The sequence below is a fragment of the Crinia signifera genome, chromosome 1, assembly GCF_055691185.1.
Source record: "Crinia signifera chromosome 1, ASM5569118v1, whole genome shotgun sequence".
Taxonomy (NCBI): Eukaryota; Metazoa; Chordata; class Amphibia; order Anura; family Myobatrachidae; genus Crinia; species Crinia signifera.
The window spans coordinates 34528264-34639047 of record NC_139217.1 but is presented as its reverse complement, the minus strand read 5'-3'; the positions used below and the strand labels follow the sequence as shown (position 1 = coordinate 34639047).

The following is a 110784-nucleotide window of genomic DNA, read 5'->3' as shown; positions in this document are numbered from 1 at the left end:
GGATTTACCGATCAAATTTTATGACAAAATTATTGTTGTTTTTTATATGTACTTGATTGCTGTAATAAATACAGATATTTTAACTGTATGCTCTGTGGTGTTAAACTGTTCTTAGGGCGCACTCCTATTACTTTCTTTATTTCTATTTGTATCCACCGTGCCTTTATTAACAGCAAGGCATAATAGAAGTGCTGCCCCCATATTAGCGCAGAAAAAGGGTCACTATATATATATCTATCATACTCTTGCCACTGCAATCCATTTTAAATGCTGCTGCTAGGCTGCTGCTAGACTGATCTTCCTAGCAAGATGCACATCTGGTCCCTCCATTGGTTACCTGTGTTTTACCGTATTCAATATAAAACACTTCTACTCATATATAAAGCTATTAACCATACTGCACCAGCATATATCTCTCTACTTATCACAAAATATCTCCCATCTCGAACAACTCCGCTCTGCACAAGATCTGCTTCTCTCTTCCATTCACTATTACAGGACTTTCATCGGGCTGCTCCCATCCTATGGAATGCCCTTCCACGCACAATAAGACTCTCCACTAGCCTCCAAACTTTCAAGTGCTCCCTGAACACTCACCTCCTCAGACAAGCCTATCATATTTTAGTTCCATACACATAACCCTCTGAGGCACTTATGTATTATATAGCTTCCCTTCTGGACCTACAAGCTATGCTTTTACTGGTTCCTTTCCTTGTGTTTCCCTCCTATGTCCCTATAGATTGTAAGCTTGCAGCAGGGCCCTCTTACCTCCAAATAAATATATTGGGCATTGCCATGGGATGTCTCATCAAGCAACACAAGTGCAAGAGACCGGAACCAGACCAGACCCTGGGATGCCAGACCGGCCTATCAAACTCTGTATTCTGGAGCTTGTAATGGGGGTGCCTGTCCAAGGGGTGTCCCGTCCGGGGAGGGGAAGGAGGGTGTATGTGATATATTTCACCAGGGAGATACTTGAGATAAGAGACCTCACCCAGTCATTGCTAAATTCCTAAACTATAGAGACAAAGAACACGTACTGACAGCATATTGCAAACGACGCACCCTTCAGGTGCATGATTTCCAAGTCTTGATAATCCAAGATTTTTCCACTTCTGTTACTCAGAAACGCAGAGAATTTACTCCGATTTGTAAACACTTATTTGACAACAACATAAAATCCGGCAAAACTCAGAGTAACTACTGATGGCAATACACAAATATTTGATGACCCTATTCTGGCCAGGAATCATTTTAAAATAGATCAATCCACCCCAGACAATAACCCACCCCAAGTGGTTGAAGGTTTATGTCAATATGATAAATATTGTTAGTGACACCACCTTATGTGGTGCTGAATTTGATGTATCGTTATTTGCTCTATCTGGATATGATAAGTAGTATATTGAAGATGTTTCATTTACTGTTAAAGCCGTTAGCAATTTGGTAGTATTTTTTCTCGGTACTTGTTTCCTATCTGGGCGCCAAGGTTTTCTACGTACGGCACCGTAATGAAATCGGATCGCATCGCATCGGATTCGGTACTCGATGATGTACGATGGCATACGATGCTATCCGATCCGATCCGATTTAATTTTAAATCGGATCGCATCGCATGCGGTGCACAATGCTGTACGATGTCGTCCGATCCGATCCGACTACATTTTGTATCGGATCGGAGTGGATGGAAGGGTGGCACTTGGGAATCAAGGGAAGACACTTTGGTACCCAAGGGAAAATTCACAATTTTATTAATTATTTCAATACAATTTTAAGAAAAAATTCAGTCGACACATTTATTTCATTCAAATATTTTATTTGAATTAATTTTTTTTTTTTTAAATAACCATTTCAGGCCCTGGTCTGGATTCCTTGCAAAATAAGCAGAGAACAGCTGCCTTTGGGGAAGGGACTACTGTAACCACAGAACTTGGAATCGGGCATACAAACAGTGCCGCAAACTGCACATGGGTTCAGCATAAGCAACAAATATGAGAAACAGTGCTTCGTGAAGGACCACAAAAAGTATGGATTCACAACGTTCAGAACTTCGGGACTGTGTCCCTAAAAAGCCGAAATTGTGGTACACCAGAGGAAATAAATAATGTCGTTGAAACAAACACAGGGAGAACAACAAAAGCATTGCTGTATGATTATTTTGGAAAAATATAAAAATGCCAAATTGGGGAGAATTTAAGATAAATGCGCATCATCTGAGGCAGGGGATTGTGTACTCACCAAAGATGTATACACAATGTCGAGGGGTCAGTGGCAGAGGTAGATGGTATATGGGGTCCCGGCGTATAAAAAGAAGGGGGAGGTGGAGGATTAACCGGCGCATAGTACATAGGATGTGGATGTGGGTATTGGGGTGGTGGGGGCAATTGACTGGGGGTAGTAGCATTTGGTACGATTTCACACGCATCAGTCAAAGTCTTGTCTGATGCGCGGATCATACCAACATGCACTAGACGCTTGAAGATGCGGAACTGGTATGGATCCATATTACGCATCTCACCGATGATGTGATTTCCAAAATGTTGGAAATAATCTGGTGGATTTTTCCGTGCTTCCTCCGCATATATACAGCAACACTGTTGTCCACTAGAAAGAGAGCTGGTTGGCTGGGAGGTTTCTCTCCTCCTTCGCCTCCTTGAGGGAGCAGCAGTTGTTGTTGAAGCCTCCCGAGGAGGAGGAGGCGCTGCTTCCGCTTGCTCACCAGCTTCTTCTTGTGGCTCAGGGGAAAATTGCTAGTGGAAAAAAAAAAACATAATGAAATAAACATTCAAATTTACAGTTGGTCACACACAATAAATGTCATATGAAACACTTACTACGTCCGCACTCTCAGAATCACTGCAGCGAGAGGCATCCTCCGTACAACTTCCCTCTGGTGTTCTCCCTGGTGTCTGTTCCACGACAAACTTCATTTCCTCGTAGTACCACAATTTCGGCTTGTAACGGGGAACAGTCTCGTCTTCTGAACGCTGTGAATCCAATACTTTTTTGTGCTCCTTCACTAGCACAGTCCTCATATTTGTCAGCTTACGCCGAACCCATTTACAGTCTGCAGCACTGTTTTTCCGTTTGCTGTAATCAACTAATTTGTTATATGCCCGATTCCGCATTCCCTGGTTACGATAGTCCGGATTATCCATATTCCAAAGGCAGCTGTTCTCCTTGTAGATTGCAAGGAATCCAGACCAGAATTTATTACTGTAAGTGCGTGGCATGTCTAAAAAAATGCAAAGAAAACAAAAACATTGCTTCATGTAATCATGGAATGCACTGTTAAATGTTCATATTACAAACAATTTGTTATTACAATGGAATAGGAATTGTAACACAGTGCCATGGATTTCTATCACACAACATTGCACTGCTTCGCATAGCTTAGTATGCTACAAAGCAGCATGTTATGCAGTCCAATGGCAATTAAAATAGTTAAATCACACAAATGTGTCCATAAAATTAAAAATGTATCCCTATTGTGAAGGCTCCTCCACACCATTATTAACACCATCGCCACCATCAACACCAACCCGAAGCGTGGCAAGGGGCGGCGGTACGTGTCCTCCAACCTTTTCATACCCCCACTATCCACATCGGCATGGTGTATGAGAATAGAAAGTGTTGCGAGTGCAGCGAGCCACTGAGCATGAAGCGTGGACGGCGGACGCAGATTATGAGTCCAAAGCATGGCGAGTGCAGTAATGGGATGCGGAATACATTTGAATAAAAAATTACCTTTCACAGGAAATCGTGCAATTTCACACAAAACCACAATCCGCTCTCTTCACTGTAAACAGCGTCTAAAAATAGTAAATAGAATGTTTACATTTAATATGCCTGTACAATTTCAAAAAGCAAGTACAATAGAAATACATTGCAGTACATGCTACTCTATCAGTAAAATAAATGGGAACAGTAACGTGTTGTGTCATTACATCATGAAAACATCACATCGTCTGATATTTGTCATTACAGAATTTGGTACTTGTTTCCTAGCACGGTGTCCATCGGGTTGATTGCATGGCTTAAGTTTAAGGCATGTGATCGATGCGATTGACCCAATTTTTACATTGAACATCAATCAACACAAAACACCCCATTTTAATAGCAACCCCCCCCCCATGATGGTTGAAATACCCCCATTACCAACGACACCACCACTATCCACGTGATCCCGAAGCGTGGCGAGCGCAGCGAGCCCCGCGAGGGGCGGCGGTACGCGTCCTCCGACTTTTTCATACCCCCACTATCCACGTCGGCGTGGAGTTGAGAATAGAATAGTGTGGCGAGCGCAGCGAGCCACTGAGCCCGAAGCGTGGCGAGCGGACGCGGATACCTGTGAAGCCTGCGAGGGGACACGGATACCTGTGAAGGTATCCGTGTCCCCTCGCAGGCTTCACAGGCGTCCCCTCGCGGGGCTCGCTGCGCTCGCCACGCTTCGGGCTCGGTGGCTCGCTGCGCTCGCCACACTATTCTATTCTCAACTCCACGCCGACGTGGATAGTGGGGGTATGAAAAAGTCGGAGGACGCGTACCGCCGCCCCTCGTGGGGCTCGCTGCGCTCGCCACGCTTCAGGATCACGTGGATAGTGGTGGTGTCGTTGGTAATGGGGCGGTAAATTGCCATTATCAGTCCACTAAAAATTGCAATCAACTTTTTTGGTCCTTATACCAGACTTAGGTCTACATTTATTAAGTCGACACCGTAAGGTCGACAGGGTTGAAGGTCGACATGACTTAAGGCCAACATAGGCCAAGGTCGACATGGGTTTAGGTCAACAGGCATTAGGTCGACAGGAGTTTTTCACTTTTTTGGGGGGGAAATGTTGACACAGTCAACATGGAGACAGTTGAAGTTGAACTGCACACACTATTTTCTTCTACAATAACGTCCTAGTGCATTGTAGGGCATGAAATACTGCCTGTTGGCACATGTCGGCTCAATATACAGTGAAAAACTCCTGTCAACCTAATGACTGTTGACCTAAACCCATGTCGACCTTGGCCTATGTTGGCTTTAAGTCATGTCGACCTTTAACTCTATATCCCCCACAGCCCCACCTCACCCCCCAACAAACCCACCCCCCCCCTCCCCACAGCCACATAAACATGTCCCCCACCCTGTGCATGCCTCCCCCACCCCCATCCCCCCACCCCCATATCTCCCCCACGGCCAGCTATGTGCTGGATTACACATCTAAGTACTTACTTATTTTAAGTCAGGCAGGGAGCCAGCCACCGATTATGTCTGCGCAGTGTGTGTTGTTATTTCCTGGTTTCATGTACGTTTTGGCGCCTGTACAATGTGATTGACAAGAGGGCGTGAAATCGCGTCGCGTCGCCTCTATACAGACGATGCGATGCGACGCGACGCGATTTCATAGCTAAATGTATTGGCTGAGACGACTGACTTAACATATTAAACCTATGGGAAACGATAAGAAATCGTGTCTCATCGCATCTTATGCCATAAGATTTTGGCATAAGATGCGACCACACTCAATTTAATATTACACTATATTTGTAATGTGCTCTATACCCCAGCACACCCCATACCCCAGCCCCCCACTGCTCACCCCAACCACAACCAAAACCCCCCATCCACAATCCTCCACCATACTCCACCCCCCCTTTAGCCCCCCACTATACATGTTTGGCAGAAGTGTGGCGAGCGCAGCGTGACTGCGCAAGGTGACGCAAATTACTTTACTGCACTCACCACACATCGTGAAGTCAAGGCCAGTGGGGGGGGGGGGGGGTGGAAAGGGGTGGAAAGGGGTGGAGGGAAACATTGTTATCAAGCATATCATACCCTATCAATCATATCATACATCTGAGACAGTAAAGATGACCTGCTTTAACAATGATTTTTTTATTATTATGTTATTAATATTGAACTTTAAAGGCAGACAGATCAATTAATGGATTATTCATCCTTACGGAGGAGGGTTAATGCAAAAAGTGCCCTTTGAAAAATATTATCCCTGCCCAATGTCTGTCTCCAAATGAACTCCTGTAGATATGATTTTAGCATGTGGCGTGCTGTTCCTCTGTGTCGTTTGTTGCGCCACTTGCACTCACCCCACATACGTTCGATGTTTTGCGTATGCACACCTGTATTTGGGTCCACAAAATTGAACCTATGGTTTACTTGTGCATGAAAATAACCTGCTTGCGTCAGTTCATGGGTCGTATAGCCCCTCCAGCAGTCGCTGTAGATTTCAGTCCCAGGCTCAATGTTTTCAATAATGGCGGCCACCAATGTGGCCGCATCCCTCCGATCCACCATACATAAGAAACACTGGCCTGTCTCACGGCAGATGCCCCCAAAAACCCACTGCTGTGGGAGCATCCGGCCAACATTGTATTTTCTCTTGACGAATAATGATTCATCTACTTCCACGATCCTTCCTGGACCACCAATCCTGCGCTGTGGCTGCGACAGGAGGTCACAAGTGCAGGCCTCTCTCATAGTGCAGTTAAAGAGGACAGCAGTCTTCTTGTACATGAAATGTTCTTCCTCACAATACTGGATAGAAGTGAGCTCCTTGGTCCAGGAATAAATAAATCTTGCCATGATGACAAGAGGCATGCGGCTTCCTGGAAAACACCAGGTGGCACGGACGCTCACTTTTTTGCGGCACACTTTAACGTGGCAGCGCCACTTCATCTCTCGGACAGACATCTTCATATTATGCCCGTTTTCACATTGCATTACGGAAGGGATCAGACTACAGCCTTGGAAAAAAGTAATCGCATCCTCCTCCGATTTAGGCAGTGTAAACAAATTAGTGGCAGATGCCATCTCAGAAAAAAACGCTAATAAAATAAAATGATAAATCCAGCATCAGTACTTTATCTGTAATATATTTTATCCACTATTAGCTGCTTATACATATCCGCAATTCTATGACACTGTATACTCGATTACACTTCATAAGCTACATTTTATCCATGTTATTAATAATTCAGTAACTCACCAATAGAATTCAGCTGGATACTGGAAGCAGTAAAAGAAGTCTGGAAATTCAAACTCAGTCCAAATTCCAATAAATAATAAGTAAATAATCAGCAGTAAATTAAAACTCCAGCAAAAATTCAAGAAATTATCTGTCAATAATCAGCAGCTCTCACAATATCAACCTCTCTTATCACCAACAAACCCACAAAGATTTCAATGTACAGATGTGACAGGGGGCCGGCTTGGGCCGGCTTACCAGTGTCATGACACTGATAATGATGATGTAATGTGTAACTGTGCAGAAAGTGAAGGGGGCAGGATAAGCATGTACATATGAAAACACATTATTTTCTGTGTTTCTGTGCAGATGTGACAAGGGGAGGGCTTTGAAGGGTAAATAAATACAGTAGTGTTACAGATGGGCCATCCTATGGGCCAACCATAAAAGCGGGAACAAAATTGGATCGCATCGCATCGTTCAATATCGTGTATGTGCATTTGTGGTATCCGATGCGATGCGATCCGATTTTTATACGGAGAATAGCATGGTGCGCAATTAACGTAGCGGGCGCCCAGATAGGAAACAAGTACCTTTTTCTCTTTTTCTTTTTCCCTTCTCATTCCTATCATAGGCGTGTCCAAGTGTTGGTTCCCTGACGTTCTGATTCCTATCACGTGCTCTGCTGGCTGGGACAGAGCAGATGAGGCATATATTTATTTTCATTGGCACATTGGCCCTTATTCAGATCTGTGCGGCCGGAGCCGCATACGGTGCTCCGGCCGCACAAACCAATCCCCGCCCACAATACGGCTCGCCACGGCCGTCCGTACACGGACGGCTGGCGATCCGCATGAAAATGGTGGGGCGTACGCCTCCACCATGGTGGGAGCTGCCCCCTGCATTCGATGGTCTGCGACCATCGAAGGCAGGGCCGCACGCCCCACCAGCTCCCGCAAGCTGAGACCACACGGACAATCGTCCGTGTGAAAGCTTGTATGGGGGCGGAGAACTGACATCCGGCGATGTCAGCTTTCCGCCCCCATCACTGGCGTCATAGCCTCATTACCATGCATACGCCCCGCGTTTGCATGGGAACGCCCATGAAACGCGGGGCGTATGCATAGGGAAATGAGGGTATGAAGCCCCTCACGCCCCTATACGCCCCCTTTGCGGCGTATTAAATTTTTGTGCGGCAAATTCCCCTGCACATGTGCAGAGTGACCTCTGCGCATGTGCAGAGCGAAAACATCGGCGGTACGGCCGCACGCGGGCCGTACCGCCCAGATCAGAATAAGGGCCATTGTCTCTTTTAAATGTGGGGTGGGATGATGATGAGCCAACCACCAATTTTGAAGATTCCGCAGGTTACCTCCAAATTGTTTAGACTTTTGTTATGGAATGTGGCTGGCTTACATTCCACAATCAAGAGACGTAAAGTCCTTACATACTTAAAATGCCCTAATTCAGATATCATGGGTGAGATTTAATAGGATGAGACATTCAGAAAGTGAGAGATTTTGTGAGAAATCGCCAGTTTTTTTAAAGCGGCAATCATTTATACTGCAAAACCAGTTTGATTTTGCTGTGTAAATGATTGCCGCTTTAAAAAAACTGGAGCTTTCTCACAAAATCTCTCACTTTCTGAATGTCTCATCCTATTAAATCTCACCCCATGTTTTTACAGGAAACTCACTGGCTTAAAAATTTGGATTCAACACTAAAAAGTCCCTGGCTTGGGGAGAGTGTACCCGCCTCTTATAATAAGAAAAAATGAGGAGTAGATATAATATTTAAGAGAAAACTAGATTATGAGATTACTAACATGATAGCCGACCCAGAAGGCAGATCCTTTTTGTTAAATGTAACAATATATAGAGAATCTTTCACGTTACTTAACTTATATGCACCTAATAACCCAAATACCCAAAATTTCACATCAATCTATATCTAATATACTAATGCATAATGCCACACCTCATTTAATTATAGAGGGAGATATGAACTCATTACATGATGTTCACCTATAAAGCCTCAGCGAATTCCTCTTCTAATCATAGAGAAGGCATATCCTTTTTATGTTCCACACATGCTCTACTTGATGTATGGAGAGTACAGAATGGCTCCAGCAGGGAATATACTTACCACTCATGAGTTCATGATACTTTTACAAGAATAGATGACTTTCTTCTGGAAGAATCCTTCTTTACTTGTATATTTGGGAGACATCAAAAGCAGTTATGCGTGGTCCCATCATTTTGTATGTGGACAGATGTAACAAGGAAAAAAATGGAACAATTACACTCTCTAACCAATAAACTATGTACATCACACCATAATTACTTAACCAACACAACTGAAGACAATAAGTTCACATACTGTATCTTCAGGATAAGGGTCTACTGGAAGTTATTCTATTGCAAGAATACAACTGACTATATGAAAAATCAATATTACCATTGGGGTAGCAGGTCGGGATGACTATTGGCATTTATGGCTAAACAATTAACGAAAAAATGTTACAACACTAAATTATGTGATCAAAGAACTGGGGCGGTACTTACTTTCCACTCCAAAATTTTTAAATGATTGGAATCACACTTCATGGATCTTCATGGACAACGCCAGTGAACCCAACTTGAAAGATATTGAAGACTTTTTGTAAATTATAGGTTTACCTAGATTGACAAGGACACAAATGATAAAATCATAGAACAAGAAATTGGGTACTTGTGTATTATCATTGCGCCCACTAAGCAAATTGCTTAGTGGGTGATTCTGTGTAAGAAAATTGCATCGCATCGCATGTGGTTTTTTGCGTGCGATGCGATCACATAAATAAATAAATAGCATTGCATGCAAAAAAACGCATGCAAAAAACGCATGCAATGCGATGCCCCTTACGGTGCCGTACATATGCAAATAGGGCGCCGTGCTAATACACAAGTACCATAAAATCAAGTCCACGCCGACGTGGATAGTGGGGGTATGAAAAGGTCGGGAGGATGCGTTCCGCCGCCTCTCGCGGGGCTCGCTGCGCTGGCCACGCTTCAGGGTGGAGTGGATAGTGGGGGGTGCCTAAAATCTCTTTGCATCTCATAGAAGTATATGGTAAAGTGTTTTCCTACGGTGTCGTACATATGCAAATAGGGCGCCGTGCTAATACACAAATAACAGAAATCGTTATGGCTACTGAATCCCTCAAATTAAATAAAGCACCTGATCCTGTCAGATTATATGCCAATTATTAGAAAATTTTGAAGACTGATATAATCTCAACACTTACTTCATTATATCAAGAAATATTTGATAACAAGTAACCTTATTCATATTTCAATGAAGCCATAACATTTCTACTACCTAAACCAGATAAAGATATTTTAGTACTTGTTTCCTAGCACGGCGCCCATCGCATCGTATACCATAAGCCTTACAATGGTATGTGACGCGATGCGATGCAACGCGATGGCACCCGATGTTATACAATTTAAAATCGTATACCATTGTATATGGCATTCAATGGCATACAATGCGATGGTATACGATTTTAAATTGTTTAAGAACCCTAATGGGTGCTTTCAATGTAAAATGGCCCCCTATAAGATTATTAATTGTATAAGCACCGTAATGGGTGCTTACAATAATAAAAGCACCCCCACTATCAACGCCAACCCGAAGCGTGGCGAGCTCAGCGAGCCCGCGAGGGGTGGCGGTACGCGTCATCCGACCTTTTCATACCCCCACTATCCACATCGCCGTGGAGTTGATTTTAGATAGTGTGGCGAGCGCAACGAGCCACCGAGCCTGAAGCACGGTGAGGGGATGCGGAATACATGTAAAGTAATACGCGTCCCCTCGCCACACTTCGGGCTGTTTGGCTCGCTGCGCTCGCCAGACTATATAAAATCAACTCCTCGCCAACGTGGATACTGGGGGTATGAAAAATTCAGAGGACGCATACCGCCGCCCCTTGTGGCTCACTGTACTCGCCACGCTTCGGGTTGGCGTTCATAGTGGGGGTAGTGTGGGGGTGCATTTAACATGGTAAGCACCCAATAGGGTGTTTATACAATTAAACATCGTGTAGGGGGGGCATTTAACATTGAAAACACCCATTAGGGTGCTTATACAATTTAAAATCGCATTGCATCGCATGGGGCTATATGGCATGCGATGCGATATAATGCAGAAGATGCCATACGATTGAAAATCGTTGCCGCCGTGCTAGGAAACAAGTACCGATATTTCTAAGCTAGAATCATACAGGCCAATTGCACTCCTAAATCAGGACTATAAAATATTAACTAAAATATTATCCAATAGATTGAGGGGAATGATCCCAAACCTCCTGACCGCACATCAATTAGATTTTAACAGATCGTCATTCTGTTTTGGGAATTTGTTCGGCCATAGCAGTAATAGCTTCCTGGTCCAATAATGCTGCCAAATCCAGTGTTGTTGAGATTAGATGCAGAGAAGGCCTTCAACAAAATTTTATGGGAATATCTCTTCAGAAAATTAGATTGTAGAGGTTTTGATCTTCCCTTTATAAGCCTAATTAAATATTTATACCACAAACCTTCTACTAGGCTATTGGTTAACGGTCTTCTTGGCAAATCCTTGGTACTGCAGTGGGGAACGCGGCAAGGCTGTCCATTGTCTCCTTCCTTCTAACATATCATCACTCCACTGACTTACCAAGTCTACAGCGGAAATGGAAGTGGGTAGGTTGTCTGGGGACGAATGGAGTGAGGCACTTGCTTGTCCTCGGGAATCTACTGCTTTGGTTAGATTTCAGCAAATTCAATTGTTCATTTTACATAGAACTTATCTGACTCCATCTAGAATGGTAAAAATTTGGTGGGAGGACTTCAGATGTATGCCCTAAATGTCAGGGTAGCTCAGGAACCTTTTGGCATTTATTGTGGGACTGCCCAATGGTGAAACCATTCTGGGATCAGGTGACCCAAGCTATGACTGTTACAGGAATACCCCATAGTAGTCTAACACCTAAGTTGTGTTGCCTTGGGGTGTCTGGAGATGATGTCCTGGATAAACATACTAGGCAGTATGCAATTAATCTATGTATGTTGGCTAAAGTCTGCCTAGCCAGACTCTGGATGGCTTCCTCGGGACCTGACTTTAAGGCCTGGACTTCTTTGGTTAATGCTACAGTGCAGCATGAGAGATATTTATATATAACTCGTAAGACTGAATCCAAATTTAATCGTATTTGGTGTCGATGGCTTTCTTCAAAATATGCATCCCCACAACAATTCATTAATTAATTAAGGCTGTGTTTTTGATTGTGTTGTTTTTGTTTTTTTGTTTGTTTTTCAACATTTTTTTTTTTTTGGGGGGGGGGTTATACAGATCATTCTTTATATCTATATATTCAATATAGCTAACTGTGGCCTTTTATGGTTTCTCAGGATAATTGATGTTTGCGGTGTTCTAAAAGTTAATATATGAATATGATTCTTTTAGGTTAAAGTAATTACAAGAGAAAATTTATATTATTCCCATAAATAAGATATTGTTAATGTAATATATAATTGATTATCTTGTGATAGTCATATAAATGTTTGTAATTTTTATTTTTTATTTTATTTTATATTTAATTTCTATCTTTTTTTATTTTTCACTTGTTTAAGTTGTAGTTATGTTTGATTTGTGGAAAAAAAAAAAAAAAAAATTACTCAATTAAAAAAAAAAAAAGGCTGTCCATTGTCACCTTTGTTTTTTAATCTTAGATCCCTTACTACGCCACTTACAACAATGGACGGTTTTGCAGGGAGCAAAAATTGGGTCTCAGGAACTGAAAATGAAAGCCTTTGTGGATGACCTGCTAATATTTTTCTCTAATCCCGAGACAAGCCTAGAACCTTTGTTTGATACTCTTCATCAATATGGTTTGCTTTCGGGATTTAAGATTAGTGTTTCAAAGTGAAAGGCTTTGGCATTGGGCAGTCACCCATTTAGATCAGATATTTCTCTTGGAGGTCTGAAGTGGGCTTCTTCCCAGATGCAATATTTAGGAATAACATTAACTAAGAATATTCAGAAAATTTATTATGCAAACATAACCTCAATTATTACAAAGATCGGAGCGGAATTCAAGGGTTGGCAACATTTGCAGTTGTCATATTTAGGTAGAGCTAATTTAATTAATCACTTTTCCAAAGCTCCTATATCCACTCCAGGTTCTCCCACTTATTCTTACTCTATCTGATGGGGAAAAAAATACAGATCTTTTTAGAAATTTCAAATGGTCAAAAAAAAGGCAGAGAATTATCCTAAAAATACTACAGAGTACTAGAATAAAGGGAGGGATTAATATCTAATATTAAACTATAAAATCAAACAGTCATATGTAGATACATTAAAGATTGGATTCACCAGAAAGATCAATAAGCTAATTATACAATGGATCAACAGCTCCTCCCTGCCCTCAATTTAACATGCCTTTTACACTTACCTTAGTATGAATTACCCACGCAAGTATTGGAAAATTCTCTCCTTATGTCTACATGGTCTATATGGCACACGATACGTAATAAAGCTAAATTGCATACTCTATATTCTTTAAATCTCCTATTTTTGTGTTATAATTATTTCCAACATGGATTAGCAACACAACCTTTTCATTCATGGTGTTCACAGGGAATTCGCTCTGTTAGACAACTTGCAAACCAAGAAACAAAAAAACCATACACCTATGTCCAGGCTCAACATTATGCCAATGAGGTGATAACTTTTTTAAGTAATACTGATTGGGACAACCAACTTGATAAAGCTCTTTTGAACGTAAGCTACTCCAGAAAAGCCATAACTTACTTTTATTAAATACTGAGGGAACCTTATTATACTGGTCAATTCCAAACAGGTATCACTAGGTGGCGGACACACTTCCCAAAAATAGACGAAAAGACTATTTTAAAAACTCTATTGTACTCTACTAAAACAATATCAGAAACATCTTATAAAGATATGTTTTTTAAAAATATTTTACAGAGGATATTTATCTCCTCATCGTTCTAGTTTAATGGGTTTCACCAATTCTTCAACATGTCCTAATTGTAATCATTCTGACACAAACCAATACTATTGTTTATGGGAATGTACAACTAATCAAAGATTTTGGATAACAGTGAGACAATTTGCAGAGGATCACTTGGTAACTTATTTACTGCTAACACCAGTATGGGCTGTTTTGGGATTTTTGCCAGTTACTTCAAAAATTTCAGTCGGTTGTAGAAAATTATTGTTGTATATATCTTCAGTAGTCAGGAAGAATATATTGTAGCAGTGGATACCTGCCACACCTCCTTCATTTGTGCATGGTCTTCCCTTCCCCCACCCCTTTCTTTTTTTCTTTTTTTTTTGTATAAACAATTTTATTGAGTGTGTCAAAACATGTTCATTTCCATTAGCACAGCATTCTTTATAAATTTTGCATGCAAGAAATAACTTTCCATAGCAAACAAACCAATATTATCCTAGTGTTTTGCAGCATATATTATGTTAAAGCTATTCATTCTGGCCCCTTATCCATCTACTCAGTGTCAAATGATCTGTTATTCTGGAGACATATGACCATAATAGATTCATCCTTAATGAGTTTACCAATTGGGTTATGCTGGATATAATTTTCTGTTAAACCTTAATTTTAATTTATTGCAAACATCTTATCTCAGTGCACTCTAAGTTTTTGATAATGACCTAAGCAGGTACCAGGTGGTACCTTCGAACAGCTTCATTACATGTGTCTGCGCAGCATTGTCCAGTGAACGAATATATATATTCCCCATTTTGCATACAACTTTTTTACTCCTTCCTCCACCAGGAGTAGTGTAGCTCTTCTATTAAAGTACATAATCTGCGTTAGGGCCAGTTTGACTTCCTGTAAGAAGGGTGGCGCCAAAGTGGTCCAATTATGCAAAATCACCTTTTTAGCTACTGTTACTTTCCTCCCCTGAATATTCCAATTGGAGAAATTTGCACAAAGCATGAATACAGGGTCTTTAATTAGGTGTTACCAACTTGAATTTAACTCCACTGCAACTGCTATTGGAGGGTGAATTGAGACGGCACTTTCCCCCAATTATTAAACAAGCTTTGATAATATGGAAATGGGTGGGAAAAATGACTAAGTACGAAGGTATTGATCCAGAGCTGTCCTTGTTCTCCATTGAGACGCTTAAAACAATTAGAACATATCAGGGCAGGGTTATTTGGAGCGGATTGGGCATTGAGGGTGTTGGTCAGCTGTATCAGGAGCAAACTATTAAATCTTTCTCTGAACTGCAGGTGGAATTTGATATACCCAAGCATATGTTTTATAGATATCTGCAAGTCAGGAGTGCTTTAACTGAAGCTGGAGTGGGAGATAGGATTAAGATAAGGGAGTCTCCTGTTAAGAGATTTATTAGGTTGGTGAGTTCTGGAAAAAGACTCTCGAAAATACATAAATACCTCAAAACACTTACCCAAGATACGGAGTTGCCACTCCTGAAAAGGAGATGGCTGGAAGATATCCCACAAATGGGTGATCTTGAGTGGAGAGAGATTCTTGCAGTCCCAAGTAGGGCCACAACATCAATACGTATACAGCAGGTGCAGTTTAATATTTTACATCGTAGTTATATTACTCCCGTTAATTTAAAAAAAATGGTCAATACTAACTCTGATAAGTGTCCGAAATGTAAGGTTGGGATTGGGTCCTTTAAGCATCTCCTGTGGGAGTGTGTAGTGATAAAGGGATTTTGGGCAGACATAATAAGAACATTGCGGATGGTGGGAGCCCCCTCTGAATTACTTTCTGTCACCAATCTCATTCTGGGGGTCTGGCCAGTGAGTACGTATGGTAGGGTGTGGGAGCAATCACTGCGGGTGTTTGGAGCAATTGCTAAGGTGATTATTGCTAGACATTGGTTATCATTAGCCGCACCTGATAAACAGGAATGGATAAACTTGATGAATACAACGTGTGCCCATGAGAGATATGTGTATGCAACAAGGGGTAATGGGGCTAAATTTTTAAATATATGGGGTCATTGGAAACAATCTCGTTTCTTTGAAGTCATTGATTGGAAGGTTGGGTAAATTTTTTTTTTTTTTTTTTTTTTTTAGAAGGCACGTGTTCTCTAATTGATATGTTAAATAATGTAGAATGTAGATATTAACACTGGTAATAATATTGTATTAGATAGGTAGATAGTATATGTAATATTGACTATTGAACGTGGAAAGGATTCCGAAGGGGACTACTATTGGATATTAAGTCGGATAAATAGCTGGGATAAAGATTACATCACTAAATTTAGTTGACATGATGATAAATATTGATTGGTAAGAGATAAAAATGTGTTATAGATATTATACACACCGTTTAAGACACTAAGTTGTTTTTTTTTTTTTTTTTTTAAGTATAGTATAGGAAAAGCACATGAAATATATTATAGCAGTGGTAAATTCTGATTAAATTTTGCAGAAGTATTGCACACTGAGGAGTGTTTAAAGATGGGAGTTGGTAAGGGAAAATTCACGATCATAGTAAGCAATTTGAGATATTAAGTTGGATAAAGAGGTGGTGGTCTGAAGAGGGTATTTATTTATTTCTATTTATATTATTAATTTTGTATCCACCATGGTGTTTTTTTTTTTTTTTTCTTATATATCTGATCTTTGCACGTTTCGCTTACACAGAAATATTATTGGTGTTCTGATGGAAGGGAAAGGGAAGGAGGGGAGAAGTAGAGGGGAAAGAAGAAAGAAAAGAAGGGAAAGTTAAACCTGTTTAATGACCTTCAGTGTAGCGAAATGCAGTAATTAAATCCACTGCCCCTTCAAAAAAGAAAACCTTCGATAGTATCGGATTGATTATATGCCATGATGTTGATATCAAGAGGAACTGGGATATGTGACCAGAATCAGCCTGTAAATGTGATATGTTAATGTATGTGTAGATGTTAGGAAGCAGTGCACCAAAAAGGAAGATATATTGATATTTATGTTAGTATGCGGGGAGAAAGGCACTGGTTTCATATATGTATGTTTTTATGTATAAAATTTTGTATTCTTTGTATAAATAAAACTCAATAAAAGTACATAATCTGCGTTAGGGCCAGTTTGACTTCCTGTAAGAAGGGTGGCGCCAAAGTGGTCCAATTATGCAAAATCACCTTTTTAGCTACTGTTACTTTCCTCCCCTGAATATTCCAATTGGAGAAATTTGCACAAAGCATGAATAGAGGGTCTTTAATTAGGTGTACATTGCATGTATTATTAATAAATATCATTGCCTTGTCCCAAAATTCCTAATTTTCCCGCAATCCCACATGTAATGAACAAAGGTTGCATTAGAGCGTTTATATTTTAAGCAAGTTCCAACCTTCCCTGGTACAAAGTGTTTTCTATGAGCCTGTGAGATGTATGCCCTGTGTAGTGTTTTAATATGTACTTCTTGCAGCATAACCAAATGTAGTATTTTTAGTGTCTTTTCCATGTGTTTATGTAGCACTTCGACCTAGGTAACCTCTGAGATATCTGTCAGCCATTTAGGTAGCATTGCGGTCCAAATAGCTTCTGGGTTAGATGGAAGAAGGTCATTATACACGTATTTCAATCTATAAGGCCAAGTAGAGCTCAGAGTGAACACCTGTTTCATTACATCTGGTTTCCCAGTGCTCAGCATAGTTCTCTGTCTGATCTGTATGTAGTGTCTGACCTGGGGATACATAAAGAAATCTTTGTTAGGTAAAGAGTATTAGCACGACAAGTCTTGAAAAGACAGTAAATGCCCCCCAGAATCAAACACATCCTTTACAATCATGATTCCCTGTTTCGTCCACCGGTCGTACTGACAACCAAGGGGTGAAATCAGGGTTGCCCCAAAGGGCAGCATATTTTGATTACGCCCCAAGCTTTTAGTGATGCTCAGCCATGCCGAGTATGTATCTATAAACAAAATATTATTCTGAACCTGCTGTGGTAATTTAGCTCGTGGAACATGGAGTAGACCCGCCAGGGAAATGGCATTACTAAATCGCTTTCCAAAGGTTTATGTGTTTAATGAGCGGTGTCCAGTCCAGAATATATCTCATATACACTGCTTGACTGAAGGCCATAATATTGTGAATTCATAATCCTCCATATGCTTTATTGATACACAGTTTATGTATAGAGATATGTGGTTTCCTTCCCTGCCACAAAAAAAGCAAAAAAGGCCCTGTTAATTCTGTGTACAGTATGGCTTTCCTTTATTATCTCTTTGGGAGCATTTGTATGCAATAAGACAATTATGGAAATACTATCGACTGTAGAACAGCAATGACAAGGGCAGAGACCCCCATACATCCAACAACCTAATGACTTTGACTAGGATAGGAGTGTAATTCAACTGGTTTAACTGCAAGATATCTCCAGGGACGTGTATGCCTAAATATTTAATGTACCTCATATTTAGTTTGAATGGGTAAGAAATTTGTGCAGGCAATTCTGTAATGTGAGGGCCAAGCACCTGAATAATTTCGGATTTATGGAAATTTACTCTGTATCCTGCAAAGGAACCAAATTCAGTTATGATTTTCACTATGGTAGGGAGGGATTATGTGAGATTAGAGACAAACAAAAGCATATCATCTGCTAATAAACTTATCTTCAATTTCGTGGACCCCAAAGTGATAAAAGCAAAATGGGTCAATATGAACCCGGATCTTCTAAATTTCTACCTGGCTTTGGGAGCATCTTCACCACCGCTGAATTGAAGTAAATTGGTAATTGTTTGCCCTGCATTATAGCGTTAAAAACTAGCATGTCCCCTATTCTAGATTTCAGTATTTTATAGAACTACCCTGAATATCCATCAGGCCCCAGGGCCTTAAGGGGCTTGAGCTTGAATATAGCCTGTGTAACCTCATCAATGGTTATAGGTGCCATGATTCGATTGGCTGCTGCACTCGAGGTCTGGGGTAGGGTTAGAGAGGACCAAAACTTGCCTTTTTCCCTTTGATTAAACTCTTCCTCGGAGTAAAGTTTAGAATAGAAATCCTGGACCTTTATGTTTCAGAGTGTTAATTAACGCGGTGGGCCTAGATCCTCTTATTAAGTTGGACAGTAACTGCCCGTTTTTATTACCATGCCGGTAGAACTGGAAATTAGTGTTGGTTATATGTTTCAGTGTCTGGGATTCCAATAGTGAATCAAATTGTATTTTAGCCTGTGTTAATCGCTCTATTGGTTTGGGTAGGAGAGGATTTATAAGTAGCATATGACATTGTGGTACTTGTGTACTAGCACGGCGCGCATCGCAGACCATAAGGCATGCGATGGTATGCGATGCGATGCAATGGCAGCCGATGTTATATAATTTTAAATTGTATACCATCGAATTGTATGACATTGTATGCCATTATATCGCATATACAATGGTATGCAATTTAAAATTGTATAAGCACCCTAAAGAGTTTTCCCATGTTAAAAGTGGCCCCTATAAGTTAATTAAATGTGTTGGGTGCCTACTATGTTAAAAGCACCCCCAACGGCACCCCCACTATCAACGCCAACCTCTTTTCATAACCCTACTATCCACGTGGTCGTGGAGCTGATTTTATATAGTGTGGTCGAGCGCAGCGAGCCACCGAGCCCGAAGCGTAGCGAGCCCGATGAGGGGACATGGAATACAGGTAAAGTAATACGTGTCTGCTCGACTCGCTGCGCTCGCCACACTGTATTCCTAAATGTGTTGGAATTCGCCATATAGGAGGGGAATCACCATTGGCGATGCCGCCCCACATCTAAGGTGGTCTCCAGTGTAAGCCAAATCATGGAGTGATCCGAGAGGCATATGGGTTCAGTACCCGCATCTAACAATTTGCCACAAAGGCCAATGGATGGAAGCAAGTCAATACGTGACAATGTGCCATGTGCGGCTGAAAGACATGTATAGTCTCTCTCTGTTGGGTGTAGCATTCTCCAATTGTCAACCAAGTGAAGCTGGTCTGAGAAACCCTTAACGCCCTGTGATGGTTGTTGGGGAGGCCTTTTGGGGTTTGATGATTTATCAAGTGAGGGTATAGCCACCATCTTAAAGTCTCCTTCTACTATCAGACTTGAATCGGCATATGGGTATAATTTCGATAATAGGGTAGCAAAAAAATGTTTGGAGTAAGTCTTAGGGGCATAAATGTTGCATAGGACAAATTGCTCTTGAGGAGGAAAGAAACAGCTGTTTCTTTCTTTCTTTTAATTGAGGAGTTGATCCCTCCAATGTTTCAAGAGCAAAACTTTATACTAGACATGTCTCTTTAAATACAAGACAGTCAACATGAATTACGGCACCGAGTCTTGAGTCCCACCCCTCCCGATCCCTCCCACCCAACATAAAAACAAAATACAAACTAACATACACACTGTAAAGGAATTAATTTTCCTCTGCGTCAATGTGCTAGAATAAACCCTTCCTTACTATCATTTAGCACTGCAGTGAGTGCAAAAACTAAAAACTTATCATGTGGCCTCCAGGCGTGGCTAGCCCGGCAACCACCTCCATTTAATCTCCTTAGGAGACTGTATTGAAACACATGTATAGACATATATTAACAAGACTAATTGAGTCAGCCACTTTTTGAATTAGTAATAGCTCACTAATCAATCCTAAAGGATCCCTTTTCTAAAACTCTTTGTGTAGCCAACCATATCACAGCCACAGGTTTGGGCAGTTCTGGGGGACACCAGATATCAATAGATGTATGTTAACTCTCAACCAGTAATACTGTAGGACAGAACCAATGTCCAAGCTTAATAAACTTGTAAAAAAGAAAAAAACAGCACAAAAGACAGAAAAACCTGAGTGAAGGATTATGGGTCTACATCCTGAGGTATTCCCTTGCATCTGCCGGTGTCGAAAAATCTTTGTATGAGTCAGCCTCAAAAACCCTTAACCATGTGCGGTACAGGAGGGCGAACTTTCGGTTATCCTTAATAAGCTTGCCACAAATCAGTAAAAATTCTTTACGCGCCCTGTGACCTCTGCTGAGTAATTCTGAAACAACAGGATCTTGTTTCTTTCCCACTAAATTGCTCTCTTTTTCCTTGAGGCTGTTCATAGTAATTCCATATGTAGATAATTTAGGCATCTAAAGATGGTGACTCTGGGTCTTTGGTTAACCCCCTCCTTAGCAGGTCCCAGGTGGTGTGCCCTATTGCTCACCATATCAGTGCAGTCTGCTTCTATCTCCAATAAAACAGGCTGTGTATTTTTAATAAAATGGTGAAGTGCTGGCCCTTTAAGAGATTCAGGTAATCCCACTATTCTGAGGTTATTCCTCCTTGACCTGTTTTCAAGGTCGTCTATCTTGTAAAGCAGAGCGTGATATGATTTCTGTAAGCCTGAGGTGTCAGCTTTAAGTTGTTGGACATCATGAAACATAGCACATATCTGTCCTTCTGCTGTATTAACTCTCTGTAAGCTGAGACAGGTGGTCTTTCAGATCATCAATAGTCTGTTTAAACGTGATTGCCCCCCCACCTCTGGACCCAGCTGTGACACTCCAGTTCCATTTGGATTCCTTTTATCTTCCTCTCTCACTGGACGTTGATTTGGCGGACACCGTGCTTTGGATCCACTGGTATATAACATCTAGACCAGTGTGGACTGTCACTCAGCACGGAAGCCACTTCTTCATTGCATTGTCTCCATCTATACCTGGGATATCGCTGCAGACATATCGGTGGTCTGAACCCCCAAGATCGGCTCTACACCGACACAAAGTCTGCTCCACTTCTGGCGACATTTCATCCCTCCAACGGCTGTCCCATAAGCCGTCATCATCGTGAGGACTCCCAGCTTAACATCTGCTTCTAAAAGGATCCATGAAAATTATTGGTAAAGTGCACTTACCTATTTCTTCCACACAAAGTGTTGACACAGCCCTATCCGACGTGTCCATTGAGGCGGGGCATTTATTATCATTTTCATTTTGACTTTCACTCCAATTTACTTTTTTCCCCCCCCTATACCATTTTACCATTATTGTCATCATTGTTTTCATTTATGTATTTTATATTGTATTTTAATCAACAGTAAAAATATTTTGTTATATTTTCAAAAACTTGTTTCATTCATTGAATTGAGCGCTGCTACTCTCACCTAGTGTGAGACACTTTGCGGTCTTAAACGTGGCTGCCTGTTCATGGAACATAGGGGTTAAAGTGTCTTTTATGGCTTGAATCATGTCTTGGTATGAGCCCTGTGCAGGGAGGGGGGAGTCAGCACTGCCAGTGTCTGCTGTGTCTGGTACCTGTAGTGTGCCATGCTGCTGTATCTGTGTTGGGGAAGTCGCAGTCGCTATATTGTATTTTTTCTGCCCGGCCTGATTCTCCTTGCGCTGCTGGTTCTTCAGCATGAGATAGTAAAATCTCTCCATGCAAGGTACGGGTCTGTTCCCCGTACCTTTGTGCGTCTTCCCTGCTAGGTGGACCGCTCTGTGGTGTGGTGGTGGAGGTCGACTCCCGCCGTGCCAATGGAGATATAGTGAGGCACCTCTCCTCTCATGGGCGCCGGAACCGGAAGTCCCCCCACCCCCTTTTTAAGTTTTCCTTTATTTATTTTTTTGTTATATAATTTTTGTTTTTATTTTATTTCCATTTCTTTTTCATTTTCATTAAGAATAACATGGTATATACATTGACAGAAGATTACATTACTCTTATTTTCATAAAAAAGAAAAAAGAAACACTATGGTTTCAATTGTTATTGTTTATTGATGTTTGTATATACAAAACTATCCATTACAATAATTGGTCAATTTACTATATAACTGGCAAAACTGTACATCTATTGTCGAGTGAAGTTCATACTCATAATTAATCTTCATTGTATAATCCTGAAATGTAATCTCTACAAAATGTAAAGAAAAATAAAATTGAAATTTTATTCAATACTGTTTTACAATGTTTTATTGTTGCATTTCACTTTTTGCAATAAAAACAACTTTGAAAAAAAATTGGATTGGTCATGTGACCTAAATGGTTAGGGTATATAAAGCCAGCCATGTTCATGCAATGATCAACCTTTGATAAAGCTACCAGGTGTAGTGAAACGCGTAAGAAGGACATTGCTACCCCCCGACCACAGTGTTCCTAGATTGCAGTCCGAATCAGTACCACTTGGACCTTTTGCCATTTACCAACAGGATACAAACTATCATCAATTTTGTCACTGGAGGAATGAGGACATACCTACACCAAGGAACTGTTGTAGGAGTTGGTTATTTGTGCCATCTTGGGCCACTCCTGGCAATATCTGTACCTTTCCATTCTCCCTCCGGATGACCATATGGGGATCCACTATAACATCTATGGGCCCTTAAAAAGGGACTCTCCAGGACACCTCTAACTCTACAGTTGGTGGGGCTACAAAATGATGATATATTCATTTTATATGTTTTATTTTTTTCATGCTGGCTATCTAGTCATTTTAGTGTACTTAATAAATTTCTTTGTAATAGATTAACCAATCTCTAATTGTTTTAGAACAACAAAACAAGAAAATAAGCAATGCTTATTTTCTTGTTTTTCCTGTTCCACTGTACAGGACCATCCTGTTGTAAAGCAGCAGCAGGATTTAAGCCACCCCTACTAAGTGCTCCAAATCTAGTCTCACTAGTAAAGTCTGGTCCATTCATTTTTTCTTTCCTGCAGAGGGGATACCGTCTTGAATTGTTACAACAGGCAAAGATCAGGGCAGTGGCCCAACCACATGAGAGGCTGTTAGACCAACATCCAACTAAAAGCATCAAAGGGCACACAGATGCCATTATGATGTGGGTAAACCATTGCTCTGATAACAGTAGACATACCAACAGAAAAGATAAAGATTTGTGGCCCATGGTAACAACGGATCTAACCTCATGGGCCTGAAACACACGAGACTCAGATCAGGCTACATCAGGGGTCGTAGCATTGGAAACATGGCTGTCAAAACTGATGTGTCAAAGGTCCTTAAAAAACAGAACATTTTATGACACGGAAGAGGGGCTGTTACAAATGCACAGGGTGTGCCACCTGCACATACATGGGGGCAGGGAGTAAATTCATGCACCCCCATTCAGGCAAACCATATAAAATACGCCATGTCCTAACATGCACATCCTGGTTTGTCATCTATTTACTGTCTTGCTCATGTAGTCTGCTGCACTACATGGGCAAGACAGTAACACCCTTCAGGGAAAGAATGGCCAAACACAGGGCCACCATCAGAGCAGCCCTGGTCAATGGGTTCAGTGAACAAATGGTGGCCAGACACTTCCTGGAAGCAAGGCACAACATGGTTATGTTGTGTTGCCGCATCATAGACCATATAACCTCACCCATCAGGGGAGGAGATAGAGCCAAATATTTGTTGCAACTAGAAAATAGGTGGATTTTTAAATTAAATACACTTACCCTGGGAGGGCTTAATGAATCATTAAACTTAGGAAGTTTTCTGTAGAGGACCACTAAGATATGGGGGCTCAATGATCTGAATGGGACAACTAAAGAAATGAATACAGAAGGAGTTATCCTCATATAGACTAATAATACAGAGACCCGCAATACAGAGGTGAACTAAAATAGAGAGACCCTGCAGGAGATTCAGCTATGAGTTGGGAAATTCAGAGTATTACCAATAGATATCAATATAGATTATAGGTGCACATTCACAGAGTTATTAGCTATTCAACTTTTTTAAATATCTAGCCATCAGCAATAAGGGACAAGTTACACGGTTGTTTATTTTATTTTGTTTTAGGTTTTGGCATTTAAAGATTAGGTTTTTCTTGTGATGTCCCTTTTATGGTCCCTAACAGAGTTTTGTATTTTAGTCTTGTTTGTCTGTCAGTAAAGTTTCCTTCTCATTCATAAAAACCAGCAGTGTGCAACTGCAGGTACACAATAATTCACATGACCACTAACACCACCAGGCTGGCCTATATAATAAAGCAATGAGTATGTAACAGAATGATACCATCTAGTGGTCAAGTACTAGCACAACATGGTTTGTCACAAAATAAGCATGTTCAATATTTGATGTATTTTTTGAGTATATAGTGTTTTTGTACATATCTGGTTTAATATTATATGGCCGCATTACATTGTTTTTATAGCACAATAATAGCCTTGCTTTAAAAGTTGCACATTATGTTTGTATGCACAGCAGTTTTGAGAAACTCGGCACATGCCCCTTCCCACGCGGAGTCCCAAGATGTCACTTCCAGGTAGTGACCAGAAGTGGTCACAGGCAGCCCCGGATGGTGTACGGAGCAACGGGCAGAGTTCCATGGTCTTGGAAGTAGCCACTATTTAAGTGTTCTATGTAAGCATGTTTTTCACCTATGTGTGTGTACTGAAGACGGCCATGTAAGCCTAAAACTGGAGTTTTTGTTTTGAGAGAAATTCCCAGAGTGAAATTCCCTTCTGGACTCATTTTATACCAGGAGAAAAAAAACAGACATAGGCAGTCATAGGACTTGCAAAAAAACTCTGTAATAAGGCATATACAAAATGAGGGAAACCGACAATTTTGGGGCTGGCATGCCCCTTTGTCAAGGAGAAGGTGAGCTATAATCAAACAAGAAGTGCTTACCTATATAGGGTGCTCCCCATACCATCTGGCCCCTCAGCCCCCGTCTGCCGGGACGCCATCTCCCAGAAACCAGAAGTTGCGCCCGGCTGGAAATTGTCAAAAGGAAGTGCTGCATTGGTTTTGAGTGAAACACAAGCTGCCTGTAGTCTAGGCAACTCTTCTACTGTTTAGCACAGCATCCAGTCTGACAAAGAAACCTTAGTATACCAGAAAAGGGATGGCTGCACTGTGCAAAGTGCATTTAGTGCATAATGAACTACAGTATGTGACATGTAGATATGTGAAATGAAGATGAAATGTAGATATTGAAGTAAACATATCACTGTCAGTCCAGTACCAGTATATATCGAACAAACACTTTTTTGGCACCTGCTACCTGCAGATTTGGCATGAAGATATCCCTCTCGACATCATACATGAAAATATTCGCTAGGTTAGATGTGACACAAGAACCCATGGCGAACCTTGAGCATTGTATATAGTAACGGTTGTCAAAAAGGAAATAGTTACATGACAAAGCTAAATCAAACAACTGAATAAAACGAAAGCATCTGGCCCTTTATAGAAATCACTGTGAAGTACAGCACATTTAAGAGCCTGTATGCCCCTTTGGTGATGGATGCTGGTGTAAAGGGACACCACATCCACAATACACAACAGCCATTTAAACAACAAAGAAATGATTTCATTTACAGTGATCAGATTACCAAAGAATCATTTAAACAAGGTCCTCACACAGAAGCGGATGAAGAACAAAAGAACAGAAGAACTCTAATGGATACAATTCAAAGAAAACATTCGACATCTGGAAGAAAACTAAAGAAGAAGCATAATCAGATAGAGACCACTAAATCTGAAGTTGACATTGCATTTAATTTTTTTAGAGCCAACCCATCGGACAAGAAAGCCTCCAGACCACACACCACACATCAAGAAAAATCAAACTAAAAGGAAATGAGGAACAAGAGGAGGAAAGAGTGGGAAGAAGAAAACTGTAACACCCGATAAGAAACCAACCATTTTTAATTTGAGCGGCAAAAAACTGACTGAAGATCAAACAAAAGTATTCCAAAAAGGTCTAAAATATAGACACAAATATATATAAGAAAATTATGCCTAAAATATTTTTTTGCTAAATAATTTACCTCTGCTATCAATAAGGAAAGAAACAAAGATTATCTGCACACAAATTTCAAGCTTGCATCAACATTCAATCCAACCAATCAGCACATTATAAAAACTGATAGAGAAGGATATATATAACATCACTGAAAAACAAAAATTCTAACATAATATGCCCATAGGAGAGAAAAAAGCTCTAAAAGAACTCAAATCTGATACCACTATTGTTATAAAACCAAAAGACAAAGGACGCAGAGTGGTCATCCTGAAAAAAAGAGATGCATGAAGCAGAAGCCGCCCACCTCCTTGAAGATAAAGAAACTTACAAACTGCTTTACAAAAAATATTGTTCAAAAGGATTTGTGCAAACACACCCCTTGTGCAGCATGTAATAACAACAGGGCCGTTACCTTACCCCCTTATACAAATAATGTCTAATAGAAATATGTGTTACACTAGCACTCAAGTGGTTATTCACAAAGGATTAACATGGAAAAACTTCTTACAAGTTCTTAAAGTTACAAGTTTACAAACTGCTGAAAGAAGATCCAACAGGAAAATTCAACAACCAATTACTGGAACATCTAGAAGAAGGATTGGAACTGGGCATAATAAAAAAAGGATTGTATTTAATCTATCTAATAAACCACAAAATACTGACATTTTACTTTCTTCCTAAAGTTCTCAAACATGTAACTCAACTACCAGGCCGTCCGATTATATCTGGGATTAACTTCTTATCATCACATCTATCAAAATACACAGATAATTTTTTACAAACCTTGGTTACCTCAAAAACAAGTTACCTCAGATACACCACTAGCATTCTACAGCTATTGGACACATGCAAATGGAATAATGAATACATCATGGGAGCTACAGATGTAACATCCTTATACACCTTGCAAACATGCAAGACATATCAAGCACCATATCAAATGAACAGGTTAACTTCATCATGGCAAACTTTGAATTCATTCTAACACACAACTATTTTTGGCATGATAACAAATTGTTCCTACAAAAATGTGGGACCGCAATGGGAACACCTCAAACGCCAAGTTATGCAAACATATTCATTGCAAAGTGGGAAGGTGATTTTAGAATCAAATAAATCAGCACATCAAATGGTATTCTTCATCTGGGTAGGTACAGAAAAAAAACTGAATCAATTCATCATATATCTCAACGAAAAACCAATTAAATCTTCAATTCACAACCACTACCAGAAAAGGAATGGCACTATTTCCAGACTTAGAAATGTTTATAAAAATGGCAAAATTAATACAAGAACTAATATAAAAGAAGTAAACAGAATCAACAAATTGGCGAGAATAAGCAATCATCACAAGAATTGGACATCAAACATCCCGACTGGAAAAAAATTAAAAATGAAGTTCATTTCAAAAGGATACAATGAATCAAATCTCAACAAACAATAGGATAAAATAAATACGATAGAAAGAAATCAAAGAACAGAGGGAATAGACACAGCATTCATAATGCAATTTACCAGCAACTCAAAAGTAATTGAAAACATCATAATCAAACATTGGCCTACGCTTAGACTAGATGAAAATCTAGCTCCTATCATACAGTATCTACCAAACCAAAAATTATTTATAAGAAAGCGAAGAATATAAATCAACAGCTAGTTTTTTTTTTTTCTTTCTTTCTTTCTTTCTTTCTTTCTTTCTTTCTTTCTTTCTTTCTTTCTTTCTTTCTTTCTTTCTTTCTTTCTTTCTTTCTTTCTTTCTTTTTTCTTTCTTTCTTTCTTTCTTTCTTTCTTTCTTTCTTTCTTTCTTTCCCCCCCCCCTCCATTGTGTGTATGTATGAAGAATGATAAGCGCCTTTACTACATATTGTTATTTCAATGCTATTTGTCCTACTCTTAAGTACATAACACTTGCCATTGTTCCCTTAATGTTGCCTATTTGAATTATTGAAATTTATCATATGGCAATTCGGATATGTTTGTTTGATGACTCTTTCTGTATCAAATGTTATTATTTTCATTCACTTTTGGACAAAAAGTTTCTAAAGCAAATTAATAAAAAAGTTATATTTAAAAAAAAATCAACAGCTAGTTTCAAGCCACACAAACAACAATACATGCACCAAAAGAAAATCTTTGGAAGATTTTTACAACTGCCTAAACTGCAAGATGTGCAAAAATAATGGTCAAACAACTAAAGGGACCACTACTTTCAAATCAAATGTAACAAAAAAAGATCATGTGACATGCGAAACTGAAGCAGTAATTTGTTAACTAGAATGTCCTTTTGGCATTCAAAATGTTGGTCAGACGAAGAGGAAACCAAAAATAAGGTTTGACGGGCATATATATAATATCAGAAGAGAATTAAAAACTCATAATGTGTCTAATCACTTCTTTGAAAAACATAACAGCAATCCTAAAGGCCTCAAATGCCTTATAATACAAAAGGTAGAAAGAAACTAGATGAGGCGACTTATTCAAAGAATTTAAAAAAAATATGAAACAAAATGAATGTTTGAGCTAAAAAATCTGGAACCATTATGTCCTAATATAGATATAGAACTAAATGCATTTCTCTAAAAATGACCAAACACATTTTTTTAAATTTTTTTTTATAATTTCTTTGCATATATTTTATACAAAATAAAAAAGAATAAAAAACATTATACAGTTCACACTCCTTAATCCCTCTTTTTATATGTATATATAATGAGTGCCACCTTTCTTTTAAGAAAAGGCTTGCCACCTTTTTCAACAAACCTGGAAATGAAGAAAAAACAGTAACTTCCATTATATTATTCAAAACAAATTTTAAAGCCAAGTATCCTTGAATAAGGGCCACTTAGGCAAGAATGCATTGAAGAGCCACCCCGGCATCCAAACTTCAAGCCGCCCTTCATCTCCCGAATCCAACCGACATGGACCCATCAGTGATGTTATGAAGCCGCGGCACCCCTGCACCCACTGTCAGAGCCGCAAGAAGAAGATCAAAGAAGCAGACAGCCAGTCTAGCTGAGGAATACCACTGCTCCTGGTTGTTAAGGATAAGGCAGGGAAAGTACTTGAATGTGGACTTTATCCTCCAAAAGGACTATAAATATTGATTTTAATAATTCATTTTTATTTTACAGGTGTCATTACATGTTTATTTATTTATTTATTATTGTCCTGTCCCAAACTTTAGCTCTCTTTTACCCCCAAAAATGTAATGCTCAGGGGTTGCCATGGGCTCTTGTGTTGCACCTACCCTAGCGAATATTTTCATGCACGATGCCAAGAGGGACACCTTCATGTCAGATCCACAGGTAGCAGGTGCCAGAATTGACCGTGAGGAGAGCTTCCTTCAAATGATAATGGTAGATAATACGTTAGACCTATCGATTAAATTCACCTACAGCTGTAGTTTTAATTCCATCAACTTCCTTGACATCATGTTCAATTTGAAAACTGACAGTGAGTTGAATACAACACTGCACAAGAAACCGACAGACAGGAACACTATCCTATTGGGCTCTAGCCACCACCTCCCTCTTTTAAATGGGGTCTCCCCTACTCACAATTTATTCAAGCATTTAAAATTTGTAGTAGGAAATGTCTGTTTTTTTAGCCAGGGGGTACCTTCATAAATTGTTGCTCAACATCAAGAAAAAGGTGAGGGAGTTGACAGGATCACGGTTTTAAATTCAAACCCAGATAAGACTACAGATAATAAGATTGTGTGGACACAAAAATTTACAACTAAAAGTCAGGCACTGATGAAAGTCGCCATCTTTTAGACGTGGCAGGAACATTAAAGATGTCGCGGTCCACAATGATGTAGCAACATTAATTCCCCCACCTAGGTCATATTTTAAACCTGCAAGAATGTAAATTTCTAAAGTCTTGGGTGCACAATATGGTTGAGTCTGGAAATTGGTAACCAATTATTTCATCCCAGATCGGGTGAGAAGATAATGAACCGTTACCATCTGACTTTCAGCAGTTACTATATTATACAGTATATATTACATCAAATGCCCTTGTGGCTTATTATACAGTATATAGGCAAAATGATTAGACCGTTAAGGAGAGGATAGCTCTCCATAGATCCAGCATTTAATCTGCGTTGGAGGAGAAGGGTTCTGAACAACCAAAGCCATGCCACTTTAAGGCATTTAACCATGAATTACCTACAATTAGGCATACATTTATTGATTGTGCCCCCCCCCCCCCCCAGTACAAGAGGAGGTGACGGGGATGACTCTTTCTTAGGCTGGAGGCCAGATGAATTCATAGATTGCAGACTGTGCACCCTTTAGACTTGAATAAGCAGTTATCATTTTCATGCTTCTGGTGATTTACGCGGCATCTATTGTGAGCAATGATTGTTTATAACAGCCTGTTAGTGTTGAAGCTGCTGTTGTCATGATACCTTATTTTATACCTGTCAGTATTCCGTACCATATCCCTTTGGCCAGTCATCTGGTTTTTATACATTATTGCATTAATGTCTGATTATTATTTAGAGCAGTCACCATAATTGCAGTCTCCAAATGAAGGTTAACAGCAGCATTGAGTTTTTGCATCACAATGTTTGTGAGTGAGTTATCATAAAATCTGCACAGGAGTTTTAAATCAATCAGTGAGCACAGTACGAGGCTCCTATCAATGTCATCACATATTTGTTATGCTGTATCTAAACCTGACAGTTGGTCTGCCTCATTGTTTTTAATAGTGTATTTACATGTCATCACCTAGGTGATGGTGCACAGCTCTCTAGACATGCCCCCGACCCCCCCACCTCTGGGGAAACCAGACCCAGCGGTGCTCTGACGCTCCTGTGACATCCGCCGGCTCCCTGCATGCATGTGTAGAGAGGTTTTCACAGCACGGGGTGTATGTCTCACAAGTATTTTTATGTACTGTAAGTACTAATGTATGTGTTTTTTTATGACTTGATAAAGGGTCTCAACACCCGTAATGTTGACAGCACCTTCCTGCATGGGTTCTCAGTTTATTCTGCAGTGATACATTGATTGAATTGTCAAGAGTGCCTCTGTATACCATCCTCATATTAAGTTCTGAATACTGTATAGGACATCATTGTAAAGGCAGATTAATATACGATGTGTGAAACAGTTACTTCAACATTGTAAAATGGGAATAACTAATATAAAATGTTGATTAATGCTTTATTTGAGTTAACACATCCAATAGCAATTTTTTTCAATTTTAATAATATGCATATAGTAGTAAATGTAAAACAAACATTTTCACATTAGGACGCTAAAATATTTAATTTGTTTAATTTAAAATTATTAATGGCAATTTCCTAATTAACTTATCTCTAACAAGCGTCTTTTACTGTTTAATTCTGGTCCCAGTAGAATATTGTAGCATTTAGGAAAAAATATACAGCTCAGTATTCCGATACCTGATGCCAATATGGCAAAAATCTCTACAGTGACCATGTTTTTCCCCTTACTGCTCAGATAGGCCGGGATGGCACAGACCCATACACTGCAGAACACGAGCATGCTGAATGTGATGTACTTGGCCTCATTATAGATGTCAGGTAATCTCCTCACCATAAAAGCCAGAACAAAACTAAAAGCAGCAAGAAAACCCATGTAACCCAACATAAAAGAAAAGCCCAGCACAGAACCCTCATTACACTGAATGATGATCATCCCAGGATATGTATTCCTTTCATTCTCTTGAAAAGGAGGAGACACCAACAACCAAATAGCACTGGAGAGAACTTGGACAGATGAGCAGATCAAAACTATAGAATAAGGCAGTTTAGTGCCCAACCACATTCTCCAGGAGCTTCCAGGTCTGGTGACTTTGAAAGCGATGCAAACCATGATAGTCTTGGCCAGGACAGAAGACAAAGCAACAGCAAAAATTATTCCAAAGGATATTTGGCGTAGCATGCAGGTGATGTCCACTGGACGACCGATGAACAGATGCACACAGAGTAGGCTCAGCTTGAGGGAGATGAGAAGAATGAAGCTGAGATTTCTATTATTGGCTTTTACTATGGGAGAGTCCCGTAATGAAGCAAATATTCCAAATATTGCAACAGCTAAAATAAAAAATAGCCCAGAGATTGCAGAAAAGACTTTAGTTATTGTATCATTATTGTATGATAGATATTCCAATATTCTTGGAACGCAAATGTCCTTGATCTCATTGGGCCATTCATCATCAGGACATTTAAGGCATGTCTTACTGTCTAAAAAAGAAATGGAGCAAATGACAGTTATGCTAGCACATACAGTAAAACTTGCACTGTGGATATTTTGTTATGCAATAGGGTAATGTACCTTGATTGGACTTGGAACAGTCATTTCTACTGTATATTAGTTTAGTGGCCTAAACTAATATAAAATGGTGGCAGCAACATTATAATATTGTTGAGTGAGATTCTGTATCCTATTTTATTTATTTTTTATTTGTAAAATACATGTAGTCCATTCATATTGCTTCATATTGCTGACTAGTCCTAGGCCTTTAAACTTAAACGTCAAACAGGGGAGCCACACTAACTACCAGTGAGCAATGCAACTGTTAGCAATGTTTGGCAGTGTTGGAGTGACAGTTGGTGTGACACCCCTATTTCAATTTTGCTTGGCAATTTAGCCCTCCTTTGGAGCCAACACTGCCTTTATGATAGCTGAACATAAAATATGGGGTTCTTAAACTAAGATGTATCATAACCTTCAAAAACTTTCATTCTAATTACATCCCGTCAGGACTGTTCCTGGTAATTTGCTGGGAATGCTATACTATAGACAGTACCTATAGAATAGAATAGAATCAACTTTATTGGCCATGTGTGCTTGCGCACACTAGGAATTTTTCGTGGATTACAGTGCAGCATCAAGCAGGGATGAAAAGGGGGGAGGGAGACATTACATATATTACATAAAGACATTACAAGCATTTAATTTCTAGCTACGACTATGGTGGTCAGGTCGCCAAGTAGGGACACATTGTTTGGTTGTTAATATTGGGATTGCATTCGCTTTGATTGGATTGTTCAGGTGATGGATGGCTAACGGAAAGAAGCTTCTTGCGGATCTGGACGTTTTGACGGGGATGGACCTGAACCGTCTTCTGGATGGTAGGATGTCGAACAGGTTGTGACCAGGATGCAGCTTGTCGTTTGCGATCTTCTCAGCACGTTTCCTTACCCTGGATGAGAACAGATCCCTTATCGGGGGGAGGTCGGTCCCTATGATCCTTTCCACAGTCTTCATTACCCTCTGCAGTTTTTGTTTGTCGTTCTCGCTTGCGCCACCGTACCAGATTGTGATCGAGGAACATAAGACAGACTCCACGATGGCGGTGTAGAATACGCACCGCAGCTCCTGTGGGATGTTGAATTTTCTGAGTTGACTCTGAAGAATAGGCGCTGTTGGGCCTTTTTGATGTTTGTGGTTATGTTTAATCCCCATCTTAGGTCACTGGACATGGTTGTCCCTAGGAATTTGAAGGAATCAACCCGCGACACCACTGCGTTGGCTATTGTTAGCGGGGCTAGTGCATTTGGTTTTTTCCTGTAGTCGACCACCATCTCAACTGTTTTGGTGGGGTTTAGATCGAGGTTGTTGCTGCTGCACCACTGTGTCAGCTTCTCCACTGCATGCCTGTACGCGGTCTCGTCACCATCCTTGATTAGGCCGATGATAGTGGTGTCATCTGCGAATTTGATGATTTTCACTGACTGCTCAGCTGAGGTGCAGTCATTCGTGTGGAGAGAGAAGAGCAGAGGGGAGAGGACGCATCCTTGGGGGGCTCCAGTACTGATTGTTCGTGTGCTGGACGAGAAGGCGCCGGCTTTGACCACCTGTTCCCTTGCTGTTAGAAAGTCCACTATCCATGAGCATGTTGATCCTGGGACTCCTAAGGAGAGGAGTTTTGGCTGCAGGATGCCGGGAACGATAGTATTAAATGCTGAGCTGAAGTCCACGAATAGGACTCTTGCATAGGTGCCTTGGTGGTCAAGGTGTTGTAAAATGTGGTGCAGCCCGAGGTTGACCGCATCCTCTACACTTCTGTTCGCCCGGTAGGCAAACTGCATGGGGTCAAGGTGAGAGTTTGTCACTTCTCTCAGGTGCTTCAGTACTAGTCTTTCAAATGCTTTCATGGCCACTGAGGTTAGTGCAATCCGTGTTCATCCTTCCTATTTCCCTATAGATTGTAATCTTAGGAGCAGGGCCCTCCACCCTCTATGTATATTTGTAATCACCCAGTTTATCTTATCACTGTTGATTTCAATTGTAAAGCGCAACAGAATATGCTGTGATAAATAAGGAACTCCAAATAAATCTGTTGTCTGGTGATTTGATGGTCAAAGTCTTCTCACTTGAATAACATTTTTAAAGCCATTTTTAATGTAAAATACTGATATCTGGGCTTCATTTTATACATATATTTTTAAAATGCATAAGGTTGCTTTTATATAAAGAAGCAATGCTATTTTTTTTCATATTTAAGGGGCAACAATGTTACTTTTTGGCAAACAATTCTGTTTGGATATTGCTTTAGATGATGTCTTAATACAAATCAGATAAAGATTCGGTACTTGTGTAATATCACGGTGCCCGTTACGTAGTTAGCGTAGTGTCCCTGTCAGAATAAGCGTAGTGTCCCTGTCAGAATCAGCGTAGTGTTCCCGCAGCCAGCGTAGTGTCCCTGTCAGAATCAGCATAGTGTTCCCGCAGCCAGCATCGTGTCCCTGTCAGAATCAGCGTAGTGTTCCCACGGCCAGCGTAGTCAGCATATCTGTCAGATTCGGCATTGTGTTTCCGCGGCCAGCATAGTCAGTCAGCGTTACGCAGGTACCGTAGTCAGTCAAAGGTGAAGGGGAAGTGACTGCGTAATGGCTGCAGAACTTATTGTACTTTGTTAAGTTGCTTTTTTCTTCTTTATTATTAACTAAAATCCAGTTACCAGTTAACACATGTTGTCATTACTGTGTCAGATGTATGATATGGCTGTGTGGGGGGTAGGAGGACACCCAGGGACACAGGAAGCACAAACTGCCCCCTGGGGAGAGCTGGCAGGGCCACTACGCTGACTATGCTAGGCAGCCGTTGGCAGGCACGCTACCTTGACTAAGCTAGGTAACCTTTGGGCTACGCTGACAACGTAGCTTAGCCTACGCTGAAAACATAGCGTAGCCGGGCACTGTGATATTACACAAGTACCAAAGATTCTAAAGTGTTGGTATTTGTATCTGAAAAATTGTTCTTTTGGGGTAATTATGATTCATCAGTATAATTCAAAAGAAAGTAAAAAAAACAAAACAATAATAAGCGGTCAACTGCCCGTGCAATAAAGGGCATCAATTGATTGTGTGTGCAGAATCCAAAACCTGTTCTTCTCTAATTCAGAATTTTTTTTTAAGCCGACATGTGCCGACAGGCAGCATTTCATGCCCTACCATCCTCTATGGCGTGGTGGGAGAATAAAATAGTCTGCCAAGCGTAGCAAGGCACTGTGCTCAAAGCCCAGACCTAACCCATGTTGACCTTCAGTCATGTCAACCTTCATGCATGTCAACAGTCTTGTTGACCATTAATGCATGTCGACCTAGTGGTGTTGACATAATAATGACCTAGTTACTGTCCATCCAATGATCCCATTCCCTCTTTTTCATTTTAGATTTCCCTGATTTTCAAGCTCCTACCTATTCCAGACATAGTAGTTCAATTCCATTCATTAATGCAAGGCCTCTGCTTTCCCTCCTTCAAAGAAATTGGGACTGTTATTTGGGAGATTGTTGTTTATGGGTACTTATGTATTATCTGGGCTCCCATGTTAAATGGACCCCATTTTTTCATACCCCTACTATCCAACTATGCATGGAGTTGATTTTATATAGTGAGGCGAGCGCAGCGAGCCACCGTGCCCGAAGCGTGGCCAGCAGACGCGGTCTCATAAGAAAAACGGCAGCCCAGATATTACATAAGTACCTCTTTATATTTATAGATCTAGAACCTCAACAGATATAGAATCTCTGAACTTATTCCATCCTTCTGTGAAGTTTTTCATATTAGAAGATGGTGAACAACTAAACGACATCTGTCAGCTTTGGGCTTGGCATAAGGACTCTGAATATTAGTTATTATTATTCTATTGCAGGAACTGACGGTATTCACTGCAATTTTAATGACCCCAATTTAATGTCTTACATGCCATATATCAGCTAAATGCTTGCTACTGTACTCCTTATCAAGCATAGGATAATGAGAAAGGACAGAATAATAGGTGAATTCCTTTATCAAAACAGATCAAAGAAGTCTATTTAATTTCCCACGTGCACCAAATTTGTAGATAACTACATTCAAAAATAATATCGTCTATACAGTAGGTCGCTCTACACTGAACACAGAAATGCTGGAAGACAAAGTATATGTAAGAGGAATACCTGACTCATTGGATATCTCCCCCTCTGAGCATGGGATACAGTCATAGCAGCAGGTGTGAAAGCCTTTCTTCAGTGCCTGTCTGGTTCCTGGAAGACAGACAGCAGTACATAAACCTCGAGGAACCTGGGAAATAAAGTTAGTCAATGGTCAAATTCTCTGGGTATGTTCTCCATGGACTTATTTTATTAACCCCTTCCCGACATTGCCTTTTATGGTAATTTTTTTTTTTTTTTTCCTCCTTGCGTTCAAATAAGCGTAACTTTTTTAATTTTCTGGCTATATAGACACATGAGGGCTTTTTTTTGCGGGACAAGTTGTACTTTGTAATGGTACCATTTACTATACCGTATAATATTCTGGGGAATCAGGAAATAATTCAATGTGGGGTAAAAAAAAAAAAATCCGCCATTGCACAATTTTGCGCTGGTTACGGTTTTTTTGGAGTTCATAGTTCGTTTAAAATGATGGGTTATCTTTATTCTATGGGTCGTTACGATTCTGGTGATACCAAACTTATATAGTTTTCGTTATGTTTTACCACTAAAAAAAAAAATCGCAACTTTTACGGTTTTTCTAATTTGCGTTGCGTCGCCATGTTCTGCGGCTTATAACTTTTTTATTTTTCCACCTACGGACCTGGGTGAGGGCTCATTTTTTGCGGGCTGAAGTGTACTTTTTAATTAATACCATTATGGGATATGGGCGACTTTCTGATCTCTTTTAGTTATTTTTTTTTGGGTACGCGATGCGACCAAAAAACGTAGTTTTGGCGTTGGGGATTATTTTCCGTTTACGCCTTTAACCGTGCGGGATAACTAATGTTATATTTTAATAGATCGGACTTTTAGGAACGCGGCGATACCAAATATGTTTATTTTTTTTATTTTTTATTTATTTTTATTTGGGAAATGGGGAAAGGGGGGTGATTTGAACTTTTAATATTTTTTTAATTTTTTTTTTATTTTTAAACTTTTTTTTTTTTTTTTTTTTACTTTTACTACAAGGCCCCCTAGTGTACTTGACCACTAGGGGGCGCGATCGCCTGTACTAGGTTCAGCCATAGAGCTCTATGGCTGAACGTAGTGATTTTATGCACTTCCTATTACATCCTGCCTCAGGCAGGATATGATAGGTATGCAGACACGGCCAGCACAGGGGTCTACATTAGACCCCTGGCTACCATGGCAACCGATCGGCACCCTCCGATCTCGCTGCGGGGGGCCCCGATTGGCGCCCCCCCTCCGATCAGCTATTTAAGCACTGCGGTCGCTTTGCCCGCGGTGCTTAAAGGGTTAAACGGCCACGATCGGCGAACTCGCCGTTCGTGGCCGTGAGAGCAGGGACCTTGCTGTAATATACAGCCATTACCTGCTCTCTTTCAAGCCAGCTCACTCCGTGAGCTGGCTTGATTCCCCCTCAACCGACATATGACGTAAATGTACGTCATATGTCGGGAAGGGGTTAATACAGGAACATTCTTTTAATATGTTTAGGTGTTACCTATATCATGTCATTTGTTTTAAAAACAATAATTTAACAAAAATATTATCATTGCAGCAATATTATGGCACTAATATGAGGGTAACACGTGCCGCAGTCCACATGGTATTCTTCTAGATCTTTCTGCTGCGTTTGACACGGTTGATCACACTCTTCTCATACAACCACTGCACTCCCTAGGTCTTAATGATACAGCTCTTTCCTGGTTCTCATCTTACCTTTCTTATTGCTCTTTCAGTGTTCTCTTCTCTGACTCTACCTCACCTCTTTCAGTTGGAGTTCTGCAAGGCTCAGTCTTTTCTATACCTCCTCTCTTGGCAAACTATTCAGCTCTTTCTTATTTCAGTATCACTTATATGCATATGGTACTAAAATCTATCTATCAAAACCAGAGTTGTCACCAGTAATTTTAGGCCGAGTCTCTGAATGTCTCTCTGCCATCTCATCTTGGATGTCTTCTAACCAACTCAAATTTAATATTTCCAAAACTCAATTACTTATATTCCCACCAGCCAAGTACAGTTACCATCCTGATATATCCTACCCTACCCCACTAGCTCTTTTCCTAGGGGTCATCCTCGACTCTGAACTGTCCTTTGTTCCCCAGATTCAATCTGTCTCCAAATCATGTTACATGCATCTGAAAAAACATATCCAAGAAACAACCGTATCTCACACAAGACACTACCAAATCTCTTATCCATGCACTCATTATATCCCGCATTGATTATTGCAATAGTCTCCTAACTGGTCTTCCCAAGAACAGACTCTCACCACTACAATCCAATTTATATGCTGCTGCTAGGCTGATCTTCCTAGCAAGACGCTCATCGTCTGCTAATCCGCTCTACCGGTCCCTATATTGGTTGCCTGTATTTTACCTTATTCAATAAAAAATACTTCTACTCACATATAAAGCTATTAACCATAATACACCAGTATATATCTCTTTACTTATCACAAAATATCTCCCATCATCCCATCTGCTGCGCTATATAAGAAACTGTAAATAAATAAATAAATAAATAAATGGTAAGAATGCTGTTGCAGAAAGAAGTGGTCAATAAACCCATTAAGACAATGGCTTCACAATACACATTAGTGGTTATATGTCCATAAAGCTACAGCAGAAGATCCCTGTATGCCAAAACACAGAAAGTGATGCAGAAACTATATAACCTAAAGGAAAGTAAAATGGGAAGAGAAAGTCATCTTGAAGAGGCAAAACTTCGTGAAGGTTCTGAGTGCAAGAACCACAGACAGAGCTCAACATAAAGGTTCATGGCTGCAGGCTAGAACAAGGTCAGTGGAGTGGTACCCAGTTTGTCACGGAAGGCCGAACAGCAGAGTATCTGAATTGGGTGAGAGAAAAATATCCAGAAAGGTCCAGGTGAGCAAGACAAGGTCAGGTAGTATTCACAAACCCACTAAGAGGCAGCAGAGAAAGCTGGTGGTAAACAGGAGAAATCAAAAGCAACAGTAAGTAGTTATTGATTATCAATATAATGTATGTTGGAGCTTGTGGCGGACATCCAGGCCATACATTCTGATGGTTAGGTCCTAATGGCTAAATGCTCATTTGTGGTGATTTATACAACTCTTAGTGGTACTTGTGTAGTTTCACGGCGCCAGCATGGCGCTGTGCTACTTCCGGGTTCTACGCTCGCCACAACTATCTAAAATAAACTAACTTAACTCCATGCCAACATGGATAGTTCATACCCCCACTATCCATGTTGGAATGGAGTTGATTTTAGATAGCGTGGCGAGCGTAGCGAGCCACCGAGCCCCCAGCATGGGCGACTCAGACTCATGGTGCCATGCCAGCGCCGTGAAACTACACAAGTACCCTCTCAGTAAATGTAAGTGAGGCCACAGAATATATTTAGGGGTAAAGATATGTAGGATTTCAGGAGAGTTAACTGACCTGAGACAGAATCAAGCTAACAGTACCCTCAACAAAAGGCAGCCATAATCGATGCCCCTCCCACCAGTTGTCCTGAGCTTCCAGCTTTCTGCAATGTTTGAGTCAGCTTTTAGAAACTGCTGTGCTATTCTATTATGACTATATTGGGTTGACTTTTTAAAACTGATGACATTTATTTGTTCACTCTTTCAGAAAGCTCAAGGTGGGAGCAAAACGTGTCCGTGATCTATCCATAGTTGACCCCATTATTGGACACCCCCCTCCTTGAATATATTCAAAGGCAAAAAGAGCAATCCAGTGGTTTGCGCTCACGCATGGTTTACGGGACAACAGGATACTTAAAGTTGCCACTGTCAGAGAACAGCTATATGCACAACAAAAGCCAGTGGCTTTAGCACACAAGTGAGGAGTTCTGCTCCTAGTAGAGGTACCATTTCCTCCAGCCTGCCCAAGCACTCCTGTATGCCTACATCTGTGAATAATTTAGCTGGAGAAGACTTCCTGTACTTCTTAACTGAATCTCTTGGATCCTCGAAATGCTCCCTTTTACTAAAACTGGGCTGCTTAAATATTTGCAAACTGAAACGCGTAACCAGTCGCTTTGGACATCATACTGTGATCGAGAATATAAAACTTGCATGTTGCTGGGGCGCGTTTTACTTGACATGACCGATATTTGCATTTAAAGAATACCAAGATTTATTAGAGCATCTAACATGCTCATAGAGGTCTTCTCACTCCCTGTACAATTAAAAGCAACTTTGTAGTTTGTACAGCGGCTGATGGCTGTTTATCATTAGCACAAACTCACAGACATGACTATAGCAACAAGGGCAGTTACTCAAAATCATCCCTAGTCTGAGCTACAAAGGATAAAAGATGGATTCACACTAACTCAGTTACTGTATATTGTTAAGACTTTTTCCCTAAAATATGGACTACAGTAGATTGATTTCTGTATGTTAACGAAACAGTGTCAGAATATCATCAATGAAAGCGGTTTTGTATTTATTACACCTAGTATTGTTTCACAAATCGTGAAGAATTGCTAACATTAAATTGATCCAAACTAAAATACTGTATTTCTGGTACTTGTGTATTATCTGGGCGCCCGATATATGGCATTGCATGCCACTATTTAAGGCATGCGATGCAATGCGATTGGACCCGATTTTGAGCCTTTCCCGGGCAAAGTGTACAATTTCAATATCGCGTTGCATCGCATGCCATCATAATGGCATGCGATGCGACACGATTATACCCGATATTACATTGTACAGGCACCCTGATTACAATGTTAAATGTACCCCCACACCCGATTTTTAATTGTACACCCACCCTGATGGGTGATTACTATGTGAAATGCCCCTCCCCCCATTGTTAACGCCACCCCATTATCAACGCCAACCCGAAGCGTGGCGAGCGCAGCGAGCCAGCGAGGGGCAGCGGTACGCGTCCTCCGACCTTTTCATACCCCCACTATCCACGTCGGCCCCAAGCTGGGGGCGCGGAATATATGTGAAGTAATCCGCGTCCCCTCGCGGGGCTCGCTGCGTTCACCACGCTTCGGGCTTGGTGGCTCGCTGCGCTCGCCACACTATATAAAATCAACTCCACGCCAATGTGTATAGTGGGGGGATGGAAAGGTCGGAGGACAAGTACAGCCGCCCCTCGCGGGCTCGCTACGCTTCAGGTTGGGGGGGCATTTAACATAGGAATCAGGCATCTTGGTGCCTGTACAATAAAAAATTGTGTCCAATCGTGTCGCTTCGTATGCGATATGATTGCATGCGATGCGATGCGACGTGATATTTTGCACTGCGATGAAAAAATCGGGCGCCCAGATAATACACAAGTACCGTATTTCCTGATGGACTCATTTAGAAAGGTAGATGAAAAAATAACGCTTAATAATTATTGTTGTACAGAATATTTGAAATATCATTACATAGAGATCGCAATGACATCATAATCTCAATAACTATTACTTCAGCAGTCGCAAATTACAGCACATGCAATAATACAAATAACACAACAAAAAGCCTCAAATTTCATTTCAAATGCTGAAAGTACATACGTGGTAATATATTTAAGTGTTGTGCTCCATTCTAACTGTTCACTTAATAATAATAATTAAAATATACTTATTGCTATTGTGATATGATTTTATGACTGACCTTCCCGTTTTTCCATCTTATTTTCCAAGGTTTAATTAGTAGCTGCCTTTCTTCTGGAAGAAATGGATAAAAGTCAGCCACCCAAAATGCTGTTACCGTCTTTCTATTGCCCTCCATTCCATATACCCAATTCTTAATTTCTAGAGTTTCAATAAATTCTCCTTCTTCATTAAAAAATATTGTTTCATTATATGGGCCAATGTATTCAATTTTATTTACATAATTTCTTAGCTTGAAAAAAACAATAGACAGGAAGTCAGGATAAGTAGTGTTATATACAGTACAATTGTGTTTTAATCTGCACCGATATAATGGGTTGGATGATAGTAGATTGATATGAGATTTACCACAAGGACCGTCATGAATTTGATTTAGGGAGAGGTGTTACTAAAGGGAATTTTTCATAGTTTTTAAATAAGTAGTTACTATAGGGCAAATTCTGGAAAAAAAAAATAGTTTTGGCCGTCTAATTGATAGCGGTGCACCTTTTCTTTTATATAGTTGACATTTATCAAGCTATGGTTTGAATATAGTTTTTCACAAATTAAGCATTCCATCAAAAGAGAAATACTAAGAGCAATACGTGGGTGTGTGAGTGTGTGTGTGTGTGTGGGGGGGTCATATTAGCAGTGCTATATTTTTTGCCCAAAAATGGGTTAAAATTGCAATATTAACCAATGAGCATTGGGTTGTCCAATATATGCTTTTATATTTGTTTTAACCAGATAAGATCCTGTAACCCATGTACTAATTGGAAGTCCCCCATGGTGTATAACAGATGTGTAGTAAATTGTTTATATGCAAATATTGTTTTTATATGGCCACCCCTATACATCTGCAGTAGGAGAGAATATTACCAACTTGAGGGAATTATCCCGCAAAGAATGTTCCAGAGCAATACAAACTTTATCTATATCGCTACATATTGTGCATTGATATTTAACACATTTATATAAACAGTTCTCTCTAGTAGTGAATTCTCATTGTTTTTAAAGTTTTTGGGTATGATTTTCTGTGTAGTTTTGAAATAGCTAGTATTCAAAATATTTTTCTTTCTGATGTTTATTTCATAAACTAGCCCGCCCGGCGTTGCCCGGGAAAACCTTGGGGTTTCTTTATTTCCAAAATTGCTGAAAGATGTAATCTTACAGTATGCTGTGCCAAAGACCTAAGATTGTAATTTGTTATAGATTCCACCATAATGTTAGAATGTGTTTGCATTGATACTCAATGATGGCAATGAAATCAGGTGTGGTGTTGTTGTTTGAAACACAATGCTCCTGAGATGATAACTTGTATGTGTTGATGAATTCCACATCCACTCCTGAGATTTAGCACCTACTGTATGACATATCCTCCAACATCTGAGGGTCAGAAATCGGTACAAAATCAGAAAGGGACGTGGCCACACCTCCATTTCTATACTTTCAATGGTACAGTTTCTAGGGTGAGTAATTACAGGCAATGAGTGTGTGGGGACCGGGGTGGGTGTTACTTACTGCGCCATAATTAATTAAAAATTCACTGCTCCCTGCCACTGCCACTCCCCTCACCAAACCTGCAGCAGTCTCTGAGGTCTGGGGATCTGTAAAGCACATGCACCGGGCATCTCTACCAAACAGTGGGGCAGCCCCTGAGTAAGGGAGCAGGTCCGCGGGCCTGGCCACATGATGTCATGACGCGACGCACGCTACCCGCACCACTGTAATGCACAACTGGGAATGGGTGCAATGGGCCATATTCTTCCCTACACCCGCCGGGCCAATCCACTGATGCAGCCATCACAATCATCAATGGGTGCATTGATAAGGTTTGGAGTGTAAGAAGTTGAAGAATTAGACTGAGATAAAGATTTGCCATGTTAAAAAGTTTACAATTTACTCAATAAATCGTGAAAAAAAATGTAAGTGTACATACAGTAGACGTACAATCAAGAAATGAAAGTAGGATTAAAAAAATAAGTTCTGATTCAAACTGATAATTGTTTGGATGGGGGTGGGTTGCGAAACAAATCTATAGGTGGGGGTATGGATATTGTGGGCATAATTGGTGTTTGGTACACCTACAGGGGGCCCTCAATTGATGGGATTTTCACTACAATGTCACGGTCACAGTGTCACCATAGGGGAATTCCCAATTGGGGTTCAGGTCTTTTAGGGACCCTTTACAATCCTGTAGGTCTCTTCTCCTTGAGCTTACGGTCTCCCTTAATGATAGTCAATCACTGAGGGAGACCGTAGGCTCCAGGAGAAGAGACCAATGGGATTGACCACCTGAACCCCAATTGGAAATCCCCCTAGGGAGACACTGTAATGAAAATTTCTCATCAACTGGGGACCCCCTGTAGGTGTACCAAACACCAATTATGCCCACAATATCCATACCCCCTCCACCTATAGATTTGTTTCGCCACCCACCTCCATCCAAACAATTATCAGTTTGAATCAGAATTTATTTTTTAATCCTACTTTAATATTTTGATTGTACTTCTATGTACACATATTTTTTTGACGATTTATTGAGTAAATTGTACACTATGACGTGACAAATCTTCATCTCAGTCTTTTTCTTCAACTTCTTACACTCATAACATTCAAACAAATGCATGCAGCGCTTATGCCCATCGACCAAACATTATCTATGAACCAAAATGGTCTGGGAAACCCTTAAGGCAGAGCAGTGCCTGATATCCAACTGACTAACAGGTTGAGTGCAGTGTACCCACTTTGTATTGATCAATGGGCGCATTGGCCAGGACAAAGATTTCTCAGTGCAAATGGCCGGGAAGTGCAGTGACAGGCTGGAGGACTGGAGAGACGGATATGGGGAACAAAGTAGAAACGGTACATTAGGTACAGTTTTTATTTGCCGGAACAGACTGTTAAATAAAAGGCAAATTATTTTTTATGTGTTCTGTGTGTTTGTGTGTGTTGTATTGTATGTATCTGTCCAATGCAGAAGTGTGTGAGGTGTGCTATGTATATACAGTATGTGTGTGTTGTGTCTTTGTGTATCTGTGCAATTTTTAAGTGTGTGTTTTGTGTGTGTTGTACTGTTTTTTGGGTGTGTGTGGTGAATGTGGGTGTGTGTTGTGCTGTTAGAGGTATGTTATGTGTGTGTGTTGTGTGTATATGCCCTATGTGTAAGTGCGTAAGGTGTGCTATGTATAAATCTGTGTGTGTGTAGTGTTCTGTGTGTATCTGTGCAATGTTTAAGTGTGTGTTCTGTGTATTGTACCGTTTTTGGGTGTGTGTTGTAGTGAATGTGGGTGTGTGTTGTACTGTGAGTGGTGTGTTATGTGTGTGTGTTGTGTGTATCTGCTGAATGTGTAAGTTTGTGAGGTGTCTCACGTATATATGTGTGTGTAGTGTGCTGTGCGTATCCTGGCAATGTTTAAGTGTGTTTGTTCTGTGTGTTTGTTGTACTGTTTTTGGGTGTGTGTTGTAGTGTGTATGGATTTGTATTGTACTGCATGTGGTGTGTTGTGTGTGTGTATCTGTCCAATGTGTAAGTGTGTGAGGTGCTCTACGTATAAATGTGTGTGTTGTGTGCTACAGTATGTGTGCGTATATGGTGTACTGTGTGTGTGTGTGTGTGTGTGTGTGTGCGTGTACAATGTGTACGTGTGTGTGTGTTATGTATGGTCTATGTATATCCTCAATTATTTCCTAATTGTTTAAAGCCTTCACCATAATGTTAGAATGTGTCATTCATACTCAATGGGCAGTATTCAATGACGGAGTTCTCCGTGCATGGAGAGCGTTTTATTTTGCTCTCCATGCACTCTCCGTGTTCCGGAGGGCTCGCTGCCACTCCTGCTCCCACTATTCAACGTTTTTAAGACTCGCTGCCACTCGCGGCGAGTCTTAACCCCTGCAGCGGACGAGCGTCCGCGGCAGGGAGCTGACAGGGAGCCGTGGGACGTGGCATCCAGGGAGATTAAAGTCTCCCTGGATGCCACAGAACATATGTGAGGGTAGGGGGCCCCCCTGGGACCCAGGCAGCACAGGCTGCCCCCCCCTATAGCCAGCGGGGGACCCCGTATTCACTGCACCCGAACGCGCATACGGGTGCAGTGAATATATGAATATCTAATGAGCGGCTCGAGCGCTCCGGCCCCCTGCTGGCTGCACTGTGTAAAAAAAAAAAATTAAAAAAAATATATTTTTTTAAATTAAATATATATTCATGTGCTATAAGCACATGAATAAAAATCACATGCCCCTTCACATAAAAAAATTCCTGATTTTTTGACACCAAAATTAAATACAAAACCCTTTTAGATTAAAAGTTCACATTCCAGCTCTCCATCAAAAGATGGAGAATTTCTACACGGAGAGAGACGGCGAAAATCACTTAGACAGACGGAGAACATTTCACATTGAATAGGGTTGCTCGCTTTTGGAGAGCAAAATGCTCCGTCCAAGGCGAAAAAAGCACAAATTCTCCACAAAACACGGAGAACTTTTCTCATTGAATACTGCCCAATGACAGCAATGAAATCAGGAGTGGAGTTGTTACTTCGTCGGTTTCCCAGATCGTCAATCTTTTTCCCAGATCATCAATGAAGGAAAATTAAAACTTGGTGTTTTTTAAATTTCTAAGTGAAATTTCCCAAAAACGGTCCAGAGGTATCTTGTTGCTGAATTTGGTGTCTCTGAGTGCCACGGTGTGTCCGCAATGCGACGGACACACAGACACACACGCACACACACTCTTCAACTTATTATATAAATGGTTGTACTGTGGGTTTACTAGAAATAAAAATATTTTAATAAAAATAATATATTTTTCTGACTCCTACCTCACCTCCTAACACCGATGGCAGCAAGCAAAAATGGCGACCCCGCCCCTTCACTTGCTGCTATAATTTGATGGTCACTGACCATTGAGTAATTACAACTGGCCATGCAAATATAAGTCAGTGTAGACTAACTTACAGTATATTTGAGGCCATTTCGCTGAATACAGGGTGGAATAATTACCATGGGAGCGACCTGTGCCTGCCGCCCCATGCCCTACTGCCCACACTGCTCTGTGTGACCAGGCCGGCAACTATACATGTTGCCGCATCCGTTCACAAATGGAGCCTGCACATGCGAACACATGGGGGGGAGCGATCAAAATAGAATAACCTCCTTAAAGTATGGATTTGTAAAAAGCATCAACATGAATGGAAAGATGAGAAGAACTTAAGTTGATGCCAGGAATAATGGAACACTCTGGAAGTAAACTGAGTGATTTGAAAATGTTGCTAAGGTTATACTACTGTAGGTGGGGAGAAGTGGAAATAAGATTCAGTAGAAATATGTGTTGTTCACTAGATATGATCTCCATGGTCAGAGAATTATCCCCAAATAAATAGAGCACACACAATATTATTTTTAGTTGGATGATATGATAATGCCTTATAGACTATTAATCTTGAAATTGGCAAAGCTCTTCAATATTCTAATATAATTGTTTAAGGATTACAAGGTCATTGTCTTTACTGGTTGAGTCTTCCATAATGATTTTGTCAAACATTCTATGCTGTGACTTTTATCTATGATAGGGTAACAATTGGATTAGTTTCTAGATGAATGTAAAAAAGAATTTGTCTAGATTACGTAGTAATTTGATGGGGTGGAGTTACCGCATAAGATCATTGAGTTTATCACCTGAAAGACTCCCTTATTTTTCAGGCATTCTTTATGCTGTTTCAAGAAAGAAAGAAAAAAGTACTCTCCTTTGTTTGGGGGCACACTTATCAAAAAAGAAAAAAAACTTTGATTTGTAATGGTTGTAAATTTAAAAATATAACTTTTAATATTTTAGGTTTAAAAGGCTGTTAATCGATATAGACATAGACAGACTACACAAAACATAGAAAAGTGGTAGAAACCACTTAACTCATTGGAGTGTTACCAGCAGTACGAGAGTACTTTTTTCTTTCTTTCTTGAATTTGTACGTTTTCTACTCTCAGGGGTGCACCTCCACATGAGTGACTTAACTTATAATTATTCATATTGTGGATATAGGATTGTATACATATATTTAAATTACACTACCTCTTATCCTAGGGGTGTAACTTGTGCGCAGATTTTCCACACATCCCCCTTCCCCATCCTTGCATTCTTTGTGCTGTGACAGATAAAAAGTAAAAGCTGGGAATTGTAGATGTCTTACAATTTCTTCAAATCAACACAAAAACCATTGGTGAACTGAGGGGATCTGATGCACCATTAGATTATTTTATATTTTCACTTACTGTACCTTGTGTTGGAAATCCAACATAGACAAACCGTACTTTGCTCCATATACATTGTAAGTCATGTACATATCATGTAACGCCTGTGCCATGCTGAGGACGGCAATATACACTTTGTAGGTGATCGAGTCTCCAAATACATTTTGAAGGTGTTGAAACGTTTCCCTCCCAGTGCAATTGCGGAGACTTATAGGATAATGTCCGTGAAAAACAAGGTTCTTTATAGGATTTCCTGACAAGCAACCAAAAAAGTAAAACCAGATATCTTCCAGTAACATGTCATTGGGGCTAGTGGAAGGGTGGAAGCTGTATAACCGTTCCTGTAACGCAGGGATATAATGCAGTGGATTTGTAATTGATAAACTGCCATCCATCACATTATTATAAGTGGAAAACATAAGCTCTTTTTCTAACGACCATGATGTTGTGAGGATTAATGTTTTATTATGGAGATAATCGTGAGATTTAAGTAAACCTATTATGGAGTAATGAAGGACTGTTCCACAAAAAATAACAACCTCAGTTGATGAAGTGCGCAGAGAACTAATAATGTTGTTAATGTTATAAGATATTAGGGACATTTTTTGTTTGAATTCAATACAAATTCCATAATTATTCAATTGCTGGCTGAGATGTTCTAGCTCCCGTTCTCCAGCATCATCATCTGATGTGATGATTCCGACCCAGTTCCACCCTAAGCTTCTCAGTAACTTGGCAATGGCCACATGCTGAATCCGGTAACTTTGTAATGTGCGAAAAAAGTTTGGATACAGAGTTCGGTCACTGAGCAGCGGGTCCCTCGCCCCATAGCTGATCTAGATACATTAATAATGAACATATTCAAAGATACAATAAGTTTAATCCTGCAATGGGTAGTATTGCCCAGGCCAGGCTTTGCCTTGGGAAAACAATTCTAAAGTGCAAATCATTAATTGTTGTTTACACTGAGACCTGAAGTAGCAGAATGCCGAAAAGTTAAATTCCCTTTAAGAAATAATGCCAGAAATTGGAAGCCTTAACTGCCCAATGATGATGGCCTGGCCAATACTGGACCCAAGGTATTTATATTACATCAAATAGATTTTTCTTTTGCTAGGCAATACATGTTTACCATAATTGCCTGGTTCTCTGTATCGGTGGAGGCACCTGGAGGCTTCAGCTTACACGTGTGCTGAGATACCAGCGACTAGAAGAGCAGCACTAAAGTTCCGTATTTCATTTGATATTATCTGAATTTGAGTTCAAATGACGATTAATGACATTGTTCGTATTTTTATGGCTTTTTTACAAATGAAAATTCATCTTTTACTGAGCTGCCCACTTTACGAGATTCATATTTTCTGAAGTTCTACAGGTATCTATTCGTAATCATTTGTATGTACCATTTGGATTGCTCAACACATACGGGGGAGCGGATGGGAGGTGGCGGAGGGTGGCAAAGGGCTCTATTGGAACAGAGCGCATGAGCATCTTGTGCACGTGCAAACCCTTCCGGCGGCTGGTGGTTGGTGATTTAATCACCAGGAACAGCACCGACGGGAGCGGCTCCATCTGTAGTTAATAACAAGTATGGTTTGTAATATAAACGACCTGGAATAATTGGAGTTTTGCTTTGGCTAGCTTGTTAGGTGGAAAGGTACACTACTACTTTTAGAATGTTGTTCAGAATGGCAATTAGAGTGTACTAAATTGTAGCTATTATGATTGTTAATTGGGCATGCATAATTTGATTTGAAGATTAAGTTAGTGATATATACATATTGGCAGGATTGAATAGTAAGGCTTGAAGGAATGCAGGGAGCATGCTGTGTGGAGTCTATTGTGGTGCATTGATTAGTGTTTGTTTAGATTACATATAGTAGATAGAATGTAGTGGGCTTATACATCATAGTATACTAATAAGGTAGGATTCTCTGGAAGATACAGATAGCCTGGTATGGTGTAGCCTGGAGCCACACCTCCTCCATTGTTCACACATAAATACAAACACACATATAATGTCTGCCAATGTACTGCTCTCAGTGTTGGTTCTAAATGAATGTATTAATGTATAATAACTGTAATAGTATTTAATCATGTATTTTAGTTAAACTATTAATACTGTGTTTTGAATCACAATACACACACACTATATATATATATATATATATAGAAGCAGGGAAACAAAGGCGGCACTCGGAGACTTGTGGAAAAGTACTTTATAAAGCCATTAAAACGTGCAAACAGGAGACCGACGTTTCGGGGATGTACCCCATTTTCAAGGGGCAGAGTGTAACACTCTGCCCCTTGAAAACAGGGTACATCCCCAAAACGTCGGTCTCCTGTTTGCACGTTTAAATGGCTTTATAAAGTACATTTCTACAAGTCTCCTAGCTCTGCATTTGTTTCCCTGCTTCTACATATGTGTTGGAGGGCAGCGGAGCAAACAGCACAGCTGGGACAGAGTGCTGGTCCGCCCCATATTCTATATATATATATATATATATATATATCAAACAGTTTTTTTTGGGCAATGGAGCGCTGACACCTGCTGTCAATTAGTCCTTCTCAGGGCTATAAAGCTCTCCAGGTAGCAATAGAAATTACTATGGCACTTGTCCTTTTTTGTCTTGGACCGCTGCTCCCCACTGTTATAGGGTCCTATCCTAAGACTCCTAGTAGATTCTGGAAAGAAAAAAGGGGGACAGGGGGGCGCCCAATAGTGCGAAACGCGTAGGGGCGTGGCCAACGTGACGTGATCCAAAGCCCCTGACAGCCAGCATACGATACCGGCCAAACGAACGCCATCCTGCAGCAGCCGGAGACGCCGGCAACTACCTCCGTTCTGCTTCGCAGAGGTCCCGTGAGTTACAACCACTCTGTAGCGGTGACAGTAGAGCATGCTGATCTTGCCAGTGGAATTATTTGTTTGAAATCTAGTGGTAATCAGCCCACTCCAGACGTAACACTTGGTACGAGTACTGCACACTAGAAGTGACATCGTGTGTGTTTTAAAAGTTTGCTTTTTTAAATAAAAAGATATTGCACTATTGGGCGCCCCCCTGTCCCCCTTTTTTCTTTCCATATATATATATATATATATATATATATATATATATATATATATAACAGATGATGGATTCGGCACTCCGGTGGTGAATCACCAATATAGCAACGACCTTGGTGCCTTTCTGTGTGCTGTATGCACACTAAATAGTCGGAGTAGGGATAGGCACTGGTAGGATTTAACTCAGAGAAAATGCAAGACACAGGGTCTTTGCTGAAGCTTCAGCAAAGACCCTGTGTCTTGCATTTTCTCTGAGTTAAATCCTACAAGTGCCTATCCCTACTCCGACTATATATATATATATATATATATATATATATATATATATATATATTTCATACAATATTTAGCAGGCGACACTCAGAGACTTGTAGTCCACGCTGTAAATAGGTGAAGCAAAAAAGTGCTTTTAATCACATCATCAACGTTTCAGGGTCTCCACCCCTTCGTCAGGATAGCCAAGCCAGTGACACAGCATAACCACTGGCTTGGTTAACCTGACGAAGGAGCGGAGACTCTGAAATGTTGATGATGTGATTAAAAGCACTTTTTTGCTTCACGTATTTCTCTGAGTGCCACTTGCTATATATTGTATGGATTGTATGTGGCAGCATGCTGCTTAACTGGAGGGCACCAGAGCCAGTTAACCCTTTGGGTATCCCGAGTGCCGGAAAACTGCACTACTATATATATGTCCTTTCTGATTGATGCCAAAGTAAATACTGTATTTGTACCACATTGCCACCCTTTCAGGGATTTTATTGTTGCAGTAAATGCAAGATGTCCCCCTTTGGTAATAAAGGACAAAACAAATAAAGGGAACGGAAGATAAAGTTTTGAAAATCAAAGGACCGATAAACTATAATACAACACGTGGTTTATCTTATCATTTGTCTCTGCGGTAAAAGATATGTGGGGCACACTAAAAGAGCCTTAAAAGTGCGTATGTTGGAGCACTATAGAAATAAATTTAAACAGCACAGTGTCCGGAGACATTTCTTAACATGTCAGAAAGAAGATCCAGGAGTTATGAAATTTGTAGGATTGGATTATTAGAGGAGGATATAAGAGGAGGAAATATAAAAAAAAAACTGTTATTAAAGAGAGAATCCGCTTGGCTGTATAATTTGCAGATTTTACACCCTGAGGGGTTAAATGATGGAATGGAGATTACGGCTTTCATTGGCTGAGTGTAGTGATGCCCTGGGGGTATGTTATTTGTTATTTTATAGTTTTTATGATTTATTGGATATCTTGACTGTTGATTTTATGCTAATGAGATCGGACACTAAAATGTGTCTAGAAATGTATTTTTAGAATTGATGGCATATTGCGGCCATTTTTTATGTTATTCCATGTATTGTTAATCTATTTTAAGATTTGTGTGTACTTAACTGTTCATGTTTTTATGTACTAGATAATTAGAAAAGCATATAGATTAGTTCTAATATAGCGAGATAGGAATACTTCATGTGAATATGCCAGGTATGAACCGAGATCAGCTGCAGCCAATGATTGTGGTCCCAGCAGAGGATTAAAGGAGGTAACTGACTGACGCTAGGCCAGCCCTCTGACGAAGTCGATGATGAAACGCGTAGGGTCATGGCCTATCGTCGTCACAGAAAGGAAAGAGACCGTGTGTGAGTGTAACCGGCTCCCACTATCTGGGTGATATGCACCCTCTCATGCTGTTTTAATCGCTGTGTTTATACCGCCTCGTGGGGCACGTGATTCTGTCCTGATTGTGTTTTCTCTTCTATGTGCCATTATTACAGCTTTTTACCGGATGCATGCACTATAGAGCGCCTGTCTTTATTCAACTATTTTCATATATATATATATATATATATATATATATATATATATATATATATATATATATATATATATATATATATATATATATATATATATACTGGATTGGTAGATTCAGCACTCCACACAAATATATTCAACCTGCCCCGGGTGCCTTCAGTGGGGTAAACACAATTCCAGGCAAGAAGCTGCGTCACTCCAGGGGTCTTTTTACAGGTATTTAATCTTGAAAAAGGTGCATACAGGTTACATGCTTAAATGGTCAACGTTTCGCATCAAATCATTGCTGCACTTGTTTAAAATTCCCACCCATTTGGTGCAGAAATCAGGATTAAATCTGCCGATAGTCGGCATATTGCGCACCCTAAAACCTCTGGGTATAAGTTGTTGACGGAAATATTTGGAAAGGGACGAACCATGTAATTGGTAGTCCACTTCCCTCTTTTTCAATTGCAGAAGTTGATGTGCAATGTCCTCCAATGTTAAATCACCCGCCACATCATCCTCCGATGCATCGAACAAGATATTTTGTGCTTGTTCATCATTATAGCTGTGCAGCACTCCTTTGGTAGGTGGCATAGTGCGACAGCCAGTAGAAGTCGATGATTCCATGGTTTCCTTAAACAGCAAGCTCTATTGCGGACTTTTGCTGTACTGATAAGGATAGAGGCAGCAGATTGCAGCCGGCTGCCGGGGTGAATACGCGGGCTTTGTAAGTATAAAATGTTTTGCTCCGCCGCCGTGCGGTTGTTTATATCTGTATGTGCACTTAGCTCTGATACATGTGGTCTTGACAACGATGTTTGCGAACATCGAAACATTGACCATTTAAGCATGTAACCTGTATGCACCTTTTTCAAGATTAAATACCTGTAAAAAGACCCCTGGAGTGACGCAGCTTCTTGCCTGGAATTATATATATATATATATATATATATATATATATATATATATATATATATATAATCGTACTTGGTTTATTGGTTTATTAATTGCATTTACTCGCAGCAGCGATTCGCCAAGCGAATGAACCCAGTTTGCATCCTTAATATATTATAATGTTACATTTAAAATGAATAGGATATTCACACTAAAATGGGAGATCTATTGAAAATGTGATGAGGCCCATATCAACCAATCAGATCCAATCTGATCTATTATTTTCTAGAAGGCGTTTAAAAAATAAGAAGTATAATCTGATTGGTTGCCATGGGCAGCATTCTATCTTTATTAGAACTCCCATGATAGTAAATGTACCCATTTAAAACATTAGTGACATATGTGCAATGCTGTAAAATGTTTCCATCAATTTGTGGTTACTAAACACGATACAATACATTGTTCAAGCAAAACTAACAATTTTTTGGGTATGTATGTTATAGCTACCTCTGGCGGGTCTGAGTAACTGCAGCCTGTCATATAATTAGCCCATTACCGTGGGTCTGATTGCTCAGCTGCAGTTAATCTGTGTTTCAGGAGGCTTGTGTTTTCCAGCCATCCTGATTGGCCCAAGCTCCATTTATTTTCTGGTCTTCCTCTCTCCCAGTGCTGGTCATAGCTCATAATTGTAGTGTGAGCCCTTGGCACTATAGTTTAGTCCAGCTCCATTTCCTGCCAGCCTCAGCATTTGTTCCAGCTGTTTTTCCTGCCACTCCTCAGCATTTCTCCAGCTCCATTTTCCATTCACTTTCTGTTGTGTTTCAGTCAATTACCCTTTCTGTTCTTTTTGTACTCAGTATTCTCTGGTAATTACCAACGTTTTCTAATTGTTTTTCTCTCTCCAGTACCGGTATTAGTCCCAGGTTCTCATTTATTTTGCCTCCTGTGTTCTCCACTCAACACATCTTCATCAGTTGTGCCTAGCTTTTATTGTTTGTAACTGTTCATTATTTAACTCTCCAGCCTCTCAGCCACTACCTCCTCTCTGCTGTTAATTTCCCAATACACTTTCTAGTTCCCATCTTGTATCAATAGTCGTTCTCCAATCTCCAACTAGGAACCTCCTTTAGCCAATATTGATTCCGGTCATTCGGAGTTGAGCTTGTACTACAACCAGCAGCATTTATAAACAGGGCTAATGTCTGTACACAAAACGCACTCAGCTGCACATGATGACACAAGTGCCCTTTATCCTTGCATGGGCTGATGCTTGGATCGCCAACCACCAGCCCCCCTACAGCTGCCAGAAGGGGATGCGTTCAACGCAGAAAAGAGAGTTGTAGTAAATCGAGTGTAGTCACATGAGCAGAGTTCAAAGTATGGTGGTACGGGCTGTTACGGCATACTGTCAATAGATTGGGAGCCGGTACACTGTACCGCTCATCCCACCCATCCAACAGCTGCAGTGAAAACTTAAAAATTTGTAATCATGGGAAAACAGGACGCTGGTTGGCTGAGAATGGCTGTCTCTCCGCCAACCAGCAGCCTGTCCTCTGCGCCCAGCCCCAGCACACTCTCTATCCACTGCTGCGCCTCAGACATAGATGTGGTGATCGGGCAGTGCTAATTAGTGTGCTCCTTCCATCTACTATAGCGCCAGTATAGCGGCATCATGGCCATTGGAAATTCATACATGGAAATGCTGAATTAGTAAAGGATGGTCTCATGTTTTCAGAAAGTAATGTTCACACTCTGCTCCCTGTGTCCCCCACTCTCCCCTCTATGGCCCCTGCTCGCCACTCTGTGGTCTCACTGTCCTTCCTGTGCCCCACTCTCCCCACTGTGGTCTCAATCTCCTCCCTCTGCACCCACTCTACCCACTGTGTTCCCTACTCTCCCCTCTGTGGCAAATACCCCCTATTTCCCAAAACCACTTTTTTTCCTACTTGTATCACTGCACAGGAGGTAAAGGTTACCAGTGGAGTATCCCAGGGATCTTAACTTGGACCAGTGCTTTATAATATCTTTATGGGGGACATTGCAAATGGAATTGAGGGTAAAATATGACTTTTTGCAGATGACACAAAGGTATGCAACAGGGAAGGATACAAAAAATGATTGTAGATTAGAAGAATGGTCAAGAGCATGACAACTACAGATTAATGCCAAAAAAATGCTACAGTAAATCATGCACTTGGGTCTAAAAAATCCAAATACTAAATATAGTATAAATGGCACTATAATGGAAACTACTAAGCAAGAGAGGGATCTAGGTGTCACTATTTCAGGTGACTTAAAAGTACAGTAGGTAGGCAATGTAATAAAGCAATGAAGAAGGCAAGTCAGATGCTTAGTTGCATAGGGAGAGGAATCAGCAGTAGAGAGAAGGAAGGTCACTGCCACTGTATAGGTCATTGGTACAACCTCATCTATTTGTATTCAGTTCTGGAGGCCATATCTCCATAAAGATATAAATACATTACTGTACTGTATAAATGAGACTGTACAAAGAAGGGCAACTAAAATGGTGCATGGTCTACATTTCAAAAATTACCCGGAAAGACTAAAAGATATTATTTTGTATACAGATGGAGATCTCATTAAGAGCTGCTCCTGGCAATTCTATTGCCACCCCATTCTGACGGAGCCCTCGTTGGCTCCCCGCTGCTCCCTCACTGCTGCCCGCACCAACCCAAACCCTGCCCCTCTCCCTGAAGCGGACACGGGCAGGGTTTCTGCCATGCACCAACCATTGAAGGGGATGCGCATGTGTGTGAGATGCTCCCGCATCCATGTCAGATACAGTGCCTCTCCACCAGCGACCACAGCTTAGGGAATCTGACAATTCCCTGGTCTGGCTGAGAGGCACTACATCTGTAGTTTAGAGTAGAAAAGAAAATGGGTGACATGATAGAAACTTTCAAATATATCAAGGGTTTTAACAAGATACAGGAGGGAGACATTCTTCACAGGAAGAGGAGCAACAGAACACGAGGACATGCACTGACACTAGAGGGAGGAAGATTCAGGGGAAATTTGAGGAAACATTACTTCTAAAAAGGGTAGTGTATAATACCCCTTTTACACCACCGCAAAACCTGTTTTTCCATCATGGACCCGGGTCAGCGGTGGTGTAAAAGGGCTTTAACCCATATCCCTTTGCATAGGACTTCTACCCAGATCCTGACCAGGGTAGACCATGGGCAGGACTTGCGTAGAGGGCAGTGTAAATGGGTATGCTGGGTCATCTGACACAGCTCCAATTAAACCAATGGGGAAGCCCAACCTCTGGAATGCAGTGTCCAGCAATCAACATGGAGGTTGGGCGGGGGATGCACACAGCCTTCAATGCTGTCTGCGGTACTATGCAGACAGCAGTGGAGGCAGGGAGGAGGTGAATGGATGCCTATCAGGCAGCTGGCTGAGCCTACAGAGGAGGTAGAGGAAGAAGAGGCATTTATACTCCACCATACAGAGGTCCCTGTGCCTCCACGAATGCCACTTATTTTGTCCATGCCAGCTTGCCAATTTACCCCTTCGACTACACAGGAAAGGCAGGGCAGAAGATGCAATTCTGGACTAATTGGGGAGCTCATCAAGCGCCTTCACACAAGATCCTAACTCAGCAGGCACAGAGCTTGCACAACATGGCCAACTAGACCACAGACTGGCCACGTGAAAAACATTTTCTATATACTGCAAGGTTTTCAGTATGACAACCTACAGTTCTACACCCAATTCCTGTCTTTGATGGAACAACAAGTGGCAACTCAAACCAGCAGGTTAAAAATCACGGAAATCCAGGCACAAGAGACTCAGGAACTGAACAGTACCTTATGCAAACTGGCTGCTGTCCATGCTTTTGGTGGTTCATATATGTTGGGGGGGGGGACGGGACAACACTGAGTACCACACCTGTCCAGTCCCCCCAGCATAGGATATCACAGGCCTGATTGGACCATCCTGCAACCAGTGCCCCAAGAACCTTCCAAGGCCCAACAAAATAACTTTCTCCTAGCCTGCAGGGACAATTAAAATACAACTTTTACGAGGTGCCTGTTTTTTGTCTCTTTTTACAAATTTTTACCCCTTCCAGACTTTTTGAATAATCTTTTTCTTGCTTATAAACTTTAATTAACCCCCTACAAAAAAAGACAAAAAAAACAAATAAGTCATACTATGTATATTAATAGTTTCAGTAAACATTGCCAAACTTAATGAATGGTGTCACTCATTTTTTTATTGAAATATGGTTTACTTCACATCATTGCTGAGAAAGGGCCTGATTGAGACCCTGTTTGCACATGTATGAATGTGTCCCCGACCCAGATGGTGGAGGTTTGTGCAGTTTTACACTCACCGGGGCATTCACTAAATGATGGGCAGGCAGGGTGTGGTCGCTCGGGTCCACCCAGTGTTTTATGGGCATAAGAAATTGGAAAATTTTCAGGACTCCTCACAGCGCTGGATTTTCGGGTTTAAAGTGAACCATGTGCTATAAATGTCTTTTTTATGTCCTCTAGGCTCTTGTGTACATTAATTTGACACTGAGGGGCTGATTGTAGTTTGATCGGTCCCTGGGGCATTTACACCAAGGACCAATGTTTTGCTTCTGTGCATTTGTATGTTCACATATGCAAACATGCAGGGCTGCTTTGTGGACAACTTTGGTGACTTGCACAGTGGCTGAGGGTTTCTGGGGGGGGGTGGCAGGTTGGAGGTGGAAAGGGGGTTTGCATGGGGATGCCCAGTGTTACCAAGGCATCCTAGGAAAAATAGTGAGTGCATCAGGAAAACTCTGAGCATCCTCATGAGAATGAAGTCACAGGACATCAGCCGCCTGACCTGTTCTCAGACCCGGATGCCCAAAATATAGGTCAGTCAAGACTGAATTATATTTGCGAACAGGCGAAAAGTCCCTGCATGTGGTGCAGGCTTGCTGGGACTTGTAGTTCCACAACAATACACAATAGTTTGTACTATTTTTTACACAAACATCAGCCCAGTCCCCACCACACAGGGCACCAGGGACAACCCGGGCAGGTAAATTATGGAGAAGTGGACCCCTTGATTGTGGCAGTCCCCACTTCCCCAGGATCCCTGCCCAGGCTGACTGGTCAGGTAGTTAATGCTTGGGCCAGGGGGACATGTATAAAAAGTCTCCCCTCGGCTGTGGCATTACCTGCTTGCTGGTTGGGACTGGTGCTGATTCTTGAAATATGGGGACCCCTACTCAATTTGTCCCATGTATTTTGGGAATCAGGACCAACCAATGAGCCTGGTGCTGGTTTTAAAAAAACCAAGGGGAAACCTATCTGGGTTGTCCCTTGATTTGCCCCGTGATGTTTTGAAACCAGCACCGGCTCTTTGAGCCTGGGGCTGGTTATGCTCAGGAGGGTGGGACCCCACGCAGGTTTTCCCTTTTTTGCTGTTTTTTACAAAAACACACATTACCATGTCTCCAAATTCACACATTTTTATGACAAAAAATAGCAAATTTTCATGACTAAAAAACACACCATACCACACTTTTCAACCACAAATTTGCATCACATTATATATTTTCAAAAAAAATTGCAGAGTTCGGAAAATGCGATAATATGCGATTTCAGAACCTTACTAAAATTGCATCCCATTAAATGTCACCTATACACTGTATATTATACATCCCATGGCATATTTTCTACAATACTGGGTTACCTGTGCTATAACAATAATGTAGTCACAGAATAGATAACCTAACGCCTGTACTTTAAATATATAATAAATCACCTTACCTGTGTATAGCCATACATATTCAGTAACCAAGCCATTGTATTGGTGGTTTCAGAATGAAGATCTCCAATAAAACCGGCCAATTTACCACGTTCCATACATGAATAATTAGGAGCTTCCATATAGTGCCCAGACATTATCTTCAGAACATCTTTTATTGTTTTCATAGTGTACCCACAGGAATCATACACGTGATACCCCAGAGTGACATTGGGCAGAATATCTGGGTTCCTATTAATCTCATCAATAGCCAGGATAAAAGCTTGCAGCTGCTGGTATCTTCTCAGGTGGACACTTTAGACAGAAACATATTACAGTACAGTATGTAGTTTTTCTTTTTAAATGATTTTTTACACTGTAAATCTATGGATTGCAACATGTATATCTAAAGGCTTATGACCCATGAAACCTGCCAAGTGGACACTATGGTAGTGTGCTGTGACTCCTGCAATGTGGTCAATAAAGTGTTGTGCTGTGAATCCTGCCATGTGGTCACTATATTGTTGTGTTGCAAATTCCTACCATGTGGTCATTAAAGTGTTGTGCTCTGAATCCTACTGTGACTCCTGCCATGTGTTCATTAAAGTGTTATGCTGTGAATCCTGCCAGGTGGTCACTATAGTGTTGTACTGTGAATCCTGCCAGGTGGTCATTATAGTGTTTTGCTGTGAATCACTTGTGGACAGTACAGTGTTGTGCTGTGAATCCTGCCATTTGTACAATATAGTGTTGTGGTGTGAATCCTTCCATGTGGTAACTAAAGTTTTGTGCTGTGAATCCTGCCAGGTGGACAATATAGTGTTGTGCTTTGTATCCTGCCAGGTCTTCCCTATAGTGTTTTGCTGTGAATCTGCCAGATTGTAACTATATTGTTGTGCTGTGAATCCTGCCAGGTGGTCACTATAGTGTTGTACTGTGAATCCTGCCAGGTGGTCATTATAGTGTTTTGCTGTGAATCACATGTGGACAGTATAGTGTTGTGCTGTGAATCCTGCCATGTGTACATGTCGGCCAATTAAAATGCAACACCGGTTAGTGAGCCAATCAGAGCTCATGTACTGGCAGCTGCTCTGAGTGGCTAATGGTACACGAGCTCTGGTTGGCTCAGAAGCTGGTGTAGCATTTTAATTGGCCGCCGATGTCCTGCATTGAAGAAGCCTGTGCTTTGGGACCTGCACAGTGCAGGCAGCACAGCTGGGGGTTGCTGTGGGCAAAATTAGCTTCCCAGGCCCTTCAAGAGGCCAGGGCCCAGGACAGCTGTACCCACAGCACCCACCTGTCGACGGCCCTGCCACTCTGTCACTCTCTCGAACCCTGCTGTCACTATCCCAATATATGTGTCTCCTGCTGTCACTCTCCATGTCCTTATGTCCCTGTTGTCTCATTTTCTGTGCATCTGCAGTCACTTTCTGTGTGCCCTCTCCCTGCTGTCAATCTCCCCTTTTTCCTGAGTCCACACTGCTCTTTCTCTCTTTCCCAGTTTCCCTGCTGCCACTTGCTCTCTTTCATGATATCCCTGCTGTCACTCGCTTATTTCACTCTCTCTATATACTGTATCTGCTGTCACATTTTTCTGTCACCAAATTTTGGCTCATACCATGTGGCATAATGTGTAGTGTAATATAGTTTAAGTGGTCATACTATTGCAGTGCATAACGTATATTAGGAGCATAGGGTGTGAAAATCTACATGTAATGGCACCCTTCTTATGAGTGGCCACACCCCCTTATGACTACACCCTTTATTTTTCCATATGCCCACTTTCAAATTACCACTTCAACCACTGCCCCAGGTATTATATTACCTGGGGCAGTGGTATTAATATTATATCCTCCCCTAACTCATACCATACTACTGCCATAGCTGACTGATCGTCCAGAATCTTGGAGGATGTCACTAGCAATGACATACTGTGGAATATGTTGCTAACTGTGTAACCAAAATTATGAGATGAAAATCACAAACACAATATATGGGTTTAATTAGTTGCATTCAGGTAACTATGGGAACAATCAGGTATTGGTTATTATTATTATTATTATTATTATTATTATTATTTTTTTGCAAGATACCAACAAATACTGAATTTGTTCCAAATAATTCCTGGAAGAAATCTCTATCCACCTAAAGAATAAGTAATACTTTTGGCTTGGTGAGGCTGCAATATAAAATATAAACTCAGAACAAGCTTTGCAAAACATATTGGCCCTTATTCTAGTTCACTCTTTCTGACAAAATATTTCTGAGATGGACAAAACCATGTGCCCTGCAGGTGAGGCAGGTGTAAAACCCCACCCAAATCTAATTATCTCTGCACAATTAACAAATTATAGTGTGGCGACGCGGACACCTGGGAAGCCCGCGAAGGGACGCGTTTACCTGTGAAGGTATCCGCGTCCCCTCGCGGGGCTCGCTGCGCTCGCTGCGCTCGCCACACTTCGGGCTCGGTGGCTCGCTGCACTCGCCACACTATTCTATTCTCACTCCACGCCCTAGTGGATAATAGGGCATGAAAAGGTCGGAGGACGCGTACCGCCGCCCCTCGCGGGCTCGCTGTGCTCGCCACGCTTCGGGTTCACGTTGATGGCGGGGTGGCGTCAACTACTTTTGGGGGGACATTTCAATGTTCAGGGGTGTTTTTGGCCCATTTACTATTGTTCCTATGCTGATTTGGGTAAATTGATCCATTTAACATTGTTTCCTATGGGAAATCGTGGTCATCGCGGGTAAATTGAAGCATTTAACATTGTTCCCTATGGGGAAATCGGGGGCATCGCGTCTGGACCATTTAAGCATTTTTAGGTGCACACGACGCGACCGACCCGATTTTTCACTGTTTTCAATGCATTTCAATGAAAAAATCAGGGGCATCGCGTCGGTCGCGTCGCAGGCCACTCAAATTACCCCCGATGGCCAAGATTTGTGGCCGTGCTAGGAAACAAGTACCAATAATATAATAATAATAATAATAATAATGATAATAATAATAATAATAATAATAATAATAATAATAATAATAATAATTAATAAAAAAGATAAAATACATATTTTGTCTCACTTTTGTAACGAACCATAACATATGACATATAACAGCCAAGACAGTTGTGACCTCAGTACAATAATAAAATGTTTTTTTTTCTATGTTTTTGAAATATAATCTGATATATTATAAGGGCACGGTAGTGCCCTTATATTAAGGCTGAATCCAACGAACGGATTTTTCCCATAGGGAACTTTTCGGATGGGGGCATGGTGTTTGAGGGACTGCACCTCAAAAGTGACTGGGCGTACTGAGCTGAAATTTGGCATGTACGCGTAGAATCGTCAACCGGTGCTGTTTGCCAAATTTCAGGGCGAAATATTAAAAAATGACCAATTGGGAGCGATCTAAACTTCCAACTGCCAGTTTTTTTCTGACACTCGAGAAACGACACTTTGTCACCCATGTTAGTCTATGAGGGTTTTTTTGGGAAGGCATAACTCAGGGTAGAGGAACAATTGAGACTTGGGGTTTGTTTTATTAGGTAGATATTGTCCCAGTGGAGTGCCTTTTGGGGTTGAGGATTTTCAGATAGGTACAGTTTTTTTATAATTTAGTGAAACATGCCCCATTATAGAGATAGGAGCTCCAACTTGTTGCGCATGCGCAAAAGCCACCACCAGGGGGAGTACTCTGAGAGGCTTCACTTGGCTGTACCAAGATGGCCGACGGAGAAGCGAGGGCTCGGCTGAATTAACAGGGATGAGTGTCCTGAGTGCTGATGAAGAAAAGCAGAACGGTACCTGTGTCCCCGTTAGGCAGCTCTCCTCTCCCTGGCATCCTCCATCCTCCATCCCCTACCAACCAGCCCGGGACGCCGAGGCAACCCAGTTGCCGTCACAGGAGGCTCGCACTACAACTCCCAGAATCCTTGCGCCTGGATGGGGGATTCTGGGAGTTGAAGTTCTTTCGAGTCCCTGTAGCTGCTGATGCGGGTGTCGGGTCACAAAAACCGGCACTGCGCATGCGCGAAATTGTCAGCGGCCTTTGACATCGGGACGCTGACATCGCGGTGCTAAGAAGTCGGCCCCAGCGTATTGATAGATAGTGGTGGCCGGGGCGCTCTGACAGGAAGAAAGAGCGCTACAGTATATCCCGCTGCCTCCCGCTGCTGACCAGTGACTCAGGGCAGGCTGATTGATGGGGCAGGGTGACCGATGTCTGCAGCTGTCAGCTGGAAAACCTCCGACCTACGCAAGCCCAGGCAGTTCTGTGCCTGCACTCTGCACGGAAGGGGAAGATGCTCAGCCCCCGCCAGCCCCCGCTACCTCATCTGCCTGGCCGGCAACACTCATGGGGGGCAAAGACAAAGCTTAGCATCCTCAGAGGACACCGGATATTTCCAGCCTCATGCAACACCACAATGTAAGTTACAGTATGAAGTGGTGTGTGTGTGTGTGTGGGGGGGGGGGGGGGGGGCAATAACAGGTGTGTAAAGGGTGTGAGTGATAGGTAGATATATATGTATAATGGATGTGGGGGGGGTTATAGTCATGTACATATAGTGAATGTGGGAGGGTGATAGGCAGGCATGTATGTATATGTATGTATAATTGGAGTGGGGGGATAGGCATATATGTATATAAGGGAAGGGTGTAAGGGGGGTGATTTACATGTTATATATTTTCCGGCAGTCAGCATGCCAACACTGTGTGTGCGCTGTGAACGCTGTGCCCCCGTGTGTACGCTGTGCCCCCCGTGTGTACGCTGCGCCCCCCCTCCCGTGTGCACGCTGCGCCCCCCCTCCCGTGTGCCCGCTGCGCCCCCCCTCCCGTGTGCACGCTGCGCCCCCCCTCCCGTGTGCACGCTGCGCCCCCCCTCCCGCGTGCGCTGTGGTCCGTCCCCCTGTTTGTACGCTGTCCCCCACCCCCAGTGCCCCCCCGTGTGTACGCTGCCCTCCCCCCAGTGCCCCCCCCATGTGTACGCATTATTATTGTTGTTGTAATAATTATTATTATTATTATTATATTTCCTGCCCAGACTCTGTCCTCCTCATGCTGCCGCCGGGACTCGTCGGGACCAGGTTCAGCCGCTTCCACAGCCTGCAGCCCTAACAGTCTGGTGAAGCCCCGGCCTTGATTTGCCTCCGCCATTCGGGAGAGATCAGAGGAGCAGCTGCACCCAGGTAAATCCATCCCCCCACTGTCCCTGTGTGTACCCTGTCCCCCATCCCCACTATCCCTGTTTGCACCATGTCCCCCCAACTGTCCCCCACACCCCTATCCCTGTGCATACCCTTCCCCCCACTGTCCCTGTATGTACCCTGCCCCCCCCCCCCGTGCCCGCCGTGTGTACGCTGTCCCCCCCAGTGCCCGCCGTTTGTACGCTGCCCGCCCCCCACCGTGCCCCACCGTGTGTACTCTGTCCCCCCTGTACTGCAGCTGCACCCAGGTAAATCCGTCCCCCCACTGTCCCCGCGTGTACGCTGTCGTCCCCCTCCCAGTGCCCCCCGCGTGTACGCTGTCGTCCCCCTCCCAGTGCCCCCCGCGTGTACGCTGTCGTCCCCCTCCCAGTGCCCCCCGCATCCTACATCCCTCATCCTACGCCATTCTGCGTCCCCCCTCCCTGCATTCTACGCCACTCTGTATTCCCCTTCCCTGCATCCTCCACAACCCCGCATCCTACACCACCCTGCGTCCCCCCTCTCTGCATCCTACGCCACTCTGTATTCCCCCTCCCTGCATCCTACGCCACCCAGCATCCTACGCCACTCTGCGTCCCCCCTCCCTGCATCCTACGCCACTCTGCATCCCCCCTCCCTGCATCCTCCACCACCCCGCATCCTACACCACCCTGCGTCCCCCCTCTCTGCATCCTACGCCACTCTGTATTCCCCCTCCCTGCATCCTCTGCCATCCCTCATCCTACAACACCCTGCGTCCACCCTCCCTGCATCCTACGCCACTCTGTATTCCCCCTCCCTGCATCCTACGCCACTCTGCGTCCCCCTCCCTGCATCCTACGCCACTCTGCATCTCCCCTGCCTGCATCCTCCACTACCCCGCATCCTACACCACCCTGCGTCCATCCTCTCTGCATCCTACGCCACTCTGCGTCCCCCCTCCCTGCATCCTCCACCACCCCGCATCCTACACCACCCTGCGTCCCCCATCTCTGCATCCTACGCCACTCTGTATTTCCCCTCCCTGCATCCTCTGCCATCCCTCATCCTACACCACCCTGCGTCAACCCTCCCTGCTTCCTACGCCACTCTGCATCACCCCTCCCTGCATCCTCCACCACCCCGCATCCTACACCACCCTGCGTCCCCCATCTCTGCATCCTACGCCACTCTGTATTTCCCCTCCCTGCATCCTCTGCCATCCCTCATCCTACACCACCCTGCGTCCCCCCTCCCTGCATCCTACGCCACTCTGCATCCCCCCTCCCTGCATCCTCCACCACCCCACATCCTACACCACCCTGCGTCCCCCCTCTCTGCATCCTACGCCACTCTGTATTCCCCCTCCCTGCATCCTCTGCCATCCCTCATCCTACAACACCCTGCGTCCACCCTCCCTGCATCCTACGCCACTCTGTATTCCCCCTCCCTGCATCCTACGCTACTCTGCGTCCCCCTCCCTGCATCCTACGCCACTCTGCATCTCCCCTGCCTGCATCCTCCACCACCCCGCATCCTACACCACCCTGCGTCCATCCTCTCTGCATCCTACACCACTCTGTATTCCCCCTCCCTGCATCCTCCACCACCCCGCATCCTACACCACCCTGCGTCCCCCATCTCTGCATCCTACGCCACTCTGTATTTCCCCTCCCTGCATCCTCTGCCATCCCTCATCCTACACCACCCTGCGTCCACCCTCCCTGCATCCTACACCACTCTATTCCCCCTCCCTGCATCCTCCACCACCCCGCATCCTACACCACCCTGCGTCCCCCATCTCTGCATCCTACGCCACTCTGTATTTCCCCTCCCTGCATCCTCTGCCATCCTTCATCCTACGCCACCCTGCGTCCACCCTCCCTGCATCCTACGCCACTCTGTATTCCCCCTCCCTGCATCCTCCACCACCCCGCATCCTACACCACCCTGTGTCCCCCCTCCCTGCATCCTACGCCACTCTGTATTCCCCCTCCCTGCATCCTCTGCCATCCCTCATCCTACACCACCCTGCGTCCCACCTCCCTGCATCCTCCACCACCACGCATCCTACACCACCCTGCGTCCATCCTCTCTGAATCCTACGCCACTCGGTATTCCCCCTCCCTGCATCCTCTGCCATCCCTCATCCTATGCCACTCTGCATCCCCCCTCCCTGCATCCTCCACCACCCCGCATCCTACACCACCCTGCATCCCCTCACTGCATCCTACGCCACTCTGTATTCCCCCTCCCTGCATCCTCCACCACCCCGCATCCTACACCACCCTGCGTCCCCCATCTCTGCATCCTACGCCACTCTGTATTCCTCCTCCCTGCATCCTCTGCCATCCCTCTTCCTACACCACCCTGTGTCCCCTCTCCCTGCATGCATCCTACGCCACTCTGCATCCTTCTCCCTGCATCCTACATCCCTCATCCTACACCACCCTGCGTCCACCCTCTCTGCATCCTACGCCACTCTGTATTCCCCCTCCCTGCATCCTCCACCACCCCGCATCCTACACCACCCTGCGTCCCCCCTCTCTGCATCCTACGCCACTCTGTATCCTCCTCGCTGCATCCTACGCCACCCAGCATCCTATGGCACTCTTCGGCCCCCCTCCCTGCATCCTACGCCACTCTGCATCCCCCCTCCCTCCATCCTCCACCACCCCGCATCCTACACCACCCTGCATCTCCTCACTGCATCCTACGACACTCTGTATTCCCCCTCCCTGCATCCTCCACCACCCGCATCCTACAACACCCTGCGTCCATCCTCTCTGCATCCTACGCCACTCTGTATCCCCCCCTCCCTGCATCCTTTGCCATCCCTCATCCTACACCACCCTGCGTCCCCTCTCCCTGCATGCATCCTACGCCACTCTGCATCCCCCTCCCTGCATCCTACATCCCTCATCCTACACCACCCTGCGACCACCCTCCCTGCATCCTACGCCACTCTGTATTCCCCCACCCTGCATCCTCCACCACCCCGCATCCTACACCAACCTGTGTCCCCCCTCTCTGCATCCTAAGCCACTCTGTATCGCCCTCCCTGCATCCTACGCCACCCAGCATCCTACGGCACTCTTCATCCCCCCTCCCTGCATCCTACGCCACTCTGCATCCCCCCTCCCTGCATCCTCCACCACCCTGCGTCCCCCCTCCCTGCATCCTACGCCACTCTGTATTCCCCCTCCCTGCATCCTCCACCACCCCGCATCCTACACCACCCTGCGTCCATCCTCTCTGCATCCTACACCACTCTGTATTCCCCCTCCCATCATCCTCCACCACCCCGCATCCTACACCACCCTGCGTCCCCCATCTCTGCATCCTACGCCACTCTGTATTCCCCCTCCCTGCATTCTCTGCCATCCCTCATCCTACACCACCCTGCGTCCCCTCTCCCTGCATGCATCCTACGCCACTCTGCATCCCCCTCCCTGCATCCTATATCTCTCATCCTACACCACCCTGCATCCTACGCCACTCTGTATTCCCCCTCCCTGCATCCTCCACCACCCCGCATCCTACACCACCCTGCGTCCCCCCTCTCTGCATCCTACGCCACTCTGTATCGCCCTCCCTGCATCCTACGCCACCCAGCATCCTACGGCACTCTTCATCCCCCCCTCCCTGCATCCTACGCCACTCTGCATCCCCCCTCCCTGCATCCTCTACCACCCCGCATCCTACACCACCCTGCGTCCCCCCTCCCTGCATTCTACGCCACTCTGTATTCCCCCTCCCTGCATCCTCCACCACCCCGCATCCTACACCACCCTGCGTCCCCCCTCTCTGCATCCTACGCCACTCTGTATCCCCCTCCCTGCATCCTACGCCACCCAGCATCCTACGGCACTCTTCGTCCCCCCTCCCTGCATCCTCCATCACCCCGCATCCTACACCACCCTGCATCCCCTCACTGCATCCTACGCCACTCTGTATTCCCCCTCCCTGAATCCTCCACCACCCCGCATCCTACACCACCCTGCGTCCCCCCTCCCTGCATCCTACGCCACTCTGTATTCCCCCTCCCTGAATCCTCCACCACCCCGCATCCTACACCACCCTGCGTCCCCCCTCCCTGCATTCTACGCCACTCTGTATTCCCCCTCCCTGCATCCTCCACCACCCTGCATCCTATGCCACTCTGCATCCCCCCTCCCTGCATCCTCCACATCCTCCACCACCTCACATCCTACACCTCTCTGCATCCTACGCCACTCTGTATTCCCCCTCCCTGCATCCTCTGCCATCCCTCATCCTACACCACCCTCCCTGCATCCTACGCCACTCTGTATTCCCCCTCCCCGCATCCTATGCCACCCAGCATCCTACGCCACTCTGCGTCCCCCTCCCTGCATCCTACGCCACTCTGCATCTCCCCTGCCGGCATCCTCCACCACCCCGCATCCTACACCACCCTGCGTCCCCCCTCCCTGCATCCTACGCCACTCTGTATTCCCCCTCCCTGCATCCTCCACCACCCCGCATCCTACACCACCCTGCATCCCCTCACTGCATCCTACGCCACTCTGTATTCCCCCTCCCTGCATCCTCCACCACCCCACATCCTACACCACCCTGCGTCCCCCATCTCTGCATCCTACGCCACTCTGTATTCCCCCTCCCTGCATCCTCTGCCATCCCTCATCCTACACCACCCTGCATCCCCTCTCCCTGCATGCATCCTACGCCACTATGCATCCCCCTCCCTGCATCCTACATCCCTCATCCTACACCACCCTGCGTCCACCCTCCCTGCATCCTACGCCACTCTGTATTCCCCCCTCCCTGCATCCTCCACCACTCCGCATCCTACACCACCCTGCGTCCCCCCTCTCTGCATCCCACGCCACTCTGTATCCCCTTCCCTGCATCCTACGCCACCCAGCATCCTACGGCACTCTTCGTCCCCCCTCCCTGCATCCTACGCCACTCTGCATCCCCCCTCCCTGCATCCTACGCCACTCTGCATCCCCCCTCCCTGCATCCTCCACCACCCTGCATCCCCTCACTGCATCCTACGCCACTCTGTATTCCCCCTCCCTGCATCCTCCACCACCCCGCATCCTACACCACCCTGCGTCCCCCCTCTCTGCATCCTACGCCACTCTGTATCGCCCTCCCTGCATCCTACGCCACCCAGCATCCTACGGCACTCTTCATCCCCCCTCCCTGCATCCTACGCCACTCTGCATCCCCCCTCCCTGCATCCTCCATCACCCCGCATCCTACACCACCCTGCGTCCCCCCTCCCTGCATTCTACGCCACTCTGTATTCCCCCTCCCTGCATCCTCCACCACCCCGCATCCTATACCACCCTGCGTCCCCCCTCTCTGCATCCTACGCCACTCTGTATTCCCCTCCCTGCATCCTACGCCACTTAGCATCCTACGGCACTCTTCGTCCCCCCTCCCTGCATCCTACGCCACTCTGCATCCCCCCTCCCTGCATCCTACACCACCCTGCATCCCCTCACTGCATCCTATGCCACTCTGTATTCCCCCTCCCTGAATCCTCCACCACCCCGCATCCTACACCACCCTGCGTCCCCCCTCCCTGCATTCTACGCCACTCTGTATTCCCCCTCCCTGCATCCTCCACCACCCCGCATCCTACACCACCCTGCGTCCCCCCTCCCTGCATTCTACGCCACTCTGTATTCCCCCTCCCTGAATCCTCCACCACCCCGCATCCTACACCACCCTGCGTCCCCCCTCCCTGCATTCTACGCCACTCTGTATTCCCCCTCCCTGCATCCTCCACCACCCCGCATCCTATGCCACTCTGCATCCCCCCTCCCTGCATCCTCCACATCCTCCACCACCTCACATCCTACACCTCTCTGCATCCTACGCCACTCTGTATTCCCCCTACCTGCATCCTCCACCTACCTGCATCCTCCACCTACCTGCATCCTACGCCACTCTGTATTCCCCCTCCCTGCATCCTCCGCCATCACGCATCCTACACCACTCTGCGTCCCCCTCCCTGCACCCTCTGCCACCCCACGTCTACTCTCACCCTGCATATTCTCTCACCCTGCACCACCCCCATCTCCAGTTACACACTTGTTTATTTAAGGAAGATGGCTGGTGAGTAGGATTTCTTTCAACATGAACATCACCTGGATACTACTGGACAAGGGGACCAAACTACTAGCAACATAGGTAAGTATCTAAATCATACCTCCCAACTTTCTGTGCGCCGGACCCGGGACTATGGGGGCATGACTCAGAGGCTCTGTGAGCCTCTAGCCATGCCCCCAGTCCCCTGGCATGTGCACAGCGTTTATTCCCCGCTGCTTAGCAGCCGACAGGGGGGACTCCCAACAGCCCCCCCTCAACGCGGGACACTGCCGCCCGCGGGTGGGACAGCGGGACAGGCCCTAATAATCGGGACTGTCCCGCTAAAATCGGGACTGTTGGGAGGTATGTCTATATGAATGGGCTTTGTATGCATTAAAGTTTTATTTTTCAGGTGTGTGTGTGTGTGTGTGTGTGTGTGTGTGTGTGTGTGTGTGTGTGTGTTTTTATTTAACTATTTGTACTGATGTGGGACTACAAGTCCCAGCAGGCCCTTTATTGCCCTGCATGGTGGGACTTGTGGTTCTCCAAGTCCCACCATGCGGTGCAGGCTTGCTGTGTCTTATAGTTCCACAGCAATACACAATAGTTTGTTCTTTTTTTACATCAGCCCGATGGCCACAGCCCACGGCCATCGGGTACAGCCCTGGGCTTCAGCATGGGCAGGTAAGTTCTAGAGAGGGAGTCCCCACTTTCCCAGGATTCCTGCCCATGCTGACCGGTCAGGGGGAGAATGCTTTGGCAGGGGGGACTTGTATAAAAAGTTTCCCCCCCGGCTATGTCATTACCCTGCTTTCTGGCTGGACCCGTGCTGGTTCTTGAAATACGGGGGACCCCTACTCATTTTGTCCCCCGTATTTTGGTAACAAGGACCGCCCTTGAGCCAAATTGGCTGTTGGCATCTCCATGGAGACGCCAAAAGCCAATCAGGGCTGAATGCTTCCAAAGCACCCCCCCCTCCCCCCCAGTCAGTGTGGGGTGAGCTGTTGCAGGACATGAGAGGCAACGCTGGAACCTGGAATTTATAAGTAGAGGTGTAAAATTAGTGTGTGTACAATAAACTTTTACTTTTCACTGTGTCTGTGTTTTATTTCAACATTCTTTTTACAGGTGGACTACAAGTCCAAGGGTTCCCATTAATGGCCCGCCACATGCTGGGATTTGTGGTTCGCCAGGTCCAAGCATGCGGGGGGATGCCTGCTGGGACTTGTAGTTCACCTGCAAAAAGCAATGTTTTGTTTGTGTGATTGTACCATATCAGCCCGGCGTCCACCGCCCAGGGACGCCGGGGACAGCCCCGGGCTTCAGCCCTGGAAGGGTGAAGCCTATTATGGGGGGGTGACTCCTTTATTGGGGGAGGGGGGGTTCCCATCTCCCCCAGTGACCCCATCCAGGGCTGACCAGCCACAATGAGCATGATACGGCCGGGGGACCTTACGTAAAAAGTGTCCCCCGGCTGCGGCATGACACCACAGGCTGTTGGAGCCCGGTGCTGGTTCCAAAATATGGGGGACCCCCAGTTTTTTAGTCCCCCGTATTTTTGGAACCAGAACCGGCCCAAGAGTCCGGGGCTGGTTTCAGAAATACGGGGGAACCCTAAACTTTTTGTCCCCTGTATTTTTGGAACCATGTCAGGCTCAATGAGCCCGGGGCTGGTTATGCTCAGGAGGGGGGACCTCACGCCATTTTTTTCTCACCCTTTGATTCTTATCTGTATAATTACCAACTAATCATATTTATGTCCATTTTTTTATATATTGCAGACTTAATTTAGATATGGAGATCATGATAGAATTCATGTGTACCCTGTCCCCCCACTGTCCCTGTATGTACCCTATGCCCCCGTGTGTACGCTGTGCCCCCCGTGTGTACGTTGACCCTCCCCAGTGCCCCCCGTGTGTACACTGTGCCCCTCGTGTGTATGCTGCCCCCCGTTTTCGCGCTGTCCCCCTCCCAGTGCCCCCGTGTGTAAGCTATGCCCCGTGTGTACGCTGTGCCCCCGTGTGTTTTCTGTGCCCGACTTGTCCCCCACATGTGTACGCTGTGCCCCTCCCCCTGTGTACACAGTGGGGAAGTACGCGGACACACCCCCCCCCCCCTGCAGCAAGCCAGCCTCGGGATTCCCAGGATTTGCATTCACGGCGCAAGTCATCATGATTTCTTCAATGTCTCTACTCCTGCACAGGACACGTTTCACCCTGCTCTGTGCCGTTCCAGTCCTGGCTGCTGGAGGGGAGCAGAAGAGGAGAACCGCGCGGTGCCAGCAGCAGAAGGTTAGGAAGATCAGGAGAGTGCACTGAAGAGCTGAGGGGGAAGAAGGCTGTAGGGAACCTGGAACCAGAGGACCGGACAGGATGAATGAAGAGTTGCAGAGAGGTGAATCATCCAGAGTGTGCCCCAGAAGCAGCCTCCTTTGAAGCACAGTGGGCCAGGTTAGTAGCTACTACATACACATTCCACAGCCTATAACTCTACCCACACACACACCCCCGCAGCCTATAACCCTACCCAGTCACACACACACACACACCCCCGCAGCCTGTAACCCTAACCATACACACCGCGCAGCCTATAACCCTAACCATACACACACCCCACAGCCTATAACCCTAACCATACACACCCACCCCGCAGCCTATAACACTAACCATATAAACCCTGCAGCCTACGACACACCATGCACACACCCTGCAGCCTATAACACTTACCATGAACCCCCCCCCGCAGCCTATAACCCTAACCATACACACCCTGCAGTCTATAACCCTAACAATACACCTCCCCCCGCAGCCTAAAACCCTAACCATACACACCCTGCAGTCTATAACCCTAACAATACACCTCCCCCCGCAGCCTACAACCCTAACCATACCCACCCTGCAGCCTATAACCCTAACAATACACTCCCCCCGCAGCCTATAACCCTAACAATACACACACCACAGCCTATAACCCTAACCATACACACACACCGCAGCCTATAACCCTAACCATACACACACACCCGCAGCCTATAACCCTAACCATACACACACACCGCAGCCTATAACCCTAACCATACACACCCTGCAGCCTATAACCCTAACAATACACCTCCCCCCACAGCCTATAACCCTAACCATACACACCCTGCAGCCTATAATCCTAACAATACACCTCCCCACACAGCCGCAGCCTATAACCCTAACCATGCACACCCCCCGCAGCCTATAACCCTAACCATACACACACCCCGCAGCCTATAACCCTAACCATACACACACCCCGCAGCCTATAACACTAACCATATAAACCCTGCAGCCTATAACACTAACAATATACACCCCACAGCCTATAACACTAACCATACACACCCCCCGCAGCCTATAACACTAACCATATACACCCCGCAGCCTATAACCCTAACCATACACCTACCCCCTGCGCGCAGCCTATAATCCAAACCATACACCCCCCCCCCCACCGCAGCCTATAGCTCTAACCATACACACCCCACAGCCTATAACCCTAACTACACACACACCCCCCAGCATATAAGCCTAACCATACACCTCCCCCCACAGCCTATAAACCCTAATCATGCATACCCCCCACAGCCTATAACCCTAATCATGCATACCCCCCACAGCCTATAACCCTAACCATACACACCCTGCAGCCTATAACCCTGACAATACACCTTCCCCCCTCAGCCTATAACCCTAACCATACACACCGCGCAGCCTATAACCCTAATCATACACACACCCCGCAGCCTGTAACCCTAACCATACACACCCACCCCGCAGCCTATTAACTTAACCATAAACACCCTGCAGCCTACGACACACCATGCACACACCCTGCAGCCTATAACACTAACCATGAACCCCCCCCCGTAGCCTATAACCCTAACCATACACACCCTGCAGTCAATAACCCTAACAATACACCTCCCCCCGCAGCCTATAACCCTAACCATACACACCCTGCAGTCTATAACACTAACCATGAACCCCCCCCCCCCGTAGCCTATAACCCTAACCATACACACCCTGCAGTCTATAACCCTAACAATACACCTCCCCCCGCAGCCTATAACCCTAACAATACACCTCCCCCCACAGCCTATAACCCTAACCATACACACCCTGCAGCCTATAACCCTAACAATACACCCCCTCCCCCCCGCAGCCTATAACCCTAACCATTCACACCGCAGCCTATAATCCTAACAATACACCCCCCCCCCACCCCCCGCAGCCTATAACCCTAACCATGCACACCCCCCGCAGCCTATAACCCTAACCATACACACACCCCGCAGCCTATAACACTAACCATATAAACCCTGCAGCCTATAACACTAACAATATACACCCCGCAGCCTATAACACTAACCATACACACACACCCCGCAGCCTATAACACTAACCATACACAACCCCCGCAGCCTATAACACTAACCATATACACCCCGCAGCCTATAACCCTAACCATACACCTACCCCCTGCGCGCAGCCTATAATCCAAACCATACACCCCCCCACCGCAGCCTATAGCTCTAACCATACACACCCCACAGCCTATAACCCTAACCATACACCTCCCCCCACAGCCTATAAACCCTAATCATGCATACCCCCCCCCAGCCTATAACCCTAATCATGCATACCCCCCACAGCCTATAACCCTAACCATACACACCCTGCAGCCTGTAACCCTGACAATACACCTTACCCCCCCAGCCTATAACCCTAACCATACACACCCCGCAGCCTATTGCCCTAACCATACACACACCCTGCAGCCTATAACCCTAACCATACACACACACCCCGCAGCCTATAACCCTAACCATGCACACCCCCCCACAGCCTATAACCCTAACAATACACCCCCCCGCCTATAACCCTAACCATACACACACACACCCCACAGCCTATAACCCTAACCATACACCCCCCCGGCAGCCTTTAACCCTAACCATACACACCCCCCACAGCCTATAACCCTAACCATGCACACCCCCAACAATCTATAACCCTAACCATGCACACCCCCCACAGCCTATAACCCTAACCATGCACACCCCCCACAGCCTATAACCCTAACCATACACACCCCGCAGCCTACTGTATAACCCTAACCATACACACACCCCACAGCCTATAACTCTAACCATACACACACCCCGCAGCCTATAACCCTAACCATACACACACCCCGCAGCCTATAACCCTAAACACACATACACACACACCACAGCCTGTAACCCTAACCATACACCCCCAGCCTATAACCCTAAACATACACACCCCACAGCCTATAACCCTAACCATACACCTCCCCCCCAATAACACTAACCATACCCCCCCACACCCCAAAGCCTATAACACTAACTATACACACACCCTGCAGCCTATAACCCTAACCATACACACACACACACCTCACAGCCTATAACACTAACCATACACACACCCTGCAGCCTATAACCCTAACCATACACACACACACACACACACACACACACACCTCGCAGCCTATAACATTAACCATACACACACCCTGCAGCCTATAACCCTAACCATAACACACACACACACACACACACACACACACACTGCAGCCTATAACCCTAACCATACACAGCCCCTGCAGCCTATAACCCTAATCAAACACACACCCTGCAGCCTATAACCCGAAACATACACCTCCCCCTGCAGCCTATTACACTAACCATACACACCCCACAGCCTATAAACCTAACCATACACACATCCCGCAGCCTATAAACCTAACCATACACACATCCCGCAGCCTATAACCCTAACCATACACACACCCCGCAGCCTATAACCCTAACTATACACCCCCCAGCTTATAACCCTAACCATACACCCCACCCCCGCAGCCTAAAACCCTACCCATACACCCCCCGCAGCCTATAACCCTAACCATACACACACAAACATTCCCACAGCCTATTACCCTACCCATACACACACACCCCGCAGCCTATAACCCTAACCGTACCCTCCCCAGCAGCCTATTGCCCTAACCATACACACACCCTGCAGCCTATAACCCTAACCATACACACACACCGCAGCCTATAAACCTAATCGAACACACACCCCCCGCAGCCTATAACTCTACCCATACACCCCCCCCCGCAGCCTATAACCCTAACCATACACTCCCCCCCCCAGCCTATAACCCTAACCATAGACCCCCCTGCAGCCTATAACCCTAACCATACCCCCCTCCCCCCACAGCCTATTACCCTAACCATACACACCCCACAGCCTATAACCCCCTCAGTCCCCCCATGTATACTGTCCCCCCCTCTCCCTTCAGTGTCCCCATGTGTACACTGTTCCCTTCTCACTGGCCCTTGCGGCCTTCTCCCCCCACACCTCCTGCCCGCACCTCTCACGAGGCCGACCAGTGACCGGTAGCTTTCATCTGCTCGGGGGCTTCTCAACCGCTGACCGCCCCTCCCCGTCCTGCACAAACCGGCTAGGCTCTCACTGCGGCTTCCTTCCTACTACTGCCTGCTCTATCAGACCTCAACTAACCCCCCTTCTACTCCCGCACCCCCGGCACTGCACCTGCCTGCGCCAGTGCGGATTCCTCTGCCCGCTGTGGGCTCTGACCATGACCCAGCTCTTTTCCACCGGCTCCATCACCATCCTGCTTGAGCTTCAAGTGAGGTCTGCTGCTGATACGTTCATTACTTTTAATTAATTGGGACACCAGCACCTTATGTTACATTGTTTTACCATTAATTACATGTGATTTATGTATATTTTTGTATATGACTTTATTATGTGTTTATAAAATATTTTTGTTATTTCAATTGAACGGAGTCTTGTGCCATTATTGAAAAGGGGACCTATATTACATTTAGTTTTCAACTTTAATATAATTGCTAATGCTGTGTGTGCTTTCCAATTATCTTTTATTTCTTACAAGCTGGTTTGCTTGTTGTCATATGCAGCTTTCCTTGGCTATTATTATTTTTATTCAATATAGCACCAGAGGTATGGTGTGACTCATTACCTCCCTCCCTTTTTTTTTTAGACTAAAATAGGTCACATTTCTCTTAGCAGAATTTGATTGTACCCAAAAAACAAACTTGATCATTGCACAAAACCAAAATGGCCCGGGAGGGCTGCTGAGTATGCACGAGTCGTGTATAGCTCCTGCCCTGGTCCTTTGCAGGGATGACCATGGGAAGAGGCACATGCGCAGCAGCCCTCCGCAGGGAGCCTGCCGCCCTGGTCACCCCATCGACACTCACCTTAACTCCGGCGATCCATTCTGGAGACAGCACCACTGCCATGCCAGAAGGGGGAGGCCTGGCTCTGTGTTCCCTGCTCAGCATCTGCGGACACTGGGGAAGAGGTGAGCGGCTGCCTGGAACTCACTGCTGGAGGGGAAACCATCAAGTCAGACAGAAGGAGCAGACTGGTCCCCATCTCCGGGAGGAACCCCCAGCCTGGTAAAGTTCCATGACCTGGTAGGGTCAGCGTGTCATGTATAGGTAGGCATCATTGACACACACACACCCATAGCCTATCCATACATTCATACATACGCGCACACACACACATATATGTAGCCTATCCATACATACTCACACACCCGCAGCTGATCCATGACCTGGTAGGGTCAGCGTGTCATGTATATATCATTTGTAATTTGATCTCTGCCCCAGGCAAGGGGCGTGGTCTCATTAAAATGGACATGGCCTCACCGGAGAAGACTACCTTACACCCCAGTTTTTGTCTCTTCACAAACAGACCTTTGCCACCACAGGAAAAACATTTTTTCACCATATTAAGCCCCATACAGTAATGTCCCCGGCACCATATGCCCCACACTGCAATGCCCGTGATACATTATGTCCTAAAGTATAGCTTCTACACACTGGGTGTCATGCTCATTGCCAGTGCTTTCATGCTCTGGGATGGGTGTCATACTCCTTGCCAGGGGTTTGTAATGCGTGTAGCCAGTGGTAATGCTTGTTGCCAAGGGTGTGTTATTGTTAAACATTTTAAAAAATCCAATGTTTATTCTTACAGTGAAATTTTACATTTCTGAATAAAAAAAAAAAAATTTAAAAAAAGCTATGAAATTCCATTGACAAAAAACCTTACGGTTTCACATGTCCCATTAAGGCTTCTTAAACATGATCTGGCATTTCTGAAACCTGTTGTAACTCTTCCACTCAAACTCCAAAAAGCAATGAAATTCCGATCATTAAGGCTGGCGCCTTAATGGACGTGTTCCTTGCGCAGTACAGATATGGTACGCCATCACAGCCTGTGGGTAAGTGCAGATTCAGCACTCTCACAGAGTGAGATTGCTGTCACTCACACAATGGTGGAGCTGCTAATTCACAGATTTGTGTGCTCATTGGAATACACACATGCAGTCTATGCAACTAAAGGTCTGAACAGTTATGTGGCGCACTCATCCTAATAAGTACCTGCAATCATCTAAAACGGTCTAGCCCACTGAGTTACTATAGTGTTCATTCTAGCACCCGCCATCTTTGAAAACCCATGCAGTTCCGCTTCCCTGCCTGGGGTGTATCTTTCTGCTGTAGTGCTTCTAGCACAGTGTGATCTGTATATCAGCACTGCAAACCAGACCTGTGCTAGAAACACTACAGCAGACAGCAACACCCCAGACAGGGTAGAGGAACTGCATGGGTTTTCAAAGATAGCGAGTGCTAGAATAAACACTATTACTAGAACTATCCCACTGAGAGTCCAACATCTTTCACACTCACTACATACTGTATATCCATTTCATTTAGTATTCACATGCAGTTACCAGAAACATCTTTCATAATTGCAAAAACTATAATACTCCCAACTACTATGCATCTACACTTTCTTCTCCCACCTTCATGCTGCTCTGTCTTCCCCGATACCTACTGCTGTGTGTATTCCCTCATCTGCACCAATGTGTCTTTCCCCATCTGCGCTGCCCTGTCTTTTCACACAGGTGCCACTGTTTCCTTCTATCTGTGCCACTGGCTTCCCCTCTATTAGTGGTACTCTGTCTCCCCCTCCATCCATGCTGCTCTGCCCGCCTCATCCATGACACAGTTTCCTTCCATCTGTACTGCTGTCTCCCCTCTCCATCTACACTGTTCTGTTTTCCCTTTATCCCCTTTGCTCCGAACCCCCTCCCCCATCAGTGCTGTCTTTCCTCCAACTGCTCCTCTGTTTCCTACCCAATCGCATCACTCTGTCTTACCTTCCCCAATCTGTGCCACTGTTTTCCACCCATCTGCTTCGTTAGTCCCCCATCAGTGCTGCTTAGCCTTTCTACCATCTACGCATTTCTATTCCCCATCCGCACCACACTGCCTCCTACCCCAATCAACACCACTTTTACCCTATCCTCTCGGCTCTGTTTACTGCTCAGACCTTCAGTTGCATAGACTGCATGTGTGTATTCCAATGAGCACACAAATCTGTGAATTAGCAGCTCCACCATTGTGTGAGTGACAGCAATCTCACTCTGTGAGAGTGCTGAATCTGCACTTACCCACAGGCTGTGATGGCGTACCATATCTGTACTGCGCAAGGAACACGTCCATTAAGGCGCCAGCCTTAATGATCGGAATTTCATTGCTTTTTGGAGTTTGAGTGGAAGAGTTACAACAGGTTTCAGAAATGCCAGATCATGTTTAAGAAGCCTTAATGGGACATGTGAAACCGTAAGGTTTTTTGTCAATGGAATATATATATATATATATATATATATATATATATACAAGTACACGTCATAGAAGAAATATAACATCACTAAGATCTTTAGGAAATGTATACTACTGTATTTGCCTGCTTACATAGAATGTGTCAGAACTACATTATTACTCACAACATAAAATATATTAAATAAAATTTAAAGTTCTTACTCGTGACATATCTTATAAAAGAGGAAGGAACCTTGTGTATTTATATCTACCACCAAAGATTGTACAGTGAATATTCCTCCTATAATTATATCTCCATCCATTGAATATTTATATTCAAACAGATATCTCTTCATAATAAGATAACAGCCGTTTGCTGGGGTGAATGTGAAAGAATTGCAGATTGGAACACATAAAGCTGACAACCAGAACAGTTTCAGTAATAAAACAGATAGGAGAGAGCAAAGGGTTTGGTACGCTGTAGAGATGATGTTCTCTCCCTGCAGACTCAGCAGTGACGGCGGCATGGAGTGCAATTGTGTAATCAGCCGTCTGGTAAGAGATGAGACTGGGAGAGGTTTTTATATCTTACGCAGTTTAATCATAGTTTAAGAAAAAAAATAAGAGTTATACTTACACAGAAAAACAAGTAGCCAAATAGTCCGAACACCCCAGGGACCAGCTCACAAGAAAATATGCTATGTTATTTTAATAGAAATATAGTTCTAGAAGAAGCAACTTTTCATTGCTTATAATCTCTTATCTACTGTACACTATATAAATATATAATAAGAAAGAGTTTACAGAGGCTCAATGTACATTAAAAACTAAGTTATACGTGTTGGAAAAGCAAGTATATATTCTATTGTGATGTCACAACATGAATCAATAGGGGCAAAATCTGGACCGTTATTTCCATTATGGAAATCCAGCACAATTGCATAAAACCTCTAGAACCCTAGTGCTGATATTCTGCCTATATCAGCAGCCCATTGTTCCCTTAGGGTACAATATACATTCACATACACCCACACATACACAACAGTTTTTAGGATGCCACCAGGTCTTGCACTGTACTTTCGGAAGTATAGGCTTTCACAAATGGCGTAACACCATAAAATAGGAGACTAACGTAATATACAAGATAGAGTAATGGTCTAGTATCTAAAACACTGGGTTAAGGCCAGGACTGGGATGGTTTACAATAGATGAAAGGCTAGGTCACTGTTACCTTGCTGTTGTTCACCCAGCCCCACCACATACCGATTACCCAACTACTCTTTCATGCTCCCTCCCTCCTTGGTTAGGTATATTTCTAAGTGGGCTAAATGACCTGTCATGCGACAGGGCAGGACAGAGGAAGGAGCATGTCAGAAGGGTCGCCACTTTTCAGCACAGTGGTGAGTGGAGCGGAGCAACAAATGGTGGCGTGGAGAGTGAAACTGCAAGACCTCTTGGAGAGTGAAACTGCAAGGCCTCTTGTCTTGCTCCTCCTCATTGGTGTATCCCACATCACAGTTATCAGTATTACATTGTTCACTCTTAATGCCCAACTCCTGCAGTTTACCCTCCTAGATCGGGATCCAGCACTATCACTATACCCTCTGTGTTCCAGCCTGCCAAAATGACTGTATATCAGTTTTTACAGCAAGTCTAATATACTCATTCACATATCTCCCACAAAATCATATTCCCATATCCTGTGCCCATGAAATGCCACAGCTGTTTGTAATAACCTGATTCCCACACATGACCTTTTCATTTCTAACTCCCTCCATCTCCTTATGGAAACCTGGATCATCCCCTGAACAGTACTTCTCCTGCTGCTCTCTCTGCTGGAGGTCTCACATTCTCACACACACCCCAACCTGTGGATAGCCATGGTGGGGGTGTAGGGGTAATTTTACACTCTAACTACTACTACCAATTTTTACCCCCTGAAACATCCCTTACATTCTCTACTTTTCCAACTTGTCCATCATTGACTTGCGGTCATTTACTGCCCCCTGGACCTCCCTCGAAATTCCTTGACAACTTTACTCCCTGGCTAAGTCACTGCCTCTCTTCAGACATCCCCTCCATTACCTTAGGTTGCTTTAACATACCTATGAAAACCCCACAATATCCCCTGCTTCTGTACTCCTTAGCAGCACATCTCACATGGTCCCTCCCAGTGAACCTCCTCACATCCCAGATGAATGGAAGCTCACTTAATCTGGTTTTCTCCTACCATTGTGATATTTCTGAGTTCTCCAACTCCCATCAGTGACCATCACCTGCTCTCTTCCCCTTCCCGACATTTGACGTACATGTACGTCATGGTCGGGAAGTACTTCCCGACATTTGACGTACATGTACGTCATGACTTCAAACTGTCACTGCGTCTAGAGACGCAGTGACAGTTAGGTGATGTCTGCTGTCCCTGACAGCAGACATCCCCCCTCGTCGCCCAGGGGGGGCAGGGGTGCCCCCCCCCCGGTCGGCGATCGCTGTGATTGGCTGTTCAAATCTGAACAGCCATTCACAGCGTTTCCTGTGTTACCGGCGGCTAAGCCGCTCGGTAACACAGGGATCGGTGGTGATCGGTGCAGCACCGATCACCACCGAGCGGCAGCACCCCCCTCCCACCCGCCGGGCACTCACCCGGCAGCAGCAGCAGCTCCAGCGGCTCCACCGCTACGTCCGGAGCGCACGCTGCGCTCCCCTCCTCCCCCCTCCCCCCCGCAGCAGCAGCAGCAGCAGCAGCAGCATCATGCTGCTGCTGGAAAAGTTAAAAAATAAAATAAAATAAAAAAAAAATGTGCAAATGTGTATATATATATATATATATATATATATATACACACACATATATATATATATATATATGTGTGTGTATATATATGTATATATATGTATATATATATATATATATATATATATATATATACACACATATATATATATATATATATATATATATATATATATGTGTGTGTGTGTGTGTGTGTGTGTGCGTATACCGCACCGATCACCTACGATCGCCAGCCCCCCCCCCCTCCCACCCGGCAGCCCCCCTCCCTCCCACCCACCCGGCTGCCGCAGCGCCAGCACCCCTCCCACCCCCCCGCCAGCCGCAGCGCCAGCCCCCCTCCCAAAGCTGGTGACCAAAATGGGGTCACTTGTGGGGGGGTTCCACTGTATTGGTGCTTCGGGGGTCTTGCTAATGCGACATAGCACCCGCCATTCATTCCACCACCAAAAATCACTCCTTCCCTTCTGAGTCCTGCCATGCACCCAACTGGTATTTTTTGGTCACATGTGAGGCATTGCCGTACCCGGGAGAAATTGGGGCACAGATTTTGGGGTGCTTTGTCTCCTTCATTCCTTGTGAAAATTAAAAATTTTGAGCCAGAACTGCATTTTTGTGTAAAAAAATAAATTTTTTTACACAAAAATGCAGATCTGGCTCAAAATTTTTAATTTTCACAAGGAATGAAGGAGACAAAGCACCCCAAAATCTGTGCCCCAATTTCTCCCGGGTACGGCAATGCCTCACATGTGACCAAAAAATACCAGTTGGGTGCATGGCAGGACTCAGAAGGGAAGGAGTGATTTTTGGATTTTGCAGCACAGATTCTGGTTGAATGACCCCCGAAACACCCATACAGTGGAACCCCCCCACAAGTGACCCCATTTTGCAAACTACACCCCTCAGGGAATTCATCTAGGGGTATAGAGTACATTTCAAACCCCCCGGGGTTTCACCAATTTTGATACAACTGAGCTGTGAAAATGAAAAATTATTTTTTTTCATTTTCACTGCCCAGTTGTACCACAATTGGTGAAACCCCTGGGGGTTTGAAATGTACACTATACCCCTAGATGAATTCCCTGAGGGGTGTAGTTTGCAAAATGGGGTCACTTGTGGGGGGGTTCCTAACTTTTAGCATCTTATGGTGCCTAGAAACCTACATGGTGCCTAAAAAATAATCTCATAAAAAGGAGGCTCCAAAATCAAGTAGGTGCTCCTTCTATTATGAAGCCGGTGGTTTGGTCACCGTGCACACTAGGGCCACATATAGGATATTTATGAAAACCAAAGAATTGGGGGAATCAATTTTTAGTCACATTTCTCTAGTAAAATGTACTGTGTTCCTTAGAAAAATGTATTAAAATTGAAAATCCGAAAAAAAAATGAAATTTTGAAATTTCACCTACACTTTGTTTTAATTCCTGTGAAACACCTAAAGGGTTAACAAACTTCCAAAATGCTGTTTTGAATACTGTGAGGGGTGCAGTTTTTGAAATGGCATCATTTATGGGGGTGTCTCACATACAAGTCCCTCAAAGTCACATCAGAACTGAACTGGTCCCTAAAAAAATCAGTGTTTGAAATTTTCTTGAAAATTTGAGAATTTGCTATTCATATTGTAAGCCTCCTAGTGTCCAAAAAAATTAAAAGGAAGTTGAAATAATGATGGAAATATAAAGTAGACATATGGTCTATGTTAGTTATTAACTATTTTGAGTGGTATGATTATTTGTCTCACAAGCAGAAAATTTAACATTTTGCAAATCGCTAAATTTTCCATTTTTTCACGACATTTTGGTATTTTTCACAAAAAAACACAGACTGTATCGACCCAAATTTACCACTGATTTGAAGTACAATGTGTCACGAAAAAACATTCTCAAAATCACTGGGATAAGTAAAAGCAAAAAAAAGTTATCCCCACTTAAGTGAGACATGTCAGATTTGAAAAAAAATGGCTCTGTCAGGAACGCAAAAACTAGCTCTGTCAGGAAGGGGTTAACTTATCCCTCTTTGCTTCTCCATCTGTACGACCTAAGGCTGGTATCACTAAGCTTAACATTGAGTCTATTGAAACCAGCTTCTTATTCTACCTGTTTAACTCACTTACTTCGATCTCCTATTTTATCTCTATCTTTCCTTAAATAAGCCACTTCCCTTTTCAATTCATCCCTTACCTCTGCTCTTAATTCTCTTGCTCCACCGCCCACTATTCACCCTAGAAGATCAAAACCTCAACCCTGGAACAACAAATGCACAAGATATCTGCAAAACTTTCATGTGGTACTAAACAACAGTGACGGAAATCCCACTCTACAGCAAAATTCCCCACTTATGCTCTCATCCTTCAGCACTGCCCTTTCCTTTGCCAAATAGTCATACTTCAAGAACTTCATCTCCTCGCAGTATAAAAACTCTCAACTTCTTCCTCTGCTGACCTCCACCCTTCCTCCCCTCCTCTCTCTCTGCTCTTGCCATTTACTTCACATCCAATAATGACTACATTTGAGAAATTTCCTAATATCGGATATTAAGGCCAATACCATGTACAAACGTGTTCAAAAGAGATCGGCTGTGATCGGCTCTAAAATATGGCATGATAACTTAGATAATTTACTAAGCTTCCAAGTTCTCAGGAATCCTATTTCCAGATGTCAATGTCATTTGTATTTGGTTGCTCAGTTTACCGGCAGCCAAATATGGACGACCCTGAAACATAGCATGGATTTGACTGATCCATGTGATGCTTCTTAGTGTAAAAATACAGAAATATGGGGGGGACAAAATTAATATAGGTCCCCTGTATTTTTATAAACAACACTGGGCTCAAACAGCCAACAGTGTCATGCAACAGCCGGGTGAAACTTTTTACATGAGTTCCCCCCGACTAAAGCATGAACACCCTGGCTGCTAAGCCCTGGCCACGAATTCCTTGTTGGCTGTTTTCAAATATCCCAGAGAATTTCAAGCATTGTCTAGAGTCCATAAATTTGCTCAGTTGGCTCTTCTTTTACCAGTATAATTCCAGAATCCCTGATTTCCATTTATTTGCCAAGTCGCCTAAGTTACTGAGTTTAAGTGTTTAAGGCATCCCCGGATCCTGTTTTTTCACAAAGTCAGCAACCATAAATCTCCTTGAGTTATTCTGTCATCCTTGGAGTCTGCCCTACTCTCAACCAGAGCTTTACCCACACCTCTAGCTTAACTGTGAGTACATCTAGCAGGGGGCCGCAACCCACTAGACAGTTGTATGCTGTGTTCAATTCTGGGCACCACACCTTAAAAAGGACATAAATTAATTGGAACAGGTACAGAGAAGGGCTAGTAAGCTAGTAAAAGGTCTCAAATCACTAGAATACAAAGATAGGTTTATCAGGCTGAATATGTTTTCACTGGAGAAAGGGCAGTTGAGAGGTTATATGATTAGAATGTTCAGGATTGGGAATCATATGGAACTGGGAGATAATTTGTTCACTAACATGCCTATACTAGGACAATCAGGCATGTACTGAGGACTGATGAAAAGAATGATGTACTGATTTATTAAGAATCTGCAGGCAGAGGTACCTGGTAACTAGTCTGAAACAAGGTCTACCAGAAAATTGTATTGATTTCATTCAGCGAGCTATCCGCTGCACCAAGGAAGACCATACAGACCATTTGGATAACAAATAAAAATGAGATACAATGTGATAGAGACTTGGATGAACCTGGAAACCCAGATGGACATGGAACCATGGGAAGACCTGTACATCTGGATAGACCTGGACACCTAGCAAATTTTTCAAAGTTGTGTGACTCTTCACAGCGCTGAACTCTTGGATTTAGAGAGAACTGGATGTTAAAATATGATTCACCGTGATGTCCAAATATAAAGCAACAAAATCCAATTCATCACGGTGAATCATATTTTTATCATCCTGTTCTCTCTAAATCCAAGAGTTCAGCACAGTGAAGGGTCACAAAACGTTGAATTTTTTTTTTTTTATAGTTTACAGTTGAACTATTATTTGATGGACAAGCAGCAGCAGGACAGTTTTTTAGCCCTTAAGGTGTTTTGTTTGTCTATGTCTTGCCTTGTACCTAGACCTGGACACCTGGCGTGATTTTGGCACCTGGATGAACCTGCACACCTGGACCAACATGCACCAACATGGACACCTAGTTGAACCTGGATGGACATGGAACCTGAAGGTTCCTGGACACATGGGTGGACCTCAACACCTGGACAGACCTAAGCACCTGGATAGACCTTGAAATCTGGACAAACCTGGATGAACATAGTCAGACCTGGACACCTGGACAAACCTGGAAACTTGGACACCTGGATGAAGCTGGAGGCCTGGAGGAGCCTGAATAGAAATGGAGATGCCTGGAGAGGCCTGGATGCATCTGGAGCCCCAGATGTGCATTGCTATGGCAATACAAATGGAAATGCTGCACCCAGGGCTATTTTTGTGCAGGCTCTAGCAGGAACTGTGGCCCTTATACTAGTTCACTCTTTCTGACAAAATATTTCTTAGATGGACAAAACCATGAGCACTGCAGGTGAAGCAGGTGTTACTTGTGCAGAGATAATTAGATTTGGGTGGGGTTTTACACCGCCTCACCTGCAGTGCTCATGGTTTTGTCCATCTAAGAAATATTTTGTCAGAAAGAGTGAACTAGTATAAGGGCCACAGTTCCTGCTAGAGCCTGCACAAAAATAGCCCTGGCTGCACCAGTTCTTTTGCCAATGGCAATCTAGACATTGGGCAACTATTCCTCCATTCTGTCACTCGGAATCCACATGATGTTAATTACTCCTGCACCAATGAGAATAACATATTCTAACACATAGACAGATATTTCCATTTTTCTTATCTACAACATGGACAACAGCAATAGGAAAATTCTGAATTATGGACAACTGTGCTGTATCAATGGAAAGGCTGCTGAGCCATTTTGCTAGAATATGGCTAATACTGTATACTATACTATACTTTGGAGTTTATTTACTAAGATAGGAGTTCTATTGAAGATGGGATGTAGTTATGGGCAGATTATTTTCTTTTTTTAACTGTAACAGAGCCAGACGGGCCTGCCTCCTCCTCTTTTTAGGCTGCTGCCAGGGCTCTATGGGCCTTATTCTGATCGGTGCGGCCAGATCATAAATATGCGGCCAGGACCGTGCAGGCGAATCCCCGCCTTCCATACGGATCGCCACCTCCGTCCGTACGCGGATATGTGGCGGTCCGCATGAAAGTGGACGGGGATACGCCTCCTCCATCTTGGGAGCAGCCCCTGCATTCGATGGTCGCCGAACATCGAATGCAGGGCCGCACGCTCCACCAGCGCCCGCCACCCTAGACCACACAGACACTTGTCCGTATGAAATCATGTATGGGGGCGGGCAGCTGACATCCGGCGATGTCAGATGCCCGCCCCGTACACATGCGTCACGGCTTCATTACCATGCATACGCCCTGCGTTTGCATGGGAACGCCCATAAAACGTGGGGCGTATGCATAGGGTAATGAGGCTAAGTAGCCCTTCACGCCCCTCTCCGCCCCCTGTGCGGCGTCTAAAGAATACGTACGGTGAAACCGCTTGCACATGCGCAGAGTGACCTCTGCACATGCGCAGTCGAAAACCATCGGCGGTACGACCGCATGCGGAAAAATCCGCACCGATCAGAATAAGGGCCTATGTCACGAACTAGTGACTGCCCCAGCACAAGAAAAATGAGGGGAGGTCCTGACAATGGGTCTCCCTGCCACCTGGCTGGCTCCACCATCCCACTGCTGCACGGCACTCACTCCACCATCACAGATGCTGGCCGGAGGCGGCACTCCCTCAACCGTCCCGACTGCTGCCTGGCACTCCCTCCACGGGACCCTCTGCCGCTTGGCACTCCCTGCACCATCCCCGCTGCTGTCTGGTGCTCCCTCAAAGGGACCCTCTTCTGCCAGGTGCTCAGTCTATCCCTGCTGCCCGGAGCTTCCTGCACTGTCCCCACCCGATCCATGGGACCCGAGGCTCACTTCCTCCGACCCTGGTTCTGCCATGCAGCCCAGCTATCCCACTGAGGGAATCACTGCAGCTCGGCCCTGATGACAGTAGGTCCTACAGCTGCCTTAGGTACCTTTAAAGGGGGTGTATGGGGGTTCATTACAACATGTTGATACATGTGATATTGTGGGTGAGGAGAGATGTCTTAACCCTCTCCTCTCTCTCCCTCGCCTCTCATCTTTGCTTTCCTTTCCTCTCTCACTCTTCTTCTTGCACTCTCCCCACTCTTCTTTTCTCTCTCTCCATACTCTCCTTTACTCTCTCTCCTATCCCTTCTCTATCTACTCTGCTCTATCCTCTCCTTCTCTCTCTGCTCTCACTACGCTCCTTCACTCTCTCTCTCTTCACACTCTCCTTTTCTCTCCCTCACTCTTCTTTCCATGCTCTCTCTTATCACCTATCTGATCTTCTTCTTTCCGCTCTTCTCTCTCTCTCCATACTCTCTCCTTCTCTCTCACTGTATCCACTCTATCTCTCTCATTCTCTATCCACATTCCTTCACTCTCTCTTTCTGCTGTCCTTGTATCTCTCTTCCCACTCTTCTTTTTTTCCTCTCATTCAGGGCCTTATGCTGGTTCACTCTCATAGGCAAATTCCCCCACCATGTGCACTACAGGTGGGGCAGATATAACATGTGCAGAGAGAATGAGATTGAGATTTGGGTGGGGTTTTACTTCAAAGTGAGATCTATATTGCAGTGTAGAAATAAAGCAGTCAGTATTTTCCCTGCAGAGAAACAAAATAACTCACCCAAATCTAATTTTCTCTGCACATGTTACATCTGCCCCCCCCCCCCCTGCAGTGCACATGGTTCTGCCCATTAGAGAAAGAATTTGCCTCTGAGAGTGAACCAGAATAAGGACTTCTGCTCTCCTCTCCACTATTTCTATGCTCTCCTTCTCTCTCTCTCTCTCTCTCTCTCTCTCTCTCTATCTCTACGCTCTCCTCTCTGCACTCTTTTTTCTCTGCTCTCCTCCATATCTTCCCTCTCCACACTCTCTCTTGCTCTGCTCTCCTTTCTCCACCCCCCTCTCCTTTATTGCTCAGTCTTGCTCTCCTTCCCTCTCTTCTCTGTTTGCTCTCTTTCTCTCTCTTCACTCTCCTTCTCTCTCTTCACTCCCCTCTCTGCAGTCCTCTCTTTCACCAATCTCCTTTCATTCTATCTTTGTCTCTCTTCACTCTCCTCTCTGCTTTCCATCTCTCCTATCCCCTCTCTTCTCCTTCTCTCAAACTTTACACTCACCCTCTACTCTCCTTTCTCACTCTATCCACTGTCTCTCTCCACTTTCCTTCATTCTCTCTTTCTGCTGTCCTTTTATCTCTCTCCACACTCTTATCTTTCTATATCTCTCCTCTCTGCTCTCTTTTTGCTCTCTCTCTCTCTCTCTCTCAAAACCCACTTTTTTCGACTAGCCTATCCCTCCTCCTAACCTCTTTTGATCGTCCTATCCTGCCTCCGTTCCCCTCCGTTCCTACTTATCCTATTGTTTTTCGTTCGTCCACCCACCTATTTTTAGTATGTTAACTCTTATGAGTAGGGTCCTCCTTCCTCACGTACTCACCCTACCTCTTTACCTCACCTGTGCTCCTGTCCTGTTCTTCCCTTCCTCTACTTCATCTTCAGTCTCCTCGACAATTTTGACACCTACTTCTGAACTGATGCTGATTTAGCTATACCTCTATTCATACTGTATTTTTCAACACACCCTGTACGTTACCTTGTAATTTGTTTTTTGTTTGCTATGTACGGTGCTGCGGACTACTTTGCGGCACCTTATACATAAACCTACTACTACTACTCTCTCTGCTCTCCTCTCTGCTGTACTCTCTTGCCACACAATCTCTTGCTCTCCTCTCTCTCTCTCTCTCTCCTCTCCACTCTTTCTACACTCTCCTCTCTGCTCTCCTCTCTTTCTATGTTCTCCTCTCTCTTCACCATTTTTTTCTCTGCTCTCCTCCATCTCCTCTCTCTCTCCACACTCTCTCTTGCTCTCCTCTCTCTACTTTGCTTTTCTCTCTCTTTCTCTCTCAACTCTCCTCTCCTTCTTTGCTCTCTTGCTCTCCTTCTCTCTCCTTCTACCTCTTCACTCTCCTCGCTTACCCCAAATCTCCTTTCATTATATATTTGTCTCTCTCTTCGCTCTCCACTCAGCTCTGAATCTGTCTCTCTTCTCTACCTTTCTCTCTCATCACTCTCTCTACTCTCGTCTCTCTCGACCACTCTCCCCCTATTTTCTGCTCTCTTCTCTCTCTATCTCTGCTCTCTTCCCTTTCTCCATTTCTCATTTAATCTCTCTCAACATTATCTTTTTCTCTCTCTCCTCTCCATGCTCTCTCTTCTCTCCATGAGCTGTACTCTCCTTCACTGTCTCCCTCCGCTCTCATTTTCTCCGTCTCTGCCCTCCCTCTCTTTAAACTCATCTCATTGCTCTCCCACTCTATCTCCTCTCTCTCTCTTCAATTTCCTTCATTCTCTCTTTCTGATGTCCTATATCTCTCCACACCTTCCTTTTTTTCTCTCTTTCTGCTCTCCTTCTCGCTCTCTCTATGCTCTCCTCTCTGAGTTCCTTTCTTTTCTCACTCTCTCTTGCTCTCTGCTCTCCTCTCACTCTCTCTCTCCTCTCCCATCTCCTTCTCGCTCTCCACTCTATCTTGCTCTCTTTCCATCTATCTGCCTGTCTTTCCTTCTTTCTCTCTGTTCTCCTTCTCTCTCTTTGTTCTCCTCTCTCCAATAACCTTTCCTATCTCTGTCTCTCTTTGCTTGTCTGTATGCTATCCATCTATCTCTGCTTTCCTTCTCTATCTCTCTGCTCTCTCTTTATCTCTCTATTCGCTCTTTTCTCTGTTCTTGTTTTCTCTCTACACTCTCCACTCTCCTCTCTTTCCACTCTCCTTCTCTCTCTCCACTCTCTCTCCAAGCTGTCCTCTCTCTACCCAATCTCCTGCTTTCTCGTACTGCTCTTCTTCACTCTCTGCTCTCTTTCCGCTCTCCTGCTTTCTCTTACTGCACTCCACCCTTTCTCTGTCCCCCTTTCTCTCCTTCCACTTTTCTCTCTCCCCTTCTCTCTTTCCCTCCCTCTCTCTCTACCCCTTTCTTTCTCTCCATTTCTCCCCCCCCTGTTGTCTCTCTCTCTCTACTCTCTCCCCCCACCATGTCTCTCCTTACATTAAACCCCCATGTTTTTTTCTGCCTTTCTCCCCCACTCATGCTTTCCCTTTATGTCCCAGTGAATCATTTTAGCCCAATTTTCCACCTGTACTCCCTCAAATAGAGTCCAGATACCATTTACCTCTCCACATCATCCACTGTGTCTCTCTGTTACCCAGTGCTTTTTCCTGTCATATTTCTTCCTGTTACCCTCTCCTTGTCCCACACTACTTTTTAGTCACTCCCTGATTGTCATCCTTTCTATGTTTGGCTTCTACTGACAGTCTGTACTGTCTCGGGTTTAGTTTTGTCATTTTTTCTTCTTACCTGGATGCTACTTGGAATGAAAGGGATGATCTACGCCAGAAGACCCTTATAAGTATAACTTCCTTCCACAGGTACCCCTATTGATTTGTTTGGGACCAACAGACACATGGACACCATGCCATTTATCTTTCAATTGTTTTCTACACTGCAGCCAATAGGAATTTGTATTTAAAAATATTAATTTGTATTTAAAATACGAATTTGTATCAGCAAAAATACTAATCCATATGCCATTGGAAAATATGAAGCAGTCAAATATGACTACAGTACTTTGTAAATTACCCTCCAGAATACGAATTTGTAAATGAAATATGATGGTGATGCCAGTCGTATTCATTCGTATTAGGAATACGAAGATGAATTTTGGTATTCATATTCTTTGTAAATTTCCCCCATGTGTAGTAAATGTTGTATGTGCTGTTGTGCTGCTGTGGATACTCATGCCCCTCTGTGTCTCTGAGCATCATACCCCACTATGCCTAATTGCCATTTTTGTGTGTGTGTGTTTCACAAGAAATATTTACAATACCAAAAACTACCATTTGGGTCTCACGATTTCGTTACCACTTTGAAATTAATTACTTTAACATCTAATGCTGCTTGGGGACATTCTGTAGAGCACTGACGAAGCGGTAGATGCAAAACGGCCATCTGACCTCTCACCTCACCGTCAAAGCAGCACATACCAGATGACTGCTGATGGCATGAGTCCCTCTGCGGCACCGTAACACAGCACTGTGTGTTTCTCTTCCTCCTACAGGCACGTGGAAAAGCTTACCCGTACACTCCCAGTGTCCACAGACACTGCAAGGTACCCTGGCGCTTCCACGTGTTTCTTTTCCTCACTATCTCTTGGACACTGCACTGATGGCACACACCAGGCAGTCTTTCTGCCATCTACCTCCCCCTTTCACCCCAGGGAATCCTGGCTCCTACCAAGGTACCGCTCACTCTCCACCGCTGTAACAGACAAGTGGGGAGCAGCATCGTACAGAGGACGGAAGGGACCCCGCCAATCTTGCAACCTGTTTTCCTCTAAATCCCAATGAGTGGCTATCTGTTTTCCTCTAATCCCAAGGGAACCTCTGCACCCATTGACGTACCGCTCACTCCCCACCTCTGCTACTGGCAATTGGTGAGCAGCAGCGCACGGCCGGTGGACAGGGACCCCTACTTCCACTCTCTGTCTCACCATTTTTTTACAGATATACACTCATCCTGAGTGCGGGGCCAAATACCCTGCACTGAGTATTAACTAACAGGGATCCATGCTACCTCATCCCTCAGGACAGTAGCAATATCTTTCTGCTAACCCAAACACTGTAACCCACAGACCGGCTCAGAGGCCATCATTCTGCCCCAGAGCACTACACACGAGCAGCGGTCCTGGGATCAGAAAGGGTACTTTATTCACCATACTACTATCACTTTCTTTCCCTTACTCATTTATATACGGACGCTACCCTCAATTAAATGCTAATTAATATGTCTTTTGGTTATATTAACTAGATATATGGTAATTTAGGAATTTGAGGTAAAAGCCGCAGTACGTTAATTATACCGTGAATACTTACTGTATATATATATATATATATATATATATATATATATATATATATATATATATATATATATATATATATATATATATGAACAGTTTATCTCCCTGCTCTTCTGATATATAAAAATACCTGTTTGATACCACTATTAAAAACAAATATCTTAAATTGATTGACAATTAACTCAGTGATCTTGTACATCTAATTGTTTATAACAATCTTTTATATACCCAAAAACTGTGACCCAGCAGCGTACATAACGAAAGAGATACATTGTTCTCAAGTAGATAATATGTATATACTGTAGTTGCAGTTCCTTGTAACACTTAATTCATACACAGGCTCATACTATCCAGCAAGTGTTTGATCAGTGAACATAATTGGTATATGTAATGGTCACCTTAAGTGTTGGATAATCATTGTATTGTTTTGTTGATTTGCCAATAAGAGTCTCATACTATCCAGCAAGTGTTTGATCAGTTAACAATATTGGTACATGTATTGATCACCTTAATTGTCTGAGAATCATTGTATTGTTTTGTTGATTTGCCAATATTTGTGGTTAATAGAGGAAATTATTTTGTATATATTGCTATCCTATTGTTATCAATAACATTACAGAACTTAACAGTGCAATTCTTCATTGTTTCAGAGTATGCACATTGATAACATTACATAGCTAATTGTTCAATAATTTGTGCTCTAAAACTCAGTGGTGCAAGCAGGAGAGGTTTCTGAGTCCCCTCTTTCCATGGGTACAAGAATTTTAAAAATTGGCCCTGGGGACCGGAGATATCTGACTTCAAAGCAGTGGTCCCCATCCAAGCCTGTTAATTGCTTTCCCCAGTCGGATATTTCAGGTTCTGTCTGACCTGGTATGTAGTTTTATATTCTCATTGGCAGATTGCTCTGATCCCCTAGTCCCCGATATCATTTGGTAGGAGGGATTCTCTAGTTTTTAGTTCCATTAAAAGCTAAGAAATCTATTTCCAGGAACTGGAGATATCTGCAGTCAAGCAAGTTGTCCTCCCACCAGAAAATTATGAATAATAAGCCCACTCCACTATACACCCCTCCTCTGCGTATTAAATATCCTCTACCCCCTGGAAGTTATGTATCAGGGCCCCTTCTTAACTGGAGATATCTGCAGTCAAGCAAGCTGTCTCCCACCAGAAAATTATGAATAATATGCCCACTCCACTATACACCGCTCCTATGCATATTAAACATCCTCTACCACCCTGGAAGTTATGTGTCAGGGCCCCTTCATTCAACCCAATGCCCCCTTCTCCCACCCCATCTCCCACCATCTGTGCAGTAAAGGGGTAATTAATGGAAATTACTGATCCAGGCGCTACATGCTGAGCAGTTGATATAATACCCCCTACCACCCGGGGGACATCAAAGCTTCCCCCACCCCTACCGCTGGAGGATCAGTAGTGGCCCCAATACATTGCTATGCCCAGGGGTCTACACTGCTGTTGTATATATTGGTCTATCTATAATGCTTTAACTGACCCGGCATATACTGGGTCACCTAAGTGTCCATCTCCGTGCTTTGCACCGCCCCTCTCTGGAAACCCCCTTCTGAAAATCCTGCGTTTGCCCCTAAAACTGGATGAGTGTGTAGTCTATTTGCTCAAAAACTAAACATCATCCCAATCTTTAATGTTTCATGTTAGGTGTGCTTGAGTATGTCCATTTTATTCTTGCAATTAAATTAATAATAATAAAAGTTACGTTTTAAAAAACTTTTTTTCAAGTAGTGCCCCCCAAAAAAGAGAGTACTTGTCTTTCCATTTCAAGGACATTCTGTACTGTAAATAACATATCTCCCCACTGTCCTGATTTCACCAGTCATTCCCAATTTATGTGCCCTGTGGTGGGTAAGGGGGAAGACGGGAGTCCCCCCCCCCCCTGTCACTTACTGCTCTGCTTAGCAATGAACATACTGTATGCTGTGTGAATGCACACAGCATCTATTGATGGAGACTGCAGAGCTAGGGGCATGACCAGCAGCTTACAGATCCCCACAGTGATAAAAACAGAGGTAGCATTTCATGATTGCAGAATTTCAGTGAAGCCATGCCTCCTTTCCAGGAGGCCACTTCCCTTCCATGAGCACATGGCTTCCAAAACATGCAGGTATCTCACTTAGAGATATTAAAATGTTGGGATGTATACCGTAACATAAATTAAAACAGTAGAAATCACAGCACAACTTTCTGATCTGGCAGTTTTGCAACTTATGCTGTCTGGCAACATTCCGTACTGTACAGTAGTGTTTAGAAACAGTAGAAATAACAGCATAAGTACAGTACAGTAGCTTGTGATGGTGTACAGTGGCGGATTCGGGGGAAGGGGGGGGGGGCACCCGGGCACGTGCCCCCCCTGTCATTTCATTTTGTAGCTGAGGACCAGGGCTTTCCAACGAGCCCAGCCCTGTGTCTCTAGCCCCCCCGGGAACCAGAGATATCGTCTGGCAAAGCTGTAACGTTTTTTCCCCATAGGATAATATGGGACCCGTCAATTCCGACCCCCACCCGGTTCCGACGGTTGCCAGTTCCCCCCCTGGCATCACAGAAGCTTGTGGTTGATCTCATTCAATTTCAAATCGCTGGGCCTTCAATATGATATCAGGCTGGTCCATATCGGTCAATCGGTTCCAGAGATATTATGTGTAAACTATTTTTTTTTTATTTTTGAAATGTAATTTCATGGCTGTTCATATTCTTTGAGGGCAGATTACTCTGGAACCAAACGTTCATGTTTCACTGGACCAAAATCATTCAAAGCCCACTCAAAAGTTCTTCAATATGATACTTGTCTCATGTAAATGGATCAGTTGGTTCCGAAGATATAGCCGGTTAAATAAGATAACTGGTTAAAGAGGGGGAGGGGTGGTTTTCTCTCCCCCTCACACAAGAAAATGCAGGGACTAGGCTGCTGTAAAAGGGGCCAACCTGGGAATGCATTTTCTGGTGTAAAAGGGGTATAATTTCAAATAGCCTGGACCTGCAGTGCTCTGAATGCAGCCAGGCTCTGCCACTGTCAGTGGCTATCACTTCTGCCTGGCGGCTGTCCCCCATTTACAGCGAGCATGTATTCCCCTTGGCAATGAGCATGTAATCCCACATGGCAATGAGCATGGAACCTCTGGCAATGAGCATGGAACCCTTGGCAATGAGCATGTAGATAAGCAGCACTTATGTAGCATAATTTTTAATAGGCATTATGGTGTTTGACATAATACATAATGGATATAATGGCGTGTAACTTAACATGTAATGGACATTATGGTGTAAATGTTTAATGCGCGCCTTTGGTGGACAATGTTCCTGTTTATGAAACGTATTGTGAATTTTGGCTTAATCTGTGTGGCATTATGTGAATTCTGGCTCAATCCGTGTGGCATTATGTGAATTTTGGCTCAATCCGTGTGGCATTATGTGAATTTTGGCCCAATACGTGTGGCATTATGTGAATTTTGTCTCAATTCGTGTGGCATTATGTAAATTTTGGCTCAATTCGTGTGGCATTATGTGAATTTTGGCTCAATCCGTGTGGCATTATGTTTATTTTGGCTCAATCCATTTGGCATTATGTGAATTTTGGCTCAATCCGTGTGTTATTATATAAATTTTGGCTCAATCCGTGTGGCATTATGTGAATTTTGACACAATCCATGTGGCACTATTTGGATTTTGGCTCAATCCATGTGGCATTATGTGAATTTTGGCTCAATCTGTGTGGCTTGATGTGAATTTTGACACAATCCATGTGGCATTATTTGAATTTTGGCTCAATCCGTGTGGCATTATGTGAATTTTGGCTCATTCCATTTGGCATCATGTGTAAGGGGCAAATATAATGGGGTCTAGTATTTTGTTGCATAATGTGTAGAAGTTGTATATGGTGTTGTACACTACACTCAAGGACATGCCCCCTGTTGAGTGGCAACACCACATTTTTCCGGAGCGTGCCTTCAGCGCGCGCAAAACTACATCCTTCACTTTTGTCACCATGGTGGGCCTGCGTACTTTAAATGCCAGGGCCTATTTTTAATCCCATTCCCACCCTCTCTCTGCCGCTCTCTTAGCATGTACACTGGCACCACTAACACTGCCCCTCCCCCACCCAAACCCTCTTTTATCATGGTGCCCCCCCTGTCATTTTATCCTGGATCTGCCCCTGATGGTGTAGAAAGAGTTTAGCAGGATAGCGGAACACTAACTGAACTGAACTGAACACGAACACGAACCTGAACTGAGCTCACTTTGTAAACAGCTTTGCAAGCATCAGTTCTGCAAAAAAGAGGTTCATTTACCACCTTTCGAGCAGTTTAGCATCCAATGCAGTTTGGTTACATACTGTACTGTATCATACAACAGAGTATACAGTAGTAACAGAAGAAATCAAAGCATGAGTGACAAGATCCTATTGAATTTACATTACTGTATACAGCAATGTACAGCCCTGCATCCATTTGGAAGGTAAATGGTACTGTACTGTATGTTTACATTTTTAGTTATTGTGCATGCTCTGTAATCAGTGACTCAACTGTAAAGAATGTTATCACTGCCTGTCTGCCGCCACATCTATATACAGCATTTAACCATACAATAAAGTAGTTCTTGCACTATGGGGATAACTCAGACCTGATAGACTGGAATGAAATTGCAGTGGCCAGCATTGCCCCACTCGAGTGAAATCCGACCTTGCAAATTAGTGTGCTTGGTGTGAGAAGGGAGGGTTTATGGCTGCACATTAATTTGCGGCCAAGCAAATATTTTCAAATTTCATTGCAACAGGTTCACCATCGAATAATTTTACACTGGGCACATGTCATCACAGTGCCAGAGTAGCCAGAGACTTCCTCCGCAGTGCATTAAAAAACTGACATATCCGGGCCTGAGCTGACATCATACACCATCCCAAAACATAATTTGGCATGCTTGCATTTTCCTTGTCGCGCCGGTGTTTTTATTAGCACACATGTGTTTAACTAAGCACTCTGCATGTCAATCACCTTGAAAACAGCCAGCGATTAGAAAAAGTTGCAGAAGTTCATTGTTGCCGAGTGCCTCCATGTGCATTACCCCCTATATTACTGTACTGTGTTTCATTGGAGACCTCATGCATGTACAATCCATGTACACTAACCCATTTTGCTCCATGCTCGCCACAATGCAAAATGCTGCAACAAAATATTCCACCCTGCGCAAGGCCCAGTGTACTTCGTGTATCAATCCAATCTACATAGAGAGGATAGATGAGTGTGGCTACCTCTGTGGTTACCTCTGTAGGCATACCTCCCAACTGTCCCGATATTTAGCAAGACAGTTTCTGGGAGTGTCCTGCATCCTGCCAAGACCCAGCAGTGTCCCGTGTTGGGGGAGGCAGTTTGGAGTCCCCATTTGCCTGATGCTGCTTTGTTTAACAGAGCAGCATGTAATAGATGCTGTGCATCTGTGCACAGCATCTATTCAGTGAAACAGGATCTGGGTGCATGGCCTGCAGATAACATAACACTGGCCATGCCCCGATAGTGATGAAAAACAGTGGTGAGGCTTGCATCCATGGCATATGTATGGGGACATGTACCCTTTTAATAGGCCAGTCCTCCTTTTCAGGCGAATGCGAGAGTTTCCTATACTCAGGTTGTAAATGCTGTAGTACCTGGCTGGACTGGTTGTGTGGTCACCCCTGGGATGGGAATTGATGACAGATGTTCAACACCTGCTGTCCAGACCACAGCCATGTATGTCAATAGTAGATAGACACTGTGTGCCAGTAGGGGACAGCTCAGATGATAGTTACCCCTACACCTGGGTAAAACAAACATGTTTGACTTTCCTTACAAAGTTGGGCCGGACCATTTCTGCATTTTTCAGCAAGTGGAGGCCAACAGCTGATTATCGATTGCTCTCTCACTATGGGCCAGATGCACTAAGCTTCAAAAGAGATAAAATGGAGAATGATTAACAACCAACCCCTCAGTTTCTGTCTGACAATTTTTAAACACAGTCTGTGACATGGCAGGTAGGAGCTGATTGGCTGGTGGTTTATCACTCTCCATTTTATCTCTTTAGAAGCTTAGTGCATCTGGCTCACTGTCAGATATTTCATTTATGGGGCAGAATTTACTAAGATGGGAGTTCTGTTTCACATGTGCAGTTGCTACGGGCAACCAATCAGAATCGACTTCTTATTTATTTAGCACCTTCCAGAAGATAAAAGTTCCCTGAGCTGGCGCAGGCTGGCGGAGACAAGCTGCATCTGACAGGGACGCACAAACATCTCACACGCATGTGCTTCTTCTTCACATGGCGGCAGGGAGCGGAATCACTGCCCATCAAGCTTTAAGGAGATGGGCAGGGTTAATGCAGGGTGTGGGCAGAGGGCAGGGGCGTAACTATAACACCGCAGCCCCCGCCACCGCGGGGGGGGGGGGTGTGCTGTGCATGTGGGGGCGCCGGGGGCTGCGGTGCTATAGTTACCCCCCCCCAATCCCCCGCAGACTTACGTATCATGCTGGTCCCGGCGGCTCCGTTCTTCTGATGAGGACCACAACAAAATGGCCGCCCCCATATAGCAAACAGTTCTCTGAAACTGTCTGCTGTACGGGGGCGGCCATTTTGTGGTGGTCCTCAGCAGATGAACGGACGGAGCCGCCGGGACCAGCGCGATAGGTAAGACTGCGGGGGAGGAGGTTAGTGTAGGCGGCGGGGCGACGGGGCGGCCGGGGGGGGTGCTCGACGGGGCGGCGGCGGGGGTGGGTATGGGCACCCCCCCCTAACGGCGGGGGGGCTCCCAAAACGTAGCTACGCCACTGGCAGAGGGCAGGGCAGGCTCTGTTAGAATTGGGCCTGTGAGTGTCTCATGCACATGCGCCCCCTTCTTGCAGCGATTGGCGATAGAATCTAATGAGAGCTGCTCTATCTGTATGTGTTAATAATTTATACTGTACATTTGTATCATGTATCTCATTTTAATAATGTATTTGATAATTCCATAATACTGTATGATGCTGTAAGCTGCAATGTTATCAATTGATGAATAAAATCAAAGATTAATGTATCAGTGACATCTGACATTGTAAAGTTTTTCTCTGTACGCCTGGCCTCTGGGTATTGGACCAACAAGACTTAGCTCTGAAAATAATATGATAATGTTATGTGATTTAATGGGCGTTCCCTCATCTTCCGCTCAGTCTCCTGTGGTTACACTCCGGCATCTATCTATATCCATGTATCACCTGCTGCTCTGTGCCAGGTACATAATTACAGTGGTGGGAATGTGATGTAATGGGGCGTTCCCTCATCCCCCGCTCAGTCTCCTGTGGTTACACTCCTACATCTATCCATATCCATGTCTCACCTGGCTGCTCTGTGCCAGGTTTATAATTACAGTGGTGGGAATGTGATGTAATGGGGCATTCCCTCATCCTCCGCTCAGTCTCCTGTGGTTACACTCCTGCACCTATCTATATCCATGTCTCACCTGTTTGCTCTATGCAAGGAACATAATTACAGTGGAGGGACCATGATGTCACTGTGATAATAGTCAGATCTGCAGAATAAGAAGTATAACAAGTATTACAGCAGAAACACATTGCTGAATGTTCCCATGGGTACTAAACACTGAGCTTTAATGTTAACCATTTGCTTGTCATGCAAGAGCTACAGTCTGTGTGACATATAATCATGTGAATGATAGGATTATGTTACATAAGCCTGTACACGGATCTCACACGCTGTATGTAATCACATAACGTGAAAATGAATATATTATATTCCCCGTCTTTCATATTATTGTACATAAATTAAATATCACAACATGGTTTCACTGGAAATCAACTTCTGTAAACCACAACATACAGTACAGGACCAACTAAATATAAAATTTCAAAAAAGCTCATTTTTAATTATTCAGGGGATCTTTAAAATAAATTGAGTGGGAAGCCGTATTTGAGGGGAAGAATACAGAGGAAATGTGGGAAACACTAAAAAATGTGCTTGAATCACTTATTTTTAAATACATCCCAAAAGTCAATAAGGGTAAATTCAATAAAAAAAAGTCATCATTGTTGGCCAAAAAACTAAGGACAGCAATCAACAATAAAACAAGAGCATTTAAATTTTATAAGGATAACATGAGTTGTACAGCCAGTACAAAGAAATAAACAAAATTTGTAAAGGGGTAATCAAAGTAACTAAAACGGAAAATGAAGACAGCATAGCCAAATCTATTCCCAAAAAGTTTTTCAAATACATCAATAATAAAAAAAATAATTAAAGAGAACATAGGCCCATTATCCAATTTCAATGGTAAAAGCTTTACAGAGGATAAGGGAAAAGCAGAACTGTTAAATGAGTTCTTATCAGTGCTTACTAGGGGAGAGGAGACAGTGGAATGTACAGGTACAGATGGAGCCCCTGCCATCCTTGGACGGGGCTCGCTAGAACCTCCCCGCTGGCGAGCGCTGGCGGCTGGGGCTACACTGATCTGGGTCGCGCATGCGTCTCACACGCACGCGCATCCCGGTCTCTCGGCAGGGACACTGTGTGTCCCTGCCCGTCACCGCTTCAGGGAGACTGAAGGGTTGGGGGGGTGCTCGGGGTGATGGGCGATGACGGTGGGGAGGCAGTGGGGACCGGAGGCAGGCTCCATTGCCCAGGGGGTGCGCAAGCATCTTGTGCACGCGTGCCCCCTGGTGGGGCTGGCATGATGGCGGGGCTGGCTTTAAAAAACGCCAGCCCTGCAAAGATGAAGCCAGCCATCTGTACCACAAAGGGGACACACAAACAAGATCTTAATATTGCTTTCACGACCGATGAGATAATATTGCGGCTCCGCAAAATCAAAACAAACAAATCACCAGGCCCAGATGGGATTCATCCTAGGGTACTAATGGAACTAAGGGAGGAATTAGCAACCCCTCTGTATTACGTTTTCGATAACTCACTTTCATCAGGTAAGGTTCCAAAAGACTGGAGAATAGCAGAAGTAGTGCCAATATCAAAAAAGGAAAAAGGGATGACCCAGCTAACTACAGACCAGTGATCTTAACATCAATAGTGGGTAAATTATTTGAAGGATTTTTAATGGGATGGTATCCAGAAATATTTAGATCTTCATAGTTTACTTAGTATTAACCAGCATGGGTTTGTCAAAAATCAATCATGTCAAATAAATTTACTAGGCTTCTATGAGGACGTCAGCAAAAACCTAGATTATGCCATAGACTTGGTCTTCCTAGATTTTGCTAAAGCTTTTGACAGTGCCACACATGAGGTTGATAAATAAAATGGAGGACCTTGGATTAGGGGAAATAATTTGTGGATGGGTAGGGAACTGGCTGTGTAATAGAGAACAGAGAGCAGTTGTGAACAGTGCAGTATCAAATATGATACCAGTACTAAGTGGAATGCCACAGGGTTCAGTACTAGGGCCCATTTTATTGAACATATTTATCATTGATATTGGGGTGGGAATACTCAGCAATGTTTCCATCTTTGCAGATGATACAAAACTGAGTAAAGTAATTAGATCAACCAAGGGTGTCTCCGCACATCAGAATGATCTTAATAAACTAGATGAGTGGGCAAAAAAAGTGGAAAATTGAGGTTCAATGTGGATAAATGCAAGGTCATGCACCTTGGGAGGCATAATCAGTATGCTTGGTATAACCTAAGTGGCGAGGCATTGGGTAATTCAGTACTTGAAAAGGATCTAGGAGTCCAAATAGATAACAAACTGGGGTCTAGCTCTCAATGTCACATAGCAAGAAAAAAGGCCAAGAAAATTCTAGCATGTATAAAAAGGGGTATGGAAACTAGGGACTCAAAAGTAATTACAGGTCGGGTATCCCGTATCCGAATTATTCCAAAAAACATGTTTTTTTGGAATAATTAAAAAAAAAATGTGCCCCCCCCCCCCCAACCCTCTTTTAATACTTACCAAGTCCTCCAGCGTCCATGGCAGGCCTTCAGCATCCTCTCCGGCGTCTCCAGCGGTCCCAGGAGTGCTTTGCGCGAGTGCCGGTGACGTCACCGGCGCGCCTGGGAACTCACGCAAAGCACTCCTGGGACCGCTGGAGATGCCGGAGAGGATGCTGAAGGCCTGCCATGGATGCCGGAGGACTCCATGAACGCCAAGGGACCATCGGGGACCCACCAGGGGCAAGTTAGTATGCCTAAAAAAAAATTATTCCAAAAACCGGAAAATTCCCTTATCCGGAATGCTTGTGGTCCCGAGCATTTCGGATAAGGGAGACTCAACTTGTATACCACTGTACAAAGCATTGGTTAGACCCCACTTAGAATATCGAGTACAATTCTGGGCCCCACATTATAAAAAGGACATCCTAGAAGTGGTAAAAGTCCAAATAGAGCAACAAAGCTATTCAGGGAATGGAGAATTTAAGTTACGCTGGAAATATTGAGTAATTTGGGACAGTTTATGCTAAAGAAGAGACGTTTAAGGGGGGACATGCTTAACATGTACAAATATATCAGGGGCTAATATAAGGAACTGGTAAGCACCCTTTTTACTGCAAGGAAGGATTCTAGGACATGTGGGCATGAGTTTAGAATAAATAAGATTTTGTTCCCTTAGAAGGAAAAACTTTTTCAGGGTCAGGGCAGCTAAACTATGGAACTCTCTTCCTGGAGATGTGATGTCGATTGACACATTGAATATGTTTAAATTAAGGTTGGACAAACATTTATTGGTTAAAAACATCCAGGGGTACAATTAAGAATAATAACCTGTCTTTAAAAATATCAGAATACACTATATAGGGATAAGCTAATTAAATATAGGTTGAACTCGATGGATGCAAGTCTTTATTCAGCCTTACCTACCATGTAACTATGTAACATATTTTTCGATTCCCCTTGCTACTTGCTACTTACTCCTGGTATATTGAATGACTATGTAAATTAAACTTCAGAAGTCCAAATTTGGGCCTTGTTTCTCATGCCCAGATGGAGCAGCTCTCAATGGAGCTGCTCCTGGTGATAGAATGGCAAATCGCCACCTCGTGCCAGCCATAAAAAGGGGGTGCACAAGAATGAGCTGTGCATGCGCTCTGCTCTGTCGGAGCCCTACCCCACCTTCTGCCGGTCTCCGGCAGCTCCCTTGCAGCCCCCACAGCTACCCCTGTCTGCCCCCACTCCCTATCCATCTCCCTGAAGCAGAGAAGGGCAGGGAAGCTGCTCCCCGCTGCCCTTGCAGATGGAACTCCTGTCTGCCAGAGTTTGCAAGCTCAGGACATCTGGCTGGCTGGCTGAAAGGCGCTACATCTGCATACTACTAAACAGTGTTTATTCATATGCAAATGCATTTCACATCATACACACAGATGGAGCCTCCATTATCTTGGGCGGCTGATGCAATAGTCCTGATCAGGCATATGCTAGCATATGCACCATGCCTGGGCGCATTGAGGCATTCTTAGGCGCACCTAGATGCAGTGAGGTGCACAGAGCATTACCTTTAAGTGTAATACCTGTGATCATCCACCAGATGTCGCTTTAAAATAAAAAAAAGCAACATCGCACTGGCATGGCTTTGCAATGCTGAATGAGAGTATGAATACCCTACATACTGTACTTTACTGCACACATGTGTACACAAGGTTGACAGGGACAGGCGACAAGCTCAGCATACAGTACTACAATACACCAGACTCGATCGCATCTGAAGTTACTGTATGTCCTTTGCCCGTGGACCCTCGCCTTGTGACAGCTCTTAGTACGGGTATGGGGTGAGCACTGGCATGGGTTATTTTGTGATTAGAATGATCACTATTTAAAGATATTTGGTGAAAATTCCTATAGGATGAGACACTAAACGGCTTACAGGTGTTATGACTCTTGGAGGAAACCACATACCATCCTCTTCTCCATCCACATCACTGGGAATGGGAAGAATTCAATATATCTTCATTTTAATGTAACATTGTATGCTTGATTACTATTCCAATAAATTATGTGTCAGTTTCACCGAGTGCACCCAGGGTCTTACTCACACACCTACACAAAACTACTCACAGGTGTTTTTGGGAACACCAAGTACTGTAGGACCCAGGCAGCACAAAGGAGGTGCTCAGGGAGCCTTCTAGTTCAATGTACCACTACACACATATAACAGAGTTTATCTCAGCCAGACAAAAGTAATTTGGCTATCAACTAAGCAACGGAAAGACCCGTTTAAAAATGAAAGGTTTAATGCTCAATGTTTAAAAGTGTGCAACACGTTAACTCTGACAGTCTAAGATAACTGGTCTTAGATTAACCTTTAAACTCCAAATGCGACAATCAGAAAAAAATTGTGAATTGGAAATCTGGCATAGTACGAGTTAAAAAGTATTGGCAGTTTGAAACACGCACGCTGCAGAAAAAAACTAAGTGCATTTAAACTAAATGGAAAGTTATGGATAATTTCACAACCCTGCCATTTTGGTTATTAATATGGACCTCAGATTTCAAAAGCCCTTCTCCTGTATTTTAGGAGGACCATCAAATTCAGGGAAAATTTATTTTGGGAAAACGCTGTTACAACATGCAGCCACGCATATGACACGTGTGCCTGCTAATGTTGTTTGGTTTTACACTTGTTAGCAGCCTATATACAACCAACTTCTGCATGATTTCCCTGGTATGCGATTTATAGAGGGTTTATCTGAGTCCTTTAGCGAAGAGCAGCTGTTTACTCTTAAAAAGGATAATTTAGCGGTGATGGATGCGGCTAGTAATAATTCTGAGGTTGAGAAAAGTATGTACACCATTGTAATCTCAGTAATATGTACCTTGTGCAAAGCTTAATTTGTCAAGGTAGAAAGAGCAGCACTTAACATTTAAGCACAAAAATATATTCCTGTTTACAAATCCCAGGGAAAAAATGCAGGTGGGCTAGACAAATGTACCCATTAAAATATTGTTATTTTCTTGAATCCTATGAGACTGCTGTTGAGGCACCTTACCAGTTGATTTAAGAAACAACGCTCTTGACGATTATCATTTACAAAGTGGTTTATTCCAACACAATATACTGGTCACTTATGTAGTTAAGGAGCCTGTTTCAAAAATGCTATAACTTCACAACATTTAGTCATTTGTCGTTCTTACAACGGTGAATATTTTGGTCTGGCTTGGGCCCTTTCAAAAACTCTAATTAAAGCCAAACCATCCCAAAGAAATTATATTGAATCCATCTCTTCAAATGATTTGGCCATGGCTATTTGTTAGATAGCTCTCAACACGCTTAAAGGTAAAATTCCTATTCCAAGGTAAATTAAGAAATGTATCATGGGCAAAAAGAAGAGATCAGTGAAACAGTCGGGTTTATCGCTTCCTTGCTTGGTTTTGCTATTCCTTTAATTACCTGACTACTTTCTAATCGATGATGGAATACGCTGAGAAAATGTATTTGGTACCTCAGAGGCAGATAGACCATTTACACAACAAACCAAGTAGCACAAACATAAAAAATCCATGTAAGGTCTAGATGTGGAGATCATATGCATTCTACATAATAACAATTTATTAGAATATGAAAGGGCAAAATACAATACAACAGTGTTATAGAGGTATCTGGTGTTGAGTAAACAGTCTTGTGGAATAATGTAAACTTTAACGCTTTATCTCCCTGTGCAAATGCTGTTGATGAAACCGCTAACCCCACACAACCAATGCTACGGAGGCTGATTATCATGAGGACTTGAACAGTGTTAATGCAAAGTAAAATGAGTAAAAATGCTCACTCTAAGCACATACTGGGACAAGAAGGGTGTGTTTTTGTATGAAGGTGTCATTGTATCTTGATGCAATGTGGCAGACTTGATAAGGAGCATTCCACAAAATAACAGCGTGTCAAGTCATAATATGTCTATCAGCTGGCATGTAGCTTTCCTGTTCTTATTAGAGAGAGAGGTGCTCAGCACATTCCTGTTCAGGTGGCAGATCAAAAGAGAATAGCGTGTAATCATTTAGGTACTCTTCACTTTCAATTAGCATACCTGAATCTGATTTGTGCTCACAAACCACATGACTATGTTCAAAGTCAGGTTGAAACGGCTTAGCCAGATGCAGGGTTCAATCCAGGTAAAGAGATGCAAAGTTTACCTTTTTGTGTTCAAAACGTAGAGGGTTCTTATCATAGGCTCCTGAACATGCTTAGTTGCTTACAAACGCTGCTATAAAATTTTTTGGTACTTGGCCTAAAAACTGATTTTCTAAATTAAACACTCTACTTCCTGCTGGTACGCTCTAAATGATCATACCAACATGATCAATTACATATTTTGCATTGCCATTTAGCAATGCCTGAGCGTGACCAATCCGAGTGGTGGGTGACTCCTGTAACCTTCACAAAATGGACATTGCGACAATCAGAATTTTAAAGGTGTCCACCTCCACCAACATTAAGCAGAGCGTCTTTGTTTCTGGTGATTTGTATCTACAAGTCAACTGCTTTAAAGATATTGTTGATGAAAAAGGTAAAAACCTATAAGCTTATGTTGATAAAAAAAAAAGTTTGCCGGGTAGTGGGCACAATAATTCCAATGTTCAACTTTGCACCATTGCTCTTGCTCTTTTTATGAATCTTGTGTTCGGTCCATCCAAAATCATGTTGTGTACTCCAGCCACTTCTATGTAAAACAATCCTTTTGTGTCTTTTGTGGATAATGTGTCTGAGCTTTAATTCAATATGGTCTCTATGTAGGACCTATAAGGATAAAGATTATTGGATTTTGATTTGATTTGAGTCTATCGCCCAAAGAAACATCCACCTGGTTGAATAAATTTGCTATGGGGTAATGAATAAGGGCAACCCAGGCACCTTAGGTTATCGTGGTGTTATCAGGACGTACAATCTTACAGGTCATGTACAGCAACATGTTGTACAGATTGGGGTAGTGTTTGCAGCTGGCCACTATATAGAATTCAGGTGGTGCGGTCTCAGATAATGCTGCTAAAGGTTGAATTTCAACATATAGACTTTTCTCTATTGCATCAGGGGTATGTCAAAAAGATCAAGTTCAGATTTTGCGCATTCCATGGATTCGTTGTGTATGAACAACATACTTAAAAAATATCACCAAACCTCCATGTTGGTTTCCTTTTTTAATTAAGTTGTGTCTGCTCTCCGGATTTTGTTAGAAGGAGCATGCGTCATGGTGGAAGTCATGTTGATCGCTTCCGTTTTCTTTTAGTCGCCCCTTTCTTTGTATATAATAAACCAGATCAATCTTGCTTTGCTTGATTTGCATCGTGTCATTAATTCACAATAGCCATTGTGGTTTGTCCAATTACATCTTTCATTATATTGTGTGCTGCGTTGTCACGTGGAGTTTTGCTAACTCCAAAACTCTTTGGAAAAATGGCACCATTTTTCTGAACAGACTTCAAAAAATGCCACCTAAACCACATCTTCTGTAA

At 43.8% G+C, this 110784-nt stretch overlaps 1 protein-coding gene and 1 long non-coding RNA gene across 2 annotated transcripts; one reads left to right on the top strand and one right to left on the bottom strand.

The window, feature by feature from the left end:
• Positions 1 to 9566: 9566 nt before the first annotated feature.
• LOC146070741 (vomeronasal type-2 receptor 26-like) lies at positions 9567 to 62419 on the bottom strand. The gene is made up of 7 exons (XM_083179403.1): positions 62358 to 62419; positions 60513 to 60804; positions 49001 to 49810; positions 42841 to 42975; positions 37140 to 37263; positions 32133 to 32936; positions 9567 to 9649 (listed from the first exon to the last, which is right to left on the bottom strand). Exons 1-7 carry the CDS (start codon positions 62417 to 62419, stop codon positions 9567 to 9569), a joined length of 2310 nt encoding a protein of 769 aa, XP_083035529.1.
• A 1293-nt stretch (positions 62420 to 63712) lies between these two features.
• Positions 63713 to 79882, top strand: LOC146077365 (uncharacterized). The gene is made up of 3 exons (XR_014474493.1): positions 63713 to 64915; positions 65531 to 65675; positions 73939 to 79882. It is a non-coding gene; the product is annotated as an uncharacterized LOC146077365 (long non-coding RNA).
• Positions 79883 to 110784: the final 30902 nt, after the last annotated feature.

Coding starts and splice junctions, on each gene's coding strand:
- LOC146070741 (XM_083179403.1), bottom strand. CDS start 62,419: ATGTCATTGCTAGTGACATCCTCCAAGATTCTGGACGATCAGTCAGCT. Junction 37,264..42,840: donor TGGAGGGCAATAGAAAGACG/GTAACAGCATTT, acceptor TTTATTTCCCAG/GTTCCTCGAGGTTTATGTAC. Junction 9,650..32,132: donor TTTTGCCATATTGGCATCAG/GTATCGGAATAC, acceptor TTGTCAATCTAG/GTAAACCTATAATTTACAAA.